Source organism: Lissotriton vulgaris, chromosome 10, assembly GCF_964263255.1.
Source record: "Lissotriton vulgaris chromosome 10, aLisVul1.2, whole genome shotgun sequence".
Taxonomy (NCBI): domain Eukaryota; kingdom Metazoa; phylum Chordata; class Amphibia; order Caudata; family Salamandridae; genus Lissotriton; species Lissotriton vulgaris.
Genome location: NC_141698.1, coordinates 1,005,233,007 through 1,005,354,902, shown reverse-complemented (window position 1 = coordinate 1,005,354,902; position 121,896 = coordinate 1,005,233,007). Strand labels below are relative to the sequence as shown.

General features: G+C 46.5%; 1 protein-coding gene across 1 annotated transcript; it reads left to right on the top strand.

Annotated features, from left to right (window-relative positions):
* Positions 1 to 9,479: 9,479 nt before the first annotated feature.
* LOC147689141 (regulator of cell cycle RGCC-like) lies at positions 9,480 to 69,032 on the top strand. The gene is made up of 5 exons (XM_086942035.1): positions 9,480 to 9,551; positions 37,660 to 37,815; positions 56,960 to 57,040; positions 62,975 to 63,037; positions 66,226 to 69,032. The coding sequence occupies exons 1-5, from the start codon at positions 9,539 to 9,541 to the stop codon at positions 66,231 to 66,233; spliced, it is 321 nt and encodes a 106-aa protein (XP_086798161.1). The 5' UTR covers positions 9,480 to 9,538; the 3' UTR covers positions 66,234 to 69,032.
* The last annotated feature ends 52,864 nt before the right edge of the window (positions 69,033 to 121,896 follow it).

Genomic DNA, 121,896 nt, shown 5'->3' with positions numbered 1-121,896 from the left:
TTGTATTGCAGTCACCAAGAGTAAACTTTTTGCAAAAGCCACAATTTGAGGGTGCATTTGCCCTAAAATGGGAGTCCTAGGATAATCACCTCTGGATTCTATAGGATTTGTATGTTGTAGAGTGGAGTGGTGTGGCTCACTGGTTAGAGGCGGCAGAATCGGAAGCAGAGAACGGCCTGGGACCAGGGTTCAATTCCCGACGCGGCAGGGTCGTGGACCAGGGTCAACGGACTTGATAATTCTCGCCTCAGTGCCTACTCTAACCAGGGATCACACTCGGCAACTCTGGGCATTAAGCTTGCCTCATCTCTACAACGGCCCCCCACAGATGCCGGGGATGCCTGGTTTCACCTTGGAGATACCCAGAAGGGACCATCTCACAGGGAAAGCCTGGACGGGTTCCCCAGCGGTCTTCAGTGCCAGGACACCCCGAGATGGGGTAACAGTGCGCTTTACAAGTATCATCATTTTTTTTTTAGATAACATTAATCAGCTTCGAGATCCCTTCTTACAATGTATCCTGTTCTGGGCAGCGCCTAACTACGTGGCTGAGAGGACTCTAAACACCACATCTCCACCAGCTAGTGTTCTGTTTTGTCTGATCTCAGCATGACAACCGCTCAGGGGTGTGGCACCTTTACATAATCAGCATGTGCTGCCTTTCTTTCCCTTTGCATTTCTAATGGCTGTGTGAGCTTCTCACATTCCCTGTCCATAATCTCACTTCCTAAGTCCCTGCCCCACTTCACTGGTATTGGGCTTTTATCTGATGGTGGAGCTGTCATAGTTAGTTCTAAAGTGTAGATCTTTCGGGTTCATCCTGCTTGCTGTCCTTCATCCATCATTCAGAGTCAGTGAGTTTACGAGCCTACCCTACTTCAATTGAGGGTTGCGTCATCCATTGTCGTATCTGGAGATAGGAAAACCTTTTCTTCTCTGGCAGACTGTAGTCATTTTTGGTTTCTTTAAAAGGCTTAAGTTCCCCGTTTCTAAACAGCAATCCCACCACCATGTATCTCTCTTCCCTCTAGGGTTTATATCCACTCACCTTGAGACCTGCGGTAAAGTCAAGGTTGTAGCATATGTGAGGATATGGGGAGGAAAAAGTGATGAAACACTTCTGAATATTTAGCTTGTCCACACACCATGAAGGTAACCCTTATGTGGGGTGACTATTTCCTGCGCTTCCTCCAAAGCAATGTATCAAAATCTACAAAGTGTACTGTGTGAATTAAATAAATGTATTATTAATTTTACACTTAATGTTACATAATTCACAAAGGAGGAACTTATTTTGGTTATTCAATTCTTTAATGTACAAAAAGAATTTAGTGTACAAGTACCCTATGTCCCCTTCCAAGTGGGGCAGTGTAACCCCATTACCACTCCCTATTAAAAAAAAACCTAAATACAACAATATGTATGTATAGGCATTTATATAGCGCACTACTTACCCGGAGGGTCCCAAGGCGCTTCGACCGCTGCAAAACCCTTCCTGGCTTCCCTGAGAGATGGTCCCTTAATGGGTATCTCCAGGGTGGGACCAGGCATCCCCGGCGGTCTGGTGGGGCCGTTAGTGAAGATGAGGCAAGCTAATGCCCAGAGTTGCCGAGTGTGAACGCTGATCAGAGTGGGCACCGAGGCGAGAGAATTATCGAGTCCGCTGACCCTGGTCCAGAAACCTGCCGCGCCGGGAATCGAACCCTGGTCCCGGGCCGTCCTCTGCTCTCGGTTCTGCCGCCTCTAACCAGTGAGCCACACTACTTCACAATACAATACATACGACATGGTGAATGTATATGTATCTATCTATATATCAGTATATAGTGTATATAGTATATAGATATATAAAGCCAGCCCAAGGTCGAAAGCATAGAATGACCAAGAAGTCCAGCCCTGATGGTTTTGAAAAGTAGGACTTGGGTATATTCCTTCCTCCAGATTTAGTACCTCCCTCAAGAGCTCGTTTTGTGTCAACGTTTCAGTCCCCTTCTTCGCCGTTCATAGAGACCATCATCAGGACTTGATGGAGGTCGAAGCATTCCAAGGTACTACAAAGAAAGGAGTGGAACAGAGCTCAAATAACTTAGTATTACAGTACCATCTGCTGTTAATTATCATCACCAGAGGGTTGAAATAAATCATTGTTGATCAGTTGGTATCTTGTTACCCGAATTGTCAGCAACATCATGATCACTCCCAACCTCACTCAAAGAGTCTGAAGCAATGGCCTGAGGGAGGTCTCTTTGATCAGACAGTAAATAGAGCACCATAGCTTTGCAGTATCCCTTTGCCAAATTCTATAAGTTGTTGCAACTAATTTGTTTGGTCAAGTGTGAGAGGGCCAATAGCCCTGGGACCTCAGGGTGTTAGAGAAATCTACTCACTATTCTAGGTTTCTTGCCGTCCCATATAAAGTTACTAACAGTCACTTGGAAATGTTTAATCAAAGGGGCAGATATTGCAAGTAAGATATTTTTTAACAGGTAAAGGATTTAGGAGGTTATTGCCATTTGCACAATAGCGACCTTTCAAATCCCTGAAAAATGGTTCAAATGCCATCTTTGCTAGTTCAGGTGCACCTCTCTCAGATGTAGGGGTAGCTGAATGCAACCATGTGTGATATGGAAGACACACTTTGAACTCCCAGGTTAGTCATTGTTACAGAGATCTAGTGGATCAGAAAAAGTGCACGAAGGGAATCAGTTTGGTCGAGCAGGGAGTTAGGAGGTGTGACTCCAGTTTGGTAATATTTATCTTAAAACTGGAAACCACTCTGAATCAGTTCAATTCATCTATCAATTGTGGCGTGGATGAGAAGGATTTTGAGAAGGATAACATGTCGTCAGCGAGCATAGTTAATTTAAAGATCTCTCTAGATCCACACTCACTGAATGTGGTCGACTTATCTAAATAAAGACTGCAAAAGGTTCCAGTATAAGGGCAAAGAGGAGGCGTAAACCTGCCGCACCCCTATCCCGATGCTATAGTTCCAATTGCCATACTGTTAATACTAATATGTGCAGTTGATGCCTGATAAATCGCCAGCTGTCACCTGGTAAAGTGGGCTCAAATATCAATTTGTGGACTAGTGAGAACATATATGTGAAGTTCACTCTGTCAAATACTTTTTCAGTGTCCACACAGCGGACAGGATAACTCTACATATCGTCTGGGCCTTTTCAACAATGTGCAGCATTTCTGATGTTGTCACCCAAGTAATAGCCATATTCACCTGGACCTTTTATTTCCATTTTTAAGGGATTCACTACAACTGTCAGGATACTTATGAATATTTTTTTGACCAGATTGAGTAGGAGCTCTCCGTATATTGTGTTTAGGTGTTGTGTCCTCAGTACAAGAAACAGGCATCCAGCCTGTGGCCGTCTTATACACACACAGACACACAACTAACCAACTCCCCTTTCCACACCCTTTTCAGCTGTAGAACTAGCTGTAAGGTTTCCCTGTATTTCCAATTAATGATACAAGAGCTTGAGGGGCGGCTTGAGGGGCACTGCCTGGAGACACGCAGGTTAGTGGGCAAAATATTAAGTTGACCCTTGGAGCTGCAATTGGCACTCAGATGAGCCCCTTACATCTTAGCTCTTCCCTGGAATTCTCTCTTTTCTGTGCACTTCACCTGCTTTTCCTGAGGTAGATCTGTCTGGCCTTAGATAAGGTTCTTGGTTTCAAGCTGAGTTTGATGCTTGGCTCTACTGAGTGCCATAATGCCTGGCATACCTGGCTCACCAACATTGGGGAAAAGAAACTGCTTAGGAAGAGCAGAGGTGAGCGGTGCTGGTCCAAGTGGTGATTCCCAGTCCTGGCTCTGGTCTACAGTTCATTGTAGCAATTGCACTCACAAACCCACTTAGTCAGAATCTCCTTGCTCCATCACTCCTTCTGGGTACAGATGGTCAGGCATTACAATACACCATCCCTTTTGTTACTCTTGTCTCCTTTCCTCTTGTTCCCAGGTGAGGTAATCTCAACCTCTCCCTCTCAAATGCTCTGGGCCTTCTCCTTTTCCTCAGACTTAGGCATCTGGGGCACCTACTGCACGTTCAGGGTCCCAGTCCCAGTTTAACCACTCAAGTGATTGACTCCGGGAGTCGGTGACAGTGGTGCCCTTCCTTGAAATCAGGGGTAGGGGAGGATAGAAGGACTGTCTCAGGCAAACCATGGAAAGCACATCTGAGACATACTTCAGGCATGTCTGGGGAAAATCTGTATATAGAGGCTAAAAGAGCTTGACACTAAAGCATTCCCTCCCTGGACTCTGATTATGGTTTCCTTTCCAGAGTCCACCAGTTGCTTCTTTACTGCCTAGTTTCTCTAACTGGTCCTTAATAAATTCTACAAGGTTCCCCCTTCCTTGTTCCAGGGAGCCCTCCACCCTTTCTCTAAACACAGGTGTCTTGATTGGATTTAAGGACAAGGTACGCATGTCTACTACTATCAACCTTGTATCTGCCATTCCAATGTCCAGAAATGTTGTGTTAAGGCTTAACTTATTTTTCCATTCAATAAGGATGGAATTAGTGCTTGCAGATCCAACACTGCTTGCCGCTGGTTTTTTAGTCCCTGTTTGGGGAGACCTTAGATCAAACGTTGGTTATGGGGCTCTAACTGTGGTGGTTAAGGTACTTTGCCACTGGCGTCCTGGGGTCTGTCCTTCTATGGTTCAACTAACTGGGACAAGTAAATCCCTTTCTGCAACTGACTCTAAGAGTAGCGAGTAGTACTGTGCTCGTCTTTTAAGGACAACGTTAGAAATTTACTCTACTGGGATGCACTACGGGATCCACGAGCTTCTCTACAGAATGAAAATATGGAAGTAATTAAAATTGATGCCCGATCCAGTCCTTGGAGAGTCACAGGTCACAAATGATTTACTTGCCCCCCTCTGTGTGGTAGAGGTCATTTTCCACCAGAGTCGTGGGGTCCATCCTACTAGGGTTCTGCAGACTAGACCAAGGACACCCTTCCCACACTTGATGCTCAGTGTAGCGAGGGCAAAAATCACATTCTTCTCACCAAGGAGGTGCTGGGGGCAAGAACTCCGAACTTGACAAATAACCAACAACTGCAATAAAAAAGCTGCCTGGCCCAGGGTTTTTCTGTGAAAAAGGAGAACTCCATTAAAATCACAATTAACAGTAACACTACAGACATAAATGGGGTTCAATTACAGGATACTTGAAATTGCTATGAGCTGAAATCAACATGTATAGTTTCTGTACCCACTCGGGATATGGATCAGGGGTGGTATCCTTTGCCCTGATGCAGCACTATCCCACTACAGCAGTAGCCGCCACCTGTCTGCGCAGGACATATCTCAGGCAACAACAGGATCAGATGCAACTAAACTATTATGGTTGTTTGATCAATGGCACAATGTGGGGGACACATAGGTCCGCTCTCTCTCATTTGTTGCTAAACGTTTGAACAGCACACTGGCAGGTTTAACTACACAGTTCTGGGGAAAGATGTAGCCTCAGTCTTTTAAACACAGACTTGTGTTACCTACTCAGGTTAATCACTGTTAAGTCTTGTGGCGGTCATCCTGCGCTCTTCATTGTCACAACAGCAGAGTCCTCGCGCGGTGGGAGCAAATTCATGGAGGTGGCCCTGTTCTCGGGCACACCAGAGTTGCAGCACGGCAGGATGGAGTCAGTGGTTGTCGCTCTTTGGCAGTTGTGGCCCCTGGGACATTGGGGAAGTCCTCGACTGCCGCACTGATGAAATCTGGACACCAAGCTCGTCGCTGTGGCAGGAAGACCCTTCAGGTTACAACAGAGGTCCTGGCCAGCAGGCCGGGATCAGTGGGGGTCTCTCCTGGGCAGTTGTGACCTGTGGGTTATTGGCGAAGTCCTCAGCAGTAGTGGAGATGATGTCTCTACACACCTGAGATAGGCCCAACAGGCCATGGTAGAGACGCCAGACATAGGGTTGCCATATGTCTTAGAAAAAATACTGGCCATTTGATCTCATTGTGCTATTCCGGACCAGCCAAGATCTTGTGGGTGAAAAAAAATGCCTCCAAAATTGTCAGGATTCTTTCGTAACATAACAATAAGCCCTCTGTTTGCTCTAATAATCGTTCTGAAACAATTTAGACAGCTCTCAGCTACTATTGAACAGATTACTTTGTGCTTGCTGTTTAAGATTTATGTTGGAGAAGGAATACATACCAAATTTCACTTCTTTTCCAGATATTTTTACCAGCCTCCACTTAAAAATACAGTCCAGGTCGGTAAAAAACACATCCAAGCGGCCAACCTAGCTCGACGGCACAATGACGTTGAAAGTTAATCCCGCTTAACATAGTTTGACAAATGAACCACAGAGGGAGACCAGGAGACCCTGTCTCTGCAGGGCACCAGGCACACTCCCACACACACGTGTCGGCTTCTTCTGGGTGGGCCTCTCACTGGGAACACAACCCTCCCCCAGACAGTCTCTCCTCCTGCAGCCCCAGGCACTCTCATTCCCTCTCTGAGTAGGCAAACAGACAGGCTTCTAGGCACCAGGCAGCCCCACAGCTTCCTAAGCAAGCTGTGCAAACTTCAGATGATGTCCCTCATCCCTGAGAGGCAAGCTGCCAGGCAGACACCAGCCCTGGTCACACAGCAGCTCTTTGAATACTCTGTGGAGCTCTTCTCCGATTGGTCAAGAAGAACTTAGAACCGAAACAATGTCGGGTTATTTTAATCCCATTTTTATAGTAATTTTCTAGATAGTGGCTGTGGATCCACTGTCTAAGTTCTGGAACCGGTTTGGATGGTTTCCTTTAAATTGTCATTTTATGGCTGTAGTGCAGACACAGTCGTTGTGCAAGGAGATGACTCTCTCAACAGGTAATGGTAATGCTGACTCCATGCTGGAGCATCCAAAACAAAGACACAGTAAAGTGTGAGATCTCTACCTCACTGTCATCAGCCATCCTGAAGTGGTATCAGGACCAGATAAAGGGCTAGAAACCTACTCAACTTTAACTACATAATCTGCTGGCTCCCCCCCCTCTTCCCTACCTCAACCAGCTGGTAATGCTGAGGAAGGAACTCTAATCAGCAACCCACTGCTAAAAGGTCCTCATAAAATTTCTAAGGTTAGCCTCAGTTGCGGCCGGTAATTTTAGGAGGGAGGAGGAAGGATGGGACATACATGCAGACATACACGCTCACTCATACCCATGAATTCAAACATGCTTGCACACACACACTCATATCCATTCACAACACTCATTACCAAATATTCAAACATGCATGCTTGCACACACAAACATTAATTTGAAAAAAAAATCACACTTACTTGTAGCTCGACCTCGAGGTCCAAGGAGGGTTGGGACTGCTGCCTTCCTTCATTGGTTGACCTAATGCCAGCCAATGAGAAAAGGCAGCAGTCTCAACCTTGTTACAGAGTATAATGGTGTTGGTGAGACTGCTGACCCCACCCCACTCTGTGATGAAGTGTCACTGATTGACGATCAACCCTGGACGCTTCAGGACTGAAGTGCCCAGGTCAGAGGCAATGAGTGACGCTACCCCTGGTCACTGAGGGAGAAGGCCTTGAGGTACTTTGTTGAGCTGAGTAGGCCACGTCCACAGGAGCTGCGATTTCCTCACCCCAGCAAATTTCGGCTCTGTCAGCCAGGAGCCGGCATATGTAGAGCATGCCTAGCTCCTGGCTGCCTGAGCTGGAATGAAGAGTGTCTGTCAGGCTTTACTCTGTTCAGTCTGGCAGACACTGCAAAAGGGGAGGCGCGTGGCCCCAATGGACCATGGCTGGGTCGACTTATCTTCAGCCTGTCTCATTTCATCGACTGAGTTTCCACCCTCCAGTCACAGAAATGAAGACAATACATTTTCAGCATCTGGGAAAGCTGCGTCCACCTTCCATCTTGTGCCTTGTTAAACCAGGGGCCATCCGAAATGGATAAAATTGATCCCGCTGCCCATCACAGTGATCATACTGGCACTAACACTCGTGCAAAACATTCACTATGCAGACTCACACAAGAGACGAATGACACGTCGGCACAAGGGTCGTGTTGAAATATGCCACTTTACACAAGTGAGCCGGTAGGCTGCACTCCTCTGATTCAGACATAAAAATGCTCTGCCTAGAACTATTTATCCCCATAGCTTGGTACGCTCCCACCACTGCTCTATGTCACCAATACCAGACAAGGACAGTTGTTCCATGTCGCTAGAAAGGGTGCGCTTAGCGCGCTCTCAACTGACATATAATAGGCTTTGAACCTTGACTTTTCCATGCACAGGCCTAGGCCTCAGTCCACATGCTAGGTTAGCATGCTGGCTGGGCCAAAACGAAATTCAGGATACTAGCAGTCAGGAACTCAGTGCAGGGCTACACACCTGTGCACCATGCAGGGGGGCTTCCCATGCAAACAATTACATATTCCTGAAATAATCTGGTTGAGACATGGAATGTTCTCATTATCTCTATCAAATTTGATCATATAAGCATTGTGTGTGCATGAAGATATTATTCAGAACTTGTGACCGGAGACATTTTAAGGCATGGGCAAAGTGGGCTCTGGCCCCGGCCCCAGCCTTGCAGGGGGCCCCTGAAAGAGACATCTGTTTTGCAGAGTGTCTTGTCCTGGTGACCTTTAATAATTCTTTAACAGGTTTTTTTCAATAACGTTTTTCCTTTAATCTATTTTCATTGTGGGCGATATGTGAGAGTCTATTACAGACATTTTGGAGAGAAATGTGTTTATGTTTCATGCAACATCCATACAAAGAAGTTTCTTTCAGATCAAAACAGGGCCTCACGTATGAGAAATAGGAGGATGTCAGATATTATTTGCAGCAATATTAGTGAGCTGCTGCTGTGTTACAATATTGAAAGCACACATCAGTATCCCTAAATATTAGATGTATGCACATTTAGAATTTAGATGACCTGTTGGTGACCTGGCCAAAGGCGAAATGAAAGCGCTCAAATTGGATCATAAATTCAAAACTGTGAAAAACAGGGGTCCCCAAAATACGTTTGACTCAGGACCTCCAAAATCCTTAACATGTCCTTGCTTGTGATACGTTTTACTTCTGGCTTCTCTGAACTTGCCCAGGGGACTCCGCCAGGATTTGAGAGAGGACCCAGGCGAGACCCCGTCCACAGTTCGCAGATCAGGCATTAATGCCCGGTCCCCTGCTCACAACTTCCGCGCTCGAATGTTCGATATTAACATCTCACACAAACACCCGCGTGATCGCAAACACGCTAAACTTCCGTGTCCACCGTCACGGTCCGCTGCTCCGTCATTTCCAGGGGTCCCCACGTGCCATGATGCACAGAAACACCCCGGTTCCAAGCGAGTGAGCGCCGAACTGACAGGAGGGGGCCGATGGGGCCGTGCGCGTCGCTTCCGAAGGACTGTGCTTTGATTGGCTAGAGGGCGGGGCCACAGGAGCCTTTTTACATGGACTCCTCACAACCCGGTTAGAGCAGTCGGAGAGCTTCACACCCCGAGGATTGACGGCGACTTCGCGGATCCAGCAGCATGGACGCTCCAGGTCAGTGCGAGACCCCGGCGGGCGGGGTCCTAGCGCCTGGATTGAAATATCAGTGCCAGACCACTTACTTGTGTGTGATGTGCTTAAATACTCTGCCAGTCCAGCTGTGTCTGATTGTGGTAGAATAAATAGCTGCTGTCCCGTCCGTCTCCCAACGCGCCACCTGCACTTTAAAGTGCTAGTGAGACAGCCTGGATGCGCTTTATTCTGCCTCTTCGAAACTAGCTGTGTTCTAAAGTGCCGGCGCCGGCTCACCTGTGCTAATCAAACTTTAATATTGTGCTGTTCCTGACAGGTGTGCACGGACGACTCCCTGGGGGTATTTCATTCCTTAATGTCACACTGCATCCTGTTCCATCGTATGCCTTACACATTCTAGCGCCAAAAAAAAACACTGTAATCCAGTTCTGTGCCAGATGTACATTAATGCTTCACTCCCATGGTATCTGCGCCTTCATATTTCAGTGACTTCATGCAGCGCTATATTGACTTGAGTTAATGACTCAGTGTTATGTCATCTGCGCCTTAATATTTCAGTGACTTCATGCAGCGCTATATTGACTTGAGTTAATGACTCAGTGCTATGTCATCTGCGCCTTAATATTTCAGTGATCTCATGCAGCGCTATATTGACTTGAGTTAATGACTCAGTGTTATGTCATCTGCGCCTTAATATTTCAGTGACTTCATGCAGCGCTATATTGACTTGAGTTAATGACTCAGTGCTATGTCATCTGCGCCTTAATATTTCAGTGATCTCATGCAGCGCTATATTGACTTGAGTTAATGACTCAGTGTTATGTCATCTGCGCCTTAATATTTCAGTGACTTCATGCAGCGCTATATTGACTTGAGTTAATGACTCAGTGCTATGTCATCTGCGCCTTAATATTGCAGTGATCTCATGCAGCGCTATATTGGCTTGAGTTAATGACTCAGTGCTATGTCATCTGCGCCTTAATATTTCAGTGACTTCATGCAGCGCTATAAACCAGCATTAATGGCTCAGTGTCATGTTATGTGCGCAGGAATGTTCCAATGGCTGTTATGTTGTAATGCGGCGCTATACCGTCTGTTCATTATGCCTCCCTTCCATGTCATCTGTGCCATAATATTCCAGTGTCCGTCACAGTGCAATGCAGTGCTGCCCCAGCTGTGCATCAGTGTTTACCTGACATGTCACCCATACCTTAATATCCCAGTCACTGCCATGGTTACCTTTATCGTGAGCAGGTGTGCTCTGTGGCCACAGCGCCTTGAAGTCTGTGCACCATCATTGCACTTACAGTCAAGCTGTGAGTTATGTTGAAAGCGCCCCCCCCCCCCAAGAACTGTTTATTGCCTAGTGCCATTCCAGATGTGCTCTAGTCTAAACCATTAATGCCAGCGCACCCGAGCTTGGTCTCGGATGTCTCGGCCATACCACCCCTGCTTCAGTACCCAGCGTCGGATTGGTAACGGGGGCATTCGGGCAATGCCCGAGGGGCCGGGGGCCGAGTTCCATCCGAGGGCTGCTTTTGAGCAGCCTGGGGGGCGATTTGAGCGGTGTCTCTATTGTTCGATGCCGCCAGCGGCCCAGTGGGTGTCTGAGTGGCCTTTCTGGAGGGAGATGGGCGCTCATTACCTCCCGTATAGCAGCAACAGGTAGAGAGGTGTCACCCCTTTTCTTTCGCTGGGCCTTCCATTAATGTAGGCATACTAAGCGGGGCAGGGGACCTGAGCAGAAGTGGCCTCACTTGTTTTCAGGTGTGTTTCATAGTGTAAACTGATGCGTGCATCCCCCCCCCCCCCCCCCCCCCCTGTGACAGTACCCAGGTAGCAGCCTGGCAGTCGTAGCATCTGTCCTGTAATGCAGCAGTGCTGTCCAGATGTGCCCGGTTCACCTTCAGGCACCATCCGTGCTTGCTTGTGCAGTGCCAGCCTCCATGAGCTATCATACCCAGCACCTTGCAGTCTATCTATGCTAGCGCCTACACGCCCCTGGGCATTCGCTGCGCTATATATATATTATCAATTTAAAGTGCCTGCGCCACTCCACGCGGTTTCTCACGAGCCTTCGGCACTCACACGTGCATTCACGCTCCCCCATACCGGTCTAGAGCGCAGTGTCTGCCTCACCAGTGCAGTGTAGTGCCATCAAACCTGGGCCATCTACTGGTTTATATAAATGCAGTGCCAGCTTGGTCAATGCCGGCCCATCACGAAATTAACGGGTTCGTTCAGTCCAAGAAATGCTCTCTAGATTAAGAAATGGTTGTACAGACACGTCACTTTATTGCTCTGCAATTGATTGATATAAAACACCGCCGAGGAGCCGGCGCGCTCTGCTCTTAGAGAAGCCAGAGTTATCCGGGCTCTGTGTAATGGAGTCAGCACCCCCTGTGAAGCTTACAGAAATCCCCCACCCAGGCTGTTTCGTTTGGTTTTGCCCACCTGAGCGTTTGTGTTTCAGGTTGAGATCTCTGAACAGGAGAGGAAAATAAAATGCCGTGAGGGTGTACTTAGGGTGCCCACCTGGCATGGAGGCAAATGCAGGACAGGAGTGTAAAAAAATTCAGGACAAAGGGTAAACAATTGAGGATAAAAACTCAGGACAAAAGGTCAATTTTACAGACATCCGAGGTGCGGCCATTCCCCACTACTTTATCAATGCATTTATTTACTATTTTTATTTTGCACTTGTTTACAATTTTTCTGCACGGTGCTACATGAGTGCCTCTGTGTTTGGTACACTCAGGTGGCGCATTATGTCCTGGTTTATCAGCACATTGATGCCCTTGAGCCGGGTGTCAAAAGCATCACCCCCTGCCCAAATCTACCCAAACTTTCTTGGAGGAAAAGTAACAGCAACATTTTCATTATGTTTCTAAATATTTCAATACCCGTGGCAAACAGTTTGAGAAGCAGTAAGGCTGATGTAAAGTGTATGTCTGAAAGTGACCCTGCAAGCATGAATCCTTTTATTCACAAGCAGTTTTACCCTCTACGATGGTGTACAACAGAATATCCCACATGGGGGTGCCCTGGAAAATGTAGCAACACCCATGAGCATGAAAGCCTGTGGTTATTGTCAAATATTTCTACCTTGGAAATGGTCGGAGATTCATTCTTGTGAAAGGCAGGAGTAAAACCCTTCCAAGGTGGGAAGAGGAGGGGCACAACCACAAACTAGTGCAGGTGGCGGGAAGGGCGTTTTCTGGAGTGAAACATATTTTCAATGTGGGGACATTCAACAAAAAAGAGAAAGAAAAAAATGCCTTCCCACAGATGGGAAGGTTCCTCCGGTACAATCGTACATTCTGCAAAAAAAAAGAAGTAAAATACATTCAAATGTGCCCATTCAGAATACATTCTCAGGAGTATACCTGGAAACCTCCGGCCGTCACTGAGTCCAGAGGTACCCTTGATCAACATTTGTGAATTCCAAAAAGCTTGAAATCTGCACCATCGTGAGGTCGGAACCCTGAAGGTGTAAATGTCTGACTTTTTTCTGTGACTCGGGTCCAGTAGTTTCTGGTTCAGGCTGAAACAAACTATGTATGGAGCAGTTAACGAATCCTGGCTGTATCCGGGGGTCTATGCAAGTTCCTAAAGGCCATTAAATTGGCCATGTAGCGCTACACAAAATATAAGGCGCGCAACGCCCATAGGGATTCAGCCCTACCCCGCCCCCTGTCGTTTGTGTCAGTGGGGCTGAGGCAGCTTCCGGCACGTACATTGACAGTGTTTGAGCCGGCTGGTCTGGCGCCCGTCTTATTGCAGCCGCACCCGACTACTTCACCGGTCTTTAAAGGACCATTTACTTGCAAAAGTGGCTTTGTTGTTTTTCACGCCTTGTTCGAGCCCCTGCATCTCTACTCTGCCCAGGCGCACAACACCCATTGGGCTCCAGCCTGCCAAACCCGCCCACCCCCCGTCGTGTGTGTCAGCCCAGGCTGACATGTCTTCACGGACTGGCGAGCAACTAATTGCAGCCACACCCGAGTACTTAACAGGTCTTTAAAAGACCATTCATTGTAAATGAGGCTTTTGTTGTGTTCACCCATTCTTACAGCCACTCTGTCTGTGGTTGGAAGAATTAGCCCCCCCTCGCAATATTTTTCAGCCCCACTCCCCCAGTCCCCCCCCCCCAAAAAAATTTGGCTCTAGTTGCCCGCCTGACTCTGCCTATTGCTGGACGAATTAGCCCCCCCCCCCCCGAAATTTTTAGTAGCCCCCTACGAAACTTGCCTCTAGTTGCGCCTCTGCAAAATATTGCCATAAACATAACAATAGTTGTTTCGCAGGAGTTGTGCAGCTGAACCCCATTTCGACGTTGCCTGAAGTCACACTTTAATGCACAGCCGACCTCGTTCAGAGTTGTTGACTTTTAAGATAACAAGTTTTCATCGAGGGCTGTCTGCAGCGCTTCGGCAGGGCGTAGGCCTGAGTTGGCACTGTGACCCGCCGGGCGAGGTCACGTGTACACAGGGGCGCAACTAGGTCTTAATTTCGGGGGGGGGCTAACATGGCAGATGAAGGGGCGTGGCTAATGTAAATCAATGGGGTGGAGCTAAAATGGCAGATAATCAGGATCGGTTAATGCTCAGGTCAAGCTGAGAAAAAAATGTGGTGAATTCTGCATTTGAAACTGGACAACAATTAAAGCAAAGTTGTGAACCTAGAGAGTCTCTAGAGTCATCCCTTGTTGGGCACACTTGTCATTATCTTTCTAGAAAGAAAAGATTTCCATTCTCTTGTGATTGGTGTTAAGCAGCAACATTTATTAGTTTTTTAGCGTTTTAGTTGATTTTCCATGATATTTATATTTCTTGAAACGTTTATAATACAGGCAATGTCATTCTGTCTTATCCTATCCAATGCATTTCGGGCATTATGAAGTCATGCCCTTCATCAGGGAAATAGACACTGTAAGAACGGAAATGAGGTATCATTACTATTAGTGTTGAAAACAAATAAATTACATAAAAATCACAACAGTGCAAAATGTGGGCATATGGGTGTAGAGTGCAAACAAAGGTAACAAGTTACTTACATGCCTTTCTTCATGTAAATATCAAATCTGAAAAAATAGGGAGGATGCTGTTAGACTGGATGTGTAGCGGAGTTTAAACAGCAACAAAAAACGGAGGGTTTGTGCACGAGTCAAAAAACGCGTGTGTTTCACGTTGAAACTGACCTGTTGAATGGATCGGTATCGCATTGTTGGATGTATTCGTCTCAGCGTAACGGTTCAGCGTAGCGACGGCTGCCGAGGAAAACAGCTGCGCTTTTCTTATTTAAAAGAGGTTACGGTCATGTGAGGAATCACGTGGTAGTAACGAGTGATGACAGACTTCAGCATTGTGAAGCTCCTGTCGGGGAATTCGAATAAAGTAATGCTTAGATCTATGCTGAACGACTGAAAAGAAATGCTGTAATTATGGTACAGCTTTGATGGTGGTGCGTACGAAAAAAAAAATAATAATAATTAAAAATACGATGATGAAAATCAAAAATCGAAAAGATCATAGGGGCCACAAACTCTGGGAGTCCTGGTGTGAAGGTCGACACAGTTAGAGGTTGTGCTACAGGGTATGAATGGGGATAATGATAGTATGTGTGTACAGGTGTCAGATATTAACGAACATACAACAGTATCCACAAGCAGCAGTCTGCAGAGCAAATGTTCTAAAGATAACACGAAAATTCAATTCTTTCATTGAGACCCATTGGTTTCTGGGTGAACAGTTTATAAATCCAGTAATTCTCTCTTCTAAGTAAAAATTTCGTATTGTCTCTTCCCTCACTCTTCTGGACAGTCTCAAGAATAATGTACTTGATTTGGGAAGCATTGTGTTGCGCTTCTACAAAGTGTGATGATAAAGCTGATTTGGTGTTCTTCAGACGGATATTTGACTTGTGTTCAATTAAACGTGTCTTAATGCGACGCTCTGTTTTGCCCACGTACATTTTCCCACATGGGCATCTGATTCCGTAGATCAGATTGGACGATTCACAGGTGCCATTTACTTTCAGTTTGATAGGATAACCTTGTGTGGGATGACATATTTTGTTGCCTCTGATGATATTGTTGCAACTGCCACAGTTCAAACAGGGTTTGGTACCAGAGTATGTGGTGGTATCAGGAAGTTTTTTCCGAAGGATTTCCCCCATGTTCTTGGCTCTGGTGAAAGCAAAGATCGGTGTAGAGCTGAAAGATTGTTTGAAATCCGGTTCCAAATTCAGAATTGACCAGTGTTTTAAAATGGATTGTTTATATTTTTTGCTGGCGGTGGAGTACTTGGATACAGCTACAATCCGTGTCTGCTCGGTTTTTTCTTTGAGAGTTAAAAGTTTGGATCTGTCTATGTTTTCAATTCTGGTTTTGGATTCTTCCACTAGGGTTAGCGGATAATCTCTTGAGGTGAATTTCTTGGTCATTTGTTTGAGTCTGATTTGCAGGGTTTGTTCATCCGAACTGATTCTTTTGACTCTGGCCATTTGTGAAAATGGTAGGTTCTTGATAAGATTAGGTTCATGGAAACTTGTGAATAGAAGCATATTGTTCCTATCAGTTGGTTTTGTGTATAGGTCCGTTTTGAATCCTTCAGGGGAAATTATTATCTTGACATCTAGAAAGTTGACCTCAGTGTCCGATATGTCCCATGCTAATTGAATCCTTTGGTCGATGTCATTGAATTTCATCAGTTGTGTGGTAAGTGCTTCCTTGGTATTCGTCCAAATGAGGAAAAGGTCATCAATATACCTTACTATCATTTTGAGATTGTCTGTCCATTCCGGTTTGGAGAAGATGTGTTGTTGTTCATACCATTGCATAAATATATTGGCATACACGGGTGCCGCCGAATTGCCCATTGCCATGCCCGTGAGTTGTTGGTACCAAAGTTGATCAGCTTTGAAATAACTATGGTAGAGGATGAATTGCATGAGTTCCATAAGAAATGTTTGGAAATCTATGTCAAGATCCGAGTTCAAAAGAGCATTTTCCATAGCTTCTATACCCATGTCGTGGGGTATGCTCGTGTACAGGCTGCGAACATCAGCTGTGCATAAAATTAGTTTGCCCGTTTGGTTGACTGTTATCTCTTGTAATTTCTGTAGAAATTGCGTAGTATCTTTGACATAGGTTTGCATAGATTGTACTGATTTTTGAAAATACTTATCAATGAGTTGGCCAATGGGTTCGTGTAGGCTACCTATAGTGGATACTATAGGTCGCATCGGTGGGTCATAGGTATTCTTGTGGATTTTGGGAACCATCCTTAGTGTTGGACTTTTAGGGTTCACTGTTGTTAAGAAATGTTTTGTTCTGTCCGTAATGATGCCTTTTTTGTGGGCTTCGTCAATGATGTTTTTGAGTATTTTTGAATATTCCAACGTGGGGTTTTGGTTGAGGATTGTGTAGGTTTGGGAGTCTGAAATGTGTTCCATCACTTTCAAATTGTACATCTCTGTGTTCATGATAACGATGGCTCCCCCTTTGTCGGCTTTGGTGAAAATGATACTATTGTCATTAGCCATTCTGTGTAGTGTATCAAGGTCTTTTTGTGTTATATTTCTTTTTTTAGGTTTAGAATGTTTCAACTTCTGTAGATCTTGTCTTACTAGATTTTCAAATAAGTCTAATGTCTTGTGACTCGTAGGAGCTTGGAAAGAACTTTGCGGTCGTAAGCCTAATAGTTGGTCTTTTTCAGATTGTGGTCGCTCTGGTACAATATTATCAAAGAAGTGTCTCAATCTTAATTTCCTCATAAACTTAAATAAGCTCACTTCCAATTCCAAGTTTATGAGGAAATTAAGATTGAGACACTTCTTTGATAATATTGTACCAGAGCGACCACAATCTGAAAAAGACCAACTATTAGGCTTACGACCGCAAAGTTCTTTCCAAGCTCCTACGAGTCACAAGACATTAGACTTATTTGAAAATCTAGTAAGACAAGATCTACAGAAGTTGAAACATTCTAAACCTAAAAAAAGAAATATAACACAAAAAGACCTTGATACACTACACAGAATGGCTAATGACAATAGTATCATTTTCACCAAAGCCGACAAAGGGGGAGCCATCGCTATCATGAACACAGAGATGTACAATTTGAAAGTGATGGAACACATTTCAGACTCCCAAACCTACACAATCCTCAACCAAAACCCCACGTTGGAATATTCAAAAATACTCAAAAACATCATTGACGAAGCCCACAAAAAAGGCATCATTACGGACAGAACAAAACATTTCTTAACAACAGTGAACCCTAAAAGTCCAACACTAAGGATGGTTCCCAAAATCCACAAGAATACCTATGACCCACCGATGCGACCTATAGTATCCACTATAGGTAGCCTACATGAACCCATTGGCCAACTCATTGATAAGTATTTGCAAAAATCAGTACAATCTATGCAAACCTATGTCAAAGATACTACGCAATTTCTACAGAAATTACAAGAGATAACAGTCAACCAAACGGACAAACTAATTTTATGCACAGCTGATGTTCGCAGCCTGTACACGAGCATACCCCACGACATGGGTATAGAAGCTATGGAAAATGCTCTTTTGAACTCGGATCTTGACATAGATTTCCAAACATTTCTTATGGAACTCATGCAATTCATCCTCTACCATAGTTATTTCAAAGCTGATCAACTTTGGTACCAACAACTCACGGGCATGGCAATGGGCAATTCGGCGGCACCCGTGTATGCCAATATATTTATGCAATGGTATGAACAACAACACATCTTCTCCAAACCGGAATGGACAGACAATCTCAAAATGATAGTAAGGTATATTGATGACCTTTTCCTCATTTGGACGAATACCAAGGAAGCACTTAGCACACAACTGATGAAATTCAATGACATCGACCAAAGGATTCAGTTAACATGGGACATATCGGACACTGAGGTCAACTTTCTAGATGTCAAGATAATAATTTCCCCTGAAGGATTCAAAACGGACCTATACACAAAACCAACTGATAGGAACAATATGCTTCTATTCACAAGTTTCCATGAACCTAATCTTATCAAGAACCTACCATTTTCACAAATGGCCAGAGTCAAAAGAATCAGTTCGGATGAACAAACCCTGCAAATCAGACTCAAACAAATGACCAAGAAATTCACCTCAAGAGGTTACCCGCTAACCCTAGTGGAAGAATCCAAAACCAGAATTGAAAACATAGACAGATCCAAACTTTTAACTCTCAAAGAAAAAACCGAGCAGACACGGATTGTAGCTGTATCCAAGTACTCCACCGCCGGCAAAAAATATAAACAATCCATTTTAAAACACTGGTCAATTCTGAATTTGGAACCGGATTTCAAACAATCTTTCAGCTCTACACCGATCTTTGCTTTCACCAGAGCCAAGAACATGGGGGAAATCCTTCGGAAAAAACTTCCTGATACCACCACATACTCTGGTACCAAACCCTGTTTGAACTGTGGCAGTTGCAACAATATCATCAAAGGCAACAAAATATGTCATCCCACACAAGGTTATCCTATCAAACTGAAAGTAAATGGCACCTGTGAATCGTCCAATCTGATCTACGGAATCAGATGCCCATGTGGGAAAATGTACGTGGGCAAAACAGAGCGTCGCATTAAGACACGTTTAATTGAACACAAGTCAAATATCCGTCTGAAGAACACCAAATCAGCTTTATCATCACACTTTGTAGAAGCGCAACACAATGCTTCCCAAATCAAGTACATTATTCTTGAGACTGTCCAGAAGAGTGAGGGAAGAGACAATACGAAATTTTTACTTAGAAGAGAGAATTACTGGATTTATAAACTGTTCACCCAGAAACCAATGGGTCTCAATGAAAGAATTGAATTTTCGTGTTATCTTTAGAACATTTGCTCTGCAGACTGCTGCTTGTGGATACTGTTGTATGTTCGTTAATATCTGACACCTGTACACACATACTATCATTATCCCCATTCATACCCTGTAGCACAACCTCTAACTGTGTCGACCTTCACACCAGGACTCCCAGAGTTCGTGGCCCCTATGATCTTTTCGATTTTTGATTTTCATCATCGTATTTTTAATTATTATAATTTTTTTTTCGTACGCACCACCATCAAAGCTGTACCATAATTACAGCATTTCTTTTCAGTCGTTCAGCATAGATCTAAGCATTACTTTATTCGAATTCCCCGACAGGAGCTTCACAATGCTGAAGTCTGTCATCACTTGTTACTACCACGTGATTCCTCACATGACCGTAACCTCTTTTAAATAAGAAAAGCGCAGCTGTTTTCCTCGGCAGCCGTCGCTACGCTGAACCGTTACGCTGAGACGAATACATCCAACAATGCGATACCGATCCATTCAACAGGTCAGTTTCAACGTGAAACACACGCGTCTTTTGACTCGTGCACAAACCCTCCGTTTTTTGTTGCTGTTTAAACTCCGCTACACATCCAGTCTAACAGCATCCTCCCTATTGTTTTCAGATTTGATATTTACATGAAGAAAGGCATGTAAGTAACTTGTTACCTTTGTTTGCACTCTACACCCATATGCCCACATTTTGCACTGTTGTGATTTTTATGTAATTTATTTGTTTTCAACACTAATAGTAATGATACCTCATTTCCGTTCTTACAGTGTCTATTTCCCTGATGAAGGGCATGACTTCATAATGCCCGAAATGCATTGGATAGGATAAGACAGAATGACATTGCCTGTATTATAAACGTTTCAAGAAATATAAATATCATGGAAAATCAACTAAAACGCTAAAAAACTAATACATTTTGCTGCTTAACACCAATCACAAGAGAATGGAAATCTTTTCTTTCTAGAAAGATAATGACAAGTGTGCCCAACAAGGGATGACTCTAGAGACTCTCTAGGTTCACAACTTTGATCTATTTACCCGACGCCATTGGACCCTTGGCGCCACCTTTTGGAGCACCTACAAAAAACCAATTAACAACTTAAAATTCATAACAAACTTTCGCTATATACAATCAGCTGTGCATCTATCCATCTCTAAATTGTATTTTCAACAATTAAAGCACACATTTTTGTTAGTTTGATGCATTGCCCCCCAAAACCCATACTCACCCTGAATCTTAAAATTACCCCTGGCACACCAAAACACATACCCACGCTGAACCCTAAAATTAACCCCCTCACACCCTAAAACCCATACCCGCCCTGAAATCTATAATTACCCCTGGCACCCCAAAACCCATACCCATCCTATCCCTAAAATTATCCCTCCCCGGCACCCCAAAACCCATACCCACCCCACACCCTAAAATTACCCATTGGCACCCTAAAACCCAATACCACCCTGAACCCTAAAATCACCCCCCTGGAGCCCCAAAACCCATACCCGCCCTGAACCTTAAATTACCCTTGGCACCCCAGAAACCATACCCATGCTGAACCATAAATTCCCCCTTGCCCCCCAAAACCCAAACCCACCCTGAACCTTAAAATGACCCCAGGCACCCCAAAACCCATACCCATACCCATGCTGAACCATAAATTCCCATCTGGCACCCCATAACCCATACCCACCATGAACCCTAAAATAGCCCCCTGACATCCCAAACCCACACCTGCCCTAAACCCTAAAATTACCCCTGGCACTATAAAACACATACCCACGTCGAACCCTAAAATTAATCCCATGGCACCCCAAAACCCTGTACCTTAAAATTTCCCCTGGCACCCGAAACCCCATACCCATGCTGAACCATAAATTCCCCCCCGCCACCCCATAACCCATACCCACCCTGAACCATAAATTCCCCGCTGGCCCCCCATAACCCATACCCACCCTGAACCCTTAAATTGCCCCCTGACACACCAAAACCCACACCTGCCCTGAAACCTAAAATTACCCCTGGCACACCAAAACACATACCCATGCTGAACCCTAAAATGTCCCCTGGCACCCCATAACCACCCTGAACCCTAAAATAGCCCCTTGACATCCGAAAACCCACACCTGCCCTAAACCCTAAAATTACCCCTGGCACCCCAAAACCCATACCCATGCTGAACCATAAATTCCCCCGGCACCCCATAACCCATACCCACCATGAACCATAAATTCCCCCCTGGCACCCCATAACCCATACCCCCCCTGAACCCTAAAATTGCCCCCTGACACCCCAAAACCCACACCTGCCCTGAACCCTAAAATTACCTCTGGCACACCAAAACCCATACCTACCCTGAACCCTAAAATTGCCCCCTGGAATCCCAAAACCCATACCCGCTCAGAACCCTAAAATTACCCCCTGGCACCCCAATCCGTAACCCACCCTGAACCATAAAATTACTCACTGGCACCCTAAAACCCACACCCACCAGGAACTCTAAAATTACCCACTAGCACCCCAAAAAAAAATAAACACTACAAACTTACACTACATTTGCATATTTGGAGGGGACTGTCCTCTTTGACGTTTCTATGTATGGAAGTCAAGAACAACATTCACAGTAACCTAGATATGCAGGCAGTAGGTAATGCTGTGCTGAAAAATGCATTAAAGTTACTGGAACTTACACAAAAAACTGCTGCCTGCTCTTCTGATACTATACTGTGGAGTCTGGCTGATCAGCAGCACTGTGTCCTGGCATCCAGCCCCTCCCGAAGGTCTCACTGTGTAGATCAATGTGGGTCAAATGCACAGACAGCAGGGGGAAAGGGATGGCCAGTGCAGGTGAAGCTTTTCCTTTGTAAATTAATTCCTGCTGGCGTCATAGCCAAGGGTTTGCTGTCTGTGCAATTGTATGGAATACACATCTATACAAGTGCACAGACAGCACACCCTGTGCTAAGATGCCAGCAGAAATTCCTTTACAAAGGAAAAGCATCACCTTAACTGGCCATGCATTCCCCCTGCTGTGCACATCTTCACACCCCATGCTCACAACCCATTAAGTGCTTTGGTGAAATCCCTGCCTTCAGGCAAGGATTTCACCTCTGCGCCACTCTAAAGGAAACACAAGAAGTCAGGGCAGGGGGGTCGGTTCACTCGCTGAAACTGTTCAGAGGCTGGCTGTCTGGCTTGGGCTGCTGGGCCTCTCAGAAAGCATTAAAACAATCACATTCTCGGATCGGATGCGCAGCCTTCCTGCACCATTTCAGTGCGTGTCATCTTAGCCCGGGCAGAGGAGGCGACGGGGGGGGGGGGGAGGGGGGGGGGCTGAAGCCCGGTGAGCCCAATGGGTGTTGCGCGCCTGCGTGTACACCTTTAGCTCTTCCTCCCGAGGAGCTTGATAACCACAGCTCGAGGAGTACAATCTATTCTAAACTAAGGCCCCGGTTACCCTCTCGTAGCGTGATCCGCAATTTACGAAGGAATTCTCAAAGAAAGCCATTTGGTCTTTTTATAAATGTAAAACGAGCGGGCACGTGGGCTTTTAGCAAACGTGCCTCGTGTATGCGAAAGTGTAAGTCCGTCTCACGGGCTACCCATTTCTACACTGTTCACCTCAGCCCCCTCACCGTGGGTTACCTGCAGCCCAGGGTCTCCCAGGCAGACAGCTCCCCTCAAACCTCCCCCTGTCCTGTGTGTACTTCAGGAGGAGTCAACTGGCATGTGCTTGCAAACCGCAGAAATCCCTTTCTGTCGCACTAAGGAGCGGACAGGCCTGGCCTCTCCTCAGCTAAGTCATCCCTTGGTTCACTCAGGCCAGCAGGATGGCTCAGCGAGATGAACGCTGGCCGCACACGTATGCAGTGATCGTCGGATGCCAGGAAGGGACTCACCCGTCCTAATTTGGGTATTAGTCACGTGTTCTGTGTACAGTGGAGCACGGCAGAAGCCTGCAGAACCCAGAAACGTTGGTGCAAATGTACCTTCTACATAAATATTTCATGCCATCTAAGCTGAAGGACATGAAGTCTGAGGGATGCTGACCACAGCCAAACCAACCTGGGACCAGATTACAATCATACAGTGCATGGTCTCGGCACATTGGGATCATGGGTGGACTTATTACAAAAATGTGCAAACTCTTGCAAAAACCTGCCTGAACTGGGAAAAGGACCGCATAGAAGTATGGACCAGCGGTTCCAAACTGCTGTCCTGTCGTTCAAGGCAGAGACATTCGACATTTTTGCTAACATTTCACGCAACGCAGTTGCATTAAAGGGAGACAGAAGAAATGCACCATATTTACAAAGAAATGATGCATTTTTGCTGCATCCTTGAGCTGGCGCACTCTGTTCTGCCTAGCGCCAACACAGGCACCCTTGCACCAAACTTCCTGCACAGATACCATCCTTAAGGCCATTTCCATATTTGCATGTGTGATGTGGAATGTATCGCACATAGAAAAAGGAAGTAATGGGGCCAAATAAAGATATTACTCCTTGTTACGCCTGGGCCCGGGAGGTGCACCATTTTGATGGGTTCCCAGGTTTGCAACTCTGTAACTCTGGGAATGCGCCAAACTCCATTCATGGAACGCCCACGCTCCATTCATGGAACGCCCACGCTGCATTCATGGAACGCCCACGCTGCATTCATGGAACGCCCACGCTCCCTTCATGGAACGCTCACGCTCCCTTCATGGAACGCCCACGCACCCTTCATGGAACGCCCACGCTCCCTTCATGGAACGCCCACGCTCCCTTCATGGAACGCCCACGCTCCATTCATGGAACGCCTCCCTGCCGCAAGGTCATTCCGTGCAGCAAAATGCACGGCCTTGCATCACCTTGGATTCACTAAACCACGCAGAGCAATCGAAAGGTGGCTCTGCGTGGCTCAGTAAATCCCAGTTGACCTTCCGTCGCCTTAGGAAATCTGGCCCTAACTGTCCATCAGTTCCTCTGAGGCGCTCAGTCAGGGAGCCTCCTGATAACATTTTGGGGGACCGGCACTTATTTTTCCTCGTCAGACATTTCTCGAGAGCAAATAAGGGAAGAACACACAAACAGAAAGACAGAGAAAGACGGAAAAATCATCCGAAAGCAGGAACTTGTAAGAGTGGGATAAAGGGGCAGAGTGTGTCTGGCAATGAATTCAACAGGGTTGGGGTGGATTCGAGGCTGCACAGCTTGGGATTCTGCGCCCTGGTCTTCAATAGCGCCGGACGGGGACTTTTGAGCAGAGCTTTGGGCACTGGTGCTTATTCTTTTACAAATTAACCACTACTCAGGGGGAGTCCAAATCAGGGGCCCCAGAGCGCTCTTATAATTCCTTCCTAAAAGAGTAATGCTGCGCCTCCCGGTCCAATGCCTTCCCTTTCTGGCAGGGAGGCACCATAGGCAGATAATAGTTTGTTCAACACACACAGGCTGGCACCCCTTACCCTCCATGCAGTAAACGAGAGGGATCCCCGGAGGTTGGTGGTTTATAACAATCCCCAGGAATGCCCACATGATTGCCAGCGCAGGGCATGGTCTCTGCCATTCCCCTGGCTCATTGTTTATTACTGCCCCATAATTCAGCGCTGGATCTCTTTGAATTCACGTCTGTCTCCGAGTCCGCCAAGTGTGGTGTGCCGGGGACTTGTACTGACTCAACACTTTTCCTGGAATACAAATTTTTTAACATATTCCCCCCCCCCCCCCCCCCCCCCCCCCCAGCCTTTTGCATTCAGTCTCACCCCATAACTTTTAAGTCTTTGGGGATTCCTTAATTAAAAAGTGACCTTGCCCTGTGCTCCTTCTCCTTGTGCATATGACTAGTTCTGCCGCAGCCCCTAGCCTCCAGCGTGGATCATCTGCACCAGTGGTTCTTAACCTTTGAACTTCTGTGCCTCTCCACTTAATTATTACTGGAATCCAGGGATTTATACAAAATCTTTATTGGAATCTGGGGACCCCCGACTGAGACATGACTGGAAGCCGTGGACTCCGGCCAAAGCAATTTCGATGATTTGAACCTCAAAATAATACACAAAAAGACAGACACGCGAGTTCTTCAAACAAATACCCAAATAACAAAAAGTTTTATTTATTTCACAAACACATATATAAATATCACTATTTTCATTTTAATGTAAGATTGAGCTTTTCTAAAACCAATTGAGGCCCCCCATGGCCATACTATTTGATCCATTTCCACTGCTCCCACGAATCAATCTGAGGATACCAACTTAATTTTTAGCCTCCAATTAAAAAAATTCTTCACATTTACAGAACGTTTTGAAATGTTAAAATGTACATTTTGAGTCTTTATGTAGGCATACTTTATTAATATTCCATTTTCTATGCAGTCAAGCCCCCCGCGTAAACGTCCTGTATCCCCAGGGGTCCGCAGATCTCAAGTTGGGAACCACTGATCGAAACTGTTTACAATCTTCTAGGCCCATCTGTGGACGGACTGCACCACACCCTTATCCTTCTGGTGCCCCCGCGGCCTCCAGAGAAGGACACAATAACCCGGATGAAGACCTGCTGGTGCTGTGAACAGTGCTTTAGAGGCAGTAGCCCAGCCTGTGTGTCATTGGCCCTAGTGTAAGGAAGGAAATGTACCCCCTGGCTGCTGTTTGAATGATAAAATACAGCAATGATCGGGGTTCAGTGCCCCCCTCAGGCCTCCGAGCCCCGGTGCTACTGCACCAGCTGCACAAATGGAAACTATGCCCCTGTCCAGCGGTCACCTTGCGCTGCTGGTTCTGGCTCTCCCCAGCACCCTCTCAGCCTTCGTCGCTCTTGGCGCTGTATTGTCAAGTTGTGTAGCTATTTTGAAGTCATCTTACACAAGATGTCCGTGATCTCTCTGCTGCTCAGTGTCCTGTCACACTCGAACCGCCTCTAACAACCAACGCCCTTGTAAACTTGAAAAACACCGATGCTACGAGACAGGTGTGTAAAGCATTACAGAGCCTCGAGGCGCTTCTGACATTGCCAGAAGACAAAGACACTACAGCCCAATGGAATATTAGACTGCGTAGTGTACGGCCCTGTAGTTCCAATTCCTGGGATAGATGAAGAACAAGGACCAGGTACCCCAGGGGTGGATGAACAAGGAACAGCGTACCCCAGGAGTAGGTGAACAGCAAGTAACGGGTACCCTAACGATAGATGAATAAGGAACAGAGGAACCAAGGGATTGGTGAACAACAAGCAACTGAGTACCCCATGGGATAGATGACCAACAAGGTAATAGATACGCCAGGGATTGATGAACAACAAGGAACCGGGTACCCGTGGGAAAGATGAACAAGGAACCCCAGGGATAGATGACCAACAAGGTACTAGATACGCCAGGGATTGATGAACAACAAGGAATCGGGTACCCGTGGGAAAGATGAACAAGGAACGGCGTACCCCAGGGGTAAATGAATAACAAGGAACCGGGTACCCCCTGGGATAGATGACCAACATGGAACCGTGTACCCCAGGGATGAACAAAAAGGAACTGGGTACCCCTGGGATAGATGACCATCAAGGTATTAGATACGCCAGGGATTGATGAACAACAAGGATTTGGGTACCCGTGGTATAGTTGAAGAACAAGAAACCTGGTACCCCCTGGGATAGATGACCAACATGGAACCGTGTACCCCAGGGATAGATGAACAAAAAGGAACTGGGTACCCCTGGGATAGATGAACAACAAGGACCAAGTGTCCCAGGGGTAGATGAAAAAGGAACAGAGTATCCCAGGTGTAGCTGAACAACAAGGAACCCCTGGGATAGATGAACACTAAAGAAAGAAATACCCCTGCGATTAATGAAAAACAAGGAGTGGGATACCCCAGGGAAATATGAACAACAAGAAATGGAAGAGTGTTAGTTCCGGTCGGTACTTAGATTACTTTTATCACTGAATGTCACTTTGGGTTTCCCTGGGGTAGTAGCTTCCAGCATGTCCTTTGGTGCACTTGGCACTGCCCTCCCTACCTCTGGTTTAGGAGGCATGAAGCCAGTGACGTGGCCAGGAAGTAAACAGTGTTCTAGCAGCCATGTTTATTTTTTGTGGTTTCCACTCATTGTCCTTTCTCTTGCACCTTAACAGCAACTCCGATGTTGTTGATTTGCTAAAGCACGGGAAAAGGGTCCTGTGATGTCATCACAGGTTAACGGTACGTGATGTCACATCCGCTGACAGTGGCATTTTCTTCAAGCAACTTTAACGATCTCATCCAGTTGAGATTCTGAGATGATTTTATGATTTTATCGTGCTAAAACCACAATCTAGTGCTGACCCCTGAATGTAATCACATTTTGTGCGCCTAGTTAGCCTCTTCTGACTGTAACTCAGTTCCCTTCATTTTGGACACTAATAGCGCTTAGAAACGGGCTAAGCACTAGCGTTATACACAGCACATTAAACCAAACCCTTCTTATCATTGTGTAAGAACAAGCTGACTACGTTTGCATTGTGAGCAGAGTTCATAGTTGACGACATAGCGCTTAATGTGTGACAGGGATATACGATGAGCTAGGACTGTGCAGATCTGCCCTGAACTTTACTCATGCGCTGCAGACAACAGTGGTGTTCGGTTCTATCCATCTGTCCTAGTATAGTGACTCTAGGTGAATGACAGCCACCCACTGCAAGTAAGGGTCAGTTGAAAGCGCTGCATTTTTCTAGCTATAAATATGCCAGTTCTTGGAAAGCACTGTCATTGCGCCCTTTGTATGTTTGCCCTGTGGCGTGACTGAGGGCCGCATGTTTTGATTTCTGCATTGTTCCCATTGTTGGAGCTTGTTTAGAAAAGGAAACGGAGTTATTTCCCTTGGATGGCTGCTTTGTCTGCTCTCTTCCCTGCTCATCAGCAGCATAATGTGACCACATTGTCAGTCATCAGTAATATGCGACAGGACAGGGACATGGGAACCATGAATGGGTGGGTGAAGAATAATACACACACTCACACAAACATATATATAATATATACACACACACACCCACACACACACACACAAACATATAGAATATATATATATATATATATATATATATATATATATATATATATATATATATATATATATATATATATATATATATATATATATATATATAGCGTCGGGACACTCCTTGTGAGTAGCTGTACGCTATACAAAAAACTCAATAACATAACATATATATATATATATATATATATATATATATATATAAAGTAAAAACTCGTCCAGGGAACTCCAACACTGCCACAATAGTACACAGATTTTGAAAAGACGAAGAGAGGAACCCAGAGATGGTGCCAAACAAAGTGCGGGTTTATTTCAGCTCAATTTTGCTCAGCATGCCCGCCATTACGCGTTTCGACAGTATCCACTGTCTTGATCACATGATCACATGATATATATATATATATATATATACATACACACACACATATATATACACATATATATATATATAAACACAAAGTGGTAGCTGAACCCTTGCCTCTGTCTCGGCGGGCTCACGGCAGGGGTAGCCACCCCCTTCAATCCAACACAATCCACCAGCGTCCCCTTTCTAGCGATAACAGAAAGAACGACACAGGAGCCGTGGCTCCTGTGTCGTTCTTTCTGTTATCGCTAGAAAGGGGACGCTGGTGGATTGTGTTGGATATATATATATATATATATTTCTGCTTCCACCTCACGCCGGGTCGTGCACTCAGGCACGGGTGCTTGTTGCGAGGGGTGTTCCTCGCTATTATTATCGCTCCTTTTCCTTCTTACTTTTCAAAAAAACAGCACTAGCGGGAGGAGGGTTCCAAAGCTTTTATTTCCGACCCTCAGAGCACCAGACGCGTTTCGGCTACTGCCTTTGTCAGTGGTGCACTGACAAAGGCAGTAGCCGAAACGCGTCTGGTGCTCTGAGGGTCGGAAATAAAAGCTTTTGAACCCTCCCGCGAGTGCTGTTTTTCTTTGAAAAGTAAGAAGGAAAACTTATCCTTGTGCGGCCATATTCGGTAGTTTACTACCCCCCACCCTGCCCCGCCCCCGCCTCACCTCTCGCACCACTCCCTCCACGAGCCGCTACTGATGCTGCACCTGTCACAGATAGCAGAACTATCCCTCAATTGTCACAGATAGCATAGATATCTCAGTGCTAACTGTGACAGCCTGGCATCCAGAACAGGGAATAGGTGCTTGCCCCGCTGGTTTCGAAGGGGGTACTGAGTGTGTTTGGTGTCAAGTCTTAGTGTCCTTAGGCTCAATCCTTATTTGTATAATCAGAATCAAAAAGTCCTTATTTTGTAGAAAAGTTGCTCTTTATTTGTGTAGATAAACACATGGACAGCCGACACGTGTTTCGCTCCTATGGCGATTTGCGCCAGGGCTTTTTCAAGGCTATTTACAGTATTTTTTGTTCTGTACAGCTCCTCATCTTTTGCAAAAAAAATTCCAAAATAGAATCCGGTTTATCAATTTGTGGGGGTAGAATCCCTGGAGTACTGCGTCGACAGTCTACTCGTTACTTCTTCCGCTTTCTTCTTCTTGCAGCCCCAGGACAGAGAACCTCATGGGTAAGAACTCACCAGGGGCAAGGAGCAGGCTAGCCTGCCTTGGGGAAAGGGAACCATAGAGACATGGCCCCTGGCAGGACAGTCCTAGACAGGCACTGAGGGATTCAGGCTCTGACCCTACCCGTCAGGCACAAGGAGACGAGAAAAGTGATTCAAGACCAGAGACTCAGGGTGAAATGGGAATGGATCTGCCCCAACAACTGGGAAACAGAAAACAAGAACCCAAAGTGAGGCAAGGACGGCTCAAGGGGAACATCTTATTTGATTCATATTTGCTTTAACTCTTGCCCGCGTTTTTAATGAGAAATGAGTAACAGAGAGCCTGAGCCAAATACAGCTTGTCCAAGAGCACACTGCATGTCAAAAGGAAGGTGAGGGCGTGGAATGAAAAGGTTGGCTTCCAACAGAAGGAATGTGGCACTCAGAATGCAACATTTGTAGCTATTTTGCGCATTTAACATTTTGTACTGTGATTTAGAGTGCAGTCAAGGCCCAATGCAAGGTGTCGGAGGACTGCACTTACTCATGGTAAACATGTACATTAAATCTATGTAAAGGGAACAATACAATTTGGAAAATGCATTGAGATTACAATAGCACGACTAGATAGGCATTGAAATCCTACATAAGAATGATTTGATTAAGCTTAATGCAAAGAATTGTTTAAAGATGCTTTGAAGGTAGGCAGGGCAGTGGTGCAGCGCTCCTGGTATCTTAAGGGCTCCAGCCGGAAGGGTTTCTGGTGAAATGTGGGTGTTTTAAGCTTATAATATTTTTGTTCCTGACATTGATGGCTCCACCCGAGATTGTCAGCTTCTTCAAGAGGTGCTTTGGGGAGTTGTGTTTGAGGCCTTCCGGCCAAATGAAATATTCTTCTATCAAAAGGCAGCTGAGTCAGGGTATCTAGGACTGGGAATCGGAGGCTAAATGACTTTTCTTGGAGATACGGCGAGCAGTTGGATGCAGGCCTCGTTTTGGTGAGATAAGATGACATTTCCAAGGAGTTTTAGGAGCCCATTGCATGTTCAGAGCGTGATCAGACTAGGAACAGCATCACAACCGTGAAGTTCATTTCATGAATACATCGTTTCGTCTCTTATACACCACCAATGCTTGTTTATGTTCAAATTCAATTAACGTAGGTGGATAAGACAGTCGGACGCAGCCCCCCTGTTTGAATCTTTTAATCCACTCAGTGATGCCCTTAAATGTGGGAATAGGCGGTGGATCAGGTTTGGAAAATGCAGACGGAGAAAGTAGGACATTTTAGAAACCTCTCTCAGCAGAACACTTTACATTCTTTGAAAGTGCGAGGCTTTGCTTGCTGTAATATGTTTTTCACTTGGGCAAATATCATCTAAGCCTGGCCATCCTGAGCCTAAAAGTTACTGCTGAAAGAGTTCCGTTTCAGGTCAATACTTTGCTTCATTTATGCGCTATAAGTCTGTTGGAGCGGACAGATATCATCAAACCCAGTGCTTAATTTGAGCCGGTGGTTGCAGGGCTAGGCTTACAGGTACTCATTTTTGTGGACCGGCACTTATTTTTCCTCAACAGACTTTGATCCAGAGCAACTGAGAGATAAACACAAAAGAGGAATGGAGGAGGAAAGAGATGGAAAAACTAACAGAAAGAAATGAAGAAGTGATTAACAAGAACCTGAAAGAGTGGGATAAAGAAGCAGGGAGAGTGGGGTGGTGGATGAAAGAGGTATGAAGTGGAATCAGGACTATGGAGCCTTGGTATTTGGCACTCGACCTTTTATAGCACCGACTAAAGGCGTCTGAGTCCAATTTTGAACCCGGCATTTATTCTTTTACAACTTAAACACTGCAAAGAGCCATGCAGTTCACTAGTCCATATAAGCGGGACCAGACTGGGCAATGCCAGGATTCACAGCACCGCGGGCATCAAGCTTTAACTTCAGTGGAACTGACAGCCACTGAAGTCAGAGGTATCTGTCAGTTAAGGGCCCAATTAGCATCCGTATTCAGTCCAGCGTTGCATTGGGCAGTGTCTCCAAGATGCAGACACCTAATTCCACTACTGCAGTAAAACCTGGGTTTCCGAATGGACGAAGCTTTGCCTCAAGAAGGGACGGACTCACGATAAATCTCATGTACACAAGTTCCCATTCTAAGCCGCAGATGACCTTGAGGTTCGATTGGTGCTTGCCAGTACTTCTAGGTTCTTTAGCATGAGGGAGGCCATGGCTTGACACTGGACTCTCAGGTTTCTTGCCAATGTCATGTGATTATGGACTTATCAGGAGTGCTTCTGTTTTCATGCCTTTGGGCACGAGGTAGCCCCAGGATATTAGAGCCGGCCACCAGGCTAGCCAATCAAAGATGGTTTCCAAACTGGAGGTCCGAAGGGAAAGGTGATAACCATTGGGGAGAGGATGCAGCCTTACAGCTGGAGTGGTCGACCTCAAAGCTGGGGAACTGGGTTTCAGTCTCAGCAACAACGCTCAACATCCTGTGATTCTGGCCAAATCACTTAATCTCCCTGTGCCTAACAAAAAAATGAATGTTTCCATCTGTAATGAAACTGGTGCTCATGTGAAGCCCTTTGATACCCGATGTCTCTGGTGTAGTTTCCGCTATATAAAACTCTAAAGAATAAATAAAAAAAAACATTGACTAAACCGCAAAAATTTAACAAAACGAGGCATGTCCTGCCAGAATTTCTCTGATGGACTGTGCTCACGGACAGTAGAAATCACAACATATTGTGAGACTTTTGTATTGTTTTCAGACATCAATCAAGCTGCGTGTATAGCGCAGCTAATCACCCCAGATGGTATCCAGGCGCTGTGCGGCAGGTATCAGTTGAAGAGCCGGGTTTTGAGTCCTTTCCTGAAGTGGGTCAGGATGGGTGCGGTGTAGAGGTGAAGGGGGAGTGAGTTCCAGGCTTTGGAGAAGAGGTGGGAGAAGGAGCGTCCTCCGGAGCGGCAGCAGTGGATACGGGGTGTCTGTGCGAGGGCGAGGTGTGTGGAGCGGAGATTCCTGGTTGGTCGATGGAAGTGAGGTTGTTGGTTCATGTAAGCTGGTCCTTGGTCTTGGAGGGCTTTGTGTGCGTGGGTCTGAAGCTTGAAGTGGCTTCTCTTCTGTACAGCGAGTCAGTGGTGGTCCTTCAGGTGCTGGGTGATGTGTGTCCTCTTGATTAAACAAACACATGCCCCAAGTAGTACATTATTGTAATAGTCTCAAATGTGGGGCTGAGGTATTGTGGACGGTTGTCGACGTTTCGACCCACTGGATAGCAGGAATTAGTTGAAACCTTGCGGCGGGGTCTTCATCAGGACTGGTAGGGGGCTAGCAACCTATTAGTATTAATAATTAGGTACAAATTAATAACCCGTCTATTACAAACCAAAATTGGATAATTTAAGCAGGCACACAAAAGGTGGAGAGCATACCTCAATTAATCGGTGCTCATCTGTAGATTAGTATTCGAGGAAAACTCGCTGTCAAGGGATTGGAATCCTAAAGAGATTACAAACGGACCAAAATATAGTTGGCTGTATACTGGGGTCTAGGATGTCTGAACAACAAGAGCTCATAAATGGCCAGTATAATAAAATAAAGAACTTACGTCTAAGTGCGTTAGGGCTGAAATAGTAAACTGGCCAATCCCTTGACAGCGAGTTTTCCTCGAATACTAATAGGTTGCTAGCCCCCTACCAGTCCTGATGAAGACCCCGCCGCAAGGTTTCAACTAATTCCTGCTATCCAGTGGGTCGAAACGTCGACAACCGTCCACAATACCCCAGCCCCACATTTGAGACTATTACAATAATGTACTACATGGGGCATGTGTTTGTTTAAGCGAATTATTTGGATTTATTATTGTCCTTATACTACAATTGATTCACACTTATTCAAGACTTCTGCCTGTTTTTATTGTCACTATCCCCTACCTGCACTATCCTCACCTTATCACTTGTCCCGTACTCCCAGGGGCACTGTTCAACCTTTCAAAAATGAGTAATGTTGGATACTATATCCTTGTTTCATCTACATTGTGATTGAAAATATTGTAGACTCATTAAGTGTTTTATTACCTTTATTTAATTTTGTCAAAATGTATGTTTCTTCGCTGGGACCCCTTCCCTCTCAATAACATTGTGACCCAGGTCCCAGTGACTTGTCTTGGGTAAAACCCCCCTTTGCTTTACTTACGTGTGTCCTCTTGGGCAGGTTGAGGATCAGTCTGGCTGCTACATTCTGGATTGTCTGGAGTCTTTGCATGAGTTTGGTGGTTGTGCCTGCATAGAGTGAGACATCCTTTCTCCTTGGTATGCCAGTGAGTGAGACCTGCATGTTACCAACCACTCCGTCAATGGGGTCAGCATAAGTCCTTTATAATAATGAAATATTTCACCTAAATCATCATAGTAAAAATGCATACCCCTGCAGACCATGTTGGTTGAAGAGTGACCCCTCATCTCATCATACCACTAGGTGCACTAAGAAATCATGCTTGAACTTAACTCCGCCCTAGGTACATTTTTTAAACAACATTTTTATTTCATTTTAAGAACTTGATAGCATTTCAGAGCTATATCTATAAACCTCTGTAAACCTCCAGTCATGGGTAATTTATCAGGAACTCTCATAAGGCAGTATCCACGCCAAGCAGCTTTGCAAGGGGCGTGCTGGTGTTTGCATTACTCAGCACTTCTGTGACTGTGGGTTCAGTGGCAAGGTATGGGCGGGGGAGATATATGAATGTGAAATTGGCATTTGGTACAGGCGTTTGGTGGTTGGCTTCAAAATAACTGTAAAACCGTTGCTGATAAGGGCGTGGTAGGACCATGCTTTACTGAACGCGTTAACGTACACATTTGGAAGATTTTCAAATCTTCACCACTTCGCGCCTTTTGTCCTAACTGTTGCCAGCTCAATATTATAATCCTCTGGTGTTCTCTCCTTTCACCTAATAGTATTCTGTAATCTTCACTGAAGTGCCAGTTAAGGCCTCAAGTGCTAGGAGAATGAATGAATGAATGAATGAATGAATGAATGAATGAATGAATGAATGAAATGGCATTTGTAGAGCGCATGGCTACCCGGGGGCCTCCCAGCGCTAGGCAGAACTACTCAGGAAGTGGACAGAACAGGAGGGAGTTTCGGGAAGAGGAGGGTTTTTACCTGTTTTCTGAAGATGACATGACTGGGTTGGTTTCGGAGTTGCAGAGGGAGGGCATTCCATTTGGACACAAGCTACCCTCTGTGGGCATTCGATGCACGCCCATGGTGCGTGTGGATATGCACATACATGTGCATGATCCACCGACTAGTACTAGAGGTGAGAGCAGAAAGTGGACATGAGGAGGCCTCTGGCTCCTGCGGTTATCAGATGATGGCCTGGATCTCCTAATCTAGAGTCTAGCTTCTGATCAGAAAGCATCATTTGGATCTATCGGTGAGCCTGGGGGCCATTGGACGCTCCAGCACGAGCAAACCAAAAAATGTACCCCCATTAATTCTAACACTCAAAGAATACCCCCAAACTATCATCACCATTATTTTGCCACAGTAGTGACCAATATTTATTTGCCATGTTGACGCTGAACACACGTCGGGTGAGCATTCTCACAAGATTTCTTTGGACGCAGTCATGCCCCCATACATTTCTGTGCAATAATGTGCCAGTATCCTGCACTAAATGAGATTTCCATATTTCTGCCCTGGTTTGTGAGCATGATTGTACAATGTGTCATGGCCTTTCCAGTGCCTTTATCCCTTTGTGTTGGTGGAGAGTAGCAGGAAGTAGGGAAGGGAGTAAAGGGAGTAAAGGGAGCAGCACACCCATGTCCCAAGATGGTACACCTTGCTTCCTGGTCCAGCACTGCACACCAATAAAAGCACCCCTTTAAGACCTGTACAATGGAATATTCTACAACTCGTTGTATAATATTTATTTATTTTAGCGTTTAATATAGCGCTAGCTAGACTCAAAGGTATCAGAGCACTTTACATGTTACGTTAAGAAGTTTATTCGAGATACATGTGAGGATTCATGTGGGTCATTACAGTCGACCAAAGAGTGTAAAGCAATACAGCATTAAGAGAATGGCATTAGTTGGCCCAACCTGATTGATGAGTTCGACAAATCAGGTGAACTAAAAAGATCAGTGCTTGTTCGGCACCGGGCATGTTAAATGTGGAGTTCGGTTCAGGTGTCAGCTGGACAGAGTTGTACCCAGTCAAATGGTGAGGCAGCGAGGTCTGGTCTTCTGTTGGTTCTCATCCCTGCTTTGCTTTCTCATAGCACAGGGAAAAGTGGTGCAGGGTTTGGATGGCAGACACCTGGCAGCTTGCCAATGAGTCAATAGCTCTGTGTTTTTATGATAGGACTCTGCCTGCAAAAGGCTCACAAACGCATGAGTTTGAGGGCCTACACCCACTTTTGCTGCTGGGCCCAGAAACAATCACAAATTCACCCCTGGAGTAAGCTTGCTCACATGGAAATTCCTTCACAATGGCAGAATTCCCGCAGCTGTGAGCAATGAGGGCTGTTAATCCGTGAACCACAATCTTCATCATCCGGCTCCCCATCTGAGTGTTAAAAAGAGCCCAATCTCCCTAAAAAACAAACTCTAAAACTGCAGGTGAAGGCCCATTCTGTACATATTCTGCTAATCAGAACAGCTTTTGAGCGACAGGACTTCCAAGGTACCACAGAAAGTGGGATCTGGCAACCCCAGAATGTGTCCATTTTCAGTCTATAAGAGGCTTTGTCGCATGAATTGGAAGAATTCGGATTGACTCTCCAGATCTGAACATTCCACTCTGAGTGCTATTATTGCTTTATAGCTCCCTGCCGAGGGCCATACTGGCTGCAAAAGGCCCTCAATCCTAGCAGCTATAACCCATAACAAGGGTGGGGAAAGTTAAGGGCCAGACTATCTGAGGAAGAAGGGATAAAATGCTATTAGAAGATTCCATCCACGGTGGGTAGAATGTTGTAAGATAAATAGGGAAAAATAGAAATGCAAGCATCGGAATGTTGGAACAAAATCTATACTAGCCAATGTTAGTTTTGATCCACTCCATTGTCTTCACTGGAGCTCTCAGCATTCCAATGTTCTTAGAACCTGCCGTAGCGGGCTCTACCGGCCATTAAAGCCCGCGCCTGTGATAAAGGCCCGAGCCGAAGGGGAGGGTACTTAACAAGGGAGTGGGGCTAAATTGGCAGGTACAACCTGCTACGGAGGGCTCTAAGGCTATTAGAACATTGCACCTCTAGAGGGCAGAATGTTCAAATTTGTAAAACAAGGGCATTACGGAGCCCGAGGGGATTGAAATCTCCCTGGTCTCTGTGAGGCCCTTGTGTACAGCAGCAGCTGTGAACAAACATTGGAACGTTGATGCGCCGGGCTTCTACAAGCCATTAGAAGCCCGGAGCACTCAATTGTTTTCAATGGAGCGCTCTACAGTACAATGTTATAATAACAGTTATTGCCTGCATTCTAAGTCTTCTGATTGACTGATCAAAAGCCTGGACTATCATAGAAGGTGTGAATGTTTCTTGGTGATTTTAAACAAAAGCATCACTCATAACGCTCTCAGACTGTGTGTTTCTTCTCTCACATAGCTATATGCCTGGATGGCAATTGCCTCATTCCTAACATCAGTTTTGAGATGTCCATTTGATCTTTTCTCTTTGCAGTTTTCCATGACGAGGACCTGAGTGACCTTCTTCGAGAGTTTGACGAGGCCATCTTGGACTTTGACCGCGGTCCATGCCAGTACGAGGAGCACCTGGAGCAGATGAAACGCCGAAACGTGCCCAGCGTCTGTGACAGCGGAATTGACGAATCAGACAGTGAGTCTCAATTGGGTTACTTTCTAACTTGACCATGTTAAAAAGAGTAAGAGTGATTGAGCTGCTGAGGCTCAACATGGTTTGACACTCTGTTGCAGATTGTTAGGTTAATACATTCCACGTCCGCTGATTTTTCAAGTACAATACAGTGCAAGTTTAGAATGTTTAGAATGTTTAAACCAGCTCTGGGTCTTTTGTGCCCACTTTACCATTAGTATAGCTCCACTCGCCAAACCTACACAACTACTTAAGTTGATCTGCAAAAATAACTAGTCTGCGCCCCAGCAAGACAACTTGGCAGTACTGGACAGGTATGGGCATTTACATAAATGTATCTTCCATATAGGAGTTTCCCTACATTTCATGACCACCACAGTGAAGCAGGTAGGGCAGGAAGTAGTAGTGCTCTTGGCATTGCTACTTTGAATATGGACCAAATGTCCTAAGGGAAGCAATATTCTATTACCTTCTGTTGTACATAAAATCACACCCTACCAAAGCAGTAGTCTTGGAATGTGGGTTCGCTGCTCCTGTTCCATGGTTTCCCAGAATATTGTCACCTCAGTTGCATGTTGAGTACCTAGAAACATGATTTGTCAGAAAGTAAACCAAAATATCTTGGATGGTTGTGATTGTTGCTGCATGCACAGCACGGATCAGACATTTGTGTACCACTTTGAGTTTTTTTATTACCCTACAAAAATATTGTGCCCCAAATATCGACTTCCACAATATAGTCAAGGTAAGTATATATAGGTAAATGTAGATTAACTATTCTAAACTCCACACGTAGGTACTTTGACAACTTATTGCTCAATATTTTCACATACAGCTATAACAGCCTGCGCTTTGAGATGACAAGTGGGGTTGTATATATGTAATAGGCAGAATTGGGGAAATGAAGTCTTATTTAGGGTGCTGGTGCCCAGCCCGCAGTCTTCCAGGATCACAGAGGTCATAACCTCCTCGTCCCTGCTAAATTTAGAGTTCTATGCCTGCCTAATGGAGATCTCTCTGACATCAGATAATCCACCGCCATGGCAGCTCCTCATAAATCATGGAAATTTTGCTGAGCGACCACCTTGCTTCATGCGGCCACTCAGCACAATTGTTTTGTTTTTGAAAAACAAACTTCTAAAGTTGGAGTTTTTATAAACAAAATATTAATACCTTTGTGGCACCCTGAAGTTGTCTCCCAGCGTCTGGAGGTTTTGTTTCTCTTTTTCTGTTTGGGACCTCCATGCTTTTCCTCTCGGTCCCAAACAGGAAAAAAGATAGATCAGGAGGTCAGTCAAAGGCTCCAAGTCCTCATGGCCATTGATGTAAGGTTTCTGGAGGCCGAACCATTGAGGCTCCACCAGCGAAAACATGATGGTCTGTCAGATTCAAAGCAGGGCTCATAGACTGCCAGTTTGGTGGACAGGATACTCCACCACACCTTTGGCAAAGTACCATGTCTGCCAAACTAAAAAATGAGGCCAACAGTTTGTTACTATACATGAGGGCCTTGTTCTGCAATTTGTTTAACCCAAGCATATCTGCCAGAAGTTAAGTGCTGCATATTTGGGGGCTGGATGAAGTAAGCTCTCTATCTGCTATCACCATAATGTTAATTCTTCCAAACGCCATGAGAGGGATACATGGCAGGCACCATGTCAGCCATCATGGTGGAAATGTAAGAAGTTATTCTCATTTATACCGTACGCCGTTAACTTAATGTCCTTCGGGTGCCTGAGAGAATTCATGGTGCAAGTCTAGTGCCAGATTGAAAGCACTTGAAGTTGAAGTTCTCCACAGTACTATGAGCATCTCATAGAGCTCACAAATGGGGTTTGCACTGGCTCATGTATGAGAGAAGGTTAGTCAGACACTGTCTTTGATCAGTCATTGGTCTCCATGAAGAGATAGTTAACTCAAAACCTCGGGGTCTGGTTGGACCCTTCCCTTACGTTTGCATGCCACACTAAACGCACGGCTGCTTGTTGCTTCGGCATCTTGCGTGGGCTCCGTCCTGTGCTAAAGTTCTTCGATGCCCCCACTCGGCAACTCATGATCCAAGCTACCGTCATCTCCAGGCTGGATTATGCTAGTTCTTTGCTGGCCGGATTGAACGTAGCTGAGATCGGGCGCCTGCAACGGATCCAGAATGCAGCAGCGAGAGCGGTGGTAGGCCTTCCAAGATTCTGTCCTACCTCCAGCACCATACGAGCGCTGCATTGGCTCCCGGTGGCGCAGCGGATTCAGTTTAAGGTCCTCTGCGTCGCCTATAAGATCTTGAAGGGGTCCCCGGCAACGATCCTTACGACCCTCATGGCCAACTACATCCCAGCACGACCCTTAAGATCGGCAGACCTCGAATTGGCCGTGGTACCGCGCTTTAAGCGAAGCAGGGCCGGTGGACGCTCATTTCGAGTGCGGGCCGCTGCTTTGTGGAACTCCTTGCCCCCGGCAATTCGCGCTATGAGCGATTTGCTTTCTTTTCGTCGCGCCGTGAAAACATTTTTATTCCCTTAGTCATTTTGCTTGTGCTGTTTTTTATTTAGTTGTGTTGTGTAGCTGCCTTGTCGGGCGCCAGGACGCTCCTTAGCTGGAGCATCTGTGCGCCTAATAAAAACCACATAACATAACATAACATTGTACCAATCATGAAGGTAGTTTGGGGTTATTTGCCTGTTAGATGCAAAATATAACCGATGCAGCCCAGATGAGAGAAGGGGGTGGGTTTATATTCTGTTAAGCAACGAATATACCGCCCTTTGTTTCAAAAAGCTTTTCAGTAAATTCAGTGTTCGATGAGAACAATATACAAAGCAATCATGGCTTGTGTATGAAGCGTAAAACCTGATGCAGTGTCTATTGTAAGACAAACTATATAGAGCTACGTGTATATGGACTTACAATACAATACAATACTACCATAGTATGTCATGTGCTTGGCCATAAGGGCATTCCCAAAACATCTGTAAGGAAAATTACTAAATTATCGGTGAAGTGTAAATCTGGTGAGTTCATTATAACAGCGGTAGATGGAATCTTAAAAACACATTCACCATATTTCAACTTTCTTGGTGTTCACAGCACCACTCAAGGGAGTAACATTACACATTACTGCACTGAAACAGAATGGGATGGTAAAAACCCACCCATCGGGGAATACCAGATTTCCCCAAAGGTTATTCTCACTGATCCATTTTGTGACTCTGAAGATTTGTTTTTCGGTAGACTTCCCTAATTGGCATGGTATGAAACTTACAAGCCACAATTACAAAAAAAAGTTTCAGGTTCAGTCACAGAGGCAGGAACAGGAAGTTGGGCGCACTTTTGATACCTTCATTGTCGCGTGTTTTTTTCATTGTGATCACAAACACCAGACCGGCGTCAGCATAGCTTCAGATACTGCACAGTCTTTACTTCTTGCGTGTTTTTTACACAGACAAATCCCTTGCAGCCTCTCAACGAAATTATGGAATTGTTTGGTGGTTGTTGCATCATTTGAGGTTAATAAAATCTCTATGTTGCCCCACGGTTGTGAACACATTTCAGACACACCAAACTCATTCATGGTGAAGGGATACACAAAGAACACACAGACACATAAGGTTTGCACTCCAGGTTCGTGGTTTCTAGGTCTTAGATTCACATGGCTCCTCAAGCAAGCCCATTTTGCTGGCCTGTCATCTTCTGCCAGTCTAAATGAAAACGCTTCCAGAGAGACTTTAACAGAAGTAACACACCACACCGACTGTGTGCTACTTTACTTACTTGTCATCTGAGTTGTGTTCTCTGCCTTGGATGACCCCTTCAGTGGCTGGAGCCAGTAGTCAGAGTACCAGCTGCACCCAACAGAGGGTTCTACCCATTCGGTGTAGACTTCAGTGGCTTCAGAGGGGGTTCTGTTATAAGCACCATCGCTGGTCCCAGCAGTACGTAGAGTACCCCAGGGTTCAGCATGTTTTTTATTGTTGACGTGAGGCTGCTATGAAGAATTTCCAGAGTCTGGGGTCTAGCTTTTCATATGTATGAAGGTTATACACAATCAAACCTGGACTGTCTAGTAGATGTGATGGGTGATGTACAAGAGGCGCGTCACCTGTTTCAGGAGACTCCGTGGTGGATGGATGCGTGTGAACTGCGAACGAGTATAGAAAAGACACACTTTTGACATTGGTTCTTCTCAAGCTTAATAACACCGTTCTACTCGGATTTAAGTCAAGCCTGACATGTGATATTGAAAGCCTGAAAGCAAAAAAATCAAAGTAGTGTTCCTATATTTCTCTTTGAACAATAAATACACAAACCACTATAAAAGCTGTAGTTTCATCCTGGTTCTTCAACCTGACTGGCATGAAGGAATATGGAATTTAAGAATTTCCGACAGCACTGCTTAGTTGTACACCAAGCCAGACTATGGCAATATTTTACATAAGGCACACGAACATGATTTATTCATACATTTCACTCACTCAAGGGAACAGGTAGAAAATTAAAATACACCCCACTTTGAACCAAAACCTTTGATGCAACCAAGCAGGAGAAACAGGTGAGCCAAACCATCCCTAGTAGAGCTCCCATGTCTCTTCCAACCAACTATCTATTCATTCATTCTTTCACCCTACCATACACCCACTGAGATCGACTAATTCACCTTTAAATTCTGTCATCTATTAATTCATTCAACGATCATTCAGTCTTATCCTACTTCATCCATCCACACTGTAATGAATCCATCCATCCTGACATTGGTTCACCCATCCACTCTGCCACCCATCCATGCATCCATCCATTTGCTCTGACTTTTATCCATCCACTTTGCCAACCATCCACTCATCCATCCCCTCTACCAACCATTCATCCACTGCCACCCATTCATCCATTCTGCCATTCACCAATCCATCCAGCATAATTTCATCCATTTTGACATCTACCCATCCATCCATGTGAAGAGACGTACCCAATGCACACACTTGGTGAAATTAAAGACGTTGGTCAATGTATAAATACTTGAAAATTACATATAAGTGCAGAGGAACAACAATAAAGCAGAAAGATATCAAACAGATAGTGAGATCAAGTAAAATATGATGACAAGAAAGCGTCTTGGTGTCCTTGTTTAATATATCAAAGCTTGACAACAACCAGCCGACACGTGTTTCATAGCATCTCGCGAATCTTCAGGGCTCTGAGTGGTTGTGCTTGAACCAATAGGTCGCTCTTCCGGTGATAATTCCGACCCGGAAGGGCCCAAGACCAGTATTTGTTCCAATATTCAATAGTATTAAAAGACTTTAAAGCGAAATGCGCTTAAAAATCCCCCGGGAGATACAGTGAAGGCTAAGTGGTGCTGGTAACCTCTGTATCCGGTAAATTAATGTTATATCGAAAGGCGATAGAGGTAGCTCTATGTTCTCGTGAGGACTGCTTATATTACGACGTCTTGGCGTACTCGTTTCTCCCGGGTCTCTGTGTTCCTGTGTTAATTCATTCAACCATCATTCAGTCTTACCCTACTTCATCCATCCACACTGTAATGAATCCATCCATCCTGACATTGGTTCACCCATCCACTCTGCCACCCATCCATGCATCCATCCATTCACCAATCCATCCATTTGCTCTGACTTTTATCCATCCACTTTGCCAACCATCCACTCATTCATCCCCTCTACCAACCATTCATCCACTGCCACCCATTCATCCATTCTGCCATTCACCAATCCATCCAGCATAATTTCATCCATTTTGACATCTACCCATCCATCCATGTGCACATCTACTCTGCCACCTGTTCACTAGTCTTTTTACCCACTCATCATCCCTTTACTCTGTCATCCTTTACTTTTCCATCCACCCTTTTACTCTGCTATCCTTTCACCTGTCAATCCACCGATCCATTTACGCACCCTTTCACCCAATCATCATCTACCCACTTATTCATTTGCCCACTTATCCATGCATCCTTTCAACTTTTCTTCCATTCAATATTGCTTCCATCTTTCCTTCTTCTATTTAGCCATCTTTCACTCTTCCTTGCTCCTGCTTGCTCTTCTATTCACGCTCTATTCTTTAAAAGCAGTATTTATCAGCTTTGTTTGCCAAGTTGCCAACAGAAGAGGCCCATAAAGAATCCCATCCCTGGTGAAGCTGCTAAAGCTGGGAGTTCATGAAGCCCCTGCGTGACTCCCTCCACTGGGCACCAACATGCCTGGTAACAGGTACTTAAAAATGTCAACATTGAGAGGAGGAGCCAAGATGGCGATCAGGATGATCGCATAGCCGCTCGGCTCCGTGAGCCTTTTCGCCCCGCACATATTGTGGAAAAAGGTAAGGCTAGGACCTTTCTCAGGATTTGCCCGGCGCTAACCGCCCTTGTACCATTCAAGTTTTACCAAGCAATGAGGCAGGCGCCGGAGACCAGAAGGCAGGAAACAGAAGTTTTATTCCGACGGAGCAGAACACATCAGATCAGACAACAAGGTATCGTCTCGAGGTGCTCTAACAGCCTCTCGGAGGCCTGGCCTCTTATACACTGGTTTATGGCATGTGACCTTCCTTTATTACAATCAGAACTTTGTAAAGCAAGGAAAAGACATCCCCGTAATCCTCGTGTTAATCCCACCCCCATATACCTTCACAATAGAGGTCCTCAACCCGCTGATAAGAGGAGGGGGTCATCACGCAGCTGAGTGTTCCGTCGAGTCTTAGGATGTGGGCGCCTGATCATATCACAGGGGGTGGGGAGGCCTGGATCAATAGAGGGTCCTTTGAAGGAGGGCGACCTCATACAATAAAGGGCAGTAAATGATATCTCCCGGCTTAGGCAATGGCCTCGGACCTGTGTGGACAGTCGGACACGGGGTGAGGGGCCATCAATGGAGTGGTATTCATGCCGCGTGGACAATCCAGTGCAGAGGGGAGGTTTATCAACAGAGGGGCATTCATGGGAGGAGAGGAGGTGTTGGTCAGGCGCTGGCGTGACTCCCAAGGACAGGGTCATGCTCATAAGGAGGAGGGAGGGGGAGCCAGGGTGCGCGGAGGATGCTTGCTGGGTCAGAGGGGCGCGCTGGCGATCGATCGTGGACAGGGAGACCATGATATCTAAAATGGCTGCCGTGCACGTAGTACATAGGTGACAAGCTGGCGCAGATGATGTTCAGACCGCAAACTAAAATTCCACAGTCCTCCCTTTTAACATGTCTCGCCAACTTGTCATTTTGAATTTATCCCCATAAGGCCACGTATTTCTACTTCATAGAGGGGGCTCATGTGCTCATTTCGGAAGTCCAAAGTTTTTGGGCACATACAGTTAGAAACAAGGCCGAACAAAGGTGGCAGACATTGGATACCTAAGCAGCACCCACATAATATCACAAGAGGTATCAGCACGAAGGAAAACAACTTCCAACCCCAATTTTTCAAAGTGTCCCAAAACCAGCTCCCAAGCGACCATCCTTCCTGTTCTTGGTGAACCTCCGAGGAAAGTCTGTGGAGGTGTTCGATGGCTTTGTAGACTGAAGGCGAGTTGTCTGGCACGTAGGTGCAGCAGCTGGATCCGATGATGCGGCATGCTCCTCCTCGGTCGGCTAGGACCACGTCTAGGACGAGTCGATTTTGAAGGGTCACAAGGCGGACCGCCTGAAGCTCCGCAGTGTTGTTGGCGAGGATACCAGCCGTGATGTTGATCGTTGTTTCTACTGCCTGGGTCAGGTGTTGGATAGCACGGCTGTTTGCCATTGGGCCCCACAGAGGAACAAGTCCCTTTGCTGCATCCAGGAACTGTGCTCCGGTGGAGTCGGCTTGTCCAAGGTCGTCTGCACGCTTCTGCCGGTGGTGGTTGGCAGGGGCTACATATGTGGGTGGAAGAACGAAGGCAATATAACAGGTGCCCTTCCAACCTCTCGGGAGCCAGGTGTAAGCCTTGGTGCCACACACAAAGTACATATTCGGAGAAGCAACAAAAGAAGGGGGTTCAGCTGAGTCCAATGTTCTGGTGATTCGGCAGGCGCTGTAACCCACCAGCTGCATTCCCTGGCCTTCGAGACACACGAGACCTGTGACATTGATAACAGACAGGGCCACAGTTAAAGTGGCGGTAGTTTGTTTTTGCAGATGAGTGAAGGTGGTTCTGGCCGGATTGTGGAGCACCTGTACTTCGACTCGTTCTTTGGCTGGAATGTCTTTGATGAAGGTGGCGCCTGCGAGCGCAGGACACAGGGCAGCTGGGGTCTTTCCTGTTTTGTTCAGCCAGAACCCAGAGTAGAAGTGTGACACTGTCCGGCTGGAGGTGGCGTTGTCCCTGTGGCTCTCTTGCATGAGGATCAACCAGGCGAGGCAAGAGCCGTGAACTGAGAAGGGTGAAGGGATGAAGGGGATGGAGTGTCCAGTGGCATGCGGGAGCAACCCGCAGATCCAACAGTTCGTAGCATTTGCAGCAAGGTTGTGTTGGTGCAACAGTTGCACGAAGGAATTGTTCCAGAATTCCCTGCGCCTTTCTCGGAGCTGAGGCGACAGAGAGATTAGGTGATGCTCTTTCAGGGGTGTTGGCTGTGCAGTAGGTAGCAATGCCTCATGAGCCGGTGTGTTTTCCTCCAGAATCCAGAAGGAGGTCATGAGGAGGAGGCAGAAGAGGAAGACAATGAAGAGTGCAATTGTCTTTGATTTGTGCAGGTTGTCAGTCTTTGGATTTCTATACTGGGTATTTCCCGTTGCTTCCATCATCTTCTTATCTGGCGCTTCCATCATCTTCTTATTTGGCGCTTCCATCACCTTCAAGGGGCTCGGTAGTGGGCAGAACCACAGACTTCGTTTAGCTTCTCTCCCGGCGACCCTTGATTGTGTGTAGGTCACCGTTCTGAGATTTAACTTAGTCCGTGGCCTACTTAGCCGAAGCTCCCTCCTTTCGACGCAGGAAATACCCTTCTCTGGATGGCACAGTGGGATCAGAGAATTTTGCAAGTTCGAGTGCCTCAGTATCGGGATAACAGTCCAATATCGGTCGGTCTTTGCTCAGGAGCTCTTCTTGGGTGCTGACGTTTTCTGTCGTGGCCAGGTTTGCAGAGACCTTTCGGCAATGATGCGCGTGCAGCCAGTGCTTCTTCCCCTCCACTCGGAGTGCCGTTCGGGTGGTGATCAGCACTTGCCAGGGGCCCGTCCACCGAGGTTCCAGACTCTTGGTTCGCTGGAAATTTCGTATCAATACGAAATCTCCCGGTTGGATGTCGTGGCCGGGGCCCCTGGAAGCATCGGGGATGGCCTGCTGCACCTGTTGATGAATGACAGACAACGTTTTAGTTAACTTGCACAAATAATCAGACAGTAGGACGTCCGGGACGTCATGAATGGAGGTCGGTTTGGGAGCAGTCCAGAGATTCATCGGTCGCCCAAACACGACCTCGTAGAGGGTCAGATGGTGCTTGGTGGGAGTGGAGCGCATCGATAACAAGGCCAGTGGGAGGGCATCCGGCCAGTTAAGTCCAGTGGTGGCCACTATTTTTGCCAGTTTCAGCTTCAGTGTGGCATTATGGCGTTCCACTAGACCAGCGGATTGGGGGTGGAAGACCGCATGGAATCGTTGCTTCACCCCCAACCCCTTTAGGATTAGTTGGATAACCTCAGCTATGAAGTGGGGGCCATTGTCGCTCCATAAAATTCGGCAAAGGCCATAGCGAGGGAAGAATTCTTTCAGTAGTACTTTGGCAGTAGTCATGGCAGTGTTGTCACGGGTTGGATAGGCCTCTACCCATTTACTGAAGGCACATACAATGACTAGTACATACTTCAGGTTTTGGCATCTCTCTAGTTGGATGTAATCCATCTGAAGGACCTCAAAGGGGTGATTGGGGGTCCCAAACCCTCCCCGGGGCACTACAGTTCCTTTCCCGGGGTTGTGTCGCAGGCAGATAAGGCACTGCTGAACTAGACGTCTGGCTGAGTCAGGGATTTTGTCGTTATGCCAGACTTTGGAAATGAGTTCGATCATGGGTGCAGATCCTATGTGTGCGGGGGAGTGAGCCATTGTCAGTATGGGGATCAGATATGAGTCGGGCAGCAACCATTTGCTGGCATCCTTCGTTCGCCAACAGCCCTCCTCATCCTTCAAACCCACCCTTGCCCACTTAGTCAGCTCGTGAGGGGTGCTGGCCGATTGTATGTCTCTGATCATTATCCTTGTGTCACTCCATGTTTCTGCTTGTGACCTGGTCATGTACATGCGTGTCACCGTCCTATTCTCAGCTGTGGTTCGTGCAGTGATGTCGGCCAACGCATTCCCTTGTCCGACTAAGTCTGTCACCCTTTTGTGTGCCTGACATTTTATCACCGCTAATCGTTTGGGGAGGAGAACTGCTTCAATCAGAGCGGAGACTAAATCTCCGTGGAGGATCGGGGTGCCGTGGGACGTCAGGAATCCCCTCTCCCTCCACAGGAGCCCAAAATGGTGGACCACTCCGAAGGCATACTGGCTGTCCGTATATACGTTCGTGGTGGTCCCTGCGGCTATGATGCATGCTCGGGTGAGGGCTATCAGCTCTGCTGCCTGGGCAGATCGTTGTGTGATGCAGGCTGTCTCAACTACTGTTCGGGCTGTCGTTACTGCATAGGCAGCTGAGGTGGTGCCATCTGGGAGTTTGATGCATGAACCGTCTACCCATAGCTCTCCATCGGGGTCAGGAAAAGCAGTGTCTCGGAGGTCAACCCTACTCCTAGTTTGTTCGTCCGTGAGGGTCACGCAGTCGTGGATGGGAGGAATGTCGGGGTCATTTTCAGGCAGGGGTAACAATGTGGCAGGATTCAAAGTCGTGCATCTCTTTAGTGTGATGTGGGGTGCAAGCAGAGTCAACTCGTACCCTGTCAGTCGTGCGCTAGTCAGGTGCTGGGTTTTGGTCTGGTTCAAGAGGGTGTCGACTGCATGGGGTACTAGCACTGTGAGGGAGTTGGAAAGTACAATTCCCTCGCTCTGACGGATAGAGACAGCAGCGGCGGCTACTGCTCGAAGGCAGGCAGGCAAAGCTCTGGCTACAGGATCAAGAGTGGCGGAGAAGTAGGCACAAGGGCGCTGCTTAGGACCAATTGATTGAGTTAGGACAGACAATGCGCATCCCCCCCTTTCGTGGGTGAAGAGGGAGAAGGGTTTGGAGTAATCCGGAGTTCCTAGGACAGGCGCTGAACAGAGTGCATCCCGTAATTCCTTAAAGGAGGCTTGACACTCAGTGGTCCAAGGAAGCGGGGAGGGGACATCTTTGGTCAGTAGGGCAAGTAATGGTTTCACAATGAGACTGTAATTAGGCAACCACTGTCTGCAAAAAGAGGTTAGGCCAACCAAAGAGCGGACCTGCTTTTGTGTTTTCGGGATGGGGGTATCTAGGATGGTTTGGATTCGGTCGGGTGTAAGTTTCCTCCCTTCTTTGGACAGAAGATGGCCTAGGTAAGTCACCTGTGGCTGACAGAACTGTAACTTCTTTTTGGAGACTTTATGGCCATTCTCTGCAAGAAAGTGTAGGAGTTGGACGGTGGCTGTCGTTGCAAGCGGGGTGGTGTCGGCCGCCAAAAGGATATCATCGACATATTGGATCAACACCACTCCCTCTGGTAGCTGGAAGGCATCCAGCTGTCTTTTGAGGGCCTGGCTGTAAATGCTGGGACTTTCAGTGTATCCCTGGGGAGCTCTACAGAATCGGTACAAGCGGGATTTTAAGGTGAAGCCGAAGAGATAACGGCTGTCTGGATGAATGGGGATAGAGAAAAACGCGTTTTTAAGGTCGATAACAGAGAAGGTGGTGGCAGTGGACGGGATGAGGGTCAGAATGGTGGTGATATCAGAGACCACAGGATATTGGGGTACAACCACTTTGTTAATCTCTCGCAAGTCGATGATGAAGCGGTACGCTTTCTCATCTCCTTCACCTTGCTTCTTAACAATAGGTAGGATTGGGCTGTTGCAGACGTTGCTAACCACCTCTTCAACCACTCCTGCATCTACCAGAGACTGAATGATCGCTACCAGTGCCTTCTCACCCTCTGGCGATATCCGATATTGCGGGAGTTTCGGGAGCATAGCGTCCTGTCGTACATTTATGTGAATAGGATCAATCATCATTCGCCCCACATCAGAGTCATTTTTGGCCCACAGGTACGGAGGCAGGGTGTCAAGCAGGGACAGGTCAGCGTCAGTTATGGAGCACATGTGTCGTGGGGGAGGGGATCTGAGCATGTCTGGGTTGTCGTACAGGATGACTCGTATTCCATCTGGGGAACACCTAATGGTAGCTCGAAAATGTTTCAGTAAGTCAATACCCATAATGGCGTCAGGGGAGTTGGAGGAGAGTAGAAATGTCGCGTCAGTAGTGTTGCTTTCTAGGTCAAAGGTAATAGGTACGGACAGGGGGTTAGTGGAGGGCGTCCCATCGAAACCTATCGACGTTATGTGTGAGCCAGACAAGGGTGCCCTTGGAATCAGTCGTTTTGATAACACACTACGTGTCGCCCCAGTGTCTACCAAGAATGGAGACTCTGTACCCAAGACCTTAGCGGTGACATAAGGACCTTGCTGGTCAACACAGAGCTCGACTGGATCCCTCCCTTGCCCCTGGCAGTCCTATGCAAAGTCGGGGGCATGTTCACCTTCGGACAGCTGATATTGGTTCTGTCGGGGACGGTCAAACGTGTTCAGTCTCCCTGATCTGTCATTGCTGGTGTCGTTGGTGCTCCCTCGTCCTTGTACTCTATTTCTCGGGCCACCTGCCACATCCCTGGAATCCCTATTTCTATTCATTTCTAGCAGAACCGGACACTGGAATTTCCAATGGCCGAGCCCTTTGCAGAAGGCGCATTGGTCAGTGCTAATGTCTCTCCGTCCAGTGTGGGATGTTGGGGTGTGATCTTTAGGAGGTAGATCTCTGGGGGTGGTTGATTGGTAGTTCCCCCTTTGGTGTTCCCGTCCTAGCGCTATACCCTGTATCTGGGCTATCATTACCCTTTCCTTTAAATCTTTCTTCTTTTTCTCGGACGCCCTATCATTCTCATTCTTTTGGTGCTCGTAATACTGAGCCATCTGAAGGATAGCTGCGGGTTTGGAGGCCCCCCAACTACTCTCACTCGTCTGCAGTTTTTGGGAGACTTCTTGTGTTAGTCCCTTTACATAATTTTGCACAAACAGGTGCTGTCCGGTTGCGGTGGTCATGTCTTGGCCACTGTAGTCGGAGAACACTGTCTCAAATCGGGAGAAGTATTCTGACACATCTTCCTGGGGTTTCTGTCGACAGGCCGTGACTATCGACCAGTCTACTTTTCTTTCCGGGACCAGGGTTTTTAACTTCTGGACCAGTTTGTCTGGGAGTTCCAGTATGTCCTTCACTGGTTTACTCCCCGGCTCTCGCTGTCTATCTAGTTTACCGAGTTGGTCCCAGGTATGTCCAAACAGATCCGTGTGGTCAGCCTTCCGGATTTGCTTCCACACATCAGCTGGTAGGCATAACCCAAAGAACAAGTCAATATCTGCTAAAGTCATTATTGTCGAACCCAAGGCTGTGCCTAATTCGGTATAAAATGCCGTCGGGTTCTTTCTTAAGTCGGGCAGGGTTTGCTTAAAGGTTAGGATGTCTTGTCGGTCCCATGGTTGGTAAACCCAATTGTATACAACCCTCCCCTTTGCATTTTCATTATTAATATCATCGCTCGTTCCCTGGCCCCGTGGCGGGATCCAGTAAGGAGCCGCTTCTCTGATAGGCATCATAGTATTGGCTACTTCTGCCGAGGTTGTTTCAGGGACCGTAATCTTGGCTTCTGGTTTCTGTTCCGCGAGGTGGCGGAAGACCTCAAGCATTTGCATGAAGAGCTCCGTCGCCTCACGTTCAGTCCCATCTCCAACATCAATCTTCCTATACAGTGTTGTTAGTTTAGCGGGACCCTTACTCTGATACCTATCTTCATACGCGTTCAGGGTGTGGTAGCTGAATCGCAAAATGAAATGCCGTCTGTGGCTGTCGGCATGTGAATTATATACGCTCATTGTGTATTCTTCGCTCTCCCTTCGTTCTACCAATGTCTTTGCTATTTCGTTGATCCCATCCCGCTCATCTTTGCTTAACCTACTTAACCTGGCTGACGATTGTTTGCTAGCCTCGGGGTCGTCTGACGAAGTTGTTAATATGGTTGGTGCGGAGGCCGTGAGGGCCGGTGCACTAGCACTAGGGTCACTTTCACTCACACTCGGGGCTTGCAGGTTTTGTTGGCTGGGAGCATATGGAGGGGGCATGTAGATGATTGGGGGACCTAGCAGTAACTCATCGTTTGCCCGTTGTTTGGAGGGTAGTTCAGGGTAGAGCGCAGAGGGGGTCCTAACAGGACATTGGCCTGTTGACCCTGATTCTTGGTTTTGTGTAGCTTCTTTTCTTTCTTTTATTTCTTCTTCTAGTTGTTTTGCGGCTAGGTGGGCTGCCTTTCGTAATTCTTTCCCTATTTTTGCTTCTTCTCTTTTCTTTCGTTGTTCCGTTTCTTTGCGCCACATGCCGATACTGTCGAGCATAGTGGGCGTGGTCTTATTCTTCTGGAGCGCTATTTCTAATGTTTTTATTTTATTTTCACTAAAGGAACCTATCAGTGGCCACTGACTTTCAGGGTTCTTTTTCGTATATTTATGCCATAGTCTAGTGTAAGCTATAGCGACTAGTCCATACTTAGTGAACATGTCCTTATTAGGGGTGCCCTCCAGTGGAGCTGGATGGTTCATCTCTAATAAGCGGTCCGGGCTAAACAGGCTACCAACCAGTGGGGAGAAGATAGGCATGACGGTTTACACCGGGGACAAAAAGTCTGCACTACCTATCTAATCACGGCGGGCAAAGACTAGACAGAATATTTCTATTCTCCGTTGTTTGCCGGCGGTGAATACCTCAAACAAACCAATACCGAACAATCGGTCAATCAAAACAATTCAGTGGGGAGAATAAGTGGGCACGAAAAGTTATCGTTACCCACTCTTTCTCTACCTGCAAAGAGAGACCTTGTTCTTCCCTGTTTGCAGACAAAGAATCTCCAGACAATAATCCACGAACGACAGTTCGGGAAACAGTGGGGGAGGAAAATAGGCACGACGGATTACAACGGGGACAAAAGTCTGCGTTACCTATCCTTCACTGTTTGCAAAGAGAGAGCCTGTTGTTTTTCTCCGTTTGCAGACAGCGAATCTCCAGAGGTTTCAACAAAGCGTAATACTAGTATTATCCAAACAAAAACAATTTTCCTCAATTCGTCGTGTTTACACGACCTTACCCGGACCGCATGGACGGTTTCCTGTCCTCTGGATCCAGCGCCCGATCGTCCTCTCTCCTTCGTGATGTTCGCGGCACTCCTGATGGTTCCCAGTCAGGACCGTAGATCACTCGAGAGAGGTCTGTTCAGAACTAGTGAAGGTCGGATGATCGGCTGTCAGACGAGGGTCTATCGGACATGAGCTCTTCCCGATCGTTGCAGTCGTTCACTCTGTCATCGGGACCTCTCCCACTGGATCCACGTGTCGCTGATGGGCCCCACGCTTTGGGACGCCAATTGTGGAAAAAGGTAAGGCTAGGACCTTTCTCAGGATTTGCCCGGCGCTAACCGCCCTTGTACCATTCAAGTTTTACCAAGCAATGAGGCAGGCGCCGGAGACCAGAAGGCAGGAAACAGAAGTTTTATTCCGACGGAGCAGAACACATCAGATCAGACAACAAGGTATTGTCTCGAGGTGCTCTAACAGCCTCTCGGAGGCCTGGCCTCTTATACACTGGTTTATGGCATGTGACCTTCCTTTATTACAATCAGAACTTTGTAAAGCAAGGAAAAGACATCCCCGTAATCCTCGTGTTAATCCCACCCCCATATACCTTCACAATAGAGGTCCTCAACCCGCTGATAAGAGGAGGGGGTCATCACGCAGCTGAGTGTTCCGTCGAGTCTTAGGATGTGGGCGCCTGATCATATCACAGGGGGTGGGGAGGCCTGGATCAATAGAGGGTCCTTTGAAGGAGGGCGACCTCATACAATAAAGGGCAGTAAATGATATCTCCCGGCTTAGGCAATGGCCTCGGACCTGTGTGGACAGTCGGACACGGGGTGAGGGGCCATCAATGGAGTGGTATTCATGCCGCGTGGACAATCCAGTGCAGAGGGGAGGTTTATCAACAGAGGGGCATTCATGGGAGGAGAGGAGGTGTTGGTCAGGCGCTGGCGTGACTCCCAAGGACAGGGTCATGCTCATAAGGAGGAGGGAGGGGGAGCCAGGGTGCGCGGAGGATGCTTGCTGGGTCAGAGGGGCGCGCTGGCGATCGATCGTGGACAGGGAGACCATGATATCTAAAATGGCTGCCGTGCACGTAGTACATAGGTGACAAGCTGGCGCAGATGATGTTCAGATCGCAAACTAAAATTCCACAATATATCCTGGCACTTATCCTGAGCCACAACGGCATATTTGAGTATGCAATGGAAAACTTTCACTAACCGTTTGATCCTGAGGCTTCTGTGTGCGACAATTCCGTGGTATTGTCCCCGATAGTTCTGCGGCCTTTGTAGAGCTGGGACCGGGGTGTCGAGTGAGCAGGGCAGCCGGCCTCAAGTGCGACAACAGCGGCCACTGGTGGTGACGAGGAGTCGGACGGAGAGCACCGGCGGTCCGATGGGCCGATGGCGACGGTGATGACCCAGTCCATCTGACGGAGTGCCTCGTGGGGTGTGCGGTGAAGCAGGATTGAGGGGAGTGCCCGATTTTGGAGGCCCCCTTTCCAGAATTGTGTCCGGACATAACGAATGGTCCTGCCTGAAATCGGCGGTTGGCTCCCAGGGAGCGGCGGAGATTTTGTTTAGCCCTTTGGTGGCTCCTCCCTGGGACGCCTGCCTTGACTCCTTGGGACCCCGCGCTAGTTTAACTGCGCCTTGGTGTGGGTCCTAATCTCTTGGTGCGGTGGAAAAGGGCTAGGCCATGTTCGCTAAGATGGCGGCGGGCAACCCCCTACGCAGGCCACCTCCAGACAGAGAAGCCGCTGTACGGGAGAATCCTGGGGCCTGTTGGCACGAGAAAGGACCCACGACGAAGGATATATTGGCTGCGTTAACAACTCTGCATTCGACCCTGATCTGTAATGCCTGGGATCTGGGAAGAAGGATGGCCGCCATTGTTGTCCCATCGTCCCATGCGGACATGGTTCGATCTGTGTGACGAGTCGACGAGTCCGTCTCCGCGTCAGTGATGAGTGTTGCGGCTCTGCCTATGTTCATAGAGATGCTGGGAGACCCGGTCTGTGACCTCGCTGCCGACCAGATTATTGTACAAGTGGGCGACTCGTCGGGGCACATATCTCATCAGCTGCTGAAGAAACAACACAGATTTATGGTTTGTGCCGCCTCAGCGCGGTTTCAGTGCTTGACGGATGGTATGACTTTCTTTCCCTGGCTGGTGAGACTATGTTCGGGCTGGAGGCTGTTTCCGGATTTGATACTGCCGAGGGCGGGCTTCCGCTTTACTTTTTCGGCTGGGTTATGGTGGCTGAAGTCCCATGGAGTAACAATACTGCCCGGTCCGCCCGGATTATTGGACCTCTCTATGTTGCTTTGTCCGTTGTTTGATGGATGGACATATGTTGGTATAACTGCCCGAAGAGGCCAGGGGTGAGACTGCCTAGGACTCAGTGGACTGATTGTTGGCTGATGGTGTTTTGGGGGTCACTCGGTCGGGATGTCATTGATGGTGCTATTGGTGTCTAATGTTTTCCATGACTACACTGATTCCGATTTAGGATGTTTATTCTGTGTGGTGGTGGGGGCGGGGCCGGGTGGCCAGATTGATGGCCCTCCTCCATACTCTTCTATTTTTCTTCTTTTATTCCTTTCTCTTTCCCTTCTTCTACATTTCGGGTTTTCTCCTTTAGGGCGACAGGCACGCTGCTGGGGGGGATGGGCCATAGCCTTCTGCAGGGGTGCAGGGTGGGGGTAGGGGGTTGGGGTTTGTTGATTTGTCCTTTCTTTGTTTCTATGGCCCTTTGTATTTCTTTCCTTTTGGTGTCGTCAATCTTCGTGTCTCCTACAGTATGTTTGGTGTCGAGGGGTGGGATGCAGTTTTGCCACGGCAAGTGTTTGTTCGTACGTTTATCCTGACTCGTATGCCTTACCCCAGTATCTCGAATGTATTTGTATTTTGCGCGGATCTTGCTTCCGGCTTGCTATTGTAGGACCATGTATGACTGTACGGCACTGATTTTTGAGTCTCTCTTTATTGGAAAATGAACCTTCTTTAATCCTGTCTTTCGACCGCTCTGCTCGAAATACAAGTTATAACCTGGACACTTCAACGTCCCCAGCTTGGCTGCTGTATCTCCTTATATTGATTTGCTGCATTTATCATTTGGTTAGCGGCCGGCCGGGATGGTTGTAGGCCCGTGCTTGTATTTACTTGAAGTATCAATAAAGGTTTAAAAAAAAAAATGTCAACATTTGTACTCCATGTTCTGACATTATATTAGTTTTATGTACCCCAGGGGTCCTCATTTAAGGTACTGACTCCAGAGTATACAGTTTTGAATGGACACGGCCGGGAGAATTATTGTGACACACGTGTATTCCCGTCGAAAATTTGAGGTCACAAAGCACAAAAATTTGTGGTGATCCCCAGATACAAATGATGCTTACTTACATGGTAGCATTGGCCCCTGTGCTGTGAAATAGGTTTCCATATCAAGCCCAGAACCTTTATCTGTTTTGCCATTTAGAAGAAAGGTTAATAGGTGGTTGATAACAGGTCCTTGAGAGGAGTTTCAGCTGAACATTAGACTTGTGGCACATTAGTGAGGTAAGTTTGTCCTTCCATATGACTTCTTCTTTGGCATTGAGGCGATTCAGTACTTTAATAGAATATAGGAAATGATAAAAAATAAATAAGGATGTGTGAACCCAGTTGGTGTGATCTGAATCCATCTACAAATACCTCATGCTGCACTTGCCTATCAGACCACACTTGGTCTCAGCTTAGATTAGCCGTGGTGGTGTTGGTGACGGCCTGTATGACCAAGCGCTCCTTCTTCACACTGTTGGTTGGTGCTCTGCATCCGAGTCCATGGTCATGCCCTGCCTTGAAGACTCCACTCATTGACCCCTTGTGCTTCATTTTTGTCGCCTGCAGGTGCCAGCTCGTCTCCTGGGAGCAGTTTAAACAGCAGCGAAGAGAACCTCACAACGCAACCTCCACCACAAACCCCCAGAGGTAAGCGAGAGACAATCCTATGTGGCACACTGTGTGTGTCAACTTGTAGGCACTGGTACACGCTTCCTTTATGATTGTGCTTTTAAGTAGGAGAACTCATGGGATTGTGTTTCAGAGGGAAGTTGTTGGGTTTACCAGTTTGCCCGCTGATAACATCCAGCATGTGCTGTGCACCCGAATATTTCTCACCGTCAAAATTCTTAGTTCTTAGTTAATGCCTAGTGCCTAGACTATGCCTAGAGCCTAGACCAGTGGTCTTCAAACGTTTTAATTCTGCGCCCCCTCCCCCCCCCCCAGTGTAGAAAAACATTTCGCCGGGCCCCCCCCTCAAAATACTTCACAATTATTCTATTTAACTGGCAATTTTTAAATATGTCTAGACCTATTTAAACATTGTAGCTAAGTTCTGTCACTGTTTTAAAAATGCAAACAAATACAGGATTTCCAAACATACTATTCCGGTGAGGCAGGCCTTGCTAATGTGCAAAGGATCCACAGTGTGGTTATTCGAAATAGTAGTGTGGGTCTTGGAGAAAATGTGAAGTCCCTTCCCTTTAGTCCTTCTCTCAGACGGGATTTAAATGACAAAGGATGTTAATGATGGCCCATTATAGACGTGCTTACCGCTGCTCATTTTTTTAGGCTGAAAACAAAGCATAATATTTTTTCTGGCCAGAGCCTGGTGCCCCCCCTGGGATCACTTAAGGCCCCCCTAGGGGGGCCCGCCCCCAAGTTTGAAGACCTCTGGCCTAGACAATGCCTAGTGTTCGGAGTTTTCTGTCCCCATTTTCCACAAATACACAGGCGCAATTTTGGTTGAAAAGTGGGGTTTATACCATGTGCAACGTAACCTTACAATAGGGCCTCAATGAAAGAAGCATCACCGTGCACGCTACCCAACCCAGGGTTAGTTGCATGTTTACATCTCTAAATATAAGCCCCTCCCATTTGAATGGTCTGTGGCGTACAGAGTTCTCCCTCCTTCCTTAATAGCAGTTTGCTAACCTAAACTTATGATCTCACTTGCCCAGTCCCAGGTTGGTAGCTAACAATGTTGTAGCAGGTGCAGTGGCACCAGGGAACAGTGTATGAGGAGCCCATTGTACACCATTTGTGGCTGCCATTAAAAGCCAAGCCTGGTGACGGGCACACCTTTTCAATGTATGCCTTAGGACTGTTGGTGCCCATGCAGTGCCATTGCGCCATTCTTCCCCATCAGTGCAAGCACTTGCATAAACTCCTATCACATTTTTCCAATTTCTTTTCCCTCATCTGCTCCTTTACGATTTTCTGGCACAATTACCACTCACCGAAAAAACGACTAAAACATCATGTGCATTCAGTTATCATTGTTTGAAAATAATATAACCCTCTGTTTGTATGGTTTTGCCATTCTTCTGACACGGTAAGAGCAGGTTGAAGAAATCCTTGCAAAACAGACAAAAGCCCACTGACCCCTTTCACAAGACACCAGGTTTCAAGTTTGTCAATCCCTCCAACAATCCAGACATAGATCTGGGGTTTGCCAATCAGTCCAACAATTCACTCATATATCTGGAGTTTGCCATTCGCCCCAACAATTCACACATAGATCTGGCGTTTGCCAATCGCTCCGACAATTCCCACACAGATCTGGAGTTTGCCAATCCCTCCAACAATTCACCCATAGATCTGGGGTTAGCCAATTGCTCCGACAATTCACACATAGATCTGGGGTTAGCCAATCGCTCCGACATCTCACACATAGATCTGGGGTTTGCCAATCGCTTCGATAATTCACACACACATCTGGAGTTTGCCAATCCCTCCAACAATTCACCCATAGATCTGGGGTTAGCCAATTGCTCCGACAATTCACACATAGATCTGGGGTTAGCCAATCGCTCCGACAATTCACACACAGATCTGGAGTTAGCCAATCGCTTCGACAATTCACACACAGATCTGGAGTTTGGCGATCCCTCCAACAATGCACTCATAGATCTGGGCATTGAGGAAGACTGGGATGTTGCCAAGATCAATGGCGTCCCGGGGCATCCCATTACCTGCTAGGTCTTCCATTTTATAATTTTTTTCAAGCCTGTATGACAACACACCATCATTTACTACTGGTGCATCTAAAAGTGACACAGAAATCTGATACTAATGAATGTTTATGATGCAGAAGGCTCCCAAAGTCTTCAACATTCCAAAATCAAGAACCACTGTCAAAAGGCCCCAAAAGGCCTTTCTTATTTTGGGGCCAATGTTCATAATTTTTATATCCGTGCAAAGGTAAAAGAAATATCAGTCCTTATCACACTGTTACATTCCAGATGGTTCTAAAAATGTTGTTGACTGTATTGGGGTGAACAGGATATATTGCTTGTCAGAAATGAGTGTTGTTGACACATTATGGAAAATCGGGTCTTGATTGGTCAACACCTGTATTTTCATACGTGACCTACGGTGAAGGTTGTACGGCGGCCATTTTAGAATCATCTTTCACTAGATAGAAAAAAAGTATTGAGTTCTGTGAAATAACCCGTGATATCTGATTGTTTGACTCCGGTCTTGAGGAGAAAACTTTGATCCAGGCATGGCTGAGCTCTCCTCCTCACAATCTTCTTGCGCACAATGAAGTTTCCCTGAGTCTGAACGAATATTTTGATTCACTGAGGTTCAATTAGTGACCACAGCTCCACTGACATCATCTCTGTTGTTTTTAGGAGTAGCTTTAACCCCTTCGATGCTTGTGACGGAACCATTCCGTCATCAGTCACGGTTGGGCTGTGCTGATGGCGGAATGGTTCCGTCACAACCACACCCATTTAAATAAGGGCCAGCACAGGAGGGGAATTCCTTCAGCAGCGATGGTGTTAAGAATCAAGACTCTGTTTCCCAAAGATTTTTCTGGGAGTAGGTGTGACCTACATTTTATTTGGGCTATGCCTACACCTGAATTTCCATGAGTAAGTCACAGCTACTCAAGGGAGATAGCTTTGTGAATCGAACCCAAAGGGACATCAATTTGTTTGTCATGCATGTGATGCTCTCCTAATGGTACTTGGCGGAGACCACTGTCCCCACAGTCTGAAATAGAAAAGATCCACAATGCACCTCTTTCCCTGCATATGTGGGAATGGCTGATAGGTTGGGCCCGCAGTGGGCTTATGCCCTGCAAATGCTGGGACAGCAAGTGCTTGGACTGAGTCACTCTGCCAGTCACACTAACTCACTCTCAGAAACTCTCTCTCAGGTTCAGTCTCTCAGTCTGCGCCTCTCTGTAGTTTCAGTAACCATACATCAGTTTCAGTCTCTGTCACATTCACGCCTACCTCACCCCCTCTGTGGGAAGAGTAGGCACTGTGTAAACGACTTCTTGTGTTCCCTCCGAGTCACAAATGTTTTTTCTGGCAAACTCTATCCTTGTGATCCAGAGCAAAGATATGTGTCTTAAATCTCAGGATGTTATTTCCTGATGGACCCCAAAGTGAAGGGGATGTTTATTCATTTGATCCAATGACGTATGTACCAAGAAAAGCATGAGGAGTTTTCCAAAGTTCATGACATTACCGAATAGGGATGGTGAGGGGGTTAGAAGATTTTATTTTGGAAGCAACATTCCCGCTTGAGGTTGTTTCCGTTTCCTCTGCAACACCCGAGGTGATATGACAAATGAAATAAGAGAAAACCAAGGGCTTCCAGCTCTCTGAAACCTGGACTACAAATGTAGAACTTTATTTAAATATTGCAGAGAAATGAATGACTATACAAATAACTGGGCACCTCTTCATAATAACAGTTCGTTAATAAATGCATGAACAGTGTGCAGAGAATTGTAAAAAGTTAGACATCCAATAATATATCAAACACCTGTGAAAGGAACGCAATGATGGGTAATTGTGGAGGAAGTTGTGTATAATGTTTGCAAACAATGTAGAACACACTTGTAACAGTTTTAGAATTCCAGTAGAAACATCGTTTCATCACTCGATACTATGTCAATATATATGTATCAATTTCAAACATTTGTTTGGCTAAGAGCAATGTTACATATATTCTGAATTGGAAGGAGTTAGCTAACAGGCAACACGATTATGGGTACATTTTGTAATCCGGTTTTTACAGTTTTTAATCCCTTTTTTGACATCTGCATTTTATAATATTTACAACACAGATGCTCATACTGACAATATAAGTGCATTCATGTTATATATTTATAAACATTCATTTATTCATAGTTCTAAAACAAGAGAGAGCTTTAGCTATATGGATTCTTTGAAGGGCCCTGTTTTGTTATGAAGTATGAAGAGAACAATGTGAATGGTTTGATTTAATGTTCATTGAGTCTCCATCACAAAGAGAGAAGCCTGTGTCCAATGAGTAGCCATGTTAAGGTCAGGCACCGAGTCTACAATGCAGCAGTCATTTTAGAGTTAGTCTATGTGCCTGACCATACCATGACTTGGGCACTAGAAAGCATATGAATATGAGCTTTTTGTGTCTCCCAAACACGTTCAGAGTATGTCTGCTGCTTCTTGCAGCCCTCCTTACTGTGCCTGGAATGCATAATGGTAGCCATTTTATGCAACTCCTCCCATCAACAGACATTCTTCGTGTTGGTTGCTGGGTCTGGTGGCTCAGTGGACTAATGCGTCTACTGCAGGGGCCTGTGTTCGACCTCATGGTCACAGGTTCAAATCCCGGCGGGTCCACTCAGCCTTTCATCCATTTGGGGTCGATAAAATGAGTACCATTGAGTTGGGTAACAACAAACATCTGTTATTTCAGCGCCAAGAGGCCCGCAGTGGTGAACGTGCGCTTTACAAATACTCATGTTATGTTATGTTATGTTATAGCCATCTATTTGAGCTATTGTATTTGTGCATATATGCTCTGTATTCAATAGAGTTTCATTTGACTTATAAAACATTAGATTATACATTTAAATAGGTTTCCACTTTTTTTATTTTTGCAAAACTATATATCGAGTTACCCACTCAGCATAATTTGCACTCACCAAGAACCTAATATGCATATCACAGAACAGTAAACCAATTCAACAAAATAACTTAGAAACATACCGTACATGCACGGATTTTAACTACTTTCAACAAAAGCACATATAAATAAAAAAAAGTCTTCCAAAAGCAAAGCTTGGTAAGGAGCTATGTGAAATGAACAACAGCATAAACACCAAAATATTAGCTCCATAATCAATAAACCATAACCAATATTCACATATTTTTTTAATAGGTTAACCATAACAAGGTTCCCACAATTGTGAAAGCCATGATGCTGAAATTATGGAATGGACCTTTAAACTAACTCCAACTTTTTCCACTTAAAACTATCCTAACCTAACCCTAATGCATACCCTAACCCTCACCTATGCCTTCGCATTGCCTTTATCCTTAACCTAACACTAATTACATGCTGATCCCAACCCAGACTTTACCATTGCCCCCTTGCACTTCAACGCACTTCATCTCAACCAAACCTAACCCTAAATTGAATCTTATACCTTAACCTTATCTGATACCTAATATTAACACTTACCCTATCTCTTACTTTTCCCTAACTGTGGCCAACCATATCCCTAATCTTAACTCTTGTCCTACACATAATAGTAATGCTTACTCTTTCTCTTGCTGTAAGTCTGTTTGAAAAAAGTGAAAAGAGACATTGTCTCAATGTTCTTAATGTTTTCTTCATTATCATTTGTTCATTATGCACTTCTGTATTTTGTATTTGTGGTCATGGCACTGCAATTCTTTATTCTAGTTTCTTCATTTTCGATAGGTGACTTTGCAATCGCCTGCTAACCCTTGTCATCAGCTATCTTTGTCCTTTTTAGAGAGGCTGATTATTACAAGTCATTGCTGGTTCAGCATGTTGCCATCTGGTCACACTGTAAGATGTCTCACTGCTGCCTTTCTGGTTTGTTTTTAGCAAAACTTGGAGACACGCGGGAACTCGAAGAGTTCATTGCAGATCTGGACAAAGTACTAGAAGGTAAGGATTCCTCGTGTGTAAAGGGTGCAGACTCTTTTGTAATATATTATTACAGTCATGTGATAGCCTCTCCCTGTATTACAGGCTCTACAGATACATCTATTAAACAATCTTTCTTGTGTGGCCTAGCACCTGGTAGTATTTCTCAGGGCAATGCTGCAGCTGTTGGTTACCAGGACAGGGGCCACCCTGTTTCACTGGTCCTCACTGGTCTTCTGAGTGAATGTGAGAGTTTGTGTGCTGACCAATCAATGCCTCAGCCAGTTCTTGATAACTGGAGGTGTTATTAGTGGCACCAGTTATTTATATGATTAACAAAGCAGTATGCACCAACAAGCATTGCTCCTTGTCTATCGTTGGATCACTCAAACTGCATAACATAACATAACTTAACATGTGTACTTGTAAAGCGCACGTTCACCCCAACGGGACATCTTGGCGCTGAATAACAGATGTTTATTGTATGCATAATGCCATGTTTAATATAACCCAATGTATAACTTGCTGCCCCCTTGACATTAATGGGTGACTCCTTATGAGAAGCCTGGCAAGAAGACAAACACTTCAATGCACCGCTGGCTTTTTCAAACCCCAAAGTTACATCTTCCTTTCGTTATGTGTGTTTGAAATAAGTCCTTATACTCACACACGGTCCTATATTTAACCTGAGTCTACATCATATTCATGGTTGTCACATAAGTCCTGCAAAATGACCATTCTAATGTCTATGTGGATTTGTTGAACTGAAAACGCACAGGGCCCCTCAGTTATTTCATAGTGTCATTCCCAGTGTGCATTCAGTGTGAATGCATCCTAATATCCAAATTCTTCTTGGCTGAGCTGCTATGCGCCAAAGGTTTAAGGGCGTGTCACCTATATTTTAAGCCTTTGTATCCTGCATTTGATAAATTACACCGGGGGCCATATCATACATACAGCACGTTTTTATAAGGTGGACCCGGAGAAAACAAAGAAATTGGGCCGTATCAGGATGAAAGCGCTGCCCCCAGGGCAGCCGCGAACTCGCGCTGCCCCCAGGACAGCACATTCATGTGAAAAAAGGAGCTGCTGCTTTGAAGCCGCTTTGTGTTTCACAGTGAAGGCGGCCACCAGCCTGTACTTTTTAGGGGGTTGGAGATCCCCTTGCAAGTGGGTGCAGTGAGTGACTACACCCACCTGCAAGGGGAAGACTGGGGAGGGTCCATGGGACCCCTTCTGCCCCCTCCAGAGTACTGCCACCGGGGGCGTACTGACAGTGGGCCACCTTTTAGGTGGTGAACTCTCAGTGCGCCTCCTGACAGCTTCTATGCCTCTGGCAAAGCTATTCCCTCATTTGCATGGGGCCACGCCTCCATGCAAATGAGGGAACGTCCTCTGATAATAGCGCTGGCGCTTTATGTCCACCAGTGCTATCGGTATTACAGAAGGGGTTGCACAAGCAGCAGCATACTTGCAGCCTCAAACATCTGTCTGCCTTTTGTGGTTCGCATATCATCCATCCAGTTCATGGACTCATTCAGACACATTATAGCAGTAAAAACCATTTATTGAGTCTTTTGTGGAACTCATAGACATCCCCAGGCTATGCTAAATGTTCTCTGAACTCCATAGCTGAGCACTCTGGGCCGTATTACAGAACATGCCTCGGGGGCGCAATGGGATTACCGCCGGGGCACGTTGATATTACAGAAGGGGCTGCAGACGCTCGTGCAGCCCATACTGTAATACTGAAAGCGCAAACGCACATGTAGTGCCCGCTCTTTCAGGCATTCCCTCATTTGCATGGGGGCGTGGCTCCATGCAAATGAGGGAATCCCTCTGCCTCTGCGCCCACGCCATATTATAGTCGCAGTGCAGAGGCAAAGAAGCTGTCAGGAGGTGCACTAACAGTGCACCACCTAAAAGGTGCACTCCCTGATAGCTGCCTTCTTCAAGGGGTAAAGGGGTCCTATGGATCACCCAGACATGCCCTTGCAGGCCGGTGCAGTCACTCACTGCACCCGCCTGGAAGGGATCTCAAACCCCTCTTTAAAGTGCAGGCGGGTTGCCGCCTACACAGAGAAACTCGGAGCAGCTTTGAAATGGGAGAGGATGTGGCATAACAACTAGGGGTGGGCGGAATGTGCATAATCGCGCTATGCAAAGTTCCGAGAAGCAGTAAAAAATCCCCGGAAACATGCAGAAATTCCGCGAGCACGCAAATTTGCTTGTTCGTGATGATTTTTCCTGTTTGCGATCGCTGTTTGCGTGCTCGGGGAGAAACATCTCGCGAGCAAGCACTTTGAAAATGCAAATAAACAAAAAATTCCGCGAAGCCGCGTAATGGAGAATTTTGGGCAATTTTGCGTTCTCCGTGGAACGCGAAATTATGCAAATTACGTGAGCGGAACAGAATTTACCGCCCAGGCCTAATAAGAACCAGGGCTGCCAACTTTGGAGCTGGGGAACCAGGTTCCAGTCTCTGCATCGGCTCAATATCCTGTGATTCTGGGTAAATCACTTAATCTCCCCATGCCAACTAAAAATGAATGTGTCCTTGTGTAATGTAACTGGTGCTCTTGTAAAGTGCTCCAATACCCTTTGGGTTAGGTTGGCGCTATATAAAACTGCAACAAAAAAGCAGCTGCTTTGTATTTCTCTTGAATGCGCAGCCCTGCAGGCGTTGCGACTTCGAGGCTGCCCTGAAGGCAGTGTATTCTACATGATAAGGCACATTTTTTCTTGTTTGCACCTGCTTAAAGGTACGCCGTGGCGCAAACAGGAAAGGGGTGCCCTATCTATAATAGGGCCCCAGGCTGCATCCTGGTGGCAGAAGGATGATCATTCCCAGGCATGTCCTACTGTTAGGTGTAAGCAGAAGGAGCTGATGGACTGCGATAGAGTCACTCACATGCAGTCATTGCTCGAGATTTAAGTGCCTGGTGCACCTCCACCTGCCTTTCAGCGGTGGCAGACCCTCTAGAAATCTCAGGTCACTAAAGCATTGCTAACCACTAGAGCACACCTTCTCGCATCCCTGGTGTGGGCTGTTAGGTAAAGTGCAAATGCACGAGATGTTGCCCCAAAGCTTGTTTTCTTGCTTAAAGTGACATCGAACAGTGCACACCCTCTTGCAGCACAGCACTGCTCTGCCTCATGACACTCTGTCCTGTTTATTCAATGGCACTTTTCTCTTCTTTACTCTGCAGAGATGTGACGTCAGAAGTAACACCAGTCTCCAAGCTGCACACACGCCCTCTGATGAGTGGATGACATTCACTAACCCCAATACCCTGTGGAATTTATTGGTCACCTTCTCATCCACCAAAGGTCACCTGTTGGAGCCTGGTCCCACGGCTGCTGGAATTGCAGGATGGGGCTGCTGCAAGGAGCTGAGGTACCACCGAATGGCCCTGACCTGCATGTTTCAGAAGCTTCCACCCTACTTGATGCCCAGGAGCCCGGAGGGTTGTGGTACTTTAGTATGCCCTTAGAACCTTCAACTGGAAGGCACTCTACCATAACCTCAGTCCCTCTAAGTACATCAAGAGTTCTAAGTGCCTTCGCGCCAAGACAGAAATAAGAAAGTAACAGAGGATTTTCTGGAACCTGATTAAACATACTTCATAAAGCTGGGGTCACCAAAAGCAACCATTTGGGTGAACTATGCGTGCTCCAGAGGGATAGTCTTTCAAATGGCATCATACAGAGGGATCCTGCCCCCTGGCTATGCCAGCAGCCTTCATGCCATCAATGAGCCAAGGACATTTGTGGACTTGAGAACCAGAACTTTAATCCAAAAGGCAGCATCGAGTGCAACGAAATCCATGAAAGCCGCCATCTTGGACCTGTCTTCACCATCCTGTTTCGAAAAGTTTGCCTTCAAGCGTCTGTGCTTAAAAGCGTGGATTACCTCCCGTTGCAGGAAACTATCTATGCTCTCTGCTTCCACAGAGAGCTGTCCAGCCTCCCATACTAACCTGTGTAAATGCTGAATTCCTCCTGCAAGGATTGTTTGTTGAATTAGTGTGAAGAGGATCTAGCACCATGGAGACCTGTGGCAGCATGACGAATAACTTGATTATTTAATGCTTCTCTTGCTGCCCGGACTTGAGGTTTGGTAGCACTGAGAATAACAAGTGTTGCTTTTACCTAATGATTGATATTTATTTTACTGACCATAGAAGGATGAACATCTGTGTTGGCCCTGTCAGGATCTACATCTGAGCTCTGTAAGATGCATACTCACCAGGCTACTTTAGACTTAAGTAGCTCTTTCTTCCTGTTGTAGCGATATGTTGTTTGGCTTGACACTGTTGTACATCCTAATAACAAAAGTAAAAACATTAGATTTGATGTAACTCCATAAGAGTATAGTTCAGCATGAGGAAAAATAGAAGGCACCCCCCCACCCCAAAAAAACACACTAAAGAAACAATATTCTCACATATGCATCTAATTTGACTTCCTTCACTCTGACAGACAAACTTCCATGTTGGACTTTCTGCAGTGTCAACTGATATCAAAACTCTAAAGGAATTACAAGTGATACGGCGTCCTTTGACACAGCGGCTGGCGAGATGGCTCAGTGGGTCAGTGCACTTTTAGGTGGTTTGGGATGCAATTTCGATGGGTTGTCTTTGCTTTACATCCTTCAAAGTGTGGCCAACATTGATTTGGATCATTTAAATCTTTTTTGGACTACTGCAATTTCTGCATACAGATACAAGCAAATTATTGTGCATTTGTTAGAAATGGTCCAAGTAGTATCAGCAGTAAAAATTATTACAAGTCAGCCTGGCCCACCTGCCCTGTCCTACTCTAACCTAGTCACACCTGATCAAAGCATGTATCCCTGATTTTGGCTACGTTTGTTACAGAGCGATTGTTCACTTTGAGCTGGGGTTGAAGATGGTTAGAATTGGGATCATCAGGGACCATCATTAGGACCAAAGGGAGAAAGACTTTATTCATTACTATGGAAAAGGATGGACACTGATCACAGAAGATCAAGGAGGCAGAGAGGGAGAAAATGAGAGGGCGAGAGAGAGGGAGCTCAAGACAGAAGCGGCAAAAGGGAAACATCTCATAGAGTTGATCGAGGTCGGAGAATGGGAGACCAATCACAAACCGGTGTAGGGTAGTGGTTAATGTGAGAAGCCTCTAACAGAGCAGATTAGGAAAGCTAGTGTTGGGAAGACTCCATAAAGTAGATTGGAACATGAGGTGGTAATGCTTCAATATGGTTGGAACCACAAGGTCCTCCCATAGGGAGCCCTTACACTACAACTCTGAACTGGAAGGAAACTGAGGTCACCAAATAAGGTTGGAGCTATAGAGCGGAAGACCTAGGAAAGTCAAGGCATGAGTGCCAGGAAGTAAAAGTAAGGAACTGTACTCTGAAATCCGTGCTCCCTGGAGTAATGATATCCAAAAAGGAAAAGAGAGAGGCTGGTTACAGAGAAGAAGACAAGGAGGGGAGAGATCTTCTTACTGTAGATCAGGGCAGGAGGGTTAATTGAGGCTGTTTGCAGAAGATCAGGAACGGAGGAGGAAAAGAGGACCAGTGTCAAAGCCAAGTCAAGGAAGGGGACACGGACGTGGGTCACAGTGGATCAGAACAGAAGGTGAAGACGGAATCTGCTGACAGGGCCGATCAAGGAAGGAGGACAGGAGACCACAAATAGCATGTGAGGACAGGAAAGGTGGGTGTGGCCGCTCACAGCAGCTTGGGACAGAAAGGGAAGCAGAGGCTGTTGACCAAGCAGATCATGGCGCGAGACAGGGAAAAAGACTGGACAGAGAGAGCGCATCAAATGCAAAGAGAGTGAGCTAGGTCAAAAAGTCAGGACAGCACCACAATGTGGCTGGTCAAAACAGGGTCTCTTTTGAGCCAAAGCACACATTTAAGCTGTATTTTTTTGTATATGATGTATTATGACAATTATGTTAATTTTTATACAGATATCTATTTTATCTATTTTAATTCAATAAAGTGCAAAGTATCTTTGGAAAATTTGTAGTAATTAATGAGTATTATTTTACCCTTCATGAAAGAAGAAAATTAACACATTCTCTATTTTTTGCCCCCATTCCAAGGGCATACTCTTCCTTTTCTGTGCAGTAGACTTACTGTACTGGAAACAAAACTTACTCCCCGGAGTTTGATCTTATAGAAGTTGAAATCCTTGAAGTTCCTAATGAAAAGTGCAAGTCGCACTTAGCTCCCTAAAAGTTAAACTGTGCTACCCCTTGATATCCCTGATGATTTACAACTGAATACTGAGTGGTGCTTACAGTCATGTTTTAATTGAACTACTTTAGGCAGCAACAGCTGCTACAGAACAAAGGTGGTGAGGCAGAGGGGGAGAGAAAACAAGAAAAAATCACTTACCTGAAGGGCCGCCACCTCTCCTCCGCCCTCTTCTGTTCCTGTCGACTCCCAGCAGCACACAGGGTCCCCTTATCCAATCACGACTCTGCTGTCATGCTGTTAATAGTACGATGGATTGAACCTAGATCTATGACTGTGAATGAATATTTGATTTGTTAAAAATTCCGTCCATCCTCTGTTCTTATTGGTAATAGTATTACCAGCATGAAAGCAGCTTTGTGATTGGTCTGAGCAGGCTAGTTTGCCGCTCAGACAGTGCATGGGACTTTTCTCCACCTTGCTGTGCAACACAGCCGGGTGGAGAATGCTAAGTGTGCATGTCGGTTTGGCCTTCCTAAGATGGCTGGCCAAACCCTCATGCACACTTATGGTGCCGACCAGTCCTCCTCCCTGCTCCATGACGACAGCCGAGCCCCACCCTAAACTGGCTCAGTACTGAAAAATAAAATGATAAAAACATTGTGTTATTATCATTTTATTTTACCTTTGTACACTGCTCAGAGAGCAGAGCTGTGGGGCGATGCTCCTCCGCCTTTTCGGAGGAGCCGCTGCTGACTTTAACTAAGGGGTAGTAAAACAGGGAAATCCCTTCCCAAAAATGTTCTCACATTTTTAACAGAATATAGGGAGATATGAGATAACATGAGACATACAAGCACACACTTGCACATAAGCATAGCATAAGCATGCTGGCCAGGAAGTATCTTGCGTCAATAAACTTTACTGAAAAAACTACCAAAGTTAACTCTAACTACCTAAAAATATTATGTGCAATGCTTTCACCGCTCAGCAATAGGGTTAAAGTTGACGGATGTGTGTTGTGTCTCCCCGAGACAGCTTGTGACATGTGAAAGCGCGATTCAATAAATAATCTTAGGTAAGAGATTCTTTTAGAGTAAAGCGTTTTATTCCAGCTGAAAGGACATGTTAAGCTCGGCTCAGCTTCCGCATGTCTAGCAGTTCATCACTAAGCATGGGTGGATAAACCATCAAAAATCTCATGCAGCGCATACAGATGAAAAAAAAGCATTCATTAGTAATCGTTATGGACATGATAGCTCATCCTAGTAGAGTTGGTAAGACTCATGATAAAGGAACATCCCTGAAATGCAGGTTCGAGTTTGCGACAAGAACACTGTGCGGATCCTCCAAAATAAATGTAGTGGTGATCGTGATCGGATCAAGATCGAGATGGCTATGTTTCTTAAATGCAGCCTAGTTGTTCACACCAAGGCAAATAAAACATTGTTCCACTTAGAGATGAGGACTATTTGACCTCTTTCATGGATTGCTTTAGAGTAAAGTTGAATTTACCCTGTATGTAAGGCTCAAAGTTACTGGTGCTTTTAAGATCTATAACTAGTTTATTACATAAAATAAATTATATTTTATCATCTTTTCTAATATTCACAAGTTGTCTTCGTTCCTAGACGGTGACAGTAAAACATTTGAGAGTGTTGAATTTTACAATTGTTTTCTTTTACACGTTTTACTTACAATATCAATTACAATAGTCACTTAAAACCCAACATTTTCTCATCCATTAGGTATTTCACACAGAGGATATTTGCTGTTTCCTTTGCTACAGTAACTGTTAAATTAGATCTGAAATGGAATGTTGAACAGGTCATCTGTAGATTTGAGCTCAACACAACTTCTGCAGGGCATTAAGGATTTACATGAGGAAAAGCAACCGCTGTCTTTAACTTGAATGTTGGCAGTCACAATTCCCTTTGATAGACAGGTTCAACTGAGGAAAAGTTTGCTCTTAAGAGACAGCCTGTTAACAGACTTTATTTTTCAAAAACAACAGCAAAATGTGCTTCCAAATGAAAAGTTTATTTACAACAACTCTATAAATTGAACAGAAAACAGTTCTTCGAATGTACGTTTATGGCCAGAAAACCTCCAATAGCTGAAATCATGCAAACTTACTCATCAATTTACACTTTTGATGAGATCTCAAAACTTGTCAGAAAACTTGATTTTAAAAATCATTTTCTGATAAACACATCCAACCAAAATCTAGCAAATCCGTCCTAATATATGAAGAGATGTACCCAGACTCATACATTTTGAGCTCCCAGTACACATGGCTGTGGCCTATCCAGTACAGTTGGCGTAGCAGCAGGTTCCCAAAGAGCAAAACAATTACTCCGGACCAGTGGACTGTATGGACCAGGTGGGTCGCTGATGCTCTAGTCAACTTGATGCAGTACGGTTTAGGACTGGTGGGATGTGGACTGGAGTTCCAGAGTGAGGAGTCTTGTAAATGAAGAGGCGACCCCCTTAATTCTTTCAGTCTGGGGGTTGGCCTTTTGATTTTGGAAGCCCGACTATTAATTACTTGATGACTACATGCTATCCGAGCTGTCATACTTCAGTCCAGTCGATGTATTTTACCCACAATGTTATTCTAGTCCTTTTGATGTGTTTGTGGTTTACTAAGGCCACAACGCCCAGAATGCATTTGGTTGTTATCTGAATGCTCAGGTCTGGAACATGGCGTCATTGATGCCGCAGAGTCATATGATAAGCTCACCCTGAGGCGACTGGTTGATGAACCAAGTTCAGCGACTCTTGTGAGGTTCATATGCCCTGAGCCGTGGAAGGCTCTGCGGGTGGGGCTGCGTGTCTTTAGTTCTATGCCTGGTTCTCAGTCAGCTGGGTTTGTTCTTTGTAGCAGAGAGAATGATCTGGGCTCTTTAAGCAGAAGATTAGGAGGGAGTAGTGCTTAGTCTGATACCACAATTGCAGGTGGCGCCCACCTGTCTCATTTTTGGTGTGGGAACCTTTTTGTGCTCATCCTCCAGAGCAGGAGAGAGAGAAAAGCACAAAGGGAGGAAGAGAAAGATGGGCTGGGGCTGTGACTACATTCTTTTATTGCTTGCTAACCCAGAAAGCCTTCTTTCACGCTACTCCTAAATCCTGCATGGCAAATTGACCTTGACTTAGTCCCACTTGATTCCTCTCTTTTCTTCAGAGTGACCCTCTTCTTATCTTCCATTCTCTGTATAACTTCGATTTCTGAGAATAGCCTCCTCTCAGCCTCATGCCTGTCTGCCTCAATCCTTATTGAAAATTCTGCAATTGGCTGATACATCATTTCATAGATCACAACCTCCCCTCTTTAAATCCCTATCACGGTAACCTAACATTACCGATGTCCCCCAGCCTATCTCACCAACCATTCACCTGAAACCACTAACGGCTACACCTACCTCGTATGAATATATGGCAAAGTAACTGGAGTAAATGCATGCCATTTTTCTGAAGAGAATATGATCAATCACAATAACCACTAGACTAACCACCAACCTTGGCTTTCGGAGTAGTGTGCTGCTCGCCGAAATGCGCTTCAACGCCTCCTCAGGGGTAGTAAGCACTTTATGAATCCAACTATAATTACAATTACAATTGGTTTAACTCAAAACTAGACCTTGTTCTGCACCAGTGCAAATTCTACATCAGGCTACAGCTCCTGTCCTGTCAGATTAATGAACCTTTTTTCTTTGGTGCAGTGAACAATTTGTTGATTTATGATGCTCACTACACAAGCATTATTATGTACCAGATTGCTCTGACAGTGTGGTCCTCCAATAATTGTTCACGACTAAAGCCTGGAAAACGAATGGCTTACACAGATATATCGTGGTCTATTCACAGAGGCATTTTGGAGTGCATTAAGTAGTACTCCTGTTGTCCTCTCACAGTATTGAAAATGAGAGTAAAGTGAGAATATTCAGGGAATATTCATAAACAATTAGTACAAATAGAATTACTGTGCACTCCTTTCACTTTTACTAATAGGGAGTTTGACGTTTCAGGCTGATTACTCCTGTGTTGCTTCTTCATGCACTCGTAAATGTAAGACAAGGCTATGCCTGTTTTGTTCCTAAAAAATATCCCGGACTTTTTCAAGGTTGTGAAAATAAGTTAATGCCGAGTACTTGGGGGTGGTGAAATCAAGGTCTGCACTTTTTCTTAATCTGTCATTTTTTCTCTCCCTGTCTTTTTCTCTCTCTCTCCCACCGTTTCTTTCGTCTATTCCTTTTTTACCTCCCCCTCTATCCCTTTTACTCACCTCTTACCACTCTCATGCATTTTCCTTTCTTTTGTTTTATTTTCCTCACTCTCCATCTTTGGTTTCCTCTCCATCCCTCATTTGTTCTCTCGTCCTTATTCAGTTTCTCTTTGGGTTCCCTCTTATCTCTGCTCTCATTACTATCCTACTCTATTTCTCTCTGGTTCCTGCCTTTCCGCCTCTTGCGCTCTCACTGCAACCTCTGTCCAACTTCCCTCAAATTGATTTCCCCTCATCCACCCTCTTCTTTAGTAAACAATATGTTCTCGAAACCAATGTGGTTACAAGTAACTACAGCAACCGTTTCAGCAAACATAACAAACAGCACACCCTAAAAACCACAAATATTGCACTTTAAAATCACGTGCAACTGCTTTCTGTCTGATTTATAAATGCTGATAGAAGCTGCGACATCATTATAATTGAAGATTACAGTAATTTACCACTTCATTAACATGCCCTCTGCATGCCTCTCGCTTCTTGAGCCCTCATACCCCAAAAAGTCACATGAACTGGACCATCAGGGAAATATCTGTAATATCTGTGGAAAGCCTGTGTCAAGGCTTATATTCTAGCCGGTCTCACGTGTGTCATTCAGAAATCTCAAATTGTCCCATGCCAGATATTAGCATTTATTTTCATCCTACGTTTCAGCTGCATGTTCACATTTGTATTCATGTATTTATAATGAGAAATGCAAAACCCTCAGCACCAGAATGGAAAGGAAATATTCAGGCCTGACTTGAGGTCTTGTATCATGCTGGACCCTGATTGGTAGCAAGAAAAGTGAGTATGTAGTTCCTGAGGAAGGCGTTGAGCGGGGAAGGGAGGGGATATATCTCAGGTGCCAGGAGGTGGAGAGAACACAGCTGGGGGGGATTGCTCCTTTTAGGAGCAAGGGTCCTCACACACCCCGAAGGATGTCATGCTTCATCACCGGGCAGCTCCTCGTTGGGCCAGCGCTGCAATGCCCAACGGGCCCCGCAGGAGGGCTCTTTGCCGGAGGTCTTCTCTTTTTGCCAATGTGAAGTCTGAGGCGTGAGGGGGCAGGAAAAATAGTGTGAGTAGAAATGGGAGGGTGTGAGTGAGAATTAAAAATAGCTATAAGAAATCCACTGGGTTTCTATGCTATATTTAAAAACAAGGACTAGGAAGTCGTGGCTGGAGAGGGGAAGACATTTATAACCTCTCGAGCTCAAATATGTGCAGTGAATAGGGTCAACATGTTTCATGCCTGTTTAAAGTCCAAGGGATCTCGGCATTTCGTCAGGACTAAGGGATCTTCGTCTACTCTGACAGGCACGGATTGTATGTGTGATTGTGTGAGTGAAGTGCAGTATCCTGAGAACTGGACTCGTGATGTACCCCAGTGCAATTGAAAAACAAGTTACCTTCAGGATACGCCTGTAAGGGGGAGCTAATGGCCCCCTCGTGTCAATCCAGGCAATTTGCGCAATGGAGAGAGAGCTTCAGGGTGTACGACCTGCCCAAGCCCAATGAACACTGCCAGTGCTGTGCACATAGGCTTGCACAGGGCAGCCTTACTTGCATCTTTGGGCCTCTTCATTGTGCCCCAAGCTTTTGGCAAGTCAGTGGGTCATGATGCTGCTGCACACCCAACGTTAGAAGTCTGGTCTTCCCAACTAGGGCAGGGCTTTGAGGGGTCTGTGGGTGGTCTGCAAATTGTGCTGGGGAGTGAGCGATACATTACTGCACCCCTTTGGGTTCTGTTTGAGGTTCCAGATTACCTCCAGCATCTCTATTTGGATAGATCACTGAACTATGTTAAGCCCTGCCTTTATGTAGGCGCCATGGACAGCTAAGCCATCGTCAGAAGATGAACATGCACACAGAAAGGAGGATTGGCTGACACTCCTGCACTGGTCAATGGGGGTTAGAAGATCTGAGGTAACTTGAAAGATGCAGGAAGGGGGACGATTTTGCACTTTCATCATGGAACTCAAGTGTAGTGTTCAGTCTCCAGTTGACTGAAAAATGTAGGTAGCACAAGGGATTATCTGGACTAACCAGCAGAATGAGACTTTCCAGGGACCTAGTGGGATAGTTCAGGCATTTCAGGACAGGGTGACTGCTCCGCTTCAGATCTGACTACAGTAGATGTCCCCTCATCTCTGGAAAACTGGCTTTCAGGCAGACACCAGCTCTGGTTGCACAGTGGTAGTCTGAAAACTCCGAGCAGTAATCTCTCTTTGGTTAAAGGGAATTTAGAACTGGAACAACAGGTGGGTCAACAGCTCCCACTCTTACACAGGTACGGCAGAGAGGAGATGCAGAACTCCTCATAGGCCCATTCTTCGTGTTGCTCTGCATCTTATTTTTCTCTTGTTCCTGGTGAGCAAATCTCAGCTTCTCCCTCTTAAACTATCTTGCTTCTTCTCCTCCTCAGCCTAAGCTCTCTGAAGAGCCAATTTCAATTTCAGTGTCTTGGCTAGACTAAACCCTCCCAAGTCAAACACTCCTGGAGTGCTATTTACAGATATGCTTACACACATGCTTGGGATGTTAACTCAAAGATCCAAGTTACAATGTAGAAACTGAGCTTTGTAAAAGTGAGATGTTTGGCCACCACTCCTGTGACTCAGATAAAAAGACCTGGTCACACTAGGATAATTAAAACATAGTATGCTTTCACCACTACGCTACATACTTGAACCTATGACATGGACAGTAGTCCACTGCCACTATGGAGCGTGTGCGTCGTACGGCCCATTAGGTCAAACCCAGGACCATACTCATGTCAGGGACAGTCCTAGATGCCTCAGACACATTAGATTAGTATGATGCTGGGCCACAAATCTAGAAACCAGTATACCAGATACTTGCAGTCGGCCACTGAGGACAGGGGACCGACTGTACACCATGCAGGGGACATTACCATCACAACAAGCATCAAGCCGACTTGCAGGGGGCAAGATAGTATCAGAGTGAGGCCACCGTTTACCTCTCTCCTCTCCCGGCAGAAATCGCCATGGCTTACGGAGAGTGTCATGCACTGGAGCTTTGGCTGGTTTGCAGATCTCTTCGGGATTACTCCTGCTGAGCGGCAAGTCGAGCGCTGGGCGCGCTCTTGCTGCGGAAGAACTGGATTCAGCTGTGGTCGCTGAAATGCCCTCACACGGCTGCAGCTAACGGCATCGGCAGAGACTGTGCATGGCTGTGGCTACCCTGAACGTTTGAGGGCAGTGATTGTTCTCAGGAAAACGGACTGAACGGAGGGCCAGATAAGATGGCTACCCGTGGCAAAGGGAAATCTCGGACGGTGCCCCTTTTACCTCTATTTTATGACGCGAAGTCATGGACACAAAACAAGGTGGCAAAAGGCAAAAAAGCAGAAGCTCTTACCGGTATGGTGGATAAGCCGGTTGGGGAAAAAAATGATCCACATACAAAAACAGCTTAATGATGTATCCCACCATCTGGCGCATTACGGGGGTTGCAACCTTCAATTCTAAGCATTTTCTTACCCTAAGAGACTAAGGGAAAAAAAAGAAAAGGACGGTCAGGAAAATCTGAAAAAGGGCAGTAATGGTAAAGTGGACAATTCGGTTCTCACTGATACTGCTACATTTAGAGACCAAGGGGAGGAGCCTGAGGAACTTAAGAATATCTCTGCTAAAAGTGTGAGCCCCTGGACAGCTAGTAGTGACAATACTATCTTAGTGGCACCCCTACATACCAGTTTGGTGGTGGAAACAAGCAGTGACCCCTGCTTTCCCGATATGCTTTGGCAGACCAATCAATAAGAGGGTTGATTTAACACCGATTGTAGCAAGAGGGGGTGGATCCTGCACATCTAGGGGAGGTGAAATAAGAAGGAAAACCACTGAGGCAGGATGTTATTCCCCGGATTCTATGGAATTTTTTTCCCTTGACTGAAGACTCAGAGGTGCCTGATACAAGTCTATTTGTAATAATTAATGGTGGGGCTCGCCCCTCAAGATACAGCAGCTTGCAAGAGAAGGTTGTCATTCCCAAGAAGCACAGACGGACATCCGGGAGAAAAGTCTGCAAGAAGAGCCTGGGTGGTATGGAGACTTATGGAAATGAGACGGTGGAGGAACTGGGATGAGACTACTCAGCTACACAGTTGCTACCCCCAGAGACAGCAAAAGAAATGGAGAAGCTATCAACTGAGAACTCTGGGTGTCATGCAGCGTCATCAAACGATGGAAAATAGGCTGAACCTTTGCTAGCTTTAATTCTACAATCCCTACGATCATTTCAGGAGGATGTCAAATCGGATAATCGATAGGCTTTGTAAAAACTCCAAGAGTCCGTACGAAAGATAGGGAAAATTTGCACTGATGTTTTGGAGCGATTAAACCTGGTTGAAACACGAACAGAAGCACTTAAAAATGAAGTTGAAACACTCAAAGCTCAGACCACATTCAGGAGGGTACTCTAAAAGATGTTATGTGGAAACTTGAAGATTATGAAAACCGCCAGTGCCATAACAATTTAAGGCTGCTTGGGGTCCCTGACAGCTCTGAGGGTAATGACATAAGGAAATACGTAATCAATATGCTAAAGGGTTCTCTCCCCGAACTATCCTCTTGGGATTGGGACCATGCGGTCCAACTTGTCCATCGATTTCCTTTGTCACTGTCAAGGCTGGCATCCAGTGAGCCTGCACGACCTCGTCCTGTATTGGTTTATTTTGGTAATTCTTTGTTTCATCAGGCAGTTTATGATTTAGCAAGATCTAATGCCAATAGAAGCTTTGAGGGGTTTTCATTCTTCTCTAGACCAGATTTTGCACATGCCAGTGTGTAGAGGAGATGGAGGCTTAGACAGCTTATAACCCCTTTTCAGTCAGCAGGAGCAGTAGTATTTTATACAAAACCTAGCAGGGCTGAGAGTAGTTTATCATTGTACAAATTTCAGTTTCACATCTGAAATTCAAGCACAAAAGCTCCTGGATGATATTCTAGCAGGGGCCTTTGGGGTTAAAAAATACCTTTGAATTTGGATTGTCCTAGGTTGTAATTTTCCTTTCTGGGGAGATTGTATTTGTTACTGATTATGTGAGGTGGAAAAACAAAGGGGGGAGAGAGGTGGAGGGAGAGGAGGAGTGATTCAGACGCTATCATGCAGGCTCATGGTTAAACCTGTTTGCCGAAGTGGTGGGGGGGTAAGAGGGTGGAGGGAAGGGACCCCCTGACGGGCGACAAAGAGAAAGAGTTTAATTGTGTTTGTTTTCACTTTTCTTGATATGGGGTTTATTTTCATGGAATGGTTGTGTAGCTGGGTGGCTCCAGAGTCAGGTCTTATAAATAGGTATGGGTAGACTTAGAGTGGCCACTATTAGCATTTGTGGACACAACAATGTTAAGAAAAGGAAGAAGGTTGCGACTGGGCTACAAATGTTTGGAGCAAATATTATTTGTATGCAGAAAATGGACATTGAAGGGCCACAATTGCATTCATTAAAATTATTGGGGTATAGGTTAATTAGTGCAACAACGCAGGGGGGCAGGGTTAGGGGTGTAGCCATTCTGGACAAAGGAAGTGGGATTCAATTTACACAATCATGTTCGGACAAGTATGGCTGGTGGTTAATCACGGAGTGCCAAATAAGTTTGGGAGAGAAACTGACATTTTGTACACTATATGGCAGTATGTGGAGAAGTGTGGCTCACTGGTTAGAGCAGGCAGACCCTGAAGCAGAGGTCAGACCCGGGACCAGGGTTCGATTCCCGACGCGGCAGGGTGTTGAGCTCATATGTCCACGGACTCGATAATTCTCGCTTCGGTGCCTGACCATGGGTTCACACTCTGCAACTCTGGGCATTAAGCTTGCTTAATCTCCACAACGGCCCCCCGCGGCGGGATGCCTGGCTTTCACCTTGGGGATGCCCTGTAGGGGCTATCTCACAGGGAAGAACCAGGACGGGTTCCCAAGGCAAGCGCGGAGATACCCCTTCGGGGGTCGATTCTGGCGCTATATAAGAAATGTAATAATAATAATAATAATAACAGTGACGACCCGATACCATTTCTAGCGAACTTGCCCATTGGCCACTCCCACTTATTTTATGTCGGACTGTAATATTAATTTATCTTGTGATTGGTCCCTGGAGGATGGGTGGGGGTATAAGGGTCCGAAACCAAAGATGTTTGAAGCATTGAAGAATTTGTGTCAGGTTCATGGTCTGATTGACTGCTGGACTATGTTACAATCGAATGATTTAGGATTTACATATTTTTCCAATCCGCATATGACCCACACTAGACTTGATTACATGTGTGTGTCTAATACATTAATTTTGAAATGCCACATAGAGAAGCTACCACAAGTTTTATCTGACCATCACCCGCTTGTCCTTGACATAGAGGTGGATATATCTAACACTACATCAAGATTGTGGACCTTTGAGAGAACCTTGCTAGCAAATGAAGAATATTGTACACACATGAGGCAATGGATCCCTATCTTTTTGGGGGATAATTTGGGGAGTACATCAATTGAAATGGTATGGAATGGCCTTAAAGTGGGCATCCGGGGGGAAACACTGCGATATTCCCTGAATTATACCAAACATGATAAGCAAACAATGAAGCATTTACAGGTTGACCTAGTGGCGGCTGAAGAGGGTTAAGTAAGGGCTGTTCACGGGGAAGGGTTTCAGAGGTAGAGCAACAATGGGTGGCAATCGCTAAAACCGCTATTGTTGACATTGTTGTGGACAAGGTCATGAGCAAATTAACAACTCAAAAATAAGCTGCATATGAGCTCCTTGACCAGATCGGTCATCATCTGGCAGTATGGACTAGGCAACAAATAACATCTAACCTAATTCAAGAGATTAAAGATCTGTTTTTAACCCTATATGAGGTTAGTACTGGGATGCGCAGGCTCCCGTGCATGCACAGTTTCCCAGATGAAGCCGCGATGGGGCAAGGATGCGGCCGCAGTAAGGTAAGTTTCATTTAAGTTTAATTTGAGGCTTTTACATATAATTTAATAAGGCGGGCGGCCAACTTCTGTTCCGCCCCCAATGTGCGGAGATTTGCCGCAAATTTCTGCCTTGTTTGCGCAAGGGCGGAAGGGCAAATCTCTGCACATTCTGTGGGTGGAACAGAGATGTCCACCCACCCCTAGTTTGAGGCGACAATTACATGACTGCTATTATAAAAAAGTTTGCTTTAATACTCTTTTTAGTGTTTTACGGTGTGGAGTGCTGTACGTAGAGTTTTAGGAATTAGTAGACTATCTTTTTATGCACTCATATTTAATAATCAAAACCTACATGACATTTTCGGAGATTACTATATAGAGAAATGAACGAAGATGGGAATTGACCAGATTGGCTGCTTTTTCTTCCCCTCGGGGTTCCGCTCCTTTGATGAGATGAAAAAGGAAGGTAATCTTGATTGGAGGGAATTTTTTAAGTTTCTTCAAATTAAGGATTTTCTTCTATGGAAAAGAGGTGGCGGCTAAGTTTGCGAGAGTGGAAACCAAAGAGAGAATGATAAAAGATAAAGTAATTTCTATTGGGGAGAATTATGGTCATTTGAATTTAGCCATGCCTGATGATTTGGAGAAATGCTCAAAAAAATGGCAGATGAAAGTGGGCCTTCCTGATAATGCATTTATGTATGCATATGAGCTGTCTCAATCTATGTTAATGTCAGCTAGGTTACAAGCATAGTTTTATAAGACCTACTTCTTTTTAATCAATCAATTAATCAATCAATCAAGAAATTTGTATAGCGTGCTACTCACCCGGAGGGTCTCAAGGCGCTGGGGGGGGAGGGGTCCGCTACTGCTCGAACAGCCAAGTCTTGAGTTGCTTCCTGAAGTAGAGGTGGTCTTGGGTAAGACGTAGGTGGATGGGGAGGGAATTCCAAGTCTTGGCTGCCAGGTAGGAGAAGGATCTTCCTCCCATGGTGGCTCTCCAGATGCGTGGAACGGCGGCGAGGGCGTGGTTGGTCGAACGTAGTTGGCGGGTGGGAGTGTAGAAGGTCAGGCGGCTGTTGAGGTACATGGGGCCTAGGTCGTGGAGGGCTTTGTGTGCTTGGGTGAGGAGGCGGAACATGATTCTTTTGCTGACGGGGAGCCAGTGCAGGTCTTTCAGGTGTTCGGAGATGTGGCTGTGGCGGGGGATGTCCAGGATAAGTCGTGCGGAGGCATTCTGGATGCGTTGGAGTCTTTTCTGCAGTTTGGCTGTGGTTCCGGTGTAGAGGGTGTTTCCGTAGTCTAGTCGGCTGGTGACAAGTGCCTGGGTGACCGTCTTCCTGGTTTCGGTGGGGATCCATCGGAAGATCTTTCGGAGCATGGGTAGGATGTTGAAACATGAAGACGAGACGGCGCTGACTTGTCTGGTCATCGACAGGGAGGAGTCCAGGATGAAGCCCAGGTTGCGTGCATGGTCTGTTAGTTTGGGTGCGCTGCCTAAGGCCGGGGGCCACCAGGAGTCGTCCCAGGCAGATTGTGATGATCCAAGGAAGAGGACTTCCGTCTTGACTGAGTTCAGTTTCAAGCGGCTGTTCTTTATCCACTTGGCTTCTTCTTATATCCCTTCGTGTAGGTTTGTTCTGGCGGTGGCGGGGTCGTTGGTGAGGGAGAGGATCAGCTGGGTGTCGCACTGCGAACCGATCGCGAAGCAATCGTCGCTGCGAAACTCTATTGCAATCGTTTCTGCTTTCAAGGAGTCAAGGGAGACAGGAGACAAGTGATGTGCATGCGCGCGTAAACGGATCAGGTCATGTGCGCTTCCTGTCTCCCATGGCTCCTTAGAAGCACACACACATGCACGCACACACACACATACAGACTCCCCCCCGCCGCCGCGCATACACACACACATAGAGAACCCCCCCAACCCCTCCTCCGCGCATACACACACACGCGCACACACACACACACACATAGAGAACCCCCCCGCCGCCGCGCATACACACACGCACGCACACACACACACAAACACATACATACAGAACCCCCGGCCCCCCCGGCGCTTACACAAACGCAGTGATATCACTTTCTGTAATGCCACACCCATTCTTGGTGAGTCCCCTCCTCCCCCCCCCTCTTGTTTTAGGACATAAGCCCTGCAAAGACCAAACATCATACTCCGGATATTTTTTCAAAAGGACCGGCTTTTAAAATAAAGAGACTTGTCCATATTTATCCAGTCGGTAAGCTCGTCCTTTCGCAGTTGTGTTACTACTATTAATTTAGGATACTAAACCGAATAAAACACAGAGCATGACCAGCAACGACACATCCCACAAAAACACAACGAAGGCTCAGGCATTACTTCCACGTGCATAACATAGCCAATCAAGACCCAGGGGTGGAATTTATGCTGGCGCAAGAACACATCAAGTAAACAGATACCACTAGAGACACAATTGTGGCTTTTAGAGTGCCTCTTCGGTGTTGGGAAATCTCCACTACCCCACACGCCTTGTTCTTGAAAACCAGGAGGTACCGCATAGTATTTACCGTTCCTGAACCGCCAGCAGCACCGACAGACACCTGAGGATCCGCCACCTTGCTACAGACTGTCGCGCATGCGTGGTGCATAGTTAGCAGTTTGGGAATTGTAGTTTGTGGAATTTTACAATCAACCAGAGCTCTCTATACAGTAGAGACGAAACGGTACAGTAGTCACTATGCGCATCAGCTTTAGGAGATTGGCGAAATGCAGGGTAGAAACTCGGCACAATACAGTATATAGAACACAATAGAGAGACTCATTTCAATTAAAATTCATAGTCTCGCTGCAATCTGTCACTTTTTCAAGACAAAAAGTAGTGGGCTATTTACGGGGTACTACCAAACACCCTTGGCAGTGGCAAAGCTATTTCCCAGTTGACACCGAGGAAACACTTTTGGGGCACTGTCGCATTTTAAAATACGTGACTCGCTGCAACACAAGTCACTTCTGGAGAATTTAAATATCAAATCTTCTTTTACGATAGGAAAAATTGCTTCATATATTAAAATTCTGAGTTTTCTTATGTGTGACGTTTTCATTGTTTTACCGTGTGACTATGACATTTCAAGTCCTAATAAGTGACCCACTGAGTGACGCTTTACCTGAAGTAGCACACAGCATGTTTGTCCATACAGTGCAATAAAGTGAAAGAGTAAGTATTAATCGACCTGCGTTGTGTAGCTTAGACATGTCCGCTCCAAAACTAAGGTATAGGAACTGCTATTGTTCACAAACAGTCTTTTAACTAGACACAGCAAACATTCATGGCCAATCCAATTGCAGTATCAGCAGTACTTTAAATGGGCTTGTATTGTCCGGTACTGAGTACCAGCACTTTTTAAGTTTCGCACTGCGAACCGATCACGAAGCGATCGTCGCTGCGAAACTCTTTTGTAATCGTTTCTGCTTTCAAGGAGTCAAGGGAGACAGGAGACAAGTGATGTGCGCGCATAAACGGATCAGGTCACGCGCGCTTCCTGTCTCCCATGGCTCCTTGGAAGCACACACACACGCACGCACACACACACATACATACAGACCCCCCGCCGCCGCGCATACACACACGCACGCACACACACAAATAGAGAACCCCCCCGCCGCCGCGCATACACACACGTACGCACACACACACATAGAGAACACCCCCACCCCCCCGCAGCCGCACATACACACATGCACACACACACACATACAGAACCCCCCGTACTCCCCGGCGCTTACACACACACATCCCCTACCTCGGCTCGGCGTGCCTTCTCATCACAGCTTGCGCAGGGACAGCCAACGTGCACACGCACGGCAACGACGTCTCCTGCGCTACAACCGTTTTTTTCATTTTTGCGGCCTAACCTTGCTATTGGCTGTATTGACGCCAACCCGCACTTCTCAGATCCAAATGGCCCTGTAGACAAACCCTGGGAAGTGGACAACGAGACTATATAATATTGTGCTATCTATATAGCGCTTACAACCACAAACTTTATCTCGGATGCACTGTAAAAACCCTTTCTAACACCTCATTCCTATGGTACACATTTAACGAAAGTCTGATTGCAGAGCGGTCGTAGATGTCAGCAGCAGGCGGATAACCCACGGAACTATCTTTAAGATGGATTTTTGAAGGATGATCCATGCCAGGCTTTGGGGCCAGCTTTGCATCCTCCATGCACGAAGGATCCGGTAATTAAAAAGGCACGCGCAGATGACGGGGGCGTGCAGGCGGAGTCCTCGGGGACGGGCAGGCGATGAGTGAGTTGCCTCCTTACAGAAAGTGACATGGGCTTGGGTTTGGTTTCTAGGGACGCATCAGCAGTAGACGGTGACTCACGTGCCCCCAGTTGACGCGGTGACACCATCGCTTCTCACCTGCCGCCGATTGCGTGCCACAGTGATGACAGCTCACGCACAGTAGGAAGCGCTACCTTCGACTCCCCCCGCATTTGTGTTTGTGACTATGCATATTTATTGTTGTAGAGAATAAAATTCACTTGTAATAATGTACAGACCTCCACCTCTTTGATGCAACAGTGGATATTTTACCCAATTTTTCTTCTATGTAGCTTCTCGATGCACATTTTACTAAGGACCCATTGAGCCTCACTACTGACCCCAGCATATGAATAGAAATGAAACTGGCTAATATGGAACTATAATGGTTATATATCTTTTAAGAGATTTCTACTGACTTTTAATACCATCTCTAGATTACTGCAAAAAAAAACAATAGATGGACAGAATGCTTAACAATGTCAAACATTCACCCCCAGTACTGAGATCTGGGCTTAAATCCATTGTTTTGTTGCTCACCACGTCATTCCACTTTGGACCAACACTTATGCAAATAAGTCTTGACCCTGCTCCCCATGGGAGCAGTCCATCCCGAAATGCCAGGCCTGGTCCTCCATGGACCGGAAGCAAGCATCCTGGGACTGTATTCAGGGTATCACCCCTCATTAGCCGCGCTAGCTTGACGCCAGTGGCATGGTAAGCACAGGACCCACGTCTAGGCATACCTGTCCCACTCGGGGTGACAAATGCAAACAAGCATTTGCAATGCAATAGGTTTCGCAATATTAAACTTTGAGCTATTGGCATTGCTAAATAATGCAACACCAATAGCTCCAACTTTAATAATGCGAAACCTATTGCATTGCAAATGCTTGTTATACTATACACCCAACAAGATAGCAAAATGGGTAGCTGGAAAGGGAACGCTCTGCCCAAGCTGTGCTCTCTATAATGCAGATATTATTTTTCCATTGTGTAATGTTTTGAAAAACCTAATTAAGGATTTATCAGGTTTTTTATCTGAGGTTTTAAAAATAGAAGTAATATTATCTAATGATGTAATTTTGTTAGTGATATCGGAGGTAGACCTGTTGGGGAAGGGGCATGAACTGATTTTTATCTCAATGGCGGTTTTAAGGCTGTGTTAGCCTCAGCATGGCTGGACTCTAGAGCCCCAGTTTTTCAGCAATGGCTGACCAGGCTTTTAGCAATGTATAGTTTGGAAATAGCCATATAGAAGTGGAAAGGGAGCCGCTCACGTCGTAAAGGTATGAGAATATGGGATCCCCTGTTGGAGTGGATTCAAGATCATGGTCGAGTAATGGTAGATTTTATGTTATCATCTCCCCTTACTATTTCTGGGTGTAGCATGGCTTCTATATAGATGGGAGTACATTTGCACGTGTCACTTTAGGGCTCTGATGGAATCATACTGGATTTGTTTTAGCTGAGTTGTATTTTATGGATTTATTTTGGGATATGTATTTAAATATTCATGAAATGATGTAATGTAATGAATTTGATTATTTATGCCTAATGAATTGAAGTTCTTTCACGTCTGAGGGGGTGGGTGGAAGGGTTAGGGGTGGTGGTGGTTATTTTGGAATTGAAAGCTAATTAATTTTTTTTTTTTTTTTAAAGCAAGCATTAAGCCTCGGATAGCTAGACTGTTGCTAAGAATGGCCATAATATGTCCGGACTGGGTCACTACCATACCATAGATAGTTATAATATCCAAATAATGCCAATTATATTTTAGAAAGCAGATATAGTTATAACAGGAATAATAACAAGCATTTGCAATGCAATAGGTCTCGCATTTATGAGACTTTGAGCTATTGGCATTGTATGTCAATGGCTTAAATTCCCGCAAATGAGAGACCTATTGAATTGCAAATATTGTTTGTTTCCAAGCGCCCCATGCCACACTTGCACTAAATAGAGACCACACCCCTTTCTTTAGACGAGCCGCGTCTAAAGAAAGGGACGTGGCTTCTATAAAGTGCAATTTATAAACAACAAGGGCAACCCTAGAACAAGAACAAGAACCTAGGGTAATAAATGCTCTAATCCAAACAGTGGTTTGTGAGCCAGACTAACAGATACAATTGGTTATGTATAGAATATAGAAAAGAGCCTAGAATAAGGAAACCCCCGTGCTAACTAAATTCACATTAACCATGTACAAGTAATTATATCAAAAAATAATATTTAATGTAAACATGAGCGTCATTATTAACCCGTTCGCTACGGCGGCTATTCCGCCGCCGCGCTAAGAGGGCGGGGCGGCCGCATGCTGGTGAAAGAACCGCTCCGTCACCAGCCGCGGTTGGGCTGTGCTTGTGACGGAGCGGTCCCGTCATGGCCCCGCCCGCTCAATAGAACGCGCTGCGCAGGCGCAAAATCAGCGCCGCGGAGGCGCGGCGGCCGGGCCATGACGGAACCGCTCCGTCATCAGCACAGCCCAACCGCAGCTGATGACGGAGCGGTTCCGTCATCAGCATCGAACGGGTTAAGGTGCTTATGTTTTTTCATTTAATTTACATTAAATATTATTTTTTGATATAATTACTGTTACATGGTTAATGTGACATTTATTTAGCACAGGGTTTTCCTTATTCTAGGCTCTTTTCTATATTCTATACATAATTAATGTTATCTGTTAGTCTGGCTCACGAACCACTGTTTGGATTAGAGCTTCTATTAAGTGCAAGCGCGGCATGAGGCGCTTGGAAATAACCCACCCCAAAAATATTTGTAAAGCAATAGGCGTCGCGTTTGCGAGAGTTTAAGCTATTGTCATTTTCAATGCCAATAGCTCAGACTCTCCTAAATGCGAGACCTATGGCATTGCAAACAAGCGGCCGCCATTGTCCCGGCTGCTGGGAAAGTGAAAGCACATCATGTGACGTGCCGAATACAAGGAAAGCACATTATGCCTGCAGTTGGGCAAAACCCATTAAAGGAAATAGTGCTTACAGAGTAAATAACACAGACGGTGTAACAACTGAAGTAAAAGGGCCAGTCCTCATGGGAGGATATGAATTAAAACAAGGCTGTACTAAGGAGGGACAAACTGGCCGATTACCGAATCAGAAGCCAGCATTTACAAAGGATACAGACACGAGCCAATGAAAAATATGGGCGGAGAGTGGGTGGAGCTTCATGTGCATACTCTAATACAGCATGGCTCGCAGAGCAGCGCATGTGCTGCCCAGGCTTCACTTAAAAATGTTCCCAAGAATTCCCCCACGTGTCAAGGTTGGGCCAAAATCACACCAAAGATAACCAGAATGTTGCCAGGAACACCCTTAATATGTCAAGTATAGTCAGTCAAATGTTGTTATGAATGCCCAATATATCAAGGAAAGCCTTCTATTATGCCATAGCTTGCCAAAATGATTTCAGGAATAACAACAATAAGCAATGGGCGGGTCATTTTACATCTCAGAGCAGGATTCAGAGTAGAACTCACCAGCAGTTCAAGTTCATGTGGCCTCACTAGTGCTAACCAAAGACAGCGCATCTCTGGTACACACACACTAGGTATGAGTTTCACTTTACTCTGGGCCTGATTTTTAGAGTTTGGCTGACCAGATTACTCGGTCACAAATGTGACGGATATCCTGTCCTCCATATTACGGGCCCATAATATCCTATGGCAACTGTAATACAGCGGACAGGATATCTGTCACAATTGTGATGGAATATCCTGTCTGCCAAACCCAAAATCAGGCCCTCTGTGTCCATGTGTCCCCACTAATGGCCACTATATGGGCGATGCAGACCACTGAGTACAGGAGACAGGTGTAGGTGGTGCAGAAGCATAAGGATTATCAGACATGGGGTTTTACTTGCTTCACAATCCCTTATTTGGAAACATGACTTTACTTGAAGAGTAAATAGATCTAACTTTATATCTATGCTTATTCAAGAGGTTATCGCTCCAGTGCTTGCTCTCTGATGAACCCAAAACATAAGAACCTTTATCTCTTTTGCTTTGATTTTATTTCCTACCCTAAGCACATATGTGCAGGTTTGGGCTTGAGAAGGATTTGTGGTAAGACATTTGTTACCCACATTTTCATTGCTGCACTTTTTTGTGTATCATTTTCGTGATTTTTCCCACCAGGATTTATCCTGCATTTGGCCTTCAGGAAGTCTTCTCCTGGGTTCTTTTTCAGTCCTGATTCGGGTTGGTTTGGTATCTTGCTTACCAACTTTAGTCTTGACTCTAAACTACAAGCAAAATGTTAAGGTTTCCAAGACGTTTATTGCGCTTCTGGCCTTTTCCTTCTAATTGTCGCCTCCTAAGGAGTCACTTGTCTCCTTTCATGTCTGTATTAAACGTTTATCTAGCACAGTGGCTACTAGGATATAAAACTCAGAGAAATTCAGAGAAATCTAGGGGCATATTACCAAGGATCTTATCGCCGCTTTAGCGGCGATAATTTTATCGCCCTATTACCTAGCTGTCGCTAACACCAGTTAGCGACAGCTTTAAGGAGATAGCTATCATCTTTGGGCCCACTTTGCATGTCAGCGATAATTATCGCTAATGACATGCAAAGTGGGTGTGCCAAGATGTTAGCGACTGGAAACAGTCGCTAACATCGCTATCTCCTATTATCTACTTTTGGAAATATTCGCGCGAAGCGCGAATATCTCCAAAAGCTAACGCCAGCCAAAAGCACTTCTTAGCCATGTTATCCAATGGGAGGTGGATAACATGGCTAAGAGCATTGTCACAATAATGCATGAATATCGCTGATTTTCCAGCGATATTCATGCATTTCGCAGGATTTTTACCGCTTTTGAGATAAACCTTGATAATATCAAGGTATCTCAGCGGTAAAAATCGTCGGTGTGCGGCGATATAATTTTCTTGCTAACCAAGCGATAATTATCGCTATTGCTTGGTAATATGTCCCAAAGTAAGTTATTAAAGAATTTTGACATATCTCTGGCTGAACATTCGTATCTTTATCACAACTGTTATAATTGTCTTGTAATGTATCTAGGCTCTTCCTAGGCTGTGTGCTATGACCTAGGACTTGACCCCTTGTCGACGTCTACCAGAGGAGTCAATGAGGCTTTGGAGGTCGACTTTGATCACAGACCGATTGACTAAAGTCCCACTTAATATGAACACCGCGCTTTCACCTTTAATAGTAACCTGTTTTTCCAGCGACATGGGAATGTTATTGGTTTCCTTTCAACCTACAGCGTCAGTTGCGTTTTTTTGTATTACTTTTGGCCTGGAAATCAGTTCTGATCTCGTTTCTTCCCTGGAATGGACCACTTCTCCTTTCTCACTTAAAATGACCCAAAATATTCTAAATTACGCTACTTTTGTGTTTTACGTTAGTGTGAAGTGCGATCAAGAAGGAGCAGATGTTAATTGTTGTGAATGATCGTCTGTGTAGTTGGAGGTGGGCCCTACAATTACTGATTATCAGACCACATATGACCCTCTAGTAAGGGCTTTAAGTGGGCCGGGTCTCACCGGGTCTGAGCACCAGCAGTTTTTTAAATGGGGCCTCGAAATGGGTCTCTATCAGGCTCTGTTTTGTGCCCTGGCACAGGGGGGTGTTTTTTCCAGTCTGCAGTGACGGCAGGCACATCGATGTGCCCTGCTCACACTCCTCACTTCTCACTAGTGGAGAAGTTACGGCATGACGTCATGCCAGGTGAGCTTCTAGGGAAAGGGAAATCCGCTAAAGAGTCATGTTCCCTCTAGATTTTCCGTCTCTTTATGAAACTCAGGAGCAGCAACATTGTCGTGGTGTCACCAGGGCTGTAAATGGATGCGTTATCAATATTATATACAAGCCATGGTTACTTATTTATCTCATGCACCTAATAACCATTGACAAAGCCAATAGTCCTGACTTGTAGGTATGATGTTACTTGTATCATATCTGGATGCAATGACAGAAGCAGCAAAATACAAGTCGGGCAGCAAACTATGCAAAGCACAGGTTTGAAGATGCGCCTTTATTTACATTGGCAACGCCCCTTTGAGAGACCCCCCCCCCAGTTTTTTCATCCCACTTAAAGCCCTGTCTCTAGTTCTCCACACCTCTTGAGAAATTATTCTGTTGCCCTTGTTCCTTCAGTAAACTGGCAGATCAGCAAAAGCTTTGGCCATTCTTGGCTTCTCTAATTCTGGTCTCCCTCATGATGTTGGAGAGTTGCATTTTTATCACCATGTAAGAATAATATTACATCACAATACAAAAACAGTGCCTCTGTCTATTGACCATAGTCACAGTTACAGCCTGTGACCCCTGGGAGAGCCTCCCTCAGTGCTGGATTGTCAATGCTTCTAGACATTGGCTGCATTCTAGGATCCTGGTGTCAATGTGGTATACCGGAATTTGCTAATTGAAATCTGTCCAGATGCAACAAATCCCTCTTGGCAACACCTGATGCTCTTCATTAAGTCCGCGTTCTTTGCACACTGTCGGCACCGCTTCCATTAAAGTTCAGACACCATTCAAGGGGTTCTCACCCATAAAGTAAGAATCACTGGAAGAATTGAGACTTTCCCTAAATAATCACTGACCATAAGGTCTTTACATAAATAAATATATATTATGATTACTCATGCTCATATGCCTGCTGACGTGGTTGGGTTCACAATAACCCCTGCCTTTTCGTATAACGAGTTCGTTTATTTTTAAACCCTAGTTTTCCCCGCAAACGGGATGGCGCAATCACTTTGGCTCATGTGCAATTTTCATAACTGAAAATAGCAGAAGAGGGAATTACCTCACAGTCATGGAACTACTGCTTGCCTAATGGAAAGAAATGACGAGCAAGGGGGAATCTTTCGCTTTAGTCCAGTTACGCTTTCTTATTACCATTCTGCTGTCTGTTATAGTCATTTAATCGCATGATCTGCATTTAATAATTTATTACTTCTGGCATTTTATGATATAGTTAATCATTTCCTTGGTGATATCATAGCACAAACTTTTTGAAAGCATGAAAGATAGGGTTCATCAGGATGGTTTAGTCAACCATGTTGTATGTTGCTCATAGGTCAAAGAAGGGTCAAGGTTGTTCCTCCTCAAGGCCTACAAGGCGGTCTTCTCTGACAGAACCCAATGTGGTTTTGTGCATCATAAAGCTTTGAAACCAGACTGGTGGTCATTCATAAGTGGATCTCTGACCTATACTCTTGAAATAGTGGGGGGACTTCTCTTTCTAAGATTGTGCTTGAATATGGGAGGTCGAGACAGGGCAGAAGTTGGACAACACATGTGGGTCTACTATGGGCTTTTAAGGAGGAGAGTGACTTCATGTTTGAAAACCAAGAACTGAGCCTTTGGATGACGTGGCATGGTTTACTGCTTTTAAATTTCCTCTCCTCTGGATATTGCAGGCACGTCTGTCTGATTCCGATGAGGAGCTATGACATTTGCATTCTACGCACCAACTTTGCAAGTCACCATTATAGCTCTTGTTGGTGACTTTGATCTTAAACTCTTGCTTGCTAGGTTGTCAGAATCCCGAAATATCAAGAGTCTATGAAATCTTCTTATCAAGAGTGGTCAGTAGGGGCTCTGGGATGGAACTGACAGAACGTTTTAGATCGAGTGATTTATAAAGGTTTTTTTTTTTGCCCGAGTGAAAAACAGGCTATCTCTGTCTTGACGCGAGGGCGCAGCTTATAATCAAGATTGGTGAGGAGGAGACTGAGTAATTAAAGACGAGATCATGACCGTGGATCCACTCCCGATGATTCATAGTCAATGTCGTAAGTGAGCACCACGTCCAGGGTGTGACCCTCAGGGTGGGTGGGAATTCTCACCAATTGCACTGAGCCCCATGTGTTCTCAGGCTGGTCACAAGCTGTTTTTCTGAGTGAGCTGTCCACCCACAGGTTGATATCACACAAAACGATAGTTTTCTGAGTGATGGATTGAACATGAAGGGCCAGTTTGATTGTATTATCCAGACATTCATGGTTGTACCCATGCGGCTGAAAAAATGGTGAAAAGTAAGAGTTTCATAGTTCAAGTGTTGTCATACCTGGACATTTGCACATGAAATGTGCTAGACCTGGCACCATTGGCGTGGGTCTCCCTTCCTTTTTTCTCTATTGTCTCCTCTGTGTTTGCTGGTGTTAGATGCTCTGGGCACTGTGCCACTGCCATTCAGTGCCACAACGCGAATGCTCCCTATTGTAAATTGACTGTATGAATTGATATAATCCTAATTGACCCAAGGAACATGATAGGAAAGTCGAATTTAGTATGCCTGAGCTCCAAATATGAAAGTGCATCTTTTAGTGACGATTATTTTTATATTCTGTGATTGAAAATACCGCTTTTAGGAGGTAGGTATTTTCTTGCCTAAACCTTCCAGTGGGTTCTGCTGTTATGTGTATTGGCTGTCTTGTTTTGGAGGGTCAGGGCAGGGCTGAGCCTGACCTGGATTAAATAGAGAGATCTGAAGTGGAGTATGGGGAGGGGTGACCCTTTGATCTGAGCAGGGCTGTGCCTAGCAAGGTGAATGATGGCTCCACCTCCCACTGGGCGTCTGATGGCAGACCCCCTCTTCCTGCGAGCCCCCCTCTTCCTGAAAGGTAGGATGCAACCTTGTAAACAAAGTGCTCGAGGACGACACTAAACTGGTTCTGGCTGGGTTCAGTGATTTGTGACTTTTAGAGAACAAAGACGTTTGGGGTATAAAGATCTGTGCTATAACCCCTACATGGTGTGTTACTTCTGGATGTCAAGACGAACCTCTGTCTGTGTAACTAGAGGAAAAGGGCTTTGAAACTTTCATCCATCTTGCTGAAGCAACTACCCAAAGGCCTGATTTGAGTTTGCCTCCTGCTGAAGTCTCAGGGACATTAGACTTCACCCATCAGCCATCTAGATTCCTATTTAAGGGGGATTCTACTTGCAGGTGAGGTCTCTGTTGAGAATTCCAGAGGCACTGGTTCTACTGCGGGGAACTCCGGCTGAAAGTCATCGTTATCGCTATTGTGGGCTGCCGTAGCTGAGAAGCTGCTGCCGCTGAGAGCCCGCATTTGCCTGTGTTACCAAAGTCATTGTTATCGGTATTGTGGTTCTCTGCAGCTGAGGAGCTGTGTTGCTGAGTACCTGCATTTGCTGTCCTACGAGAATCATCGCTAACGCTATTGAGGGCTGCTGCAGCTGAGGAGCTGTGTCGCTGAATGTCCGCATTTGCCGTCCAGCGAGAATCATTGCTATCGCTATTCTGGGCCGCTGCAGCTGAGGAGCTTTGCCGCTGAGTGCCCGCATTTGCCGGCCTTCGAGAATCATCACAATCACTATTGTGGGCTGCTGCAGCTGAGGAGCTGTGCCGCTGAGTGCCCACACTAGTCCCCACTTCGACGATCTTGTTACCACCTGCATGTGCCACTGGGTGCCTGCCTTTAAGCCCCGTCCCAGGATTATCGTGAGTGCACTCCGCGGACCGCTACAGCTGGGAGCTGTGGCCGCTGTGAGTCCGCCTATCATCACCGTGGCTGCCTTGTGAGGCTGCGTGCCATGCCCCTTTAAATCTCAGGTACATTGTGCACCACCGAGTCGCGTGGACCCCGGCCTCAAACTAAGTTCGTTCCTTATGCTTTTTGAGTGCTTTTATTGCTTTTGAAGTGAATCTGTAATTATGTGCATTGTGGCCCCTTGAGCACTTTTAAGCCTTGTGTTCAGTCTATATAAAGATAATTATTTTTCTATAACTGCTTGTGATGTCCGTTTGTAGCCTCTTCCCTGCGTTATTGTGTATGGTTATAAATGCTTCACACACTGCCTCTGAGATAGGCCTGTCTGCTCGTGCTACGTTACCACAGGGTTGATCAGGGGTTATCGAAGGGTGTAGCCCCCTTACTCTGACTTAGGAAGAAGGATCCCTATTTGGACCTCTGCCCCAGCCGCTGCCAACTAGAGATCCCCATTTCTAACAAAGTAGTTCCCCTACCAGCCTGGGGCATAGGTCAATCACTCATAGGGGTTGACTGCAAGAGAGACAAGTTCACCATTTCCACTGGTTAGCGGTTCCTAAAATGGCGCATTATGTATTCCTAGGAGTGAGCATGGATCTGACAGCTTTAGGGGTCATCCAGGCCTTTGCATTAAAATAGGTGTCGGTAATTGTACACCAAGAATTTGTAAAAATGTGGGGTGCGGTATTCAATAAATAAAATAATTACTTCACTATTCTGAATTTTGGACGTTGGAATGGAAGACACATTTAATGCACGTTTCCCTCTTCTAAGATGGACAAAGTGGAATTTTGCTCAGTTTGCCTCCACAATTGCAGAAGTGATGAACAGGCAAAAATCAAGAGGGTAAAAACTTGCTGGGGCACAATTTGCACTTGAGTTATATTAATGAACCACAAGACTTCATTATGATTCCTCATTATGAGTCTGGCACTACCAGGATTAGTGCCAGACTCATAATGAGGGCCTAAGTAGCAAGGCTTATTGACAACATGTTGTTCCTCGTTTAACAGTGGCCTTTACTTGATACACCCGGGGCAACGTGAGCCACATTTTGGCTTGCTAGGCATAATAGTGTCTCATCCCTGACATATAGTTAGCATTCTTCAAAATATTCTGACTACCCATGGCATAATAGCACCTCATGCCTGATATATTTTGGGCATTCTTGGGAACGTTCTGACTATCCGTGTCATAACAGCAACCCATTCTTGGAATATAGTGAACATTGTGATTATATTTGGCATATTAGTGACCTCTCAAGTACCTGAAGTAAAGAAGGACTCTCTAGTTTCCTCCTTGATTGCCCGAGGAAAGGGTGATCCCTCGTAGATTTGATTTGATTTTGAATTTTATAAAGTGTGACAAATGCCCTTGGGCATCTTGGCTCTGCCACCTGAAAGAAATGTAAGCTACCTGAGGCAATTTACAGGGGAAAGGTAAACAGCAAAGTTTTAAGTGATTGTCTGAAAGCCAAATAATTGAATTGATTTCCCAGATGCCAAGGCATTTGATTCCAAAGGTGAGATGTGGCATGGGAGAAGTTTCTGCCTCCCAAAGAAGCTTTGTGAATGTATGTAAATGTAAATGTATTGCGACTTATATAGCGCACGTATCACCCGAAGGCATCAAGGCGTTTGCCTTGGGAACCCGTCCTGGCTTTTCCCTGTGAGATAACCCCTACTGGGCATCCCCAAGGTGAAAGCCAGGCATCCCGCAGCGGGTGGGCCGCCGTAGTGGAGATTAAGCAAGCTATTGCCCAGAGTTGCAGTGTGGGAGCCCATGATTAGAGTAGGCACCGAGGCGAGAATTATCGAGTCCGTGGATATTTTTGGGTCAGGTCCCTGCCGCGTCGGGAATTGAACCCTTGTCCCGGGCCAGACCTCTGCATCAGGGTCTGCCGCTCTAATCAGTGAGCCACACTCCTCCACTCCAATATCCACTGAATCAATAGAATGGACATTTTTGGCTGTGACTGATCTGTGCCGTATATTAGGAATGCGGTACAAAAGGGGGTGGTGATGGACGGAGCATCTGAATCAATCAAACACTCACACCCAGTCAAAAGATCTGGGTTTAATCCATCACCGTTCTTTAGCCCACTCTGCCACCTCATTTCAGATATGGCTATATGCAAATCAGTCTGACCCTGTGCCTCATGGGAACAGTCCAGCCCAAACTGCCAAGTCATGTCTTCCCTGGACCGGAAACAACCTTCCGAGGACCGGTTTCTGGCATTCCAGCCGTCTTCAGCCCGGCTTGCTTGAATCCAGTGGCAAAGTGAGCAAGGGACTCATGTCTGAGCATACCCTGCCACACTTATGGTGGCCAAAAGCGGTACAAAAGGGGGTGGTGATGGACGGAGCATCTGAATCAATCAAACACTCACACCCAGTCAAAAGATCTGGGTTTAATCCATCACCGTTCTTTAGCCCACTCTGCCACCCCAGTTCAGACATGGCTATATGCAAATCAGTCTGACCTTGTGCCTCATGGGAACAGTCCAGCCCGAACTGCCAAGCCATGTCTTCCCTGGACCGGAAACAAGGCTCCGAGGACCGGTTTCTGGCATTCCAGCTGTCTTCAGCCCGGCTTGCTTGAATCCAGTGGCAAAGTGAGCAAGAGACTCACGTCTGAGCATACCCTGCCACACTTAAGGCGGCCAAAAGCAGTACAAAAGGGGGTGGTAATGGACGGAGCATCTGAACCAATCAAACACTCACACCCAGTCAAAAGACCTGGGTTTAATCCATCACCGTTCTTTAGCCCACTCTGCCACCCCAGTTCAGACATGGCTATATGCAAATCAGTCTGACCCTGTGCCTCATGGGAACAGTCCAGCCCGAACTGCCAAGCTATGTCTTCCCTGGACCGGAAACAAGCTTCAGAGGCCCGGTTTCTGGCATTCCGGCCGTCTTCAGCCAGGCTTGCTTGAATCCAGTGGCAAAGTGAGAAAGGGACTCACGTCTGAGCATACCCTGCCACACTTATGGTGGCCAAAAGCGGTACAAAAGGGGGTGGTGATTGACGGAGCATCTGAATCAATCAAACACTCACACCCAGTCAAAAGGTTATTCTTCAGGAAATTCGAAACCATTTTGATTAAGCGTTTTATGTGCTATCCAGAGTGCTTTAAAAGCAATTCTCTTTTTTATGGGAAGCCAAAGAAGCTGTTCCTTAGCCTTAAAAACTCATTCAAATTTTTTTATATTTTTGACGACCCGGCATGCTGCATTTTGCAGCCTCTGTAATCAACTCAGGATGCCTTCTGAGCCCCCATTTAGAGGGAATTGCAATAATCTAGCTTGGATAGTACCAGGGAAGTGACCACAGATTTTTGCAAATCATTGGGTAGGAATGGGAGAGAATTGTCTTTAACATGTTTCAAAACAAAGAAGCAGGAAGATGTAAGATGGTTGGTCTAATCTCTTAAAGAGAGATTACTGTCAAAGATGATTCCCAAGTTTCTTTTTTAAGAGTTTTATACAGCACAAACTAGGCCAGAAGATATCAGAGCGCTTTACATGAGTACAAGTTTCGTTACGAAAGGACACATTCCTTTTTGTAAGGCACGGGCAGATTGAGTGATTTGCCCAGAATCATAGGATGTTGAGCGTCATTGCCGAGACTCGAACCCAGTTCCCCAGCTTCGAGGTTGACCGTTCTAGCCGTATGGCTACATCTTCTTCTTGCTTTCTGAACTGGAATAGGAAGAGAGCCGAGGGATTGTGGGCACAAAGAATCATTCCAAAAGGATGCATCCCGATCAAAAAGGAGCCTCTTCTGCCTCTTCAGAGCTAAGTTTCAGACAATGAGAGCTCATCCAGTTAACTATAGCGCTCATACAGTTGTTGAATTACAGAGCAACCTCTTCTACATTTTTAGTAGTGATATCACAATTTGGGTGTCTTCCCAGTAGGAGACTGTGGAGAAACCGTAGGATCTTATTAGCTCCAGCAGAGGGGCTACATATATGTTAAATAATGTGGGGCTCAATGAGGAACCTTGCAGAACTCCACAGGTTAGGACAAAAGATTTTGAGCTACAGTCTCCCACATTGATTGTTTGCTCCCTGTTATCGGGAAAAGAGCATCGTAGCTTAAAATCTGTACCTTGAACACCTATCTCCATCAACCTATTATCAACAAAAAAATAGGTAGCAGTGTTCCCTGATAGGGAAACGTCCGCACATTCGAAAATCACAGCTGTATTTTATACGTGAAATATGTGTACATTCTTTTCAGAGAAGTCTGGATTTGGGTGCTCTATTATCCCTCACAATACCAACTACCCAACGGTGTCATTTACACACAAAGTGTGCATCAATAGACAAACAGGAAAGGGCTTGGACAGCACACCTCTTATCACGTGCTAATTATGTAACCTCCAATTGCAATTGTGGGTATAGAGCCCCATTCAACTTAACTACAAGAGCATCATCGGGGGCGTGGCTTGCGCGCCGCTGTGTGATGGCGGGTCGCGCTTGATCTCCGGGACAACGGAGGCCAGCGAAGAGATTTTGGGTCCTCTCAGGCAAGGAAGCCCCTTCAAATACGGCGTTGCGGTGAGCGGAATATGCGGTGAGCAGCCTGGTCACATTTGCGCTGCTCCTACTGCCTGCTTTTAGACTTCATTCTCGCAGCGTTCTTATCCTCAGCATTTTCGCGGGCGGCCGCCATTTTACCTCCAGGTGGTGCTGCTCGTGTTTTTCTCTGCCGATGCTTTTCTTCTTGTTATAATTCTGTGGCAGTCATATATTGAGGATGCTGCACACTGTTAACATTTTGCCACTGGTTACTTGAGGAGGATTTCCTTTATTTCTGGTCCTTATTGGAATTTTAGAGAGCGACAAATATCCAGGCAATGTGGATTTCTATATTTCCAGCTTTTTTTTTATGCAGTTTGTGTCTACCCCTGCGACATTCACCTTACTCCTACAGCTACTTTCGTCTGGTTTTGGAGGCGCTCTGCACATTTGATTTTTCGACTGAGGTTGTGTCATTGCATCATTTGGCTGTCTCCTCTGACTTGCTCCTCAAAATGGCGGCATATACTGTCTGACAAGATTGTTAAGAGGCTATTCCATGCTGTTTTCATTGTTGTAAGTCAGTAAGAGGACTTATCTTTCTGGCTCTGAGCTGCCCACTTTGCTGATTCTCAAAGTGCTGTTTTTTGAACAGTGAGGTGTCTGGTGCCACTTCACCTACGTTACTATACAGTGTGGGCTTGTGGATTATTTGTTTTTATTGCCTTTTCCTATGGCTGACAAAATGGGCCTCTCTCCCAAAACCAAGGACTCTAAAGGAAATCTTAAAAGATCTAAGCGAAACTCTCCTACTCCAGATTCTGTGGCGAAAGATTCCGGAACTACGTTGGATGCTATTTTATCGCGCCTAAACGCTGTTCATGATATTGCGCAATCAACTAAAACCAATACAGACTTACTTCAAGTAGAGGTTGCAGCAATTAGAAATGATTCTAAGACCTTATCACTCCGTGTTTCTACTGCTGAATCACGGATAAGTGGTCTGGAAGATACTGCGCAACAACAGTCTAAATCAATACAACAGATGGAACGCTCCTTGTCTGCGTTGCGGAGAGATCTTACAGAGCAGGAAGATAGAAATCATAGAAGTAATCTGCGTATCTTTGGCTTGCCCGAGGATGCGGAGAAATCAGAGTCCTCAATGCTCGATTTTTTGCTCCATTGGATCCCTACTGTGTTGCAGATTTCTTTTCAGAAGGACTTTGAAATAGAACGTGCTCATAGGGTTCCTACATTTAGACCGAAGTCTTCACCTCATCCTAGACCTGTTGTTTTTAAACCATTGCAACATCAGCATTCTGAACAAATTCTGGCCCAGATGCGGAAAATCAAAGCGATTTCTTGGGAGGGTCACAGAATTGCCATCTCTCAAGATTTTGCTAGAGACACTGTTATCAGACGGAAAGGCTTTCTTAATCTACGGAGACGATTGCTTGACATGAAGATTCCATTCTCTTTTGCTGGTCCTTCGCGATTTCATCAGCAACTTTGGTCAAACATAGAGATTCAAAACAAATAGTGAGTCTTGATATTCTTTTATTCCAAAAATTCACTTCAATAAAAGTTCCCAGCAGACGACTTGCCGACACGTGTTTCGTCTCACAAAGACTTTTCAAGACTGGAAATGTTAAATATACACCAATCAGTTGTGCATACAAATAAATATACATTAACACAAGACAACATACATAGTGTTTGACCAAAGTTGCTGTTGATGCTCTCCAGCAACCTATGTATCAATACCACATGACTTACTGTCAAAGGGTGCGGATAGGTCCAAAAGGACCACCAAAATCTTGTCTCCCCTGTCCAGGATGTCCCTAATGTCTTCTGTAACTGCTACTAATGCAGTTCAGTTCCATGCAACTTGGATTTGTCAAATATCTCAATCTGAGCTAAAAATGCTGAGAGAGAGAGATATTTAAGTGTCTTTCTAAGACTTTTACTAACATGGGAAGTGGGATATGGGCCGATAACTTTTTTCCTCCAAAGGGTTAAGAGTCAGCTTTTTTATTAAAGGCAAGATGGAAGCTTTCTTCCGATCTGCCGGAAAGCAGCCTGACTTCACAATAATATTCATAAAAACAGGTCAGAGGAATGGCAATATAGTCTACTATTTCATGTAGCACCCAGGCTGGACATGGACCCATTAGTAATGTTCATTAACTCAATCATGCAATCCGTCGTGATGGAGGTGAACTTTCATAAAGCGGGAAGCCTGGGGTCAGATGGAGTTGGATGAAAGATCGTTCTCTCTATGGATTTAAAAATCATTAAAAACTGCCTAATTATCTATTGATCTACATATCTATCTACCTATCTACCTATCTACCTATCTACCTGTCTATCTATCTATCTATCTATCTATCTATCTATCTATCTATCTATCTATCTATCTATCTATCTATCTATCTATCTAATACAAGTATATAGAACTAGATATAGTTATAGACATAGCACCTAGGGGAATTCTAGTAAATGGAAGTACATAAAACACAATACATAATGAAGCGCTAATGAAATAATGTAGTTCAATACTATGGACCAGGGGCCCTCCAGCCTGACCACACCAGTGTTTCCCCACTCCATTTAGAGTCAGCGAAACCACTGAGTTAATGTTGGCATAGCCTCTGCTGGCACCACCATTGGTAACCCCTGACACCCGAGGGCTGTCTGCTGCACGATCACTGGTTCACAGCGACAAACATCCCATTCTAATTAGGGTGGGGCTACCATTTCCAATTTACCCTGATGTGTCCATTATCTGAGGCATGGCCTAAACAGGCATAGAAAAATTAAATGGCCCCCACACTTATTGATAATGCAAATCCCACTGTTGGTGTTTGTTTTCTCTAATCCAGAAATGTCTGTAGGGTGGGCACTTTAAACAATGCTCGTCCTCATGTAGAGCGCTCTGATACCTCCGGGTCTAGCCAGTGCTATATAAAACTTTTCAAATAAATAAACATGGTACCCGGGTATCTTCACTGCTGTGAAGAAATTCACAGTGACTGCAAGTCCCTTCACAGGAGAGAGATTCACACCAGGCAGGCATGGATAACCTTGGCGGCCGCTCCACCAAGAGGGTAGACGTCATGACATCTATGACCAAGTTGTTTATTATAAAGAAATGCGTAGCCGCTCACCTGTAATACCTTATTACCATTGAGTTCTGATGTCACAGTGCCTGCTGCCAGCAGCTGAGGAGAAAGGCAGGCCAGGACACAGAGCATAATTAAAGCAGCTCTTTAAAAAATGAAAACAAAATGTGGCTTTTCTTCCACTGCTCTGTTTTTCTAGCTGTACAATGATAAGCAGAAAGAAGATATGTTGTCAACATGTTTATGTTTGCACTCCTTAGGTAATTATAGAAAAGTTAGAATTGTTCTGCATATTCCTACACCTTCCAATTACTGCGCCTTTAGAAAAAAAACTAACTTGTATTAAACTGATTTTAAGATTGTTTTGCACAAATATCTAACAAATATTTTAATGTGTTTATTTTTGCGCTGGAGATTCTGTTTTTATTCTTCAACTTGCAAACATGCTTTCTCTTTCATATGAAAGAGCTACACATTAAGGATTATACACATAGGGCCAGATGTAGGTAAATGAGATTTACCGATTTTTAATTACCAAATTTTACCGATTCGGTAATTAAAAATCGGTAAATCTGAGGGGTGGATATGTAGGAACATCCAGATGTTCCTTTTACCGAATCGGTAAATATCTGTATTTACCGATTCGGTAAATACCGACCGGTAATGCCCCATTCATTCCTATGGGCTTTGAAGCCCATAGGAATGAATGGGGCATTACCGGTCGGTATTTACCGAATCGGTAAATACCGATTCTGACAAGGGTGCAGGGGGTGTCACTTTGACACCCTCTAGCACCCCCAAAAAAGGTTCGGGGGCCATGTGGCAGGCATACCTGCCCTAAGGGCAGGTCTGCCTGTCATATGGCACAGGTGTGCATGCACACATGTGCATGCACACCAGAATCGGTATTTTACCATCAAATAGTATTTGATGGTAAAATACCGATTCTGTAATGCTTGTGGGACTCAGAAGAGTCCCACCTACATATCAATTTTACCGAATCGGAAAAAATACCGATTCGGTATTTTACAGAATCGGTAAATTTACCGATCGGTAAATTTACCGATTCTGTAAAATACAGGGCCCTACATCTCAAATTGCATTTACCGGTCGGTAACGGCCGAATTCGGCCATTACCGACCGGTAAATGCCTACCTACATCCCATAGATTAATCAATGTCAAATTCAGCGATTCCAAATTGCGAGAAAAAGCGAATTGCAATTTAGAAATCGCAGAATGGCATTCATGAAAAAATGCGATAAAAAAAAGCGATTCGCAATCGGCCGCAATCACCGATTGCGAGTTTCCGAAAATCGCATAAAAATCGCAGAATCGGCCGATACCCTTGTTGAAATAGCGATCTCGCAATTACCGAAATCGCAGTCGCATTCTGAGCACAGTGATGACATCACAACCAGGAAATAGGCAGGTTCCACTCTCATTCAGCATTGTGAGCCTGAAGTGGAAGCAGCATTGCCAGAGCTCCCCTCCAGAGTACCTATAGGTGAAATCCAGGAGACACCCCAGTGCACACGTCACAGGAAGCTGCAGGTGAAACTTCCACAGGAAGGAAAAGGAAAATAACATTTTCCGAACAAGAGCTCGAATATCTAACAGAGTGTGCAAGGACCACAACCGCCTCTTCGGGAAGGACTCGAGAAGGGTGCCTGAGGCCGATAAAAGGAGGATTTGGGTGCGCATCCGCGCAAAAGTGAATTCTGGGGGGGTGACCCAGCGCTCTGTTGATGACTTGAAAAAACGATGGTACGACCTCAGAGGGCGGGCCAAGGAGAAGATCGCAGAGAGGCTGGGGGAGCGTGCTGCGACAGGTGGAGGATAGCCCACTGTCCCACCCAACACCCCAGTTGAGGACCGAGTAGAGGACACCCTGAATCCGCAGGCATGCGTGGGGGTAATCCAGCTGGACTCCTCCCGACCCACCCAAGATACACAAGGTAAGTGCCATGCGACTGCGACCCTGTCCCCTAACAATGGCCATGACCCCAGATCATCCCATTACAAACCCCAGTCATGCAGCCAAAGCACACCACAAAAGCCCTATTGCATTGTGGGACATGTAGTCTGACCACAATTACCATCTAGCCCCATACAGCCAGACCTGTTCAGTGAGAGTCAATCCTGCAGCGAGTCAGGGAATGGTAGCCTGCATGCATGTAGGAAGCTTCAATGTGTAAGAAACATGTCACTAATCAACGTCCACTTTACATCACAGGTGGCGCTGAAGTACCCAGTACGGATAGCGATGCCCTGCAAATTGAAGAAATAACTGAGGGCACTGAGGGAGACTACATTTATCCCCACAGCCAGGACCATCAGGGCAAGCTGCCGCACCAGAGGTCATACCACCACCTGCCCCTGTGGACAGTGCCACCTCTGCGCCAACAGGCGCAGCAGTACCACAGCGAGTGACTCAAACACCAGTGGGGCTGACAACACCAGCAGCAGCACGCCGACAAACCCGCCACCCTGCGGCTGTGAGGAGCCAGTCCAGCAGACTGGTGAGGGAGCCGCGCAATACCACATCACGCGCTGGCAGGGGGGTGAACATGCGGGCACCTGGGCTCTCTATTGAGCGCCGTATGCTCCACGTCCACCAGACACAAGCCCGTCATCTCGCTGCTATACATCTCCAGCTCAACAAGACCGCTAGGAATGTTGGTCAGCTGTCAGACCGTATGGAGAGGATGACCGCTGCTGTGGAGGCCAACACCCAGGCCATGTATAGCCAGCAGGACATAAACCGGCGCAGACACCGGCAGCTGCTGACCCGCCTGTCTGCATACACGCGGTCCAATTATATTATCGGCAACGCGACCTCCCAGCTCTCACGACGCTCCTTGGCCATGCAGGTGCAAATGGTCCAGTGCTGTCAGGACGTCGCGAGAGCTATGGAGCAAGTGACAACTGCAGTTGAGGGTATGCAGGCAACTGGCCATGGCCAGGCAGGGGGGGGGACACTAGTGAGGCTAATTCCAGCCATAGTAGCCAATCCGTGCCACTGGTGATAGCACCCCGCCGCAGCACTAGGCCCTCTGCTGCCTCACGGCCAAATCTGGAGGAGGACCTGGAAAGAAGATTGGGTGCATCTGGCCGGAGGCGCCATTGCACATTTGGATACTACCATGAAGGACCATGCTGCTGCAACAAGCATGCCCTCCTCAAGAACATGGCACATATGACGCAATATGGCATTCATGTTACAGTTTGGGGAATTCCCACTTTATTGTGCAAAAAACAATAACAAATATTCTGTTAAACCTAATCTGACACATGTCATTATTACTATTGGCATGCATAAGTGAAGTCTTGGGTATGGGGAGTGGATGCACTAGAAACAGTTCATGGTGATTTGGTTTCAGCGCTTGTTTCCTTCTGCAGGATTCTCCCCCCGTGCATGACGCACATGTGCAGGTGGTCGGTTGTCCCCTTCCGACTCACTGCCAGAGATCTCTACAGGTATCCTGCGCTTGGTAGCAATGTTGTGGAGGATAGCACACACGGCCACGATGCGGCAGCAGACCTCAGGCTCGTATTTGATGGCCCCATCAGTCTTGTGCAGTATGCGGAATCTGCTCTTCAAAAGGCCAAATGTCCTCTCAATGCAATTTATTGTGCGTATGTGTGCAGCATTGTAACGCCGTTGCTGTGGTGTTGCAGGGTTGAGGTATGGGGTGAGGATGTACTCACGGAGAGCGTAGCCGCTGTCACCTAAATGATAGGAGCAGAGGGTGAGTGCCTGTTCTGCGCAGCTACATGATCACAGTGTACTATTTTGGGGCATGTGTACGTACCTAGTAGGTGTCCTTCCCCAAAGTCTCCCCAGGCCAGTCGTGTGTGAATGCCGCTGTGCCGGAATATGAAGGAGTCATGTGTGCTCCCGGGGTACTGTGCCACTATGTCTGTGATGAATGTCTTAGCATTGCACACCATCTGGATATTGAGGGAGTGGTAGGACTTGCGGTTGAGGTACATGTATTCCGTTTGTGCTGGTGGGCAGATGTGGATGTGGGTACAGTCAATGCATCCTATTACATGTGGGAATTGTGCAACGTTGTAGAATTGAAGCTTGGTCTCATTCAAGTCCTGTTGGCTGGTCGGGAATGAGATGTAGTGGTGTAGCCGGGTCAGCATAGCCTCCAGGAAACTCCTTAGGCAGCGGGACATGGTGGGCTGGGATATCCCTCCTGCAACAGCAACTATCCCCTGGAAGCTTCCTGAGGCCAGAAGGTGCAGGCTGCACAATACCTGGACATGTGTGGGCACGGCATTGGTCCTCCTTGTTGGGTGCTGCATCAGGGGCTCTAGGTCCCGGATCAGCTTGATGATCATTGCCCCATTCAGGCGGTACTTAGCATAAATTTGCTCCGCAGTTTGGCCCAGAAGGGTGACCCGCTGACGGAATATTCGCTCCTGGATCCTACGTCTGTTCCGTGCTGCTCGCTGTAGCCTTCGCCGCCTGACCACCATGTAGAGTCCTGGCATTGTGAGAGTCCTCATGCTCCAGCTGCATATCCTTAAGTGTGTTTGGTCAGGCCTGCACCTGTTGGTAGTTTGTTAAAGTTTTTTTAAACAATTTTTTTTTTCCTTACTGGTTACCACCTGGTTTGGGTTCTCCTTAAATTGCGCATCGCAAATAGCGATTTTCGGGTTTTTCGCATTTTGCGATTTTTGTTGAATAGGGATTGCGATTATTTTGCAATGTCGCAAATTAATTCGCAGATTCCATGGTTTCTCGCAATTTCCGATTCGCTAATGGGCTTCTTCCTGGATTCTGCAAATTTATTTGCGAACTCGCAATTTTTCTTTAGCGAATTCGCTTATTTTGAGATTTCACTATCATGAATTCATTTTATTCAAATTGCGATCGCAATTGCTAATTCGCAGCTATTGCGATCGCAATTTGGCTTCATGAATCTAGCTGTAAGTGTTTTGTGAGACAAGCAATAGTGTAACCTTGTATTATAAAGAATGAAGTATCCCGCAAGTCACCTCAAAGTTCCATAACCTTGAAAAGGAACTCAGCTTTTCGCCTTGTTCCATAGAACTCTTCAATGGCTTGCAATATCCTTAAAATGTATGGCAGGGGGTACTTTATCCTATATTTATCGAACCTTGAAATATCCACCTACACATATATCATAGCTCTGATATATCTGCTCCTTCCTCTCTGCTCCTTCCTCTCCGGCAGGACGCAACGGGTCAGACTCCCCCCTTTCCTCTCAGACCCCACACCTACCACCTGCGGAGTCCCCCAGGGCTCCTCCCTCAGCCCGACGCTCTTCAACGTCTACATGGCTCCACTTGCCCCCATCGTCAGAACCTATGGACTCAACATCGTGTCATACGCAGACGACACCCAGCTCATCCTCTCCCTATCCAACGAGCCCAACACCGCCAGACGCAACTTTCGAGAAGGCATGGAAGCCGTCGCCAAATGGATGAAAAACAGCTGCCTACAACTAAACACCAACAAAACAGAAGTACTCATCATGGGCCCAAACCCCGACGCCTGGAGCGACACCTGGTGGCCCACCGCCCTCGGAAACCCGCCAACCCCCACAGACCACGCACGCAACCTGGGAATCATCCTGGACTCCGAGCTCAAAATGGACCGCCAGATCAACTCTGTCTCATCTTCCTGCTTCCACACCCTCTGCCTCCTTCGTAAGACCTTCAAATGGATCCCCCTCGAACACCGAAAGACAGTCACTCACGCCCTGGTCACCAGCAGACTCGACTACGGCAACGCACTCTACGCCGGAATAAACAAAAACCTCATCCGCAAGCTACAGAACATCCAGAATGCCGCCGCAAGACTGGTCCTCAACCTGCCAAAACACTGCCACATCTCCCAGCACCTGCGCACACTCCACTGGCTCCCCGTCGAGGCGAGAATCACCTTTAAGATGCTCACCCACGCACACAAGGCCCTCCACGGCACCGGACCAGCATACCTGAACAGCCGGCTCAAATTCCACGCACCCCAAAGGACCCTACGATCAGCCCAGCTCTCCTACGCCGAGGTCCCCCGCACCAGAAAGACCAGATCGGGAGGCCGCTCCTTCTCCTTCCTCGCGGCCAAAGCATGGAACGCCCTTCCGCTCCACCTCAGACAGACAACATCGCTCCCCATCTTCGCAAGAAACCTCAAAACCTGGCTCTTCGACAGACCCCCTCCTTGATGGAATGGAACCTGCACCCCCCCACCCCTAGCGCCTTGAGACCCTTACGGGTGAGTAGTTGCGCTTTAACAAACTCCTGATGATGATGATGATGATGATGATGATGATATAGAATCCCCCAAATGTTATAGAGGTAAGTCTAAATTTATTTCTATTAACTCGGCGGAAACGATCTTACGGAGTCAATATTATGATCACAAAATGTGTGTAGCAAATGGGTACAAGACCTTTATTGATATTTCCTGTGATATTTCTTGAAGTGGATTGATAATGGTATCATCCACATCATGTAGCCATGTCTTCATCATTATGAGGCATGTCAAGGCTTTTTGAACATCTAATGATTTGACCTGTGTACTTTCCATTCCTGATGCTGTGTCTGGTTTCACATGGATGCACGATGATTGGCAGTGGAGCCAGCCACTCATGGAGCGTGTTTCACTTGCATTCGGGCAGCAGTGAATGGCTGGTCTGACTTCTTTGTCACCCTCCCCAAAGGATTCAGTGCAATTCGACATGGTGCATGTATTTATGTAGAATGTCTACTGCTGAGAATTTTGCACGAGCTGCAAATCACAAGTTTAAAAGTCAAACTGGCTGCTCACACTAAAGACCTGATTAGAACAACTGGCTCCCGCATGGGCGTCCCTGCACACGGAAGTATTAATACTGCAGATATCAGTAGTTCTGGGAATTGAGAGCACCAGCTGTGCACTTGTTAATGGGGGAATAACATGCAGGAATTGGTGTTTCACCATTACTGGCCCTATTTTTCACCCTCAGAATTGACCTTCTTATTGCAGATGAACTGTCTGAGAGAAAACAAATGGGAGTTGTGGTTTTCTAGTGATCTATTTATTTCTCGATTTGGCCAGAAACTCCTGTTAGCAGCCGTATCAGGGATCAGGCTCACTTGGGCTTTGGTCATCCGTCATTTGCTTTCAGATGCTCAAATACTTTGCACCAAAAATGGAACGTGCTTGTGAGGAAACGCCGCTTCCTTCGCCAGCAGCGTCACACAATGGCAGGACGACGTGGACCACTGCCCGAGCTTGATTCCAAAAGATAACTATTGTTCTGTGATTACTTCCAATGTGTGGGTGTTTCACAGTTTCTTCGATGGAGCCCAGATTACGCCCCAGGCGACAGCGAGGCAGGAAGGATGTTGTGATCGTATCAGATGCGCTGACGTGAGGAGCTGTTCGTTTCTTTTTATGAGGCATTGATGGACGGCACACCTTGCTCCTGAGGGCTGCCGTGTACTTTACATAGGCAGGAGTAGGGCGTGCAAAGCTGCGAAGTTGAACAACTCATAAATCCATATCTTTGCTTTTTTAAAGGAACTGCAAGATCACGTCAATTCTAACCATCTGCATGACTGCCAGTCTGGCTTCAGATAATGCTGCAGCGCAAAGACCGCTTCCCTAAACATCTAGACGATGCCTTTTTAGTATTAAATCTTTTTATTGCAAAAAGAAAGTCTCTTACACAAAGCTGAGAAATATCGAGGTACAGTGCAGATGACAATTTCCCCAGTGTTATAGCAATATCAGCAGAGCTCCACTTTATGATAGAGTCAGTTTGTCCGACAAACCTCGGTAGCTGCTATCCCAACCGGCAGAGACTGCCCAGTGCCCCTAGGGCCACAATTAGAAAGGAACTCAACTGCAACCCCCCCCCCCCCCCCCGAACCATTCCCCAACCCACCCCCCCTCCCTCATTCCGGATCCAACATCCCACACCAGGCATACCAACTCACACCTCTATACAGTTCCGTCATTCACATGTGACAATCTGAGCAACCTCAAATACCTAGGACGAGTCACTTCTCGAAATTCGGTGGGCAGCAGGGACAGGAAAGGCTGCCATAGCTCCGCATATTTCTCCCCCTCCCGTGCTTTCACCAAGGAGAGTTTCTCCATACCAAGGACAGACCAGAGCCACCACTACCAGTTCTGAAGGGTGGGGACCTGTGGGGTTCGCCACAAGGCCAACAAGTCCTGAACAGCGGAGCCCAGCGCTATTGCCATCAATCGACCCCTGTGAGCTCTTAATGGGAAGGTTAGGGCATTGGGAAGCCCCAACAGGACATAGGCCGGAAATCGTGGGATCTCCGTCTTAAAATGGCTGTCCACCTCGTCCAGAATCGACTTCCAGTAGCCCTGTATGTGTCTACAGTCCCACAAAAGGTGTGTCAATGTGCCTCTCTCCCCGCAACCCCTCCAGCAGGAAGCATCCCCAACTTGGCCCATCTCCTGCAAGCGTTCCGGTGTATAATACCAGTAGGTTACTAATTTGGTAAACGTGTCCGTCAACCCCATGTGGTAGGCCGAGTGTCGAGCGCGATAATAGATGTCTTCCTATTCTTTGTTGCTCAGGGTCCGCCCTAGTTCCCTTTCCGACCTTGCCCGCTCTGCATTATAAACACGCGAGTATCTGTCCAGGAGGAACCGATATATGTCTGAGATGAGCCGTTTGTCTGCGGTGCGCGTAAGAAGCCAGTATTCGTATTTGCTAAGCTTGCGCGTTGCGTCTTCACGGGTCAGGGGGTGAAGCGCCCAGTGTCGGACCTGAAGGTACCTAAGACGTTCAGGTTCCGGTAGGCCATAGGTCTTCCGGAATTCTTCAAAAGACATCACTCCTTAACTTGAGTACACATGAAAGAGGCACCGGCATCCCGCGGGGCACCACCGTGCAAATGCCTGAACATCCCTGCCCGGGCCAAAGTCGGGATTCTCCAACAAAGGCGTAAGGGGGGCAGAAAGGTCGTCAAGTCGTGCATGATACAAGTTCGATCCCAGACCTCGAGCGGGACCCTCGTAATAAACGAGGCATATCAATTTGGGTGCGATGCTGGCGACGCAAGAAGGGCACCTCTTGTAACGGACGTCCCGCCACCGCCTGATCCTGGAACAGCCAATGTCGTTCCGATTCCCATTTACTCCATTCCACAAGGGTCCGGAGTTGGGTCGCCTGGTAATAGAGTTGTAAATCCGGCAGGCCCAGACCACCTCTCTCCGGAGGAAGCATCGCCAACCTCAGCTTAAGCCTAGGACGCTTCCCGTTCCAGACGAACTGCGCCAACTCCGATTGTGTGCCACGGATCCACCCCTCAGGGGGGCGAAGCGGGATAGCCCAAAAAACGTACAAAATCTGAGGGAGAATCGGCATCTTTACCGCCGCCACTCGACCCAGCCAGGAGAGCAGGAGATGACGCCACCGCCCGACTTCCGTACGAATAGTGCGACTAAGGTTGGCGTAATTGATACGCACCGTGTCCGGCAGTGTGGCCGCCAGTTGTATGCCAAGATAGGGGACTGCACCGTCCACCCATCGGAAGGGGAACTGCGCTTCCAGCGAAGCTTGCGTCTGTTTCTCCAGGGAGAGATTGAGCGCCACCGATTTTGCCATGTTAACTTTAAAACCGGAAGCCTTTGCAAACGCATCCAGGATCGCCACTCCGGCCGGTAAGGATGTGGCAGGGGAGGCAAAGGAGAGAAGGACGTCATCGGCATATAAACTAATCGTGTGGATATATGCCCCGAATTTAGTTTCTCTAACAATGGGATCCGTACGCATGGCCTGCGCCAAAGGTTCCATATACAGCGCGAAAAGCAAGGGTGAGAGCGGACACCCCTGCCGGGTTCCGCGTTCGATGGGGAACGTGGGCGATGAGCAGCAGTTTACACGTACCGACGCTGTGGGGAAGGTATAACAATTTAGAATCCACGTGCGGAATTTAGCTCCTAACCCTGCCTTGATAAGCACCTGCTCCAGGTACGGCCAGTGGACACGATCAAAGGCCTTCTCCGCATCGAGCGCCAACATCATGAACTCGCCCGGCAGCCTAGAGGCCCGCTCCCCAAGGTGGAGCGGCCATTTTGTATTATCGACCGTTTGTCGCTCCGGGATAAACCCGGCTTGGTCCGGATCAATCAGGCCCTGCATAAGTGGGCTTAACCGTGTCGCCAGTATGCTGGTGTAGAGCTTAAAATCCACATTAAGCAATGATATAGGGCATTAGGTACCGCATTGTGCTCGGTCCTTCCCTGGTTTGGGGATAACAGATATCATGGCACCCATCAGGTCCCTCGGGATGGCACCAGGGTCGGAGAAGGAATTAAAAAGGGCAGTCAGTAACGGGGCAACCTGGGGACAAAAAGTTTTGTAAAAGGTGGCGGTGAAGCCATCCGGTCCAGGCGCTTTAGCTAGTTTGAGGTGCGCAATTGCCGCAATAACATCTTCGGGGCGGATCGCTCTCTCAAGGAGCTCCGACTGCTCCGTCGATAAAGACGGAAGGGATACTGAGTCCAGGAAGGCCGCACTATCCGCAGGATCGAGTTGAGCCCCCTCGTATAATGTAGTATAAAAGTCGCTAAAGGCTTTCGCTATGGCTCCATCCTCGGTCACTATACCCCCTCTCCGCGTGCGGTTCTCCTGCACCGTGTGCCGCTGTTGCAGCTCACGGAGAGCTCGGCCCAGCAGCCTCCCACACATGTCACCCCCTGTGTAATACGCATGTCTCACCCGCAGTGCCGCGTATTCTGCCCTATCTTGGTCCAAAGCTGCCAGCTATTGAGGCGCTACGCGCAGCTGTCGCAACACCCGTGGCGCCCCCGTCCTTTGATGTATCTGTTCCAATTCTTTCGTACGGGAAGAGAGCTCTTCCCTCTTACGGGCTCTCTCTGCATTTTCTGCCGCCGCGATTTCTATGAATTCGCCCCGGAGGACCGATTTGAGCGCCGCCCCGTGAGTCGCATAGGAAGTGTCCGTTGGATGGTTGTGCACCAGATACTCAGTTATAGCTCCCTTGATTTTGGCCACTACCTCCTGTCTATGCAATAACGTATCGCGCAATCTCCAGCAACGAGCGCTGCGCCCAGCAGGTGGGAAGGTGAACACTGCCGTAAGAGGTGCACGGTCAGAAAGCGCTGCTGTCCCTATCTCCACACTAGACGCTAGCGCTCGAAGCGAGGCAGAGGTTAGAAAGTAGTCTAGGCGCACATAGGTTTTGTGGGCGTTGGAGTAGTATGTGTAGTCCCGGTCTCCCGGGTGTAAAGAGCGCCACAAGTCCGTCATGCCCAGCTCTGTCAGTCTGTTCCGACCCTCCTCTGATAGGGTACCTGCTTGCGTGGACCGCTGCGCTGATCTGTTAAGGAGGTTGTCAAAAACTAAATTAAGGTCCCCACCCCACCAGAGCGTGTCTATCAGGTGCTGCCGCTGCCTCATTAAGGACTTGGTGGAAAAACCTCTCTTGCCCCTCATTTGGTGCATAAACCGAAATTACCGTGAAGGCGTCAGTTCCCAGTGAAAATCTGCAGGACAGGAGACGCCCCTTAAGCTCGGTCTCCCGGTGCAGCATCTTCCCCTTAAATCGCTGCGACACCAGAATTGCCACACCTGCAGTTTTTGTGGGTGCGGAGGAGAAAACTTGTGTTGGAAAGTGACGGGACTTGAGCCTGTGGCAGTCTTTAGCTAGCAAGTGCGTCTCCTGGAGGAAGCAGATATCTGCTTTGGAATTTTCCAGCAGAGACAGTACCGCTCGCCTTTTTACGGGATTATTAAGCCCGCGCACATTCAGCGTGAGGATACACAACTCAGTTGCAGGCATAAGGATTCATCCCCCACACATGCTCTGAGACACCGGTCATTGGCCTACACATCAGCCATAGTCTGTATCGCAGTTGCACCGACCACCCGGGACCCCCTAGTCTCCGCAGCTCACAACCCTCTCTCAGTCTAACACTCTCGGCAATTCCCAGCCATTCTCGGATCCGGAATCCTCCCCCCGTATCAACAAAACCCCCATCCCTACCATGAAAAAAACCAGCTACAACCCCCACCCCTCCAAAAAATTAAGGTGCAAACTTTGGTAGTCCTTCATCTACAGATGAAAAGGAAAAATCACAACACGGGGTAGTCTTACTAGTTTGTCCGGGAGCACTCTCCCGCCAACGGCCAAATGGTTTGAACGGGTAACTATGCCAACAGTTCTTAGTGGGTCCTTCACCCTGTGGGGTCAGCACCCCCATCTATGGCCACTGCCTCCAGTGCTGCACGCTGACCCACTGCAATTTCCGTCGCTGGAGGTTTCTTCACTCTTTTCCGCCGCGGCTGCTGGCGCCATTGGGGCCTGCGCTCCTCCGTCTCTGAGGTGACTCCCTGGACCTTGTCTCCGTCCTCCGGTTGTTCAATTCCCAACAGACGGCAAGCCTCCGAAACCGACCGGAGCTGGTATTGCTTATCCTCCAGCCTGAAGACCAGACGGAAGGGGTGTCCCCAGCTATATGGGATGTTCTTTTGTTGTAGGTGGGACGTGACTGGTTTGAAAAGACAGTGCTTGTGTAGCGTGAGGGCTGCCAAATGCTGTGAAAGCAATGGCAACGTACCCTGGAACGAGATCGGGTGCTTCTGTCATGCCCTTTGCAGTATCTCCTCCTTGGTGAGAAAGTCCTGGACACACACCAATATATCTGGGGGGGGCGCCGTCGATGCTCGGGAAGGCCCCGTTCTATGTGCCCTGTCGAGTTGAAGGCTCGAGTCTAATGGGCGCCCCAGCACATGATTGAAGAGCTCCCTGGCATATCGAAACGTGTCCTGGGTGTCCTCGGACATGGCAACATTGCGAATACGGATGTTGTGTCGTCGTCTCGAACGATTCTCCAAGTCTTCCATGTGAAGCTGAAGATCCACCTGCTGGTCATGCAGGCGGATGATTTCTTGCTGCAGGGCCAGATCAGGGTCCTTATTGTCGCTTTTAGTCTCAAGGTCCGCCACCCTTTCTCCTAGGCCATCCATCTCACGCCGGACTTCTCTAATTTTGCTGGTAAATTCTGTTTTGAAGGTTTGGAGTTCATCCCGTAGGGAAGTAAAGAGGGATTCCAAAAACGCCTTTGTGATGGGCTCTGACCCATTGTCCGTGCCCTGCTCCATTTTCTTCGGGCCTGGGACCGCGGTATCTTTCTGTGGGCGGATCAGTGTTTTAGCAAAAAGGTCTTTCACCGTTTTGCCGCGGGTGCCCCTGCCAGCCGCATCCTATGACCCCTCGGACTGTAGGCCTAGTCTCCTTCCCTGCAACTCCTGCAAGGTGATACTGGTCTGTCGCAATATCCACCCCTCTAGCTCGCCACCGGCGGCGCGTACGTCTCCCTGCACCTTGCCAGCACCCGCTCGTCGTCCTTCCGCACCCGGCCTCGTAAACTCCGGGGAAACCGGTCACTCCCACATTCTTCCAGGAGGGCCACCCACTCCTCTGGGCACTCTCGCAACCGCCGCAGTCGGCCCTCGCGGTGTCTTCCTCACCTTTTCCCAGCTTTCGGGCCTGTGGGCGTCTTGCTCTGGGCTCACCGGGCAATGGTCTCCGGTTCTGGACCTCCTCTGCTTCCACGGGTCGCAGGCTGCGTGACCCAGGTATCGTGTGGGAACCCTCAAGTGGCGTCGCAGTCCCCAACGATCAAGCGGGACATAAGCCTCACACACCTCCGTCCATTCACCACCTACATCCCTGTCAAGGCCTGTCTGTCAGGGGTATTCCCTCCATAGTGAGTGCACTCTGCCACCTCGTGGCCCCTCAACAGATCCGGTCGGCCGACAGGGGCCCCCCGCACACCAGTTGCACTCCAGGCCTCCTCCACCGCACCACCGGCTGCTGATCCCGATCCCCGGGACCCTCAGCGCTGCACCACGACTCAACAGGTCCCCTGAGTCTCCAAGGTCTCGGGAGCACCCTCCGCTCGATTATGGCCGCCGCTGCAAGAGTTAATGCTGCTCACCTCCGGGCGTTCCAGTCAAAGTACTGCAGCGGCCTTGTGCCCGCCTCGCTCGGGGCCCTGCACATTCCAGGCCGGCCTCCCCTCCTCCGCTCGGGGCCAGGCCTCGTTCTCAGCGCCGTGGGGGATGGGCGCCTTGCGATCTCCGCGCGTTAGGTGACCCGGCGCGCGCGGCGAATCTCTCCTGGTGGGGTCTCCGGACCCGTTCCGCTATGTTCGTGGTTCTGGCAACCCGCAGGCCCAATTCTGCGGACCCCGGCGTGCCAGAACCGGTGCTACAATACGGCCGTCGGCGGGAGCAGTAGACTCACACGTCTGCTCTCGCCGCCATCTTGGCCATGCCCCTAGACGATGCCTTTTTGACCACAGATGAAGATGACCACTGTCTCCTGATCAGGCGGGCACCTAGAGCCAAATTTCGGGGGGGGGGGGGGGGGGAATGAAAAATATTTCGGGGGGGGGCTAATTCTTCCAACTATAGACAGAGTGGCTGTAAGAAGGAGTGAACACAAAACAAAAGCCTCTTTTACAAGTAAATGGTCTTTCAAATACCTGTTAAGTACTCTGTGCGGCTGCAATTAGATGCTCGCCTGCCCGCGAAGCGGTCTCCGCCCGGACTGACACACACGATGGGGTGGAGGGGGCTGAAGCCCCGTGAGCCCAATGGGTGTTGCGCGCCTGCTCCTGATACTGCTGGAACTTTCAGGTGCCTTTAACACATTCGACCATCCCACTCATATGTACCCTGAGTTTGAATGGGATTCTTCATCAATGTCCTTCACTGGTCCTCCTCCGACCTTTTCAAGAGACAAATGTTTGTTCACATTGTCACCTCCATTTCACAAAGTATCCCTATCACATGTGGGGTCCCCCAGGGTTCAATACTGTCCCCTGTCATCTTCAGTGTTTACATGGAGCCACTTGGTACTGTACTCACAGATGACAGTATCAATATGCACTTATATGCCGATGATACACAAACCTTCTTGAAAGTCTCCTCTGCTTCATATATTAAATGGCACAAACACTGCCTACATCATCAAGACCTAGATGTACAGTGCCTACCTGAATCTGACCCCATCCAAGACAGGCTTCCTGTTATTTGCCAAGAATAACAAAGAAGACACATTACAAACCTGACCCGATGACATGAACCTTGACGGCTTCGAATCCCAACTTTTACCAAATACTAAGTCACTTAAATTCACCCTGGAAACCTACCTCACCCTCAAGGAACACATGGCCAAAAAAAGAACAATGATGGACTGGTACCAGCTCTGTTTTCTAAAGAAAGTCAAACTGTTTCTTCCAGAAAGCTAATTCAGAACTGCGGTTTAAGCCCTCTGACTTTCACATCTAGATGCCCTATCCCATGGCCTCCCAGAATCCATACTCTCCAGCCTTAGAGGCATCCTAAATGACGCAGCACATATCATTCAGGTCCTCAAGAAATATGATCACATCACTACGATCCTGATGAAACTACGTTGGCTCCCCTTCCGGGCTCATGCCATTTTCAAAACCAACTGCATTGTTTAAAAACCCATCATAACCAGCAATACACTTATCTTGCAGGCCAGCTCGCCATTTCTGGTGGTTCTTGGCACACCTACACCCAGGACAGAACCAGACTGCAGTCTAAGAAGTGTTTAAAGGATTAAAGAAGGACACAGACCTTTCCCATCTATGCACTCAGGATATGGAACAACATCCCTGTATCAATCAGAACTGCCCCAAAGCTGCTCAATTTAGGAAAGAGTTGAAGACTCACTTCTTTAAAGAACCCTACATCACAATACATTAACTTTCCACAATCCAGCCTCCTCTCCTATTTCTCGTTGGCTTTACGCCTGTCTTTGACCATGTACAGTGCTCCAATGCCATTTGCCTATGTTTGAACTGTAGCAATACCATATACATACAAACATACATAAAACATTGCAAGCTTCACATAATATAACACATGCATTTAAGCATTCATGCAACCTGAGGGGTAACCTGCCACTGAACAACAGATTTTTATTGTAACCGACCTAAAGTTGGATGACAGTACTGAAATGAGAAATTGTGCAAAATATCCATCCCCTATCACTCTATACATATTGTAAAATGTGAATAATTTTCCTAAGCCAACTGCACACTTTTTCACCATGCAGTAGATTCAACCTATCCGATAGCCCTAGAATCTTGAAATTTCTAAAGTCTTTACCTCACTGTTCAAAATATTTGGATCGTCACTTCCACCAAGCACATCCTTCAAAAACGACACTCCTATTGTGTTCTTCAAACCACATTTCCAGATATTCCATACAGAAATTCACCAACACCATGGGATACTTAGTCCCCTTACCCGGCTGCTACTTCTTATTAATACATCAAATAATATCAATGGCCACACACACCCCTGTCATCTTAGGAAATTCATCTGTTTGCAATGGTGGAGTCATACACTTCCGTACTTAGCTCTTCCCATGCATGTACCGCAATTGTGCACACTCACATTGACAGCAGTATCCATGCATTGCCACCCATACCATACTATCGACCATCTTTTGCTCATAAAGATCTGTACCAGGGGACCCTGGTGCAAAACTATATCACTTCTCAGTGGCACTGGTGGTAATCACTGACCTACCAGGCCAGTCCACTCTATTTAGTTGAGGACAATCACTACTCATTTTCCCTGCTTGCATGATTATGTGAGGCATGGTGTAAACATTGTTACTTCAAATGGATCCATCATCAAATAATCCTTTATGTACACGTAATGTGTTGTCCTTGGAAGAGCCTAATGCTGAGGGAACCTACTGGCATTCAAACCTGTGACCTTGAGATGGAACACAGATACCAGGAGTAGATGCGTTAGTCTACCCAGCCATTGGTCCTTCCCATGAGCAAGTGTTTTGTGCAGTCAAGCAAAAGTCATGATACTTCGCCCTGCTTCCTCGATGCAGTTACCAGTACGCCAATAGGCAAAGCAGGGTGTATTCTGCAAGTGTGTCTTGTAGATGAATAAATTAAAGAAAACACGTAGGTATTAACGTATAAAATAAGAAATCGCAAAGTAGGTCAGCATTGGCGACATAGATTGAATTAAGGAGGTGCAGTGTAGATTAGCATTTAGTCTGGAGGGTGATGGGGCTCTGTAGGGAGTTAGAAGTATAATAAAGTGTATTAGAACATTGGAATGTGGAGCACTCTATTGCAGACAATGGAGTGCTCCATGCTTCTACGGGCCGGTAAAAATCTGAGTAGCAACATTCCAATGTTGTTTAAACATAGGCCTCTTGGAGCCCTAGGGGATTTCAAACCCCTTGGGCTCCGAGAGGCCTTTGTTTAATTTGTTAGAACATTCTTCCCTCTAGTGGCAGAATGTTCTAATAGCCTTATAGCCCTTCGTAGCTGGGCTATACCGGCTATTGAAGTCCCGCTTCATTGTAAAAGGCCTGAGCCGGCTGCAGCGGGCCTTTAATAGCCGGTATAGCTATAAGGCTATAATAGTGTCTAATAAGGATGAAACTGGACTTGGGTTGCTTGTGTTCTGGTTCAGGAAGGACCTGATCTGGCAGTTTGGGCAGGACAGTTTCTATTGGAGCAGGGTCAAGACTGATTTGCATATTGTTGGGTTTAAATGAGGTGGAATGGTGTGCAAAATACTTGTGGACTGGAAAGTGGCCTCGGGCAATTACAGTAGTTAAGATTAATTCAAGCTTTTCATCAATCATGTTTTTTTGTATACTTTAGTGTGCCGCCCTTGGTGGGAAAGGGTATGCTCATACATGGGTCCCATGCACAGTGCGCCACTGAAACCAAGCTATACCTGAATGATGAGCCCTAATAAGAGCAAAATCAGTCTTGGGTAGCTTGTGATCTGGTTTATGGAGGACCTGGCCTGGTAGTTCGGGCTGAACTGTTCCCACTCGAGCAGGGTAAAGACTGATTTGCATATGGCTGGGTCCAAACTGAGGTGGAATGGGGTGCAAAATAATGATGGACTGGGATACAGCCTGAAGTAATTACCAGTAGCTGAGGTTAATTAACGCATGCCACCCATCACTGTTTTGAATACTTCATTTGTAAAGCAAAATACTTCAAGCCTTTGGTGCTGACATGTTAAAAAAGGCACTTTCAGAAGGTTCCCCCACATGTAAAAATGTCACGTCTGCTACAACAATGAGAAATAAAAGAACCCCCTTCACAAGCACAAGTACATGTCTGAGTGCTGACCACAAAAGTGCAGCTCGTGCAAGGAAGTGAACTGTTGGCTGCACGTGACCTGAGGAAGCAGCTGTGCCCCAGTTCCTGCCTATCAAGGAAACACCTGAGCCCGTTCAGTTGCTGCTTCCAGGCTCGTTTTCTGAAGCTATGTTGTAACTTGTAGCAGAAAGATTTACTACCACTACTTACACACACACACACACACGCGCACACACACACACACACACACCCCACACACATTCTCTATTTATCTTTATCTCTCTCTCTCCCTCTCTCTCTCTCTCTCTTTTTGTTTCTTTTTCTCTCTCTTTTCTCTGTGAGGGATAGATTGTAAGTATTGAAATATGTTTTAATTTCGACCCGCCGAACAAACCTTTTATTAATACAAGAAAAACATCAATCAATCAATCATTTACATAGCGCACAGTTACTCCGACAGGAGAGTCCAGGCACTGGTAGACGACATTCGTTCACTAATGTTTTCACTCGGAAAGCAGCGGTTCTCATCCCTCAGCCTGGGCAGATAAGGTGAAGGCTGTGAGTAAGTCTGGTACACAGGTAGTGTGGACTTGTACAATAAAAGGAAATAGCCTGATGCCCAAATAGGGCAGAAGAACTGCGGATTTGGTGGACTGTCTCCTAAACCCACACCGTTTTTGGAGGAAGTCCGATATCCACCAAACTCAAAATGCTCCCCTCTGACTTTATACAGATTGTGTTTATCAATTTCAGTAAGAGGATAACATCCCCATGAGAGTAGCCATAGGTTGGTAAATAATGCACTGCATGAGATCTATCAGATATTTAAAACAGAGAACCAGAGGTGGCGGGGGGGTAGCCTTGGAATCTCCTGTTTGAGGTTTTTTTGGGAGGGGGGTCAGTGCTCGACACAAAGTGCTGCCCCTTTCTGTGCCCCCCCCCCATGCCTTGTGAAAGCAAGGACCTCAAGGCCCCTTCCCAGATCCCACTTTTCTAACCCTCTCCTCTCGTATCGTGAGGTTGTTCCAAGGTTGGCAGGTCTGCATGGTATGCATTAGGGGTGGGCGAAGAATTCCACTCCGCTGGGGAAGTTCGCTAAGTTTTGCCCACACCACGAGGAGCGCGAAGCTCCGAAAAACTCAGCGAAGTGACACGGAGCAGAGTTTTTCTCTCTCACGGCTTGCCAGCGGTAAGTTGGCGAGCGCATGCAAGAAATAATTGCGCACTTGACCTCCTCCTGCTGAGATTTCTCAACGTGGTCACTCGCTGCAGGTTGTAACTGCTCGCATTGAGAAATCTGTCACTCGTGTTGAACGATGTAGAGTGCCATTTGCACTGATTTTGCAGTGTGGGCACGACCTAATAGACTCCGCTGTTGGTGGAACTCTGCGGAGCGCAGCAGAGGTTTTGCGACACTTAGCGGAGTTCCGTGAAGTAGAACTCCGCCAACTCCGCCCAAACCTAGTATGCATCAGAGAGATGCTGGTCCCCAGCATCTAACCCAGAGTGTGTCGTGCTTTAGGAGATCGCTTGGCACAAACATGATGTAAAAGTTTTTTCATTCAGTTCCATCACACTTTAGCTTGTCTACAGATTTGGACAAACCTTGTGTGAATCAGTTCAGGCAGCACCCAATAAAGGGGCAACACTGCCTCAACTAATATTAACCTTCTCTCCAAACGGGAAACTAGCAAGCCTTGACACAGACAAGCTTAAAAAAGAAGAGAATGGAATGTGCTGATATTAATTACAACTGTTAATCACTTTATTACCACTTATGAAAGTAATTCACTGGCGGCTGATGCACTTACTGATGGGTCTCCTGTCAGCTTAACCACAATCC

Coding starts and splice junctions, on each gene's coding strand:
- LOC147689141 (XM_086942035.1), top strand. Junction 37,816..56,959: donor CGGAATTGACGAATCAGACA/GTGAGTCTCAAT, acceptor TGTCGCCTGCAG/GTGCCAGCTCGTCTCCTGGG. Junction 57,041..62,974: donor TCCACCACAAACCCCCAGAG/GTAAGCGAGAGA, acceptor GTTTGTTTTTAG/CAAAACTTGGAGACACGCGG.